This window comes from Convolutriloba macropyga, chromosome 7, assembly GCF_964194025.1.
Source record: "Convolutriloba macropyga chromosome 7, txConMacr16.3, whole genome shotgun sequence".
In the NCBI taxonomy this organism is placed as follows: domain Eukaryota; kingdom Metazoa; phylum Xenacoelomorpha; order Acoela; family Convolutidae; genus Convolutriloba; species Convolutriloba macropyga.
Window position 1 is genome coordinate 65834190 of NC_134474.1, and position 144179 is coordinate 65978368.

At 37.3% G+C, this 144179-nt stretch overlaps 3 protein-coding genes across 6 annotated transcripts in view; 1 reads left to right on the forward strand and 2 right to left on the reverse strand.

Moving 5' to 3' along the window:
* The first annotated feature begins 2189 nt into the window (after positions 1-2189).
* On the forward strand, positions 2190-72445 carry LOC142342465 (acetylcholine receptor subunit alpha-type des-2-like). Its single transcript, XM_075393804.1, has 6 exons — positions 2190-2887; positions 16357-16632; positions 29592-29637; positions 65366-65567; positions 69509-69644; positions 72074-72445. Exons 1-6 carry the CDS (start codon positions 2675-2677, stop codon positions 72359-72361), a joined length of 1161 nt encoding a protein of 386 aa, XP_075249919.1. The 5' UTR covers positions 2190-2674; the 3' UTR covers positions 72362-72445.
* A 3516-nt stretch (positions 72446-75961) lies between these two features.
* LOC142343256 (uncharacterized) lies at positions 75962-82003 on the reverse strand. The gene is made up of 4 exons (XM_075395040.1): positions 81280-82003; positions 80906-81030; positions 79238-79567; positions 75962-76611 (listed from the first exon to the last, which is right to left on the reverse strand). The coding sequence occupies exons 1-4, from the start codon at positions 81939-81941 to the stop codon at positions 76331-76333; spliced, it is 1398 nt and encodes a 465-aa protein (XP_075251155.1). The 5' UTR covers positions 81942-82003; the 3' UTR covers positions 75962-76330.
* A 35761-nt stretch (positions 82004-117764) lies between these two features.
* The window catches only part of LOC142343257 (uncharacterized), a 122249-nt gene continuing 95834 nt past the window's right edge, over positions 117765-144179 (reverse strand). For 3 of the 4 annotated variants that reach the window (XM_075395041.1, XM_075395043.1, XM_075395042.1), the window contains exons 3-8: positions 135923-136089; positions 132926-133452; positions 130235-130453; positions 126710-126733; positions 119410-119751; positions 117765-118746 (exon numbers count right to left, since the gene is read on the reverse strand). In XM_075395041.1, the coding sequence (XP_075251156.1) occupies positions 117857-118746; positions 119410-119751; positions 126710-126733; positions 130235-130453; positions 132926-133452; positions 135923-136089 (2169 nt within the window). In that variant the 3' untranslated portion in view covers positions 117765-117856. The remainder of the gene's footprint in view (positions 118747-119409; positions 119752-126709; positions 126734-130234; positions 130454-132925; positions 133453-135922; positions 136090-144179) is intronic. The other variant, XM_075395044.1, reaches the window with a different exon arrangement.

A 144179-nucleotide genomic window follows, 5' to 3' on the forward strand; every position in this document is an offset into this window, starting at 1 on the left:
TTTAAATAGGTAATAAAGCGTACTTATTTAAGTTTTTGTAGTTAATCAGATTTATGAACTGTTCTGTACGCCCCTTTTTTTAGTCAGAACGGACCAATATTTTCCTAAGTTAGACAAAAAATGTAAATCGACACCAAATAAGGCAATTTAAGCTAGGTTTGTGCTATTTTGTACAATACGGTTTTTCAGAGTCTGACTAATTGTATTTGAAATGGAATGTGATTCATTTTCATCAGTTTTAGCCTATTTTAATTTTGTATTTGTTGAAAAATGCTAAAGATTCTATCATCTTCTTATCAATTAGCTATTTAGTTTTTGATTTTTCTTCAAATCTTTTTCTCCATCTTTCTACAATTTTTCTTTTCTCCTTTCTTTAGTCTAACAAAAAATTTTATTGTATTCAATGGTTTTCATAAAAATAATCAAATTAGGATAATAAAAATACAAGAACCTCTACTTTAATTACAATTTTAATTTGTGCTCTCATAGTTTTAGATGCATTTTTTCTTTTTGCTGTAAAGAACTGTTAGCAGGACAGCCGTTTCAATGATATGTCAGAGTAGAAAACTTCTTCCTGTTATATTTGAGACCAAGGGAGAACAACACACCAAAGCAACAAGTACGGGTAAAACACATATATTCATTGATAATATTCTTGAAAACAGGTAAGTTAGAAGTCAAAAATAACCTCGATCAAAGGCAAAAACCATCAAACACATTTATTTGAATATCACCGAAAAGCGTTAATGTTCTGTTGTTAATGAGACAAAACGATGCTGCAAACAAAAATGGGGAAAAAATGCAACCTCAAAAACCAATTAAAAACAATAATCTAATTTTCTCACCAAATTTGAAAATTAAAAGCCAATGGAACCTCTTTTCATTTTGGTAAAAAGACAAAAAAAAGCATCCTGCATAACACAAAAAAAATTTTAAAATATTTTATTTTGAAAAGTGGTAAAGTAAAAACCATTTTATCATTGACGGATTTAAATAATTGCAACAGAACTGTTAGAAGTCGTGAATCACCCTAGTAGCGTTGATAAAAATTGAGGAAATCAAATGTTAAAAACCGAATTAAAAATTCCTCATATCTAATTTTTTACAGAATGTTTCTTCGGACACCTAATTCTTTCTCCTATTTAGAAACAACTAAAAATAGTACTGACTTCAAATATACTGGACTTCAATAATAGGCTCGCTATTGCTTCGGAGCAACAAAGTTTTCACCTAACTTCTCTGTCTTTTACTACTCAATGCTGATAATTAGTATGTAAACGCGTTGAAAAAAATGTGGCTGTTATATTGATTTTTGCGCTTTTTTTATTTCTCGTTCTCAGTGAACAAATTATTTTTATTGTTTTTTTAATAAAAATTTGCTTCTGACAACTATTTTTAAAATAAAGTTTTATAACAGAATTGCACAATGAGCAAATTTATGACATTTTGTTACAATTTCTAATTTATACAAATTTGATGACATATAAATGTTTCAAATGTAGAGCTATTTCGCAATCAAAGCGAAGACACTGAAAAACAAAAATCAAATTTGTCAACAATTTGATCGTTAAAATCAACTATTTTTTAAGGCGTCGGACAAAAATTGTCTCAAAACTGTAATCTACCAGTGTTTCTTTTTCCCATTACATCACACGATTTTTGTTTTCCCAAGTTGAGAATCATTCCAATAGAAAGTCACAAAGTCAATAATACTAATCATTTAAAGTATTCTTAATCCAATTATTAGTGAAAACTTATCAACGTTGACAAACAGGCGTTTTAATTTGGACTACGTTCCAGAAACTAAAAGTACCCAAAGTCATTGCTCTCTATAAAAGGGGAACTAAACACCCATATCCATAGCTTCAGTCAGCTCAAAAAATTTCCGCGGTGTTTGATTTTTTTTGTGTGCAAAGATGACAAAATATTGTTATGGGATACAAGCTGATAAGATATGTGTTAGATTTCCTATGTACCTATCTTTTTAGATGGTTGTTCAATTTCATACAATATATGAAATTGCTGCACCCACAGGGTAAGAAAAAGATCAATAAGCGTTTGATCAATAATTCCTCAATGCTGTGTGGTTTAAATAAATATCACTTTTGAATTGGATAAAGAAGAACTTAATGAACGATTTGGTGTGAATTACGTAATATCGGCCTCGTCAATAAATAAATAAAAAATAAATAAGTAATGTTTTCCAGTATTTTGATATTTTCCGTCACCGTCGCCCATTTTAGAAAACCTTTTTATCTCTTGCAATATAACTTTACGATATTCTTCACATCCGTTAACATTTTTTGTTTGTTGTTCTTATTTATTATTTATTTAGCTCAAATAATATTAATGGCAATGTTTTGGCAACAATAGTTATGGTTTATATTTTAGTTTTGAAGCACAGCGATAGATAGTTATAGAATAACAGTTGAAAGCTGTTGTTTTTATGAATTTTGTCAGCTGTTTACAAGTTATTAACAAGTTGCCATTTTGCCTGTGACCACTTTTTCAAATATAACACAATCAAATATATCAAACTAGCTTTCTCGATTCAAACCACGCGTGAAGACGCAGCATCTAGTTATAAGAATATTAGTTAAAGCGGTGTTGTTAATTGTATTGTTTAAAAAGTCATTTTCAATTTATCAATTTATTTGTTATCATTTTTTCAAATATGACACAACCAGGTGCAAAAATTGCCTTCAAAACTTTCTGCTCTTATCTTTTAGTAAGTACCAACTCCTGCTTTACACTCATCGATTCAAATCGGACTCGTGACCAATTCTTGAAACCGGACAACATTGGTTTTGAGTGTGAGTTCCACATAAAACGGATGAGGACTGTTTCGGAGGTAGAGAGAACGATCTCATTTGATGCTGTTTTAAAGGTTAGCGGAACTCTCAAAACCTGTTTAGTGGTTTCGATGAAAAACATTTAGAATTTGTTAGTTTACATTCATGGTGGGAATTGCACATTAGGACCACAGCCCTGTCGCTTTTCCAGCTCAAAAACGTTTAAGGTCAAATTTCCAAATTTTTTGGTCAAAATTGCGTCATAGGTCAAAATTGGCTCCCTGAAAAGATAAAGAACTAGATTGCATTTTGAATGTATTTTTCTCTCTCTATGATACATTTGTTCCGATCCCACCGCAGTAGGGGGGGGGGGGACTAGATGCTCAACTGGGTTTGTTTTGGTCGATCGATTTCTTCATCGTAGACAGCTGTGAGTGGTATCATCAGAGAGCGCATCAAGCGCATATTATCTATTCAAAACTTTTTCTTCAATTTCTATCTTCTCGAAAACTCTATCGTGATTTAAATTTCTTGTGAACATTGGACGTGATTTTGTCACCTTTTAGCGTCACCTTTGTTAAATTTGAGATATAGTTTTTTGAGAAATAAACGCTCAATGATATAAAGATCAAGGCGACTCGGTAATGTGCGATGGCACATAAGGTTCCGACCCCGCCCATCCACAATTTTGGCTTAATTGTCTACCAAATGAGGAACAGAAAGAAAAGGCCAAAAATTATTTTTTGCGAGTCCCAAAAAAGCCCGTCTTTTTCAAAAAATTCTGTAAGAACGACAAGATAGCCTCCAAAGCAAATAACTCAGTGGAGTAAAAACTGAAGCATTAGATTGCTGTGATATGCCAATATTAAGGGAGCGAGTCAAGACGAACAGCAAAATCAAACAACAACAACAACAAACATTAATTACATCAAAAACTTTATGTCCGTTTTAAAAAAGAAAATTTGTTAACAAAGTCAGCATACCGTCAGATAAACCTAAAACTAAACAAAAAAACTTATAAATCACCAGAAAATATTTGGACCCGTCCATAAAAGGTTTGATAACAATTAGACAAAAAAAGAACAAAAACAGTAAAGTTGAAAAAGTCGCTTATTTTTTTAAACAACTAACTTAAAAGTAATGAAAACCATTAGGAATCAAATAAATTATCCCAAAGGTTTACGATTACCAATGCTTCTATAGAAGGGCATTAGGACCTGTCCTTATTCATTTTTTATTAGGCGGCTAAAAAGAACAACAAAAAAACAACAAACAAAACCTCAATTGAAACCTGCCAGAAAACGCTGTCAAAACCGTCAAGCCATATTTTGGCCCTCAAAATACGTTCAATTGCACCTTATCCAAACACCAAAATTATAGCTTGTGGCCATTTATGAGTGAGACTAGGTAACAAGTAGACAAAAAAGAGAAAAGGGCAATATTATGTAACAATTTTGATTTTTTTCGACAGAAAATTATATCCAATGTCATGAAAGACATTAATTACGAAATTAAATGTTTTAATAGAATCATTTATTCATCCAAAGGAAGCCTGTGAGACCTGCATTTATACAGAATATGTCTTGCGTCTACAAAAAGAACGTAAAATAAAACAAAAAGTATTTTATTTTTTTTTCGTGAAAAAACCGGTGTCCAAGTCAGTAAGGTCATAACGCATTCTTAAAAAAACAGATTTTTGGGACATCAATCCCTTTTGACACTTTCCCCTGACACCCATAATGTCATATTTGACCAGTAATTAAAGGAGATTAGGTAAAAAAAAATTTGCGAAGTTTAAAAGTTTTTTTTTAGTTTTGGAAAACGATTGTTTTCGAAGTCATGAAAGCCATCAGCTATCTACTAATATCAAAATATTGGCTCATCTTCCATGAAAAACCAGTGAAACCTATCACTATACAGGAAATTTCATACGACCGAAACGACAAAGTAAAAATGACAGTTAAAGACAAAATTAAAAACTTCAATTATTTTCTTCAAGAAAGAAGTGTCGAGGCCGTTAAAACTATTATCTATATCTTTCAAGATTTTAAAATATTCAATTGTGTTTTATTTTGAACGCTAATAATGTGATATGAGAACTGTCAATAATGTGATCATGTGACTAGAAAACGTGAAAAACTGGCAATTACATAAAAACAAAAAAATCTGAAATATAGTAGTATCAAAGCCAGAAAACAATAACTTCAGGCTTAAAACCACAATCGAGAATAAATTTTGATTTAGTAGAAGCATTCTTTAAATGAAGAAGCATTCTTTATTTGCTGATACTAAGCTACAAATTGACCAAATTAAGAAAAAAATAGAGGAAAACTTCCTTAAGCCATTATTCCTTTAAAAATCAATTATTTTTAAAAGTCGAAACAATCAAAGGATTTCAAGTAAGAAAATAAATGCATTGGTTTGTAGCTACTTAGGAAGCCAATTGGACCTATCACTCCTGAGCTTTGATTTGATGTGTTCTGTTCTTTATTATTAAAAAAAGGTCTTTTTTCAAAAAAAAAGACTGACTGATTACAATCCGAATTCTTTTTGGATTGTAACAGTCCAAGATTGGTCCAAAATTAGCCCTGCTAATGCTTTTCGTCGGTTAGGAACAGTTGATTTTTGAATGTTGTAGATATAGATAATTTGTTAGTTGAAAACTCAAAAACAAATTCTGCATTTTTGATAATCAACGAGTAAAGATAGCAAAAAACGGCACTTTTTAATTACAGAGCACTCTCAGCGGAAGTTGAAGTAGGAATGGCCCCCTTTTGAGTCTACAAAGATTGTATTAGTGTTGTTTGGGGGTATACTGTCGGCAAATTTAATCAAAGTGGACTAAAGCAGCTTATTTCGTGCTGTTTTTGAAGAAAAAGGCTGAATTTTGAAATATTTATCCAGAGTTTTTGACCAAAAAAATTAAATCAGAATAATCTACAAAGCTTGTTTGTCTTTAAAAATGAAATCATTGACACTATACTTAAAATTTTCGCAAATTTGGGCAAAATTGACGAAAAATTAGGCAAAAATTTCGAAAAATGTGAATAAAAACATCGTGAATTCACTCTACTTTTCTCAGAAGTTTAAACTTCGATAGCTCAGTGTAGAAATTGAAAATTAAAAAATCTTTTCACTTCCACATTCTACGCTGGACGAGCTTTCTAATGATACCAGTCTCTACGATGAATATATCGATCGGCGAAAATTGACTGAACAAAAGAAAAACCCATTTGAGTATATTGTTCCTCCCCCCTCAAGAGGGGTCGGAACAATGATAACGAAGATTCCTTTCGTTTCTATCGACGAATTTTTGCAGAGAAGACGGCAGTCAGTAGTGAATATAGCGCAAAACTAATTTAACCCAGGCAATTTCACACAATGATAGATCAAAAAAGTTAAACATTTCACGTCACACCTGAATTAAAATGGCGAGTTGGGGGTGGGGTACCAACCGTTACGCGCTGTTTTTCCTTTTAGAGTAGGTGGACAGACAGAAGCCTGCCCTCTTCCTTGGGAATCGACGTGATTGCGTGGAAAATTGATGAATACATTCAACTGCAGCCGTCAGTAATGGACCAGATCTGGTTTCCCAAAATATACTTCCACCCACTGGAATCGGTTGAGGAATCGAAGGAGAACAGCAAATTATCCATGGATAAAAACGGGCGGGTGAACTCAGATATGGTTGGACGGTATACTTTCTCATGTCCCATGGACCTAACTTTCTTCCCATACGACCAACACTCATGCGTGGTAAGCCAAGGGTGGGTGGGGTTGGGGGATAATAATGGTAAAAAGTAAAAAAAGTGAAAACAATATACTGCAATATTTTCTGCGGTGAAGAAATTTGGTAAGTTAAGCGGTAATTTTTTTCACCGCATTAACCACCTAAAAATCAGCGCAATTCTTACATCTTTTCATCGTATTCATCGCATTTTTTTCGCGATTTTTAGCGCTGACACCTCGTCCCAGGGAAACTCTTAAAATTGCACAAGGGAAGAATTTATAAGGTAAAAGAGTACATTTACATTGAGTATTTTGTAGAAACAACTAACTTTGTCAAATAACAGTTGAATCTATAATCTGAAAGGGAATTAGTGAGTAAAATAGAAGATTAGGTAAAAAAAAATTTGCGAAGTTAAAAAGTTTTTTTTAGTTTTGGAAAACGATTGTTTTCGAAGTCATGAAAGCCATCAGCTATCTACTAATATCAAAATATTGGCCCAGCTTCCATGAAAAGCCAGTGAAACCTATCACTATACAGGAAATTTCATACGACCGAAACGACAAAGTAAAAATGACAGTTAAAGACAAAATTAAAAACTTCAATTATTTTTTTCAAGAAAGAAGTGTCGAGGCCGTTAAAATTATTATCTATATCTTTCAAGATTTTAAAATATTCAATTGTGTTTTATTTTGAACGCTAATAATGTGATATGAGAACTGTCAATAATGTGATCATGTGACTAGAAAACGTGAAAAACTGACAATTACATAAAAACAAAAAAATCTGAAATATAGTAGTATCAAAGCCAGAAAACAATAACTTCAGGCTTAAAACCACAATCGAGAATAAATTTTGATTTAGTAGAATCATTCTTTAAATGAAGAAGCATTCTTTATTTGCTGATACTAAGCTACAAATTGACCAAATTAAGAAAAAATAGAGGAAAACTTCCTTAAGCCATTACTCCTTTAAAAATCAATTATTTTTAAAGTCGAAACAATCAAAGGATTTCAAGTAAGAAAATAAATGCATTGGTTTGTAGCTACTTAGGAAGCCAATTGGACCTATCACTCCTGAGCTTTGATTTGATGTGTTCTGTTCTTTATTATTAAAAAAAGGTCTTTTTTCAAAAAAAAAGACTGACTGATTACAATCCGAATTCTTTTTGGATTGTAACAGTCCAAGATTGGTCCAAAATTAGCCCTGCTAATGCTTTTCGTCCGTTAGGATCAGTTGATTTTTGAATGTTGTAGATATAGATAATTTGTTATATTGCGGCTGAGCTTAACAACTCAGAAATCAAATTGAATAGCGCTTCAAGGTCGTTTCAAGCCTTAAAGCTAGAATAGCGTGACAAGCGAAATTTAATGCTACATTCTATCGAAGCCAAACGGATTTGTTCATTTTGTTCAACATTTATATTTAGCAACTATTATTAGTACGTAATCGTCATATATGAAGTGAAACAGAAACTCAAACTTTAATTACGCAATTATTGCCACGTATTCAAGTGTTCACAATCGCACAAATTTAGCTCAAAAGGAGCAAGAGATACCCAACTTGGTAAGCCAGATTCGATGAATTTTGCGATTTTCATACTAATTCAGAGAGTGCGGGGCACCGTATAAGGTATCCCGAACCCCAACTTCAGTGCATTCAGAGAATATTACGACATAGTAATCTACAACCAATCAGAGATGCAATTTTGACATGTACGGCAGTATAAATAGAGCTTGAAAAACTAGCAAAAATCAGTTGAAACTTGTGAAATTTGTCTTATTAAACTGACATACAGTGCGTATTGAAGCACACTTTCTTGAGCGGTAAATTACTTGTTATCGTGTCTTGTTTCTGTAGATCATATTAGTGATTGTACAGTTTTAACTTTACTTTGACTTGTGAAAAGAGAATTAACTTTGATATTCTCAAAACTTTCTTTCTGAGGAACGAAGTTCCTAAGTAAGAGAAACTTTGTGCAAAGCATAAAGTCAGTTTCTCTTACTGGCTTTAACGAAGCTGATTCTAGTTCAACATTGGTGTTATTGAAACCAATAGAGAGACTTGCTAACATTAAAGTTAGAAAATATTATTATTGTCAGATTTCCAATTGTTAAGACCTACTGTTTTACAACTGCTTACTGCAGCAGGTTGAAACTTTGCATAGTTATAGCCAAGCTATAGGGCTACAATTTGTAGGAACGGGAATTCCTAAATTGGGTTTATAACTTGAGTCATTAACAAAAACTCAACAATAATTTATTGTTTCAATTTGAATTATTTTGTTATTTTGAGAGAAACAAGATTGTTAAACAGCAAAGCTGAGCGATTAGTTATCAGGAGTAATTGAGCAACAAGTAATGCAACGGTAATCTACAGTATAGCGGATAATACAGTTCACAAAAGTTAACTGCAAAAATACAATATCCGGACAGATTTGAAACCGCTGAAACGAACTGGGCGGTGTAAAGTTTTCCTTGACTTTGATAGGAGAGCAGCCGTTACATTTGGTCCGCCGACCCGGACAGTGGAAGGCAAACTGCTGTCCAATCTGATGAAGAGAGTGCCGAAGGCACCCCTCAAAGAAAATCAAACAAATCAACAGCGCAACGCCAGTGAGGCAGAGCGAAAGTTGCGAGTGCACTTCACAAATTACGTCGAAGAACTAACCTCGCTTAAAAGGAGCAAGCAAAGCAAAAAGCAATCAGGCCATCCTAACACATTCAGCAGAGAGGAGCTTCAATCAACAGCACAAAGGTACGACAAGAAGTTCCAAGATTTATTGGAAGAAGTCAACACCAAAACAGGGATTGGCTACAAAATAATTGAAGATTCAGATCGACCCAACAAACTAAAGGTCCTCTACCAACAGACTGTTCACCTCCTAGAGGAAGAAATACCCAAGCAACTGCAGCGTCGAAACAAGCTTGTGCCCTACCAAACAAATTTCGTAGAAGAACATCTGAAAGACGCAAGGAAGTGCAAAGCAAGTTTGGACTATCATTGGCTTGCATATATAAGCAAAGGCACGCAACCAGCAATGAATGCAGAGCAAAATAACGCGACCCAAGCAGTGAACGACAGCGAGAGCAACAACAACTACCCAACAGACAACCCAGTTGCTCAAACAGTGCAAAATGGAGCAACAGCAAGTGGCCATGAGACGGAGAATGTTTCGGAAACATCTTCAGCAAAGCAAAGGCGAAGGAAAGGATGAAGAAATTCGATATCGAATTCGAAACCAAGATGCGACTCGAACAAGCGCGGTTTGAGCGAAGGAGGCTAGAGCTGGAAATGCAAATGAAGGAACTGGAAACCAAGCATCAACTGCTGGAGGAAGAGCGTGAGCTAGAGCGCAAAGTGAAGAGAACAGCATTAGAGAACGATGATGCTCGTTCCCAATCAACTGGTGCTCGAGACAAATCACCCTTCAACTGGACCCCCAGGAAGAGAGATCTGATTATGTTTGAAAAATGGCTATCTAGGATAGCATTCGTGCACGAAGGGTTTTCAGCTTTCAAGGGAGAGCGAAGAGAAGAAGACCGAAGAAGCACAAATAGAGACAAACGGTTCTCGAAAACATCGAACTTCAGTGCAAGTTCCAACGTGAAAGAAACGAAGCAAACGCAAAGTGATCACTGTCCGCTAGCTGATGGCACTCATAAAATATGGAACTGTCCACTATTCAGGAACATGAGTGTGAATGATCGGTACGCAGCAGTGAGGAAGCAACGCTTATGTTACGGATGTCTAGGCAAAGGACATGCAATCAAAGATTGTAAAGTCAATGCGTGCGGCATCAATGGATGCATCAAGAAGCACAACCGATTGCTACACTCAGAAAACCAAATGGACGAGGGTAATCACGCAATCAACGTAAGCGCAGCAACAATCAACCAGAGTAACGAAGTTACTAGCTTTCTTCAGATAGTTCCTGTCTCAATACAGAGCGGTGGCAACAGGCTGAACACATATGCTTTCCTCGATAGTGGATCAACGGTTTCATTCATCGATCAAAGTGTGCAAGAGAAGTTACGAGCCCAAGGCACCGATGCGACGCTCAACGTAGCTGGCATACACGGAACGAAGGATCTGAAGACAGAAAAGGTTCCTCTAAAAATAAAGGGACTACATTCAAAGGTGCATTCAATCGAAGCGTTTGCACACCCGTCAATCTCCTTGGGAAACACAAACTACAACTACAACAAGCTGAAGCAAAGCTTCAACCACTTGAGTGTTTTACCCAACAAAAGCTTCAACTTGATGGAAGTTGGCATCATCCTTGGTCAAGATGCTTATGAGCTACAACGCCCATTGGACTATAAGATAGGAACACGAAGTGAACCTTTCGCCGTTCTAACAGAGCTAGGATGGGTAGTCAGTGGACCCATGACGGGCAAAAGAAGACAAAATGTTTGTCATTTCGCCTTCACAGAAGATGTGAAAGTGGCTGAGAATATCCAAACCTGGTGGGACATAGAAACGTATGCTTCCAAAATCAACGTCGTCAGTCAGTCAAAAAAGGAACTGCAGGCACAAAGGATGCTAGAGAGTACGACAAAGTTCACAGGCGAGCGGTATGAAGTGGGAATGCTGTGGAGTGAACCAGAGCCAAACCTACCGAACAACTACAGCTCAGCCTTGGGTCAGCTTTACTCACTGGAGCGAAGATTCCAAAGGGACCCAAACCTGAAGAATTTGTATCAACAGTCAATAGATACAGATGTAGAAAAAGGATTCGTAAAGATATTGGACGAGTCCGAAATGAAAGGCACCTTCGGGAAAGAATGGTATTTGCCCCATCATCCAGTGCTAAGCCCGAACAAGCCGGGCAAAGTAAGACGTGTTTGCAATGCCGCATCAAAGTACAAAGAAGTATGCCTAAATGATAAGCTACTAGCAGGACCTGATCTGCTACATGGGTTGATTGGAACAATATTTAGATTCCGTGAAGGACCAATAGCCCTAACAGCCGACATCGAATCGATGTTTCTACAAGTGCAAGTTCCGAATAGGATAGAAGGTGCTTGAGGTTTTTATGGCGTCCAAGAACTAACGAACCTGTTCAGATATACGAATATCAGCGTCACGTATTTGGAGCTAAGAGTTCTCCAACTTGTGCAAACTATGCTCTCAAGCGAGTGGGACTGGATAACGAAAAAGAGTATCCAATAGCAACCAAGGCAATACAAAACAACTTCTACATGGACGATTTCATCAAATCAGTAGAAACCCCGGAAGAAGCAATTGAAGTCTTCAATCAACTACAACCTCTTCTCTCACAACATGGATTTGAACTGAAGAAGTGGATAAGCAACAATGATGCAGTTACCGAAGCAATCCCAGAGGACTTGAAGTCAATCAGCAACACAAAGCAAGTCGAAGTGGAACCCAGTACGGAGGGATCCTCAGTGCTAGGACTACAATGGACCGTTACTGATGATAGCCTTCAAGTGTGCAGAGGTACAAACAAGGAAGTTGAAGCACCTATAACCCAGAGGAAGATTCTGTCACTGGTATCTTCAGTATTCGACCCGATCGGATTGTTTGCTCCGTTCAGTGTTCATATGAGACGACTTCTGAAAGGCATCTGGACTAAGAATGGACAACATTGGGACAACGAAGTGGAGCCTAGTGAAAAAGGAGAATTCCTGAGATGGAAAGAACAGCTTCCAATAGTGGCTGAAACCAGCATCGATAGAAGATACTTCAACAGAGAGAGGGATAAAACTGAGCTTCATGTGTTTGCTGACGCATCTGAAGACACGATGTGTGCAGTGGCCTATCTACGCTCACAACCAAAAGAATACTCAGCTGACTTAGCATTTGTCATTGAAAAATGCAGAGTGGCACCGATGAGGCATCTTTCAATACCACAATTGGAGTTGCAAGCGGCAGTCATGGCAGTGAGGTTGAAAGAACAGATAGTCAAGGAACATGAAATGAGGATAAATAGTTGCAGTCTTTGGTCAGACTCAACAACGGTATTGCAGTGGATACACAGTTCCCATCGCAAACAACAAGTGTTTGTGGCCAATCGAGTAGCTGAGATACTAGATACAACTGATGTTTCACAGTGGAAACATGTGAGCGGTATCAACAACCCAGCGGACATTGGCACCAGAGCAATCAACATTGAAGAACTCAAGAAAAGTGAGTGGCTCACTGGGCCGGCCTGGTTGAAGCGACCAGAAAGCGAATGGCCACAGCAGGTGAACCTCATATTTGCATCAGATGAAGAGAATATACCGTCATCAGTATTCATGATACAGGCTGAAGAGAAGAAAGCTGTTATTCAGTGGGAACGATTCAGTAACTTCAACAGACTAGTAAATACAGTGGCATACGTACAGCGAGCATTGAACAAACACAAACCAGCAACACTCATAGTTAGCATTGAAGAAAAAGAAAAAGCAAAAGCAACGATCTTCAAGTTACTACAACAAGAACAGTTTGGTGAAGAGATGAAATCTCTCAAAGCTGAAAAGGAAATTCCAAAAGTCAGCAAAATTCTACAATTCTCCCCCTTCCTGGATGAAGAAGGACTTATTCGAGCCAAAGGCAGAATAGGCAAAAGTCAGTTGGACTTCAATGCAAAGCATCCAATTCTGCTACATTGGAAACATCATGCGGTTGAATTATTCTTGCGAAACGAGCACAAGGACAATCAACACGAAGGCACTGAGCATGTAAGAAACATTGTTCAGCAGAAGATGTGGATCCTAGGCATACGGAACGCCTTAAGATCAATCAAGAACAAGTGCATTACCTGCAGAAAAGGCAGAGCACAAACGATAGCACCAGTCATGGCAGATCTACCCGAAGAGCGGTTAGATGCTTCAACAGCCTTTACAAATGTTGGAGTTGACTACTTTGGCCCTTTCATTGTGAAGATTGGGCGAAGAAACGAAAAGCGATGGTGTTGTCTCTTTACTTGTCTAACTATGAGAGCGGTGCATATAGAAGTGGTACCCAAGTTGGACACAGATAGTTGTCTCAATGCAATAATGAGATTTATTGCTCGAAGAGGCAAACCGAATACGATCATCAGCGACAACGGGACAAACTTTGTTGGAGCTGAAAGAGAATTTGCAGAATACGTTGCGGCATGGAACAAAGAAGGGATCGAAGAACATCTAATTCAACGAGGAATCAGATGGAAGTTCAACCCACCCGCAGCACCTCACTTTGGAGGAGTATGGAAGCGGTTGGTGAGAAGTTGCAAGAAAGCAATGTATGCAGTGTTGGGGAACAGATCAGTCACCGAGGACGTTCTTTCAACAACGATGTGTATTGTTGAACAGACTTTGAACTCAAGACCTTTGTCTCCAGTCAGTTCAGATGTTAATGACTTAGAAGCATTGACTCCCAATCACTTCTTGCTTGGCAACAGGAACGTTTGCTTACCCTATCTACCATGCGCCGAAGAATTTGTTGATCATCGAAAGCTCTTTCGACAAACTCAAGCATATGCAAATCTCATATGGGACAGATTTCGGAAAGAATATCTGCCAACTCTGAATAATCGGCAAAAATGGCGATCTACGGCGAACGAAACCCTTAAAGAAGGCGATCTCGTTTGGTTGATCGAAGACAGCGATAAGCGTGGATATTACAACCTAGGTCGAGTTACGGAGACCATCGATGGGCCTGACGGTGTGATTCGATCAGCTATAGTTCGAACGAACGACGGAGTGTACAAGAGACCAGTAGTGAAGCTCGCCCCAGTACTACTTGGAAAAGATGTTTTCGCGATGGAAAACAGGGCCGGCGATATTGCGGCTGAGCTTAACAACTCAGAAATCAAATTGAATAGCGCTTCAAGGTCATTTCAAGCCTTAAAGCTAGAATAGCGTGACAAGCGAAATTTAATGCTACATTCTATCGAAGCCAAACGGATTTGTTCATTTTGTTCAACATTTATATTTAGCAACTATTATTAGTACGTAATCGTCATATATGAAGTGAAACAGAAACTCAAACTTTAATTACGCAATTATTGCCACGTATTCAAGTGTTCACAATCGCACAAATTTAGCTCAAACGGAGCAAGAGATACCCAACTTGGTAAGCCAGATTCGATGAATTTTGCCATTTTCATACTAATTCAGAGAGTGCGGGGCACCGTATAAGGTATCCCGAACCCCAACTTCAGTGCATTCAGAGAATCTTACGACATAGTAATCTACAACCAATCAGAGATGCAATTTTGACATGTACGGCAGTATAAATAGAGCTTGAAAAACTACCAAAAATCAGTTGAAACTTGTGAAATTTGTCTTATTAAACTGACATACAGTGCGTATTGAAGCACACTTTCTTGAGCGGTAAATTACTTGTTATCGTGTCTTGTTTCTGTAGATCATATTAGTGATTGTACAGTTTTAACTTTACTTTGACTTGTGAAAAGAGAATTAACTTTGATATTCTCAAAACTTTCTTTCTGAGGAACGAAGTTCCTAAGTAAGAGAAACTTTGTGCAAAGCATAAAGTCAGTTTCTCTTACTGGCTTTAACGAAGCTGATTCTAGTTCAACATTGGTGTTATTGAAACCAATAGAGAGACTTGCTAACATTAAAGTTAGAAAATATTATTATTGTCAGATTTCCAATTGTTAAGACCTACTGTTTTACAACTGCTTACTGCAGCAGGTTGAAACTTTGCATAGTTATAGCCAAGCTATAGGGCTACAATTTGTAGGAACAGGAATTCCTAAATTGGGTTTATAACTTGAGTTATTAACAAAAACTCAACAAAAATTTATTGTTTCAATTTGAATTATTTTGTTATTTTGAGAGAAACAAGATTGTAAAACAGCAAAGCTGAGCGATTAGTTATCAGGAGTAATTGAGCAACAAGTAATACAACGGTAATCTACAGTATAGCGGATAATACAGTTCACAAAAGTTAACTGCAAAAACACAATATCCGGACAGATTTGAAACCGCTGAAACGAACTGGGCGGTGTAAAGTTTTCCTTGACTTTGATAGGAGAGCAGCCGTTACATGTTAGTTGAAAACTCAAAAACAAATTCTGCATTTTTGATAATCAACGAGTAAAGATAGCAAAAAACGGCACTTTTTAATTACAGAGCACTCTCAGCGGAAGTTGAAGTAGGAATGGCCCCCTTTTGAGTCTACAAAGATTGTATTAGTGTTGTTTGGGGGTATACTGTCGGCAAATTTAATCAAAGTGGACTAAAGTAGCTTATTTCGTGCTGTTTTTGAAGAAAAAGGCTGAATTTTGAAATATTTATCCAGAGTTTTTGACCAAAAAAATTAAATCAGAATAATCTACAAAGCTTGTTTGTCTTTAAAAATGAAATCATTGACACTATACTTAAAATTTTAGCAAATTTGGGCAAAATTGACGAAAAATTAGGCAAAAATTTCGAAAAATGTGAATAAAAACATCGTGAATTCACTCTACTTTTCTCAGAAATTTAAACTTCGATAGCTCACTGTAGAAATTGAAAATTAAAAAATCTTTTTACTTCCATATTCTACGCTGGACGAGCTTTCTAATGATACCAGTCTCTACGATGAATATATCGATCGGCGAAAATTGACTGAACAAAAGAAAAACCCATTTGAGTATATAGTTCCTCCCCCCTCAAGAGGGGTCGGAACAATGATAACGAAGATTCCTTTCGTTTCTATCGACGAATTTTTGCAGAGAAGACGGCAGTCAGTAGTGAATATAGCGCAAAACTAATTTAACCCAGGCAATTTCACACAATGATAGATCAAAAAAGTTAAACATTTCACGTCACACCTGAATTAAAATGGCGAGTTGGGGGTGGGGTACCAACCGTTACGCGCTGTTTTTCATTTTAGAGTAGGTGGACAGACAGAAGCCTGCCCGCTTCCTTGGGAATCGACGTGATTGCGTGGAAAATTGATGAATACATTCAACTGCAGCCGTCAGTAATGGACCAGATCTGGTTTCCCAAAATATACTTCCACCCACTGGAATCGGTTGAGGAATCGAAGGAGAACAGCAAATTATCCATGGATAAAAACGGGCGGGTGAACTCAGATATGGTTGGACGGTATACTTTCTCATGTCCCATGGACCTAACTTTCTTCCCATACGACCAACACTCATGCGTGGTAAGCCAGGGGTGGGTGGGGTTGGGGGGATAATAATGGTAAAAAGTAAAAAAAGTGAAAACAATATACTGCAATATTTTCTGCGGTGAAGAAATTTGGTAAGTTAAGCGGTAAGTTTTTTCACCGCATTCACCACCTAAAATTCAGCGCAATTCTTACATCTTTTCATCGTATTCATCGCATTTTTTTCGCGATTTTTAGCGCTGACACCTCGTCCCAGGGAAACTCTTAAAATTGCACAAGGGAAGAATTTATAAGGTAAAAGAGTACATTTACATTGAGTATTTTGTAGAAACAACTAACATTGTCAAATAACAGTTGAATCTAATCTGAAAGGGAATTAGAGAGTAAAATAGAAGATAGGTGATTTCGAGATTTTTTAAGTGCCATTATTTGGAACAAGGAGTGGAATTTAAGTAGAACAATTTTTTGAGCAGAAAAATACCATTTCAACTTCACTCAACAAATATACACGGGCAAATTTTTGCTGACTTGAAAAAATTCCAAGGAGAAAGAGGAAACTTTTAGGGTAAAATTTAAAGTTTTGAGATTTTCTACATTTTCAGTTTCCGAACAAAAACGAATTTTGCCATCATTCAGTCAAGACCTCGAATTTGAAATGTGCAATACTATCACGTTCAGTTTCTCGAGTTTAAAAACGTGAATAAAATTGAACTAAGTTTTAATTGACTAATGTTCTAATCTGATAATTTTGGAATTGGTAATATATACCATGGAAACTTTTCCTGGTTGACAAGTCTGCGGCCGATCGATATCCATTACGTAGAAACGAAAATGATATTATTGAGAAACTCTTCGAAAACTGAATAGTTTGACAAAAAATTGATTTTCGATTTAGGATGAAACCAAGTAAGATTGCAAGATTCTTGTGAGATTTATTACCCAATCAGCGGAGACAATCAACAGTGAAGAAATTTTTGATGTCTTAGACAATGCGCGGGGAACTCAAAAATTGTGTCTAATTCTATGGGCAGTAAATCAATGATGAGGCGAAACCGGGAGAAAGAATGATGCCCAAAAATTTTTTCATAGAAGGCAATTAGAATTATTCGATCATTGATTCAAACTGAACTGATAAAATTTGCAAGTATTGGTTGAAAACCAAGATTTCACGAGCAATTTTTTATTGGAAACAATGCAATAAAAAATCTAAGAAACTTAAGCAATAAAACTAAAAACTTTCTTTTTCTTACTTTTGGCGTCGGGACTATCCGCAGTAACGCTGTAAATTTTTCAAAGTTTCCATTCTATTTACATTATAACACAGACTTAACAGTCGAATATTTCAAGAAAGATTAGAATAACATTTCAAGAATATTTCAATATATCAGTAGAATATTTCAAGAATAGAAGAGATTGAATCAAAATTACCTAATCTTACCCAGCACTGTTGGTACCTTGAGAATGGTATTATTGCTGGAACAGAACCCGAACTGAACGAGGCTTTAGATATATTGACTGTATCGGGCAAAACGTGCGGCCTAGAACTCAGAAGAGACAAATGTGAGGTCTGGTCAAGAGGAGCTCTGAACACAATCGATAGCAGAATTAAAAGAAACAGAAAGAGGGACTTGAAATACTGGGTGGTGCTGTTGGATCCCCCGATTCGTTGCTTCCTTGATACAGAAACGTGTTCAAAAGGTCGAAAATTTAATGCAGATCTTCAAGTATATAAACGACCCACAGTGTGCCCTTGGCATTCTACGTAGCTGTCTGGGTGCACCAAAAATGGTGTATTCACTGCGCTGCAATACACCATCAGAGGAAGCTAAAAATATTTTTGAGGAATTTGAATTCGCTTCAAAGGACAACCTTTGAGAATATACTGGGAGCAGTCTTGTCCAATTAATCATGGCATCAAGCATGTTTGCCTATCAACAAGTTTGGAATTGGAATCCGACGAGCGTCTGATCAGATAAAAGCAGCCTATATTGGTTCGAGATCGCAGTCTGCTACATTAGTAGAGCTTATAACTGGCCAAAGTCCGATAGGAGATCATATTTTTACGAAAATGATGAAATAAATGGTTTGTCAATAAAGCAGCTGACTCAATGCGAAACACAAGAAGCCCTCGATGAAGTTGCTCTCAATAAATTAATTGAAAATCAAACGTGCGAAAGAGAAAAAGCTCGTTTATTGTCACTCTCTCTGCCTCAATCAGGAGCATGGATATCGGCAGCTCCCATAACGGCTCTCGGCCTCCGTCTCTTGCCAAATGAGTTTTGTGCAGCTGTGAAGTACATACTTGGCTCTCCATATATGAAAAAGAAAGGAAGTGTCCCTATTGTAAAACAGGATCTTTGGATACACTCGGTGATCATGCTGTTGCATGTCAAGGGCGGGGCGATATGATTTCGCGACATAACCGCCTAAGGGAAAAAATTTTGAGAGCAGAAAAACCTGATACCAGAAGCATTCTCGACCTGGAGATTTGTATTCACGTTGTTGGTCTGCTGGGCAACCGGCAGCTCTGGATATAACCATTACCTCTCCACTGCAACCCAGTATTATATCAAACGCGGCGGGGAAGTCTGGTTTTGCCCTGAGAGCTGCGGAAGACAGGAATTTGGAGCAATATTTCCAACAATGTGCCAACATAGGTGTTCAATTTATTCCCATGGCTTTTGAATCATGTGGAGGACTCTGAATTGGTCAGAAAGACATTGAATCGAATAGCTCTGCTCACTGACAACAGAAGTTTGTGCTCAGCTGGTTTGTCAGTTGCTTTCAGCAGGCTTGCGCAATCGGTTTCAGTCACACTAATGCGAGGAAACGCTATAATGTTGATAGCAAGAAGCGCAGAACTGTGAGCCAGCTGCAAGCAAAAGAAGCATCCTTAATATCTGATGACTTTCGATTGTGTGAGTTTCAGTATCCCAATTGCAACTCAAATAGAGTGGGCTCTACTATTCTAGTTGAAAACCCAATTGTGTGGGTTTTACTATTCCAAATGAAAACACGATTGATTAAGTTTAATTAATAATGAGTTTTTGTTCTTACCTGACCAAAGTGGGGGAGAATAGAAATATATATTTCATGTCTGGAAAACTGAAATGAACTGTTGAAAAATGATTTATTAAACTGATGATCTGCTGTTTTATAAACCTGGTCATGGTAACCAAGTTAACTGTTAATTCATTTTTACCTGTACTTTCAAGAAACCTCTGATACTTATTAGAGGTAGGGAATAGTTGATATTTGTTCTCGAATTTGTAAATTATGGAAAACTTTGTTAATTGCTCCATTCTCTTATATTTGTTTCACTTATAAACGCTGGTAGTCAGTTTCTGTACAAGAAGCAAACTATTTTTTGTAATAAGTAGACAGAATATTATATGCTTTTTAATTGGGATGAGAAAACAAATGAGAATTACAAAATTATGAACAATGTTGATGCAAATTTCATAAAAAGTCAACTCAAAATTGCTGACCTAAATCAAAAACATAACCGACTAACTTTGGGCAAACTGCTCTCAAACAACCGGCGGGGGCAGTCAACATCTAAGAACCGACCGCCCTTCAGATCATAAGTATAAGTCTCCAAAACGCATACTTGCAGACCTGTGAGCTGAAAGGCTATAAGAGAACTTAATGCCCGCTGGGTGCTACCTGTTTGACCCGTTTTGGAGGACAAAAACCCAAATGGGTCAGACGAAAAATTGAATAAAAAAGACCAACAGTACTAATATAATTGCTAAAACCTTCGTTTGAGAGCATTTAATAATTAGTTTAGAAAACAAAAATTGTAGGCGAATGGATTCTGTTGGCGAAGGGGAAATTCAAGGGGACTGTAAGCGGGCATTTGTGAGTTGGGGGATAGGTGGTGGTAGATGAGGGTGGTTCAGTGGTGGCTGTGCTAGTGGTGGGATCAGTAAATTGTACGAATGAGGGACTGAATATGCTGGTGTAAAAATGATAAAATTTACTTTCGAATCTTGAATTTTACCAAAGGCGATTGACTACGGAACTCTATAAAACAATGTGTCCTCAAAAATCAATGCCCAATTTCTGAAAAACTAAAGTCAATGTTCAAAAAGGAAAAAAGTTAAAACTCAATTCATAGACGGATGTTTCGGCTAGAAAACATGGTTGCAACCAAAACTTCTCTTCGAAAAGCAAAACCACCATCTTGTTGCCAATGAGGGCCTGAATCCACATTGTTCTGTGGGTCTTAAAAATAACTAATATTCCTACAAAGTATTTGCAATTGAATTCTGGCCCTATGACGGCCATGTTTGTGTGCGTATTTTTGTGTTTGAAAAATTGTGTGAGTGCATTTTATTAGATTTTTTTGGCTAATATCAATTTAACTTGGTAGCTTTGTTTCATAGTGCGGACAGACCGCAATTCAAACAAGAGAGTGAAAAATAACAATTTACTTTCTGACCTGTCAATACTATATCTTAATAGGGTTCTTCAAAAAAACGTTTCACCAAACAATTAGCTAAAATAGAACAGTTGTCTTACAAAATGTCCGTTCAGTTTTTCTTAATTTTTCCAGAATAGTTATTTTATGAGCATTCTACAATATCGCACTAAGTAAATTGAAATAAAACGTTTAAACATTTTATATAAAACAGAGAATTTTATTGCGCATAATCTTTTACGCAGATTTATACGCATAATCTATTCTGCCCTATATTCAGTGTAACTTTAGTGCACTAAGTTTTTATAAAATTTATTTTTGAATAAATATTATCATTCAACACTAACACCTTATAACAACTTAGTTTTCTATTAGTTTTCGTCTATTGTTGTCATTGTTCAATGAGTTTCCTTTTAAAAATTGTCAGCCTCTCCTGCTCGACAAAAAGTTTTCCAATTAGTTTTTTTTATTTGAACGTTGTTTCAATCAACTTTGTAATTCAAAACGAACATGGTATTTCAAAGCGTAATTGTAAAAAGAAGTTCTTTGTTAAAGATTCCCGATTTTTTTTGAAAATTATTAATGTGCTATTCAAGACTCCCCGAATTCTTTTATCGAGGTCATCGCCAACTTCCATTAAGATATAAGATTTTACAAAATTTGTTGTTACAAGACCTCTATCAAACACAAGACAGTGAATTATTAATGTTTGAAAGGAAACTCAGCTGCGCTATGTAAGACATTTGAAAATATATTGATGTTTCTTGTTGTCCAAAATGCTCGCAAATTATTTTTAAATGTTTTAAATTTGCGGTTGTGAATCAGTGTTGTAGGAACAATGAAAACAGACTGTACAAGAACAGATGAAAACTCTAACAAACTGGTAAAAGTTTGCAAAATTGAAATCTTTATTTCATGATATTTGTATACATTTAGTGTATAATGCAGGCAATTCCCATTTCAATTAATCAACGTCTTAATAAATTCATTAGTAGTCTTTGCATAATGGTGAAGTCTTTTTAAGAAAATATTTCGTTTGTACATTTTTTGAGTTGCTTGAAATTTTTTGACGCATTTTTCAAATCAAGTTTTTGCATTTTTCCATTATTTTGTTCGACCTACAGCAATTATTTAACGCTATTCTCTGAAAATTTTTCATATATCCACATTAATATATTGACTATTTACGGACTATGTCTTTGGCTTGAAAATGACCAGCAATAAGCAACAAGAAGACTGAGTTTTTCAATAAGATTTCTCCAAAACCTTTAAAACCGAAAAACCTATTTTGAAAAAATATTTATTTTTATCATAAAATTTTTGGTCAACACTTGATTAACAATTTTGATTAACACATTTGGTTAACCGTTTTTGATTAACACTTTTTTATAAAAAGAAAAGGAATGTACATAACCAAAGTGTGGGTTAAATATTAGATGTAAACCTACATTTTTTTCCATTAGTTTCCACACACAGTACTTCAATGCTCCCTTATAAGGTATAAGACGGAAAAAATGTTTTTATCCTAAGAATTGTCCTCCTCTTCGGAAATTTTTTGCTTTTCTCGCAAACTGTTGGGTTATGAACTTTCGCAAGCGGAATAAAAAGCATTTTTAACTAAGTAAAAGAATTAATTTCTCAAAAAATGAGAGAATAACAAAATGATATTTTACAGTAGAATTTAGAGATTTACAGGAGAGATCTGATTATTAGATCAAGATGGTGATTTGAATTTGGGGATGAAAAAGGACTCAAAAATCAGCTGTATATATACCCATTATCAGTGTGAAAAAGTCAAGATACAAAACTAATCTTAGCACCGTGATTTATAGTGGGGGTCGCAAAGGTTAGCCAATATGGTTTGCTTCTGCAAATCAGTCGCAAAGGGAACCATAAATGGAATGCATTTGCACTTTTCTAAGAATTCATTCACACTTCCGGAGATATCATCATCATTTAATACATGCTGGGAAGATTTTACATCACTTAATCTAACTCTAATAGTAGTTATCTAGATTCACCAATTTGAACCGAATATTGATTCTCAGCACCATTTCTTGACGATTAATTTAAATAATTTCTTTGATCCAGTCATATTGCTTGTCTTTCTAATCTGGTAAGTCAAACTTTCTTTCTAATTCTCACTAAGTTTAAGACTATAGTTTGATCGATATTCTAACACCCCCACTCAGACTTGAGCTGATTGCGTAGAGTCTGCTCCCATCAAAACTGCTCTGAATGTTTCCACTTTCGAAACGGATAATGACTTTGTGAAGATGTCCGCTGCCATTTTGTCTGTAGGGACGTAATGAATTGAAATAGTCCCATCCTCAGTCTTGTCACGAATGAAGTGAAACTTTGTTTCGATGTGCTTGCTCCTTTTGTGCATGACTGGGTTTTGGCGGAGTCTGATACAACTTTGGTTGTCCTCTCTAATTGCTATTGGACGTTTCTGTTGGATGCCGAAATCCTCTAGAAGTTGTTTCAGGTAGAGTGCTTCCTGAACTGCTGCTGCCATGCCCTGATATTCTGCTTCTGATGAAGAAAGAGCAACTGTAGCCTGCTTCTTGACACCCCAGCTGAGTGCTGCGCCACGTCCGTTGAGCTTGAAGTAATAGCCCGTTGTTGATTTTCTGTCGTTCACGTCTCCAGACCAGTCTGCATCACCTTCCCCCACTAAATCATAACTAGCCTCTTTTGTGTAAGTAAGTTTTAAACCTTTTGAACCTTGAAGATATCGCAGAAGTCGTTTTCCGCACATCCAGTGTTGATTGGTAGGTGCATTCATGTGTCTGGACAGAATGTTGACTGTGAACATGATGTCTGGCCTCGTCTGTTTGGCCAGATACAGAAGCGATCCAACCAAGCTTCTGTAAATCCTCTGGTCCACTTCTTCGTCTCCGTTCTGTGCTGTCTGAAGTTTCAAATTCAAATCAGCTGGAGTTCTTGAGGGTTTGCATTGATCCATTTGAAACCGCTCAAGCATTGTTTCTATGTAGCGTTCTTGGTTGACTGTGACTTTGCCCTCTTCTCGTCTGATTCTTAGACTCAGAAACCAGTGTAGTCTCCCTCTGTCTTCCATGTGAAAGGTTGCTTCTAGTGCCTTCTTGACATCAGAGACCACTGTCATACTTCTTGATGCTACTATGATGTCGTCAACCCAGACCAAGATGAAGGTGTGATCCTCTGCCTCTGATCTTGCGAACAAGCAGTGATCGTTACTGCTTCTGATGAACTCCTGTCTCAGTAGGAAGTTTGCCAGCTCTTTGTACCAGTTGTTAGCAGCCTGTTTCAAACCATAAATTGATTTATTTAGTCGACATACTAACTTCTCCCCATCTGATCCGCGTTTTACAAACTCCTGTGGCTGTTCCAGATACACTTCTTCCTCGATTGGTGAGTGCAGGAAAGCAGTCTTGACATCAAATTGGTGCGTCACATCGCCCTGCTTCGCTGATAGCTGAAGTAGAATCCTGAATGTCTCTGGCTTACAGGTAGGCGCAAAAGTCTCAAAGTAGTCCAGTCCTTCCACTTGTTTGAAGCCTTTCGCAACATAGCGCGCTTTGTATTTGTCCACTTGACCACTGGGTTCCAATTTCACTTTGTAGACCCATTTTCCCGGTATGACGTCCCTGTCTGTGGGTGGTCTCACTAGGTTCCAAGTCTCGTTGTCTTGGAGTGCCTTGACCTCGTCCTTCATTGCCCGGTGCCACTGGTCCCAATCGTCACCTTGCTTGGCTTCGTAGACTGTTTTGGGTTCCACATAGTCGCCCTCAGTCACAGCAAGATGGGTCCTGACTTCTCCAAAAAATTGCGGAACATTCCTTGCTCGTGTCCCTCGTCTGGCTTCTGCTCTGTCCGCGTGTTCCAGTGCATCTTCATTGAAGCCAACTGTCTCTAATTGTGAGAAGTCTTCTGTGTCACTGTCTTCCAGTGAATCTGAGTCTCTGTGACTCCCTCTTGTTGCAGTAGATTCTTCATCTCTTGATGTTTTTCCAACATCTGAGGCCTCTTGTCTCAGTGTTGTTTCTTGAGTATTCACGCTCCCTGCGTCATGCCACTCCTCTTTTATTGCAGTAGATGTGTCCTGTCGTTCTCTGTTGTCATCATCTTGATGACCATCATCTGGGTGCCAGATTCCCAATTCCGACCCATCATCTAGTAGGTCAGCCGTTTCTTTGTTGTCAGGGATTGAGCCCACTCCAGACTCCTTGATGATCACCTCTCGAACTGCCATCACCTTGCGTGTGTTGGGTATGTACACCAGGTATCCGTTTTCTCCTTCAGTGTAACCCACAAACTTTCCTTCCAGTGCCTTGGGTTCAAGTTTGCTGACTTCTCTGTCCCTCTTCCTCATGAAGACTTTGCAACCAAAAATAGATAATTTACTAATTGAAAGCTTAGGTTTCATACCTCTCATCAGCTCTGCTGGACATTTTTCTTCTCCTCGTCTCACAACCAAGTTTCTGATCCTTGCTGCGTGAAGAATTGCTGCTCCCCACATCATCTTGGGAAGTCCTGAGTCAATGAGCAAACATCTTGCCATCTCCAGCATTGTCCTGTTGCACCTATCAGCTAACCCATTCTGTTGTGGCGTCTCTGGTATGGTCTTTTCCTGTAGAATGCCTGCATCTAAGCGGTACGTCTTGAACTGCTCTGAGAGAAACTCCTTCGCATTGTCTTGCCTCAGCTTCTTGGGCGTCCCCACACTGAGAACAAATTTCTTCAGGCTGGCCAGTGCTTCACTCTTTGCCTTAAGCAAGTCCACAAACACAAACTTCGTGTACTGGTCTGCAAACACTATGCAGAACCGGAACCCTGACAGTGACTCTACTCTGAAAGGTCCCATCACGTCTGTGAACACCCTCTCCAGCTTCTCTTCTGCTTGGGTCTCTACCATTCTTGGTACTGGAGTCTTTGTGATCTTGGCCAATGCACACACATTGCATACATCATCGAGTTCCCCCACTGTTTCTGGTGCATTCCTGACCACATCCGCTTGATTCAAATGACCCAATCGTCTGTGCCACTTCCTTGCACTGTCAAGTTTCACGCTGTTGGAACTCATCTTGAATTCTAGAACGCTGCAGAGTAAGTAAAACAAATTATTTTCTTGTGTTGGTTTTACCCGAGTTCCCTTCTGGAGTTTCATGCAGCTGTTTCCTCTCTCGAAAGTGAAGCTATGTCCCCACTCCGTGCATCTTGAGACTGATAGGAGGTTTGAAGAATAGTCCGGCACACACAGAACATTTTTGAGTTCGCATTGGAATTCCCCTTTGTTTGAGGGTATGCTGATCCTCACACAGCCTCTGCCCACCACTCTGGAAGCCTCTCCGTTGGGATTTCTGACCACTGATTGAATGGGCACAAAGTCCAGGAACGCATCGATGTTCGTCACTATGTGATCTGTACAACCACTGTCCACTAGCATGCCTGCTGTCTTCCACTGGGTAAGAGCTGCCCAGCATTCCTCGTCTGGTGTAGCCAATGTTGGACCCATTGCCACTGACTCATGTTTGTCTCCATCTCCTTGTCTCTTGCATGCCCTGTCTAGGTGACCCTTCTCACCACACTTGCTGCATTGTGCTGTCTCCTTCTTCCTGCAGTCCTTGGCAAAGTGTCCAGGGATCCCACACACAAAGCAGTTTCCTTTCTTGGGTCCCTTCTTGAAGTCACGCTTCACTGCCAGTGCCACTGAACCACTTTGTCCCTTGTGTCTCTGCACCGTGCTCTCATGAAAGTTCTGCAGCCTTTTCCTCAACTCTGTGAAGTTTGTTGCCGGGTTGAAGCTTTCCTGTACAACAAAACTTTCATACCTCATTGGCAGACCATTGAGGACCAAGGCGTTGAAGAGGGTCTCTGAGACTGCTTCCCCTGCTTCTTGTAGCCTTGTGAGCAACTCCTGTCCTCTGATGAAGAAGCTGTCCAAATCCTCAGAATCCTCGAGCTGCAGTCGAGCAAGCTGTGCCACTAAAGTCACCACTGTCGGCGTCTCCACACTCTGAAATCTCTCTTGCAAAAGCTTCCAAGCCTTTGCTCCATCTCCAATGCCGTCATCTCCCACACAGTCATGTCTCATCAGCATGAGGGTTGTTGCATCTAGAGTCAGTGCCAAATGGCACAACACATTGTTCCGTTTCTCCTTGATGTCTGCAACTTCCTTCTCATATACATCCTTCAGCACCTTGTGGTTCTTCTTCTCATCATTGGTTGCCCCATTGGCCAGTGGCGCAGGCTCATTGGGTTGCTCCTCTGTCCCCAGTAGTGATTTGTAGATTCCCTTCGTCAGCATCATCGCCACAAATCTTGTGCTCCAGATTGGAAGGTCCTGTGCCTTTCCTGTGTAGGTCAGCAGCTTCACTGTCTGTTGATCCATTGAAGTTTGAGCAGGCAAAACAGTTGTGAAAAGAAAAGGTACTAAGCAGAAAAGGATTATGACTGTCAGCAACAAATTAGTTTTGTTTTGGAAATTAATTTTATGACTTAGAAAATTGCTGGGCCCATAACCTGTTGGGTTATGGACTTTCGCAAGCGGAATAAAAAAGCGTTTTTAACTAAGTAAAAGAATTAATTTCTCAAAAAATGAGAGAATAACAAAATGATATTTTACAGTATAATTTAGAGATTTACAGGAGAGATCTGATTATTAGATCAAGATGATGATTTGAATTTGGGGATGAAAAAGGACTCAAAAATCAGCTGTATATATACCCATTATCAGTGTGAAAAAGTCAAGATACAAAACTAATCTTAACAACGTGATTTATAGTGGGGGTCGCAAAGGTTACCCAATATGGTTTGCTTCTGCAAATCAGTCGCAAAGGGAACCATAAATGGAATGCATTTGCACTTTTCTAAGAATTCACACTTCCGGAGATATCATCATCATTTAATACATGCTGGGAAGATTTTACATCACTTAATCTAACTCTAATAATAGTTATCTAGATTCACCAATTTGAACCGAATATTGATTCTCAGCACCATTTCTTGACGATTCATTTATATTTTAAGACTATAGTTTGATCGATATTCTAACACAAACTATTTTTCCTTTTTTTATTTTTGTTGTCAAAGAATAAGTGGTAAGTTCTCACATCTTGATTATTTCTCCAGCTGACAAGTGGTCAACCCTATTAAGTACAGTTGCAGAATTTTTTTTGTTTTATTTTCCAAAATTACAATATTATTTCCAGTTTAATGAAATAGCCAATTGGCAAAATCTTAGGTCTCTCGATAAGTTATATATATATTTTTATCGTAGTAAACCTTAATTGATGAATAAAGTTGTCGTTATAGTCAATATACAATATTTTGACCAATACAGCGCATGATCTGTAGAAAAAAGTGATTATGGCTCAAACCAAAGCTTTACATTTTTTATTATTTTTTTCATAATACAGCTTCTAGTTGCCTTCTAATAGAAATCAATTCATTTTCATTTTGCGAGCCTCAAAAAATAATTGTTATTCGTTCAAAGCCATCTTCTATTTTAGGAAGTTGATTTCTAAATTTTCATTTGATGTTAATAGAACTGTATCAACCGCAGGATGTATCACGTAAACATTCCGGATCTAAAAGTTCATTCGAGTCATTAGAAAGCAGACTTCTTCGTTAAAACTGAACTCATAATTTTTCATAGTTGTGGTCCTGTGATCAACGAACTCATTGAACTTTGTGCTATTAATTGCGAGCCTGACTCTGGGAAGTCAAATATTTGTAAAATTTGAGCTCTAACTAACTATTCGCCATCAATTAAATGAATTTTTAATCACCTGAAATGAAAAAAGTGAGCTTTTTACAAAATTTTTACACACCTTTTTAACTAGACTATTTCGGCCAACTGTCATAGTTATCTTGATATAAGAGAAAGGCTTGCACAAAGTTAAATTTATCTTACTTTCTGATTCAGTCTATGAAAAGCGAAAGATCCGGGGTTCTAACACAGTCCTTTCACATATTTGTGCTCTGATACTAGACTTCAGCTAGATCTTGCAAACGTTATAACTGACCCGAAAGTGTCTATCATTCAATAAAGATTTGGATAAACAGACTTGCCAATATGTGACTTGTCCAAAGTTTGGAGTTTCAGTTATTAAAAAGACGCGTTCTACCAGAACACCTGGCGAATAAACTGTTGCTCGAACTTCGAGATCACGCACAGATTTTTGCTCACGGCAATATTTTCGGCCTGGATTGATCGCTCCATTCTTGCATGGTGGAATGTCGCCTGGCACAACATGTGACGCTGGAATTATACAGCATTTCGAGATATCTGAGTATAGTCCTCAATTAGTCCACAAAAAGGTCTTTGCATGATTTAAGAATGAATCATAAAAATAACAGCAGAGAAAATTAGAAACATTTGTTATTTTTTTCATAGTAATGAATTAAACTCTGACTGAGAAAACAGTTTGTCTAAAGTTTTAGTAAAATTTTTGATGGTTTTACTTCAACTCTGTTTACAAAAAAGTTGCCCGAAACTTTTTCTTAGAGCTTTCTTATTTTTCCGATACATATTCAGACAAGTTCGCATAATGTAAGCTATTTCTTTGTTTTTAATTGTTTTCAGGTCTTGATGGAGACAACTTCGGGACTGCCAATTAAACCGAAGAATCCTTTCAGGCATCTGTTTCCTTTACCCCTCATGAATAAAACTTCTATCATCATACGTCTGTATTATAAAAATTTTCACCCTGTTTTAGGAAAAAAACGCATCTTTTCGGTTTGTGCCCCCCATATTATATTTGCACCCACAGACGCACGTGCTCTTTAATTAGGGGAAGCATAAAGTAATGGGGGGGCACAAACGGAAAAAACTTTTTGTTCAGACCCCCACTTTAGTGGGGAGGGAGGAACTATATACTCAAACGGGCTCTTTTTTGTTCAGACAATTTTGGCCGATCGATATATTTATCGTAGAGAGCTGTGAGTGGCATTAAAAAGCCCGTCCAGCGTAGAATATGGAATTAAAAAGATTTTTTTGATTTTCGCTTTTTTCAGTGAGTTAACGAGTTTAATAATTTTGTGATAAATAGGGATTCCCGTTGTTTTTATTCACATTTTCCGGAATTGTTGGCTATATTTTTGTCAGTATTGTTAAAGTAGGTTAAAATTGTATTAGGAAAGTAATGTTAATTTAATTTCTAAACATAAAAGTGTATTCATGAAACTCTTCATCCAATTTTTTGGCTCAATTTTCGCTAAAATTTTCAAAAAATCAGACTTTTTTCATCGAAAACTGCAAGAAGTAAGCTTCTTTAATCATTTTTGCCTAAATTTACCGAAAGTCAATACCTTAAAAATGCGGACACATTCTGCCTCACCTCATGAGAGGGCTAATTTACGTCTTCGCTTTCTTTGAAAGGTTTCTGGGTTTGAAATGTTGCCGGTTTTTAGCTAATAAATATCGATAATTATACAATCAGCATCCTTTCTATCTGATAATTGAATTTTTTTGTCAAATTATCCGTATCTATTATAATGGGAGTCATTGTATGTTCTTAATGAACGAAAAGTAATGGCCGGACTAGTTTTGGTCGGATCGATGAATTCTCAAATCCAAAAAAAAGTCCGCGGCTTTGACACCATTTTCTAGAACTTAAAGGAATTTTTTTCACTTTGTCTTTAAATGCCTTTTTCTTGTAGTCGCATGAAAATTTCTGAACGATAAAGGGTTTACGTGATTTGTTATGGAAAAACACATGAGCGTTTTTTACTGATTTCAGTTGTTAACTGATGGTTTTCATGACTTTAAGGAAAATTTTTTCAAGATATTTAAAGGATGTTTTTTGTTTCCGTCTTATATTCTTTTTTTTTTATTTGTTACCTAGTCTCATTAACCACAGATAACATGTCACATGCTAGCACAAAAGAGTTGCATTTTGAAGTATCATTTTTTTAGTGAAATGATTAATGGTTCTAATTGCTTCGGCAAAGGATTTTCGCAAAAAAATATATTTGACTTTTCTCTGTGTTTGAAGTTCTTTCATTAAACCTATGAAAAAATGTGCTTAGTAGCAGCTCCAAGTGGCTTCTTTGGTGGAGACAAAATATCTTTAACTATTTTTGATGCACATCTTCATTCATCATTTTACAGCTGATTAATTTTCATAACTTTGAAAGTAAATGTTTTCAAAACGTTGTATTTTGCTTTGCAGCTTGTTTTTTTGTTTTTTTTTGTAAATAAGTCGTCATAGTTACTGATCAGATATCATTTTTTAGCATCAAAGGAAAGTGCAATTGATTGAAGTTAAATTTTAGTGAATTTATGATTTCAACTGTTTCAATACTGTTTTTGCCGAAAAAAAAAACTAATTTAGTTTTCGATTTTTGTCAATTTGATTTTCTATTTTGTAAGTGTATGACATATTTTGATTGAGGACATGTCTCAACAGTTTCTATTGGAGGAATAATTAGATCCTATTTAAAGATTTGAAGTGATAGCTGTTGGTTTTCATTACTTTGAAAAATATTGCTTTCAAAAACTTATACAAAAGTAATTCTTGATTTTACAACGTCTGTACTTTTTGTCTATTTTCAATAATAAACATTTCTCGTTAAATAAAATCACTCGTCACAGTTTTGGTGTTGGAAAAAGGGGAATTTGAACCTATCTAAAACTTTCAGCGAATTGATTTTGGTTATAACGAGAATGACACCTGTTTTTCGATTTTTTTCTTTTTTGATTTTTGTTCATGTTTAACGATATTTTTGTTAACCTATGACATTAAGTGATTAATGAAAAATCTCATGATTTTTCTGAAGTCACGGACGAATAAAAGAACTCGTTAAAAAATTTTAGTTTATCGCTGATTGTTTTAATATTTTTGAAAGTAACTGTTTCAAAAAAATTTGATTTTTAACTTTGCATCTTGTTGTTTTTATCAATCCGTTACCTAATGTTTTTATTCAAAGATCAAATATCACGTTTCTGGCAAAAAAGCAGGGAGAAATTTAACATAGCTAATTTTTTAAATGAATTCATTGTGGTTTTAACAACTTCGACAGGGTTTTAAGAAAAATTATTTTGAATTTTTATCTGTATTTGACGTTCTTTTTGTAAACGTAGGTTATATTTTGATCAAAGCAAGTCACCTTGGCCGCTTTTAGAGGAATGAAAAACTTAAATTTACTTTTTGTTCAATTTATAGCTAATGATTTTCATGACCTTTAATTTAATTGTTTTCGATAAATACAATTGTTGTTTTTTAACTTTCCTCCTTTATTGGCTGCTTGTTAGTCTCATTAATAACTGATCACATATCAGTTTATTGGCTTTCACAAAACGTGCAACAGAGTGTTTTTTAGGCTAAGAAATTTGCTTTCTTGGACTTCTTGATAACGGTTTCGACACCGTTTTCTCACAAAATTTTTTTTGAGTTTTTGTTTTTCTGTATTTGTTGTTTTTTTTGGAGTCAAATGAAACAATCTTTATAATGACAAGTTCAAATGTCTTATCTGATGAAGTTGTAAATGGTCGTATTATGAACGTATTCAGTTCATATCCAGCGGCGATCTTTACTTTGGAACCTTTTTTTTTTCAGAAATTATGAGCGTAAGTTTTAAGTTAGCCGCTTCTGTTGTTTTCTTTTGTCTTTTTATTGCTGAGTCTCCTTATGGGCTGGCTCCAAATCTTTTCTAGTGCTGAACAATGGAATAGTTGTTTGTTTAGGTTCGGTTTTTTGTGACGCTATTTAGTCTCTGTTTTACATTTTTGTACAAAAATAAATCCAAAGTTTTGGATGTTGTTAATGTTCAATATTGTTTGGCTTGCTTCGTATTCTTAATAATAGCAAATCTCCACGGCCCTCTAAAGCGGCGTCTTTCAAAACTCCTTTGAGTTCCAGTTATCGGAATTGAATTTTTTGCTCATAGAGCAGTTATTTTTGAAACATACTTGAGTACATAAGAATACTACAAATATTTAAGTTTTCTATCCCTTCCCGATTTGTTAGACAATTAAGCCGAAAATGTGGGTAAGCGGGTTCAGAAAATCATGTGCTAATGCACATTATTGAGCCTCTTTGTCACATTTCATTTTGAACATGTTCGTACATCATACAAAATAAAATCAAAACATGGAAGCCTATCATGGAGAGAATATAGATTCACTTAAAACTATATCTAAATTTATCAATGTAGCTACGGTATTTTATATCTGGCAATGCAATTCCAGTTCTTTTAAAAAAGATATTATCAAACCAATTAATTAATATATCTCCATTTCGTGGTTTTTAAATAAAAATGTTATATGCAGTATGATAAAAAGCATGAGTAGTAAGTAAATACTGTCTCAAGAGAGGGGGGTTATCCTACGATACTTAAACATGGGATAATAGGGGGTTATCCTAGACGGAAAGGGATTAAGGGGGTTAGGCGGCCTTGAAACTCATTTTTCCGCCATGACAACCCTAGCGACGGTTGATTTGAAAGCTATTTACGAAATTTACAAGGAATTGAAAAAGGATTATTTTCAATACGGTGAAAGGTTTCTTTATTCTTGGCAACATGTCAGTTCTTGGATCCTGACCTTGATTTGGATATTGCGATGAAAATGAGACCCTATGGTGGACTGATTGGTATTGATAATTCGTCTATGGACAAGTATTTCAAGTCTTACAAAATTTTGAGGTTGCATGCTATACTTCACGACGCTTCAGGTTTTGTCTTTGAATATAGTGAAAAAGGGCCGGGCTATTCGTATGTCCTACCGTGTCCAGTGACAAACGAGTATCTTCATCACGTGACAGGACTTGCCTTCTGTCTATATGTAAAGACTTTTAAAAGCAATTTATTCAGTTTGCTTGAATGTTGAAATCAAGACCAGTTGTTCTTGATTTTGAAGGCTTTCGACATAAAAAGTCTGGTTTTATTATCAAAGAACTAGCTGTTTCGACAGAAAATTATTGCGATACTGTCATTTTACCCCCAACTTCATTCAACATACTGTCTTCGAGTGAGAGACGATCATACAGTTGGGTGTCAAAATATCTCCATGGTTTGAATTGGGAGAGTGGAGATTATCCGTATTGTTATTTGCAACAAATTTTTGATAGCATAGCACTTCGATTTCCCTTGGCAACTTTTTAAACAGAACTAAAAAACAGAAACTATTCAGAAACTTCTCAAAAAGGACGTTATCAATTTAGAGATTTTATTATGTCCAAAAATTGAAAATTGGAAATTTTTTCACGAGACACCAATTTGTACTTTACATGTTTTAAGCTGTCCTAAGCGGCAAAGAAATCAACACTGTGCAAAAAAAAGCTACTTTTTTACCTGTGGCTAACGAATGAATAATGCTCGAGAATAAAAATATTCTCGAGCATTATTAGCTCTCGATCTTCCACCTCACTTAGTTTCGAATACCTATGCCAAACAGATCTTGGAAGCATCCGAAAGCGAAGAAGAAATTTTTGCAAGCCCACGAGGACAATCAGGAAGCGCTTATCAAGTTACCAACCAAAGAAAAACGGGCACAAGAAAAAGACGGCAGAAGGAGAGAACAAACAGCAAAAATGGTCTTACTTCTTCTGAGAAAAAAACGTTGGACCAACTGTTTTTGAAGGGACCTGCATCGTTTGGAAACCCAAAGCGATTAAAAACCCAAAGCAAATTATCATTTGGTAAAATTAAGACTACTTTTTTACCTGTGGCTAACGAATGAATCGACGGTCCGAGAAAGCAGCATCGTCTCTACTTCAAGTGAACTTGTCCCCAAATTTAGTGATTTACAGTTGTATAGCGGATGAAAATCAATTAACAGCTACATTTGTCAAAGAGGAAAAAGTTGACAGTCGTGGTCAAACTGTACTGAGGAAACAGCAAATTGTCTGTACTGGAGCTGAAATAGAAGCCTTCAAGAAATACCTTTCACTTTTGGAGTACTTTCAATTGTACCATGTCTTTGGAAGAGAAAATGCGAAAGCTGAAACTAACGCCTTTACCTATGCCCAAGCGTGCAGAACCAGTTCTGATGTCACTGAACGATAAGAGCCTTCCAGCTGAAATAAGACGAAGAATTTAAAAGAACAACGTAGTCAATTGTTTTCAGAGAAAAAACTGACAGAGTAAATGCGAACTACACCATTACTTTTATCAATGATAATGAAAACTCACCATTTGTATCTTATGAAATTTATATAATGAAATAACCAAATTTACCTCTTTTTTTAGAAGACTTATTTTGAAATGAGTAAAGCAGAGGATCAGTTAGATACAGGCGGGGCAATAACTGACTTAGTGTTTGATGATAATCACCATGAAAGACGATCATGGAGGTTTTGTAATTCAAGGATACCACGATCAGAAGTTGTTTATTTTACACAAGTTTTTATTATAATTTTTCTCATAATAGTTTCTCTGGTAGAACTTGTGTTTTTCCAGCTTGAATGTGAAGAGTCTACATTTTGGTTTTCTCTTCTTTCTTGTACAGTTGGATACGCTCTTCCCAGCCCAAAATTATGAATAAAATCATTTCAACAACTGACCGGTTGTTTATGGCTGTTTGCGGTCCGTCATGTTGTGGAAAAACAGAGCTTATTTTCAGAATGTTACTCGAAAACACTTTTTCTCCAAAGTTCCTCTCAATTTTTTATTTCTACCAACATGAACAACCCAAATTTAAGTCACTAGAGGCAAAATTAAACATACAGTTTACCAAATTTTCAAGCTTCGATATGATATCGGAGCTCGAAAACTGTCTGTTGGTGTTTGACGATTCATGTGAAGAGATTTTTAATGACAAAGAGTTTTCGAAATTGGCTAGAGCAGGACGTCACAAAAACATTAGTGTAATTTACGTAAAACACAATTTATTTCAACAAAGTAAATGGTCACGAACTATTGATCTTAATACAACATACATCATTTCATTTAAATCACCCCGTGACATTCAACAGATTGGTTTAATTGGTCGACAGCTTAATAACACGCAGTTTTTGAAAGATAGCTACGAGCTAGCAACCAAACAACCCTTTGGTCATTTACTGATCGATCTGGATCCAAAAACATCGGACGTTTTACGTTACTGCTCCAATATTGTTCCACCAGGACCATCCGTTTTTTACCTTCCCCCAGCTAAAGCTGTTATAACAAATTTGAGTAATGAGAGAGAAAGAGCTTTGTATGCTGCGGCGAATGTTAGAGACATCGGACATAAGGTCAAAAGAACTAATCAAGTCAGCACCAAATAGTTTTATTAACTTTCTTTGCGAGTGTTTGCTTAATGTTGTTAACGGTAACGTTCCCGTCAAGAAAACATTAATACAAGGTCATGAAAATTCAATTAAAAAACCTTTATCTAAACAAACAAGTTTAAAAAATAAAAGGCAGATTTTTGCTAAAAACACGGTTCTTTTGAAAGGTATTGCTCTCTCGTGTTACCTTCATCTGAGGAAGTGATAATGTATACTGAAGAATGTATCTTAATTCCCAAAAGAATGTTCATGTCAACACAACCGGCAAAAAGTGAAATTTTTGACAATCCTGTCTACAAACAGAAAGCCACGCAATTGTCTCTCATTCAAAGAAACATGTTACAAAATCCGGAAAAAAGTGAAAAAGAGGATGGAGCAGTCCAGACAGAACCCAGCATAAATGTTGAAACAGATCATGAGGAAAAAGAGGAGCCGATGAGTGATGACAGTGAAATTGAACCTATTGTCAAAAAAGGTACAACTACAACGTTTCAGTCAATAATGAGAGATTTGAGAGTGATGGAGAAAAATAAAATAGGAAGAGCAGAAATCATTCTCAACAAGATATTAGAATCCCCGACAATATCCATTGAAGATCCAGGTGGTATCATTCATATTGATAACCAACCACTTGGCTTAAAAGCGTGAAATTTTTTGTATAACACAGCAGTCAACAAAGAAAATTGACATTCAAAAATATTCTCGAGCATTATTAGCTCTCGATCTTCCACCTCACTTAGTTTCGAATACCTATGCCAAACAGATCTTGGAAGCATCCGAAAGCGAAGAAGAAATTTTTGCAAGCCCACGAGGACAATCAGGAAGCGGTTATCAAGTTACCAACCAAAGAAAAACGGGCACAAGAAAAAGACGGCAGAAGGAGAGAACAAACAGCAAAAATGGTCTTACTTCTTCTGAGAAAAAAACGTTGGACCAACTGTTTTTGAAGGGACCTGCATCGTTTGGAAACCCAAAGCGATTAAAAACCCAAAGCAAATTATCATTTGGTAAAATTAAGACATACTTGGAAACCAAGTCATCTTTTACAAAATATCACCCAATTCGTTTACGATTTCCCAGACTTAAAGTAATAGTAAAAGACATAAATGAAATTTGGTACGCTGACTAGGCTTTTGTGGATAAACTAGCAAAATACAACGAAATGTTAAATATTTATTGGTTGCGGTCGACTGTCTTTCCAGATACCTTCGTGTGGAGCCCTTAAAAACAAAGTATGCAACGGAAACTGCCTCGGCCTTTAAAAAAATGATAAAAAACAAGCAAGCACAAAAAGTGTGGGTTGATGATGGTACAGAGTTTCTTGGAGCCTTCAAAACCTTATGCAACAAACGAGGAATTCATTTATACAGCACTTTCAGTGAAAAAAAGTCTGCGTTCGCAGAGCGGAACATTCGCTCACTAAAAAACATTATCTACAAGTACTTTGAAGAAAAGTGGACATACTCCTACATAGATAAACTGGATCAACTTGTGAAAACAATTAATTCACGAGTCAACCGAGTAACCAAACTTGCTCCAAATAAAGTCACTAAAAAGGATGTTCCACGACTTGTCTCGTTGAGCGCTCAAACAGTCAAGTTTCAGAGACCCAAATTTTACGTTGGAGACTTTGTAAGAATTGTCAAAAAAGACGAAGCCTTCAGGAAAGGGTATAAACAATCTTTCACCGACGAAGTTTTTGAAGTAGAAAGCTTAGCAACCTTCAATCCGCCAACGTATTCACTTATTGATGCAAACGGTGAAAAAATTGAAGGTAAATTTTTTCAACCAGAGTTACAGCTTGTTCGTGTAGAGAAAAATGAGTGAAAACCGTTTCACCGATGAATTCACTGTGCATGTTATTTCATCGGCTTCAATGGAAATTTTTGACTCTAACACTCTCAGTTCATTTCGAAACTTTTTCAATGATGAAATTCAACTCGCTGGTGACTGGAGAGTAGCTCTCAGTGAGATCATTTTCCCCACAAAAATTGCGCATATTGTAAATGGAGACATGGTAGTATATAGCTTAAAAGGGTACGAAGACAGCCAGAAAAGGGCTACCGAAGCCAATGTGATCTCTCGTCCGTATAACGGTGACAAATTGTCTATCATGACAGGAACTTATAATTCAGTTGTTGACATACTAACTACTATCAAACGAACTGTTGGACTACCAAACTTTTCATTCAGAGAGATCAAGAAAACTGGAAAGTTTGAAATTTTGATGGGTAAAAAATAAGGAATTACTTTTCCCAGTAAAGAAATTCCCAGCATTATTGGTTTTTCGGGCATTCCAGATGGCAGTGGAGTACACATAGGGTACAAAATGAAAAGCGCAACATCAAACAGACTAATGAAGAGTGATGAAACGGCAGCATACTATGGAGAATTTCCCGTTGATCTTTGCTCGGGAAAGCACTTAATTTTTATATATAAGAACATTATTGAGTACCAGTACGTCGGTGATACAAAAGCCCCCTTGCTTCGAGTCATTGATTCAAAACAACGTTTGAAAAACGGTAGTGTCTGCGAGCTTGAACCAAATCATCGAATTGTTTTTTCCAATTTAGATTACAAAAAACTCTTATCAAAGACCATACAATCAATATCGATTGAGCTTCGCACAGAAACGGGAGAATTGGTTCCCTTTTCGGGAACCGGTAAAGTCATTTTAACCCTTCAGTTCAAAAAATTTTCCAATTAGCATGGACTCTTATTACGCTAACCAAGCAACATCCTTACCACATTTCTCTGGCCACTACGGGCAAAGAGGCAGTGGTTTTGGTGCATTAGCGGCGGGAATTGGCGGGTCGCTTTGCCCCTAGCTCGACGTTTCATTCTTCCTACTGCAAAACGTATTGGAAAAGAACTTTTAAAGCAAAGTGTTCCAGAGCTGCTAGACGTTGTCAGCAGTAAAAAATCACCCAAACAAGCACTCAAAAATACAATAAGCAACACTGTTAAAAAACAAACAGGGGGAGCAAGATTTCGGCAACAAAGAAAAACGATTAGGAGTCGCTCAAAAAAATCACCAAGAAAAAGATTAACCAAACAAAAGTTGGTCATTTCAAAACAAAAAGTTCCAAAAAGAAGTCGGTCTGATTTCTTTTCTCAAGTTAAATATGATCGCTAACCTGTTACCAAACGAAGCAACCCATAGCTCTTTGGATCTGTTTGAGAAGCCGGCGCTCTTGGTGACTTTCGATGGAAGTTTTTGTCAAAAATTGGGACCTGTTTATAGTCCTGATGGACCCATGTTAGAGTTCGAGGTAACTGGTGACCGTAACAACTTTATTGATTTACAACAAATTTTTTTGGAAGTCAAATGCAAAATTGTTCAGTCTTCGGGAGCTGATCTCAAATATGACGGGGCAGCTACTGCTGACACTGCTAAAACCGATGCTCCATACTTTTGCAATAATGTGCTACATTCACTTTTCTCTGACTGCACAGTGTCAGCCAACGGGTTGAAAATCTCTAACGCAAATGGAAATTACGCACACAAGAGTTATATAGAAACTGAGTTCTTACATAACAAAGACGCAAAGAACACTTGGTTGGCATGTCAAGGCTATTCTTACGAAGAAGATCCATCTGCAATAAAAGCAGGTGAAATTGCTCGAAGAAAAAACTCGGTCAGAGAGTCAGCAGAATGCACTTTTTATGGTAAAGTAGCGGTAGACTTTTTCACATGTGATAAACATCTGCTCAGTGGTGTAACTCTTCGTATTGCATTCAGAAGATCTATTGATGATTTTGTTATCATTTCGGATGATGCTGCAAAACATTACAAGTTGAAAATTGTTGAAGCTAATTTGTACGTTCGCAAGATGACATTGAATGACGAGGTCGTGTCTGCCATTGAAAAAACCTTGCTTACTAGCCCTGCTGCCTATCCCTACTTTGAAACTTTGACAAAGACGTTTTTGGCTTCAACTGGTCTGCATAGTTGGAAGCAAGAGGACATTTTTGCACGAGCGCCAATCCGAAGACTAGCAATTTGTCTCAATACGAACGAAGCTTTTTTGGGCAGCAATATGCAAAATCTTTTTCATTTTAAAATTTGACTTGGAACAGATATACATTTATCGCAACGATTTACCAGTGGCTGATAGCCCAATATCTACAAATGATAACAAACGCCTTTATTTTAATACAATATCCGATTTAGCCTATTTTGATAATGGGCATGGAATAAGTCTGTCAGACTATCCCAACCATTTTATAATGGTATTTGATCTGACTAGCACCCAACAAGCTTCTCATGATTTTATACACCCGGAGCTAACAAACTGTTCCATATCTATCGAATTGAAGTTTTCAGCAGCGTTACCGACCAACATTGAAATTTTTATTATTGGAGAAAAAGCTAGTACAATTTTTGTTGATACTGCGCGACGAGTGTCAAAAAATCATATTCTAACAAACTGATGATGGACGAAGATGATATTAACGGTTTAATTCAGAGATGTCAAAGCTAAAGCACAAATTTCGAGGTGTATTTGCAGCAGACAATTTTCCTTCAAAATTGAAATCAAACACTTTTTTAATAGTAAACGCCTCAAAATCTCAAAGTTCTGGCACGCACTGGCTCCTCATTTGTAAAAAGAACGACCATGTTCTGTTTGCTGATCCCCTTGGACGATCCTTGTCTTCTTACAAGAATATCTATCAACGACTTGCAAAAAACAATGTACAGTTTCACCAATTACTTGAAAACCAACCAATTCAAGGTCAAAACTCAGAATTGTGTGCACTCTTTTGTATTTTTATTGCTCATTTAATATTTGATGATAGACAAATTGTAAATTGTAGTGATTTTCAATTGATTCGCTTTGCTCTTCACATGATGCTCTAACAAAACTAATATTGTGAAATAAATTTTTTTTAAAACTGAATTTTTTCTTCATATAAAAGACGAACAAATAGTAAATCAGAATCAATGTTTAGTTTTCCAAAACCACTCATAAATATATCCATAATCTGACAAAAAGCACCAGAATGAGGACCACTCAAAATTGATTCCACTCTTTTTAAAGTTTCACTACTAAATTGATCAGTTTGAGTTTTCGAAGAAATTGTAGAACATACAAAATTGTGAATTGTTTTCTGTGGTACAATTGATGTAGATCTCGCCAATGTTTTTGAGATTCCACTAGTGCCGCTGTAGATTTTGATGGTTTGATTGCCGCTGTTGCCAAGGGTGGAAGTCGCTTGCGTACATTTGCTGTATACATTTTCTCTCCAGATTTGTTATTAAAGTCAACGGCAAGCTGTAATTTTGAAAATGTATCTCCTTTAAATTCCAGACTCGTTGAGGTTGAAAATAAGTGTCTGAAGGTAGTGAAGAGACAGGGAACTGCAAAAATTTTGATTGGCTTCATGGTCTCAACATCGATTGCACTCTCAATCAGAACGTGAAAATGGTTAGTTGGTAACTGACAAAATTCAGACTCAAAATGAGGACACACAGCATAGTTAATCGAAGCTGTTAAGTTTGGCTTTTCATCAGCAATTAAAAACTTGAACTGCTTTTGAAATTGTTTGAAATAGTTGGGAGAGCGCTCAAACATTGCTTCCACCATCTCTACTACACTGATCAAATATCTGCTTCTTTGCTGGGGGTGGTTTTGAATCTTGCGTTGCAGCAGCTTCACGTATTTTTTCTGCTTTTTTGACTAAATTTCTAAACTCTTCTAGAGTAAGAGAAATTCTCTGTTCAAACTCGTAATCCTCGGCCGCTTTCTTGAACAACTTTAGAAACACATATGTTCCGGTTCTTTCGTAAGTTTTTAAAGTTGCCCTGACCGAACGCTTTTCAGTTTGGGAAATGTCGAAATAGCAATCTCCGAACTGTGTCTTTTGAGGAAGTAAAAGGCATGGTAGGCAACTTGTTTTATCACTTGCTCTTAATGTAAATAACTACGAAGTTAGGAGGCGCGGCAAGTTGGGATCAAACCAGTGTTGTCATATTTTTAATTAAATCCAAGTGATTGGTAAATACAATCTCAAGTACGCCCCACGGCGTACTTGAGACTGTTCATTTTAGACTTTTATACGTATGTGACCTTAGATAATAGTTATTAAAACCATACCTTTATAAACCACCAGAACCTACTTGCGAAAAGAGATAACAAGTACATGTGTTTTGTATATAAAGCAATAAATTTATCAGCACAAGCCACACTTCTGTTTGGGAGATAGTTAACCATTAATAGTGTAGGCACCCATGTATTTTACCTACAAGTTGATTTAGAACAGATGTGACCCTAGATAGTATAGTGCAGAGACCACACACAATTTACATAAAACCAAAAGAAAACAGATGTGACCCCAAATTCCTCTGTAAAGGAACCACCGTGCGGCTAACCACATGCTATAAACAAAAAGCTGTATTATGCAAGTAGGCATGTCCATGCTCCAATCTTTTGTTTGGTCTTAGATAAGGCGAACCTTGCGAAACACATGTTGGGAAAGAATTTTGTACTTGTGTTCATTTTTAGATAATAGTTAATAAAGACCATACCTCTATAAACCACCAGAACCTACTTGCGAACAAAGATAACAAGTACATGTGTTTTGTATATAAAACAATAAATTTATCAGCACAACCCACACTTCTGTGTGGGAGATAGTTAACCATTAATAGTGTAGGCACCCATGTATTTTACATACAAGTTGATTTAGAACAGATGTGACCCTAGATAGTATAGTGCAGAGACCACACACAATTTAGATAAAACCAATACAAAACAGATGTGACCCCAAATTCCTCTGTAAAGGAACAACAGTGTGGCTAACCACATGTTATATACAATATATTAGGCAACTAGGTGTGATCATCTGTTTGGTCTAATATATACAATATATTAGGCAACAATCATTTGTTTGGTCTTAGATAAGGCGAACCTTGCGAAACACATGTTGGTGTTCATTTTGTGTTCATTTCTTTCTTTTGCTCTTACTTAACAGTTAACTATTGAATCGAATTGAAACTTGAAAACAATGTCCGTGAAAATTCATTCGGAGTCTGCTATCTCTTTTGAGAGAACTCTTGTTTACCAAACCGTGTTTGAAAATTTTGTCGTTCTGCTACAACAGAAAAGAAAAAAACGATTTGTGGTACACCTACCAGCATTGTTTGATACCGAAGCTATTTATTAACGCTATTGCTGCCCTACCGGAAAAAACGGAGCCGGCTGAATCCAGTATCATTACTTCTGGAGGGCACTTACCACCAAAAACTATACCACAAATGCATTCGACTGAAGAAACTTTGCCGGAGGAAGTGAGACGTATCTTGTACAGATACGAGTGCGATTGTGTGCCCTTATTCGAGAATCAACTCGGTACATATCAAGGCTACGGTACATATCAACTCGGTACATATCAAGGCATACCAAAATTTGGGTGATATGTGGGGTGTCAAATCGTCACCATCCTCACCGGACAGTCAGCCACCGAGTGTTTCAGTCAGTGTTCCAACAACTCCTGCTGTGGATCCAAGCCCAACTTTTACTCCAACCCCAAGTCCGTCACTCTTTGAGGATTTCCAGAGGAAGAACAAGATCTCTGACAATTTTTCAAGTCAGTTTGATGTCAACATTTTATCTGGTTCAAACTTTCAGACACCACAACCCCAAACAAATTCAGCCGATGTCAAGACACCCAATTGCTCGGAAACTCCAGTAGTATGCGCAGCACCAAAAAACGAAAACAAGAAGACTCTCTAATGGACTTTTTTGACCTCTAACAACTTATTTAATATTGAATTGTTTTTCTTTTGCACTTTGGTGTGTTGTGTTACTATCTTTTGTGAATAGCTCGCTAATTGACACTCTTCTTTTAATGTTTTTACATAGCTAGCAGACTTTAGAATCAGAATTTTACAAAAATGGACATGTTCAAACATGTTCACAAAAACAGTACTGTTTAGTGAGACAAAGTTGGGAGAAAATTTCCAAACTGGACATGTTCAAACGTGTTCGAATATATAGCAGGAAGCAAACAAGCTTCTGATTGGTTGAAAGAAAATTTGTTGAGAAAGCTATTGAAATGTTAGGTTGAAAATTAGGTTTGAACAAAAGCTTCAAAAAATGCATAAAGTCCTTATCAAACAAAAACTTCATTTAGCAAATCGTTCTTCGTATGCTGATATAATATCAGCGCTCCATTTGGGTATACCTTCAGGTGTTAGTTAAACTAGTAAAACATCATTTTTTCAGCAAAAAGGAGGAAAAAAAAGAAAGGATTTTTTTTAAAAAATGAGATTTTTCCGGTTTTTTTGCTTAATAAATTTTTTTCGACGGAACGAAAACTCAAAACCTGAACGCCATCACCAACTGTTTTTTGTGGGCTACCGATACGAATAAAAAAATTGACCACATTTCTTCTAAAAAAGATGAAAAAAAAACGAAAAAATTTTTTTTGTTTTTCATGGTGAGCTTTGACCCCAAAAAAGTCGGCTCCAACAGAGTTGGGATGAAACTGACTATTGGGTTGACACTATCAGACACTGTACTACAAAAAAGCTCATAACGCTCGTCAAAATAAACTCAATACTTCATGAGATAATTAACCATTAATTAACAGCTAATTAGCAACTAATTAGTCTCATTAGTAATTAACGAAAAAAAATTCCCATTTTTTAAAACGGATTTGTAATCAGTGGTACATGCTTGTCACTTTTGGTCATAAGGGTCAGGGTCGAAAAACGGCTCCTTCACCGATTTTCAAAACATCTGGACATTAACGTCTCATTAACATCTGGCATTAATTAGCAATTGAAGTACCCGAAATAATAATGATACACCAGGTTTTTTTCTAAAAAACCGATTTTTTGGGGGCTGGAGACAAAATCATCTCATAACAGCTGTCATCGAAAAATGCTTGCAACAGGGGGCTTGTCATTGGCTGTCATGTGATGACATTCATTGATCATGATTGACAGAAAATCTAACTTTTTTCCTGATAAAGATGAGGGATTTTTTCTTGTCGGTTCCTGCGTTTTAGTGCCCGGGGAGCATTTTTGGTTATGATGACCAACATCGTCAGACGCACCCATCGGCATCTACAGTAAAAAAAACTACAAAAATCGCTTTTTTTTGCAACATTAAGCGAAAAAAATGAACATTTCATTTGCTTTTAGTAGATTTTTTAGCTGTCCAAACACCGTGACAGTAATAAAACTGTGCATGATAACCGTCCAAAGCATCCCTTGTACTTAAAATTTAACAAAGTGTACAAAAAAGCTATGTTTTTGCAGTATTATTCAAAAATTCTATGGAAATCAAATCAAAACTTTCTTTTTATGTAGGCTACTGGAGTGTAATATTACATCTAACGGCTTCAAACACAAATGTTTCCTCTACCCTTATGTCATTGGAGCATATTATCTATGAAAATGAAAAAGATTAAAATTTTTGATTGAAAGATCATTAAAAATTCATAAAAGTTTACTTTGACTAAACCTAAAAGTTAGCAAATCAAAAAAATTGCAATTGATATGCTTTCTTACATCACATATAACTAATAAATAAAAGCAACTACCCCTGGTTTTAAAAAAATCTTTTGATATATTGTACTAATAATTCGAAAATAACAAACAAGTTTTATCATGTCAGTGTTGTTCAGTGAGAAACGTAAAGTCAAGCGCTACTTTACGTTCAACGCAACTTGATATGTTCATAGTAGTTGACTGAAGCGGGGACGCGCTCTTATTATCCAATCAAATTCGAAAATTTTGAAAGTTTGAATTGCGCGCGTCTTATATGAACCTCGTGTGGAATAGAAATAAATTCGCCATTTGAAGTTGAGTTACATGTTTACGAAAGTTGTCATTATCTCTGTTAACTTTTGAATCTTGAATTTTTCAACTATGGTTTTCAATTGCAAATATTGTTTGGCAACTTTTGCAAACAGAGGAAATCAATCTTGCCATGAGCGTCGCTACCATTCCGACGAAGTAGGTTTACCAGTCTTTAACTGTTGTATTTGTACATTCACTTGTAGAAAGCTTTCTGAACTGGAACAACACATGAGGACTTGTCATCAAAAATTTACAAATTGTTGTCGGTCCTGCTATATGGGCTTTAACGACACCAGATTATTTGCTCAGCATATGAGTTCTTTGCATTCTTTACCTGTCTTTGGCGATCAATTCCAACCAACTCAAGCGCCGGCCGAAACTGCCTTTAATGGTACCCCTCAGAGCTACCATCTGCCGCCATCACCAACCCAAGCCAACACAGACCTTGCTCAGTTCATGCTCCAGCATAAACCACAAATCGATTCGCTTATAGAACAAAAACTCTCACAAGGATCACAAAAAGTTCAATTTAGTGATCATCTTCAACTCCGAAAGCCGAGTCAAAACGAAGATCAGGAAGATGAGCTTATTGAAATTTATGCAAATTCGCTCATGACACCGGTGTATAGTCAGGGACTTAGCAGTGAGACCTTCTGGACTATGGTCGAGATGATGATAGTGCTAACGACATTTGCCTCTAATGGTATTGGTTGGGTGCTTGAGAAAGTTATCAAAATAATTGTAAACTTTGCCCGTTACCGACCTATAACTGGCTCGTCTTACAATGCATTACCATCAAAATTACAAAATTGCCGCGGTTTACTTAATATTCGTAACCATGAGGACGCAAATTGCTTCCTTTACTGCTATATTGCTGCATATCATATGCACAACAATATTAGCTTAGATCGACCAGGAAGGAACTACAACACAGACAAAACTTCACCCGAAACTTACAAGCAAGCCAACCTTCATCAACCAACGGGACACTTCGATATGCCCATGGGGCTAGAAGACATCAATCAGTTCGAAAATCTAAATGAAGTTCGAATCAACGTTTTTGGTTATGATGGTAGAGACTTATTTCCACTCAGAGTGTCAAAGTTTGTCTCAAACTTCACAATGGATCTATTGCTTTTATACGAAGCAGACTGTTACCATTATGTGTTGATTACCAACTTGGTTAAGGTAGTCTGTCCACTCCGAAATACCAAATTTCGCTTTGCGTTTCATATTTGCCGGAATTGTTTCTGGTTGTGTGAAGAAGGCCTTGCAAAGCTTACCGCACATATGGAAACCTGCTGTGAAAATGCGCCGGCTGTTGTTCGATTACCAGCTCCGAGAAAAAATTTATATAAATTCAAAAACTTGGCCGCTACCTGGTTTGTTCCATTAGTCATTTACTTTGACTTCGAATCCTTCTTGTGTCCAGTAGCAGGATGCACGCCCCACGGGAACAACTCATACACCACAGTTATTGAAAAACACGAGCCCTGTGGGTTTCCACTTGCGGTAATTGATCACTACTCAACAAAACCCATCTTCTTCCACGTGGACAGCACTGAAGATTGCATTACTAAATTTGTAAACATGTTACACACACTAGCCAAGGATATATACAAGCGCAAACGAGCTTTTCCTTTCTTCAGAGGTGACCGTAGCCAGTATCCGAAAAGTGCAGCTAGCGAATGTGGGATATGTAACGAAGCCTTTGACGATAATGATGAACAATCATCAATTGATCTGGATCACTGCCACTACAGCGGACAATTTCTTGGCTGGGCTCATGAAAAATGCAATCGAGCACCAAGGAATGTCAACTTTACCCCTGTGGTGGGTCATAATATACAAAATTATGATCTTCATCACATTTGTTTAGCCCTCCAATCTTGTGAGCCAACGACCACTGTAAGTGTAATTCCATCTATTGATGAAAAATACATTTCCATGAATTTTGGAGTACTCGTGGAGACCATAACCCTAGATGATGGAAAAGTGATCAAAAAGTATGAAAATCTGAGGTTCATTGATTCATTCAAAATGATGAATTCGTCTCTCGAAAACTTGGTTGACATTTTACCAAGAGATCGTTTTGGAATAATTGCTTCTTTCTTTGCTAACCTATCCTCAACAGAATTGAAGCCCCTGCAGCAAAAAGGATATTACCCCTATTCATATGTTAGCGGTCGAGAAAAGTTCAGCGAAAAATCCTTACCGCCTCTTAATGAATGGCGTAACACTTTAGAAGGAAACGCAGTAACAATAACTCAAGAAAACTTGAACCACGCCAAGACGATGTGGAACACTCTGAATTGCCAAACTCTACAAGACTACCACGATGCATACCTGAAAACCGATTGCGCTCTTCTCGCATGCGTTTGTGAATTCCACAGAGAGCTCAGTTTCTCCACCTACAAACTCGATTGCATGCACTTTTACACACTGCCAAATATGGCTAAGGAAGCATCCTTGAGAATATGCAAGGCGGAGGTCGAATTGCTTACAGAACGCGAGCACCTCGATATGATAGAAGGAGCAGTACGTGGGGGAGTATGTTCAGTCTACGAGATGAGAAAGTTTACAGCAAATAATAAATATTTACCAGATTACGACTCTTCACAACCCTCGACATTTGGCTTCTGCGTGAACCCCAATAACCTATACGGTGGCGTCATGCAAAATGAAAAACTCCCTCAGTCAGATTTTACGCTTAACTCTGATATTACACTGGCTGAGATACTAAACTGTCCTGATGATAACCCTGTCGGATACTTCGTGGAAGTCGACTTGCATTATCCAGCAAGTCTACACGATTACCATCAGGACTTCCCCCTCGCACCATCGAAAAATATTGTTGAGGATGACTGGCTCAGTGACTACCAAGTGAATTTGCGAGAGAGTCAAAACTTACCCCCTCAAAAGTTCCAAAACTGTTGCAGACTTTCTTCGACAAAGAACATTATGTGCTGCATTGCAAGCTGTTGAAACTGTATGTTAACTTGGGATTAGTCGTGAGGAAAATGCATCGTGTGCTACAGTTTACTAAAACAATTGGTTAACACCCTATATAACCCTGAACAGTGAGAAGAGACAAGCGGCTTCGAATAAATTTGAGGAGAGTTTCTATAAACTAATGAACAACGCCGTTTATGGGAAAAACTGCGAATCGAAACGTCGACGGATGAAAATCGAGCTTACGAGAGACGCAAGACGAACCCTAACCATAGTAAGCAAGTTTGAGTTTGAAAAATTCAAAGTGTTTGGCGAGAACATGGCAGCTCTCTCCTCCCGCCCAATTAAGATCTATTGGGATACACCAACTATAGTAGGGGCCACAATACTTGATCTAGTGAAATACTACATGTATCAGTTTCACTATGGAACAATGCGATCTTCATTTGACTGTCGATTACTTTATAGTGATACTGATAGCTTGCTATACCGGATCAATTGTGAAGATCTCTACCGTGAACTGAAGGAGAGCAATGTTCTTGATCAATTCGACTTCTCAAATTACCCAGAAGATCACGAACTGTACAGCGAAGAAAATAAGCGCGTCGTCTTAAAATTCAAAGACGAATTTGCTGGGGATTATGTAAAAGAGTTTATATGCCTGAAGCCAAAGCTGTACAGCATTACTTCCACTAGTGAGTATTTTACGTTTAATGATTCAAGAAAAAACTAACAAAGTACCAACTAACCTATATGATTGTCATAATTTGACTGCTTTTTTCTGTTCATAGGTAACCGAAAAATGTCCTCCAAAGGAATAACAAGAGCAGCCCAAAATTTGCTTCGACATGCAGACTACAATAATACACTTGTGACTGGTAGTACACTGCGCGCTGAAAACACAAGGATTGTTTCGGAAAAGCATGTTCTACAAACGGTTTCAACGAATAAAATATGTCTCTCTGCTTTTGATAATAAACGCCAATTTTGAACGAGGGAATTAAAACACTACCATTCGGCCACTATAAAATTGATCATTGCCGAGTCGAAGATTTTTCTTGGGATAGCGATGAAGTAGAGTGGGACTACGAAAATGTAGAAAATTATGCTCACCTTCTCCTAGATTCGAGTCCAAACTGGGACCATAATAATAGTTTTGTTGTACCGGATACAGCAATAAGTGAAAGCCCGGAAGAATGGGAAACACCTGACCCGGGATTTGCAATGACAAGTATTATTAACGAGGACGATATTGATAGCGATGATATCGTAGATTTCGATGCTACCACCAGCTCCAGCTCTTCCTCCCCTAACCCATTCATTAATTATGAAGCTAATGAGTGCAGTGAAAGTAGTAGTAGCGATTATGAAGAACAAACAGCATTTAAAGTTGCACGCAGACAATAAACTTATTGTACTTAACTACGTAAATTGCGCCTTTTGAATTCCTAACCGTGTAAATTTTGTGTTTATGAGTGCTAAAATACGTTTCAATAAATTGTTCACTTGCAGCTCTTATCGGAACGAAATTTAGAACAAAGTTGGCTGTTTGACCGAAAACAAGTTTGCCGCCTTGGAAAAAGTCACATCTGGTAAAGAATGAAAGTTAATCCCTTTCCGTCTAGGATAACCCCCTATTATCCCATGTTTAAGTATCGTAGGATAACCCCCCCTCTCTTGAGACAGTATTTACTTACTACTAGCATGAAAAGCAATTGAACACCGAATTATAAAGATGTTCACATAAAATTTAACTTGGCAGGTTTTAGTTAACACTTAGATTTAAACCTTACAGGTTTTGGTCATGACGTGCACTAGACTGCCGAGTTTAGAAAGTGACAGTATCCTAGCTCTGAATAACGACTCTTAAAGACACACACTAAAATATTAGGGTTAAATAACTTAAACAGAGTTTAGGTAACTTTTTTAAAGTAAAATTAAGCAAAACGATACCTTAACCTTACCTCAATATGAGTTAAGGTTAAAATTTATCTTAACCCTGTTAAGGTAAATTTATTTAAACATTTATTTTTGCAACGCATCGAGGACAAAAATGTATGTTTTCAGTAAAATTGGGGGAGTAATTATTTTTTATGGGAAAAGTTTAGACTCAATTTTAGTTTTGGTTTAATTCCATCAAAGAAATGTAAACAAAAAACTGTTTTTGGTAGTTAAAAAAAGTGTGTTTAAAGTGGATAAACAACAATTTTTGATACCTGTTCAGTAACCAATTTATCTTTATTAATAAATCTTCAATTAATATTACCTGAACGTTTCATGTAAGTTAAGGTGATTATGGTGACTCTCTGCAAAGCTATTCTAATAGGAGTTTCCTACTAATTTTTAGGTTCCGTGTGCAGTTTTTATGTTTCCTTTTCAAATATTTTCTTAAGTATTTAGGTTCGCAAGCGTCCGGTATTCTGCTAAGATGAGAAAATTTCACAAGTTCTGAGGATGGAAAATAGCACTAAGTTTCACAAGAATCAATTGAAGAACGAATGAATATTTCGTGTTATGCATTTCGTATTTATACTTTTTATTTACATTTTTGTCCAATCAGAATTGAGTTCATTCTATTAATAGACAGTGAATATTTTATAAGTTTTATTTGAGTCTGAGTCTTCATGCTCGATACTGCGGCTATCTAGAAAAGCGTTTAGCATGGGTTGGAAAACCCATTAACATGTGAGTTTGAGTTCTGGTTTTCAGTTGTGTCAAGTTTTTCTAGATCGAAAATGTTCAGTTGTGTGGCTTTGTTATGTGCACTTTTGTGTGTCAGTTTTGCTTGTGAGAGGATTCCTCGGAATGATTCTGTGGCAATTTGTTGCCAGTACAATACAACTTTTGTCGTTGGGGATAGAAATGTGAGCTTTGTCCCCTTTCGTCATTCTGTATGCGGTGAATGGGTGGAGGCATCTGGAGCCCAGGGGATTAGTTTTGCTATTATTCCTTGCGTAGCTGCATTGGCAATCTCGTTATTAGTGTGATTAGGAGGCCGAGAGAAGTCCATTAGCATTAGTTGTAACGTCAGTGAAGATTAGATTTGAGATGAACTAATGCAAATTTTTTGGGAAATGTGGTTAGAGTTAATTGAAGTGGTTCCCAAATGTCTTTTTTGATTAGATTTTGTGGGATCAGGAGGAAATGGACTGACAGAAATTGGGGAAATTTTAATGGGAACGGTGGTTGTGAATCAAATTTGTTGGGGGAAGGGGGGGGGTAGATTCTTTTAAATTGTTTGCTCGGTTTTATTTGGAAATGGTTTTTTGGTTTTATTATTTGTCGAGCTTAGAATTATTATTTCAGTGAAGTATTATGGTTCGACAGTTAACTGGGTTGAAGGTGTCAAATATTCTATCGACACATCCAGAAAGGTTCGTTTTTTTATAGTTTTATAGTTTCTGTTTTCATTTGATACAATCCTTAATATGGCCTTGTTTAGGCGTACACGACAAAGAAGTGATCTATAGGGGGATATAAGTAAGTTTAAGGAGGAGTATCTAAAGAGGGGTAAGTTAATAGAACTTGGGTGGAAGGAAGTTCCATGGGTTGACGGATCTGGGTTGAAGAGTTGGCATCAATTAAGGGCTAAGTTAGTTGAAGAGGGGAGGGGGTCAATAGTAGGTGAAAACGGTTGGCCGAAGTTGCCGTTAGAGATTCGAAATGAAGAAATAGTCGGGATAAAGGAAGATTTTTGTAAAGAAGTAGAAGCGCTTGCTGATATAAATCAAGTTGAAAATTTTATTGATAATATGCCGGCTTATCATGATGAATCACGCATATATGCTAAGGTATCAGCTTATGAATGTTTGTATGGCTCAGTCGGCTGGACATTTAATATTAAAGGAATTCTAAATGGAGAAGTTCCCTCTGACCTAGATTGTAATAAGAGAGATGCAATGATACAGTTTGGTCCCTGGTGGACACGATCACATATAGAAATAGGTGGGAGTGATAGTATATCAAAGACAATTGTAGGAGAAAAACTGTTTCTCATTTGTGGGAGCTACACGACGTCCATTGCATTTGATAATGTAGGAACACGCCAGTATTTCATGGAATTAATTAGACGTGGTCCTAAAGCTAGTGAGCTGCCGAGTGATATTTGGTTCTATATATCAAATAAGTCTAGTGTTTTATGTCAGCCATCACTCTGTGCTCATGCTGTTTTAACAATGTCATTGGGAGTCTCCCTAGTTACTGGCTGGGAAGCACATGACTTACGAAATTCAAGAGTTGCCCAGGTTGCCAAGGACATTTACTTCATTTGGGTTAGGGGCTCGAAAAGGAGTTGTTGAGAAAATTTTGAAAGACAAAGGCAAGGAAGCCGCTTTAGAATGGGCATTAAAGAGAGATAAGGACGTCGGTGGCTCAGGTTACGGCAGGTGTGAATTTTTATGAAAAAGTAATTGCCCGACCTTTTAAAGAGTGTTATTCCGAGTTAAGATGGTAATATATGTCTACAAATATGGTTGAACAATAATAGTTTGATGCCAATTCAGGTGCAGAATAATTGTTTTTGAGAAGAAATCGATCTTTTTGTCAATTCGACGTACCCAATTTGATGTAGGGTATTCGTTAAAAAAATAATTGCCCCGTGTTGGGAAATACTGCTTCAGAGTTAAAAGCAAGTTTTTTTGGAAGAAAAAAGTGTAATGAGTTAGAGTTTGATGTCAATTTACCCGCGTAAAACTTTTTCCGGAGAAACATACACTTTTTTTAAGAGCTTTTCTCTCACCTAATATGTTGTGCTGAGTGGTTTGTAGTGGTTGCTCGCGCTCTCTCATGCGGTCTTTGATGATGACAGAGGTCTAAGTAGTAGATAAGGATGAGTACAAAAGGGTTTGGAACCGTAAAAAGGGTTAAATGTGAGTATTCTGCTTTTTTTGTAATTTTCTAATTTTTTGTTAAGAATTTGTAAAAGGAATATAATGGAATCTTGTTCAATATATACACACAAGGTTTACATCAAAATGCATTTTAGTGGGGAAGGAGATTAGAGTGAAGGGGTGTGAGGAGGGGCGGGTCTAAGTAACAGGGAATCATTCATTGTGTAGTTCGAATGTTGGTTCGAGGGTGTCGCTGCTAGGGTTTTTGAGACTGTCTAGAACTTGTTGATAGTCTTGTGGGTGGTATTTTCGAACGTGGTTACCCTGAATACAATGGACTCGTCAGGAAATTTAAGGTATTGATCAAAATAACATAAGGAAATATTAAAATCTATATAAAAATACATAAATAGAGTAAATCGTGTGGATATAAAATCAAAATATGGGAGAGTGTCTTCATAATGTTCGAGTGAAACAAATTCGGGGGTTGAGGACCTGGACATTAATGTGTTTGGGGATTTTTAGTCTGGGATTGTCTATGGCGAGGGAGGGGGTTGGCTGAAGGGGGAATTTGCGATTGGGGAAGGGGTTAAAGGCTCATCTGAAATAATTTCGTAGTCGGGGGATTCTGGGGTGTCGGTGATAGGCTCGGGATGCTGTGAGTGTTGAGGGAGGCTGCTAATAACTAAAGGATGGTGAAAAATGAAATCAATGTTGGCGTTTTGGTTATTGTTATTTATGCAGTTTGGGATTTCTGACCAAACGGGGGATGTGTAGTCAATTATGACAGGGTATGTGTGCACGGTTACTGTTTCGTTTAGAATGAATTCCTGGCGTATATTAAGTTGGATGAGCGGTTCCTGGTGTAAGAAAAAGGAAATTCTATAACTGTCGATTGTGGCGTTGTAATGATTAAGGGATGTAAAGATTGGGTTTTGTATTTCTATGAAAAATGCGTAAATTGGTTCAGCCATAAAGTTTTGTTTTTCCATACAAATTGGTAAATGCTGCTACTGGAGTCTGTTTTCTGCATTCAAGGAATAAATAGTGAAATAGTGCATTTCCCCAAATATTTCGCTTTTCTGAAAATAATTCCCTGTCTTGTGATTGATTGGTAATTCAAATTTCCATTTTCGCTTTAGCTTTTTGTTAATTCGTGTATATTTTTCATTTTTGGGGTCTGAATTGTGTTGCATTTCACACATTCGCTTCCCCGTGTGAGGTTAAAACTGTATTTGATTTCGTTTTATTTAAAGATACTATTGTTTGTTTTTGTTATGTGGCAGGTAAGTTGATTTATCATTTTTCTCGGTTGTTTAGAAGTTATTCCTTGGTTGTTGTTTTGTTACTTGAGTTTGATGGTCCCTGATGTTTTCCTTTTGGATTTGAAAATCAAAGAAACTGATAGGTCTGCTTTTGCTCGAATATTAGGAATACCGTCGTTGCTAATTCTGTTTCGCGTGTTTTTCCGTAGGTTTTTATATTAATGCTGGACTGCGATTATTTAGGCGCAAACTTCTTTAGCGCTTGAGCTGATAACTAAGCCGCGTTTTGGAGGCTGACGAGATTAGCATTGTAATGTAAGAGTTTCCTTTTTTTGTTTTCCTTTGTTAAGTTTCCTGTTATTTTAGTTTTTTTTCAAATTTTGAAATAGTATCTTTGAGGAAAGACTTAGGAAAAATTTTAAGCCAGGTTCCACGAGGAGCCCGGGGATCCGTTATTCTTTTTTTTGAGTCTGAATTTTGGGATGAAAGTTTGAGGGTCGTAGCTCTTCTAGTTTTCGAGATATTGCACTTTAAAGTTGAAAATTTTTTTCGACACTTGTAATTTTTTCCAAAATTAGTCTTCCCAAGGGGAAATTTCTGGACTTAGGCGTTTTTTCTTCGAATTTTTTGTTGCGAAAAATTTTTTTTTCTTTTTTTAAAGAAATTTTTTAATCCTTATTAAACACTTCCGGTGTTCATGGTTCTGATTGGGTACGCCCGTAATGGGTTGGTAGTTTTGGTTGTGCATGTTCTGGTATATGAGTGTAAATTGGCTGAGAAGTGACTGGCGGAGGTCTGTTAATATGTTCAATCGTTAGTGTGGGCTCTTCCGATCTTTTCAGTCGTTTGATGTAGTCCCTCAAAAAGGTGTACGGTGTACGTACTCGTGTGCTATCGTTGTCCTGCTGGGTGTCAAATTCGTTTTTAAATTCCAAAGGCAGAACAAGTGAACATCGTGGATGTTCAGGATGCTCTTGTAGATATTCATAGTCATTGATTGCAACTACTTGCACTGGCTTCGTTTTGATCTTTCTCCCTTCGTGTGTTATTCGGAAAGGAAACCTGCGGTGTAGTTTTGCTATTTATGTAATAAATGTGAGTATGTGAGATGCAGAAAAACACTTATCAGGAATGAAAGGAATCCAAATAGTAGTGACATCTGCCACGGAATGTATTCTTTCAGTCTGTTTTCAAGCTTGGGCTTCAGTGCTTGAATTTTCTCCAGAATTGGTTGCGCTATCTTTTCGATCGTTTGTTTGCTGGTTCTTCTTGAATCAATTTGTTGGAATTGTTGCTGTATCTGATGTAGAATTTGAATTTGTGCTTCTGATCTTGATGAGAAACTTGGTAGTTCTTCAAGTGGCGTAGGAGGTTAAAGATGGTACTTATTGGGTCAGGTAATTGGATGTCAAGTCGTATTGCCGGTACCGAATCGCAAGCTGTAAGATCTGATCGTAAATGAATGTTTGGTCCACGTAGTTGTTTTCCACATCCCAGTGTAATGATGCAAACTCTGCATCCAGGATGCTCAATCCTTGCTAAGGGATTGCTGCCATTATCTGCGCTCTCGATGAGTGAGTAGTCGCCGCTTGCCGACGTAATTAACCAACGACCGAAGGCGAGATTGCGAGCCTTTTCAGTCAATGGCAATTCGATTACATCCAATTGACAGCGTTGCAATGCAAGTAGCTCGTCGTCGTGGTATAAAAGTGTAGCCATGCAAGACTGATAAGTCTGCTCTGTAGGTATGGCTTTTGTGCATATTGCATATTTTTGGGACCCAATGCAATTTTCGAGCTCTTTGTCATCGATAAACGCGAGTTCTTCTCCATCGTCCGAGACGGCCATGTATTTGGCTTCTAGACGCCAAACTAATGCTTTGCCTGTATTCCCGTCTGGCATGGGGATGGGAATGGCATGCAGCACATTCATAACTGTGCTCTTTGATGCCATCGGTACGGCCAGTGTCAGGATCAGACCTGATTCAATTGCCTCAACTTGTGTGACCAATTTTGTCTCATAATACGAGAGAATGTCTTGAATTGGTACGGCGAGTGACAATCGGTCCTGTAGCCCATTTTGTTGTAAGTGTACCATTTTAAGAATTTCATGGAGCTGCTGACGAGGTACCAGCGACATAGGTAATAGCTGGTTCATGAGTGGTGTTAGTGAATTCAGAACATTAATTCTAAAGGTGTACAGAGCTGCTCTGTAGGTTTTAATGTTCGCCAGAATTGTCTGAAAGATATTGCCTAAGACAAGACTGTGTTGGTTTATTTGTTCGCGTACATAAAGGTATTGTAGGCAGTTTCTCATATGGTGGACATTCTGACGGAGCGCAGTGAACTGCCCCTCTGCTAGCTCCCAGTTCCTGTTTTGGGTTTTAATTATCTCGTCCTGCGCCTCTTTTATTGCTTTAAGTTCTCCCGAGACCACGAAGAATTTTTCGTTCTGTGAAGTTGTTATTTGTTCGACATGTTCTGTCAGGTATTGGAGGTAAGCCATGGCTTGTCTGATGTTTTCTTGGTTTCGTTTTACCCGTTTGTCGCATCCGCCAAATACCGATTTGATAAAGCACAGGAGTTTGTCTCCTGCGCCAATTCCAATTCCCAGAACTGCAGCGGCTGCGGCTGCAGCGGCTGCTGCCCTTGGTTTGCGAGAAAAAGTTGTATCCGTTGCGGCGTGTGAGCGGAGGAATTGTGACATTTCTATTTTTAAGGATTCGATATCCTGCTGTGCGAGTTCGTTTTCCATGATAGCGATCCATTGTTTGGCGATCCATTGTAAGCCAGATGTTGATTCAGTCATGTTGGTATAATTGAGTGGGCAACCATATTTCTTTGAAGTCCACATGCTTGCCAGTTCTCGAGTGAGATTTGTAAGTTTCGACTCTTCTGTTTTATTGTAGACTGGGTAAGGGACTAGGACTTCTGTCTTTACAAATTTTTCTGTTAAGAGAATTTTCTCATGTAAGTTAAAAAGTACGCCATCTTTAGTTGCCACTGCCGGCTGATTACTTGAGGCGCTTTTAATATTTGTCAATAAGTAAAGTAGGAAGCAGGCTATAGCTTGTTGTGGAAGGTAATTGAACATGGTTTATGAATGGGGTTGTTTTTTTTCGAGTTGAGAATGCTGCTGATTTCGAAGTGAGTAAAGTTGAAGAATGATTTTACTAGTTATTTTTGTGGTTTATATAGTGAATACAAAGGGCGAGATAACAGCCAATAAGAAAGGAGCAGTAAAGTAATGACGTCATAGTAAAGAATCTTCTGTATCCGTTGCGTAGTCCAGAGTTTGATGAAGATTACCGTCAATTTGCTGCCTATGAAGAGTTAGTAGAATGACCCGTCTTCTGTTTGGTAAAATTGGACCTAGGTCTATTAATTCTCTGGGAGGTACCCTATGCCATAATGGCGATGAGTGCCTAGGACCTTGGAAATCAATGTCTGAGTCAGTTTCTGTTGTTTCGAATGCTGGATCGTCGTACGATGCTACCTCATTATATTCTTGGGAGTTGGCTACTGCTGATTCGTTTGCTGGATTTCGTAGAGAATCTGTCTCAGGCAAGTTGTTTCCATCTTCCATTCCTTGTGTTTGTTCAGTTGCATCATTGTTTTGGGGCATTGAAGTGTTGGTTTCCGCAGAATTGAAGGTATCATCGATCTTTCCCGAGGCTATTGAGAAATAGAACTCAAGCGATGACTCGGTGTCACTAGCGCTAGTTTCTATATCGCTAATTTCTGCATCACTGAAAGCAATGGAGAGGTCAGGGTCAGGGTAATGACTGAGTGGGAAGTAAGTGATCACTTTCACTTGCGGATCTTCTTCGGAAACTTGTAGGCTGTTATATAATGAGTGTTCTCTTGCCAATGCAAGGTGGTCGCTTCGTCTCAGGTTGTAAGGCCTTTGTCGGGCCTCAGGTTGTAGGGCCAAATCGGGTATCTGTTTGAGGGAAATTACTGTTTGCAGAAAAGACGTAGTCTCCCACATCTATTGTTTCTGGTGTTTTTCTTTCTTCAGACGGCACTGAGCCTTCCACAAAGAATGTATTTTCGTCGTATATAGTTTCCTGTTGTATTTGTTGATGGTTTGTTGGCGGTTCTTGTGCTGAGAAGCTCGCCGTTTGTACATTTTGATTGAAACTGATTGATCTGGTTTCTGGCACTGTTCTGGGTAGAGTCATTGCTTCTTGGTTGATGTGGTTTTCGATCTTGTTATCGAAGAACTGGGGTTCTCGTTCCTCTTCAGGGATTGAGGGATCGGCCTCAAAATTTCGAGGGTCGATTGACTCTAAGTCTTGGATTTCATATTGTGGTTTTATTGGTCGCAATCGCATTCTGTGTACACATTGTGTATAATTTGTGTTAATTTTCCGCACAATATAGTTGGCATTTGTGAGTCTCTTTTCCACTCGGTACATAGGAATCCATCTGCTCTGTTGTTTGTTCATAGTTGCGATTTGTGTTGTACATTTTGGGTCCAAAATTAGGCAATAAGTTTGTTCTTTCAGAGGAGATGCATTGGCTTTCCTGTCGTAATATTTCTTGTATTTGAGGTATGAATGAATAAGATTTTCTTTCACGGAAGCGGATAGCTCAGTTGTTTTATCCCGATTTCTTTTATGCAATCCGCTTTTGGCTTGTGTTGCCAAAGACGTGTGTTTTGAAAGCGTAGGTCGAGTGGGTTGACTGGTGTGCGTCCGTGAAATACGCCTGATGGCGTACACCCTATTGCTGGAGCGTAGGTAGTGTTGTGTATGAATACTGCAATATCAACGTATCTATACCAGTCGGAAGACGTTTGGTTTTCATTGATTCGCAGAATTTGTTTGAGTGGGGCGTGGTTTCTTTCGAGTAATCCAATTGCTTGTGCGTGTTTCAATGTGCAGTGTTTGAGTTTGATCTGAAGAATTGTGGCGAGTTCGCTCATTAAATGTGACGTAAAGGCTGTCCCTAGATCGCAGATTATCTGTGATGGAATGTATGAATGTTTCAGGAAGATGGAAATAAGCGCTCGGGCTACAATGTCGGCGTCACCTTTCATCAGAGGTATTGCGAATAAGTATTTCGAGAAGACATCTATCCCGGATAATTTGAAGGTGTACGGTGAAGTGTGCATCTTTCCGACGAGGTCGATGAGGAGTACATCTGCTGGAAAATTTTGTAAGGAAGACATTGGTTGTAGAGGTGGTCTCAGAGCTGCTGTGGGACTAGGTTTCGTTTGTAAACAAGTCACGCAGTTTCTGATGTAATCAGTTAGTGTTTCGGTGAAATTGGGGAAATAGAACCGCTTTCGAAATTCGGCTATGGTACGCGACACACCTTTATGTCCGCTCCAGACACTGTTGTGGATGCGGAAGAGTACTTCTTTTTGCAAGTGAATTGGAACACAGTATTGTTTGATGAAGCTGTTGCCTGTATGATTGTAGAACTTCCTGTGTAGCACTCCGTCAAACATAGCGAGTCTTGGGTATTGTTTCAGGTACTTTTTCAAGTCTGCTGAGAGATATTGGGCGGTTGTTGGTGGGCCTTTTTCGAACCAAAGGATAACTCTTTTGATGTCTGAGTCTCTTTGTTGTTCGGCTCTTAGATTCAATGGCGAGTGACCGGTTGTATCAAAGTCGTCCATTGGATTGTGTTCGTGTATTGCCTGGAGCTGCGCCGGTTTTATTTGTTGAATATGAACCTCCTCAATGATTTCTGTTTGGTCTGTTTCGTTGACGGTCTGAAAAAGATAGTGTTTCCTAGTATTTTCCTTGTATGTTTCGTGCAGGAGTGTATTAATTGAGTTGTTCGGGACTTCGGCGGTAGTGTCAATTTGCACTTCACTGATTGGTATCTTCGAGTTGATGCGAAGTGTGAGTTTTTCCTTCGGGTTTATGTGTATCCTTGAGAGGTAATCTGCTGCAAGGTTGGCTTTTCCGGGGATATGTCCTAGTATTATGTCAAAACTCAATACGTGATCTAATGCGTTCCACAGCGTTGGTGGGATGATCTTTGTTTGAAAGAATCTGGTGACAGCTCTGTTGTCTCAGGACTAGTACTGGTTTCTCGCATCCCCAAAGGATGTTTGCAAACATATCAAGGGCAAAATGAACGGCAAGAAATTCTTTCGCGTAGATTGACATCTTGAGTTGATTCGGTTTGAAAATACGTGAGCCGAAACTTACAGGTGCATAAATTTTGTGTTCAGACGCTCCGTTTGTAGTTTGGGTGTAATCCTCGATCTTTAATACAAATCCGGCAGCAAAGAATGATGCATCGGCCATAATGACATATTGTCTATTGGTCATCGGTAGCCTTAGTGATATTTCACAGGCTGATTGTAGATCTTGTGTCAGTTTCTTTAACATTATGTTGTGCTCCTCGTTTATTTCAAAGTCTGTTTCTTTCTTGAGTAATCTATAAAAAGGAAGCAACTTTTCTCCGAGCTCTGGTATAAAGGCTTTGTAAAAATTGAAGAAACCGATCATTCTTTTTGTTTGCTTAACATTTTTCGGCATCTTGAATGTTCTGAGGAACGTCACGATTTTCTGTTTGATGGGGGTCACACCCTCTGAAGTTATCGTGTTCCCCAAGAACTGAATTTCCTTCAAACCAAAGGCGCATTTATCTGTAGCTAGCTTCATTCCTGATTCTCTGATGCACGTGAAGACTGCTGATAGTTTTCCCAGCGTATCTGGGAGATCATGAGCACCTACTCCAATATCGTCTACATATTGAAAACATTTGTCAGCGGTAATTACGGGGTCAAGATTCTGTCGCATGAAGGAGCTGAATGCGCTGACACTTCTGCTCAGTCCTTGTGCTAGTCTTTTAAATGCGTAAGTTCGCGATGCAAAATTGAAAGCGAGCAGTTGGATAGATTGCTCGTCGGCCATTGGCACGGAGTAGTATCCGTGGCTTCCGTCCATTTTGCGAAAGAGCTTTTTGCCTGCAAGATGGCTTCCTGCGTCAGCCAGTGTTGCTATTGGAAAATTGTTGTTGTTATAGTCATTTCGAATCAAGTGGTTGATTTTACGCAGATCTATTAATATTCGTAGTTTTCCATTCGGTTTCCTTTTCGCGAAGATTGGTGATGAATATCTACTGAATGGCAACGTTGTAATCACGCCGTAGTATTGTAATAAGGCGAGTTCTACTAGGAGATCGTCTTCGAGGTGGATGGAAACTCTTTGGGTTTTTGAATATACTGGTCTATCAGTATCAGGCGTCAGTTTTACTGAGAATTTTGAGGTGTAGCCAATGTCAAGGCGATGTCTTGTAAATATATCGTTGAATTCCAATAAGAGATCCTCTGTCTTCTTCTTTTCGTCGTCTGTTAGGACACTTCCGTGCCAGTTAAAGGATTCCAAGAATGTTTTTTGGTCCTCTACGTTATCCAGTGGTCGAATGGACTCTCTCTTCTTGAAGCGAATGAGTTCTTCGTAAATCCGTTTTTCTAGTCCTGTGAGTTTGGATGGATCTTCAGTTGTCTCTGGGGTTGGAAACCAATATTTTGCGTTGTGGTTAATTGTGATGTGATTTAGCTCGCCCTTCGCTACTTTCTCAATATGTTTCGATAAGGTTTTTGTTGTCTTTGACAAATTATCTGTTTCCAGCAACTTGGGCTCTAATGGGATAAGATAGCGAGCTTGTTCGGGTGTGATTATCGTGAAGGTTGCAGGTAGTGTGTTTCTTTCGATTGTGTTGATAGCCATTAGTTTAATTGGTTTGTCCTTTAGCATTTTTTTTATCGTACTCGTAAGGCAGACTCCTATGTTTTCGAGTTTTGTTGTAGGCTCTACTATTCCAATTTGGTGATCTGCTTCTAATTGTTGATAGGGCATGAGTTCAATCATTTTCTGTTCGCCGGGGTTAATTATAACTCGAGTGGTCGTTTTAAGATAAATTTTGCGCTTATTATTGAATCGTTTCGATGTTTTTGAGCCTGCCGTCTGCATCAAATTCAGCTGAAATGTGAATTCAGGGAAATGTAGATAGCGGTTGTGGGCGTCGATTGTTATTTCATTTTTGTCGAAAAAGGGGAATCCAAGTAATATGCCGGAGAGTTTCTCAAAAACCATAAAGTCCTCTGTGAGTTCTAAATGGCCAATTTTGAATGTTAAATTTGTCGTGAATAAGATTTGAGACTGATGCATAAACGCTTTGGAGACGGTAATTTCCGGTGGCGCCTTTTTTATGGGTTTTTGCGTTAGATGATTGTAGATTTTATTAAAATGTTTTTGTGACATAGCGCTACTAAATGCTCCAGTGTCAGCTATGGCTTTCATTGTAATTGAGCCTAATTGAATAGGAATTAGAAAGACGTTTTCGTTATAGCTAGTTGTACAGTAAGAAATTTTTTGTAGAAAAGGTCATTCAGTTTTTTGGCTGTTGGTTGAATGGCATTGTTGCGTCGCGATAAGGTGGTTGCCTCTGAGTGCAATCACGTGCGGTATGCTCGTTGCTTGCGCATATCCTGCAAAAAGTTCGCATTGGCGTGGGAGATCGTTGTCGCTGGTTGTATTGTTGACTTTGGTTGTTGTATCTGCTTATCGCGTTTGTACCTCTTCCTCTACCTCGATAGAAAGGGCGGTTTTGATAACCTGAGAAGCTTCTATTTTGGTTTGGCGTTCTGTATGCTGTGTTATTTCTGTTGTAGTTTGTGAAAGGCTGGTTAAATTTATTCTGGGTGGTCTTCGGCCATCTTCGTGGTGTTGTTTGTGAGACTGATGCCTGAATTGAAGCTATTCCTGCTGCAACTATATTTTCGACCGCTTGGTTAAAAGCAGAGTTTTGGGAGCTTGTTAGTGAGTTGAAAGCTGTGGTGTGTGCTGGCTCTGGGTTTAATTGGTCTATTCGAAGTCGTCTTTTGACTATAGAGCATAAGTCGTTTACTCCGACATTGTCCAATTCTCTGAGAAGAACTTTTTTGTATTTGAAGGGCATCCCCTGTATAAATTGTTCTCGGATTCTTCTTGTCCGCTCGTCATTGCGGTCAATTCCGGCACCAACGTCATCGGCGATTGCTAAGTTGGCAAGCCGCTGTAAGTCAGTTAGAAAATCGTCTGGTTGTTCCTTCACGGGATCAAATTTTCTGCTCTGTAAATCTAACTCAAAATTACGCCGTTGGTCTGGACCTGAGTAGCGGTTGCGTAACTGTTCTAATGCGTCACCAAGGGCGTTTCGTGTGTTTTCTGGTAAGCGTAGATAATAGTTTAATGCGTTTCCGTCGAGGTGTAAATGTAGGTATCGGGCTTGTTGGTTATGATCCACCGGAATTCTGGCAACTTCTATGCTTGCTCTCAAAAGACCTTCAAATTGGTCCCAGTTTTCGTTGGGTAGCCCCGCAAAACGTTTGAGCGATACGTGTGGAGGGTGCGGCGCGGCCATATCTGTTGTTGTATTTTATGAGTGAAAAGAACAATTCTCCTGTTGATCTTGTCCGTTTGTTTTCAATCGACAAAGTGGGCAGGTCTGGCGTATTGGTTTATGTGAGGTGATTAAGTTGGTTTTTCCTGTATTAGCTTTTATGAGTTCGTGTATATCACCTTCTGGGAGTTTAAGTTTTGTTGAGTTTGATTTATTTTTAATGATGATTATTCCATACCTCTTGGAGATCGGTGGAACAATTTTGATATTGGGGAATTGTAAAACGGCATCCAGAATTTGCTTGTTTTTGTGTGATAAATTTCCCAAAAGAATAAACATTAGTTTGAGATAAACATGAATTTTAAGACAATTGTTTTTTATGAAGCTTCAACTGTGATAATTTTTCTCTGATTCCGTTTCTTTAGTGTTGCAGAATGACGCTCTTGATCTCTGTCGCCATATGGTGACTCTCTGCAAAGCTATTCTAATAGGAGTTTCCTACTAATGTTTAGGTTCCGTGTGCAGTTTTTATGTTTCCTTTTCAAATATTTTCTTAAGTATTTAGGTTCGCAAGCGTCCGGTATTCTGCTAAGATGAGAAAATTTCACAAGTTCTGAGGATGGAAAATAGCACTAAGTTTCACAAGAATCAATTGAAGAACGAATGAATATTTCGTGTTATGCATTTCGTATTTATACTTTTTATTTACATTTTTGTCCAATCAAAATTGAGTTCATTCTATTAATAGACAGTGAATATTTTATAAGTTTTATTTGAGTCTGAGTCTTCATGCTCGATAGTGATTTTTCAGGTAAATGTACCTTAAATAATTTTAGTGTGCATTCCCAGTACTGAAATTGACGAAGCATTATTTCCCGATAAGCGAAATTAAAGGGTGTGTTTCATATTTTACCTGGGGCAAAGGAAACAGATGACCCTTCAGTATGGCTCGTCACCAATCAACTGCTAATTTCATCTTCCACGGACTTGATGGTGATATTGATTATGATCTGCACGAAGGGTCTATCATTCCTGGAAATAATCATTGGAAACACTGGATTCGCATCCGAATGAGACGGAAACATGAAGTCTTCTTCACAACCCTTTTTCTGCCCAATTTTACCCTCACAGTTCTAAGGTAAAAGAATAATGCCCAAGTTGGCTAAGATCACCCAACCTGAAGTTCTGGTCCTCAATCAAATATGCCAGGGCACAGAAGGCTGAAGGGTTCAAAAGTATGCCAAATTGCATCACATTCTTATATGTGAGTTAGATGCTCCATATTAAGAAAGATTAATGCCAACTCTTGACATGCTTACCTTGCCTTCTGGCAGAAATCATGTATGTTATAGAAAAATTAACTTAGGATCATATATATTTTATATCTATCATTATTTCCTCTATTCATTGTGGAATTGTCAAATATACTTTCTGAAGTATTTTTCACAAGTCTGGAAAATATTTTGGCTGCTTCAATAAGTAATATTTGAGTAAATAGTTTTATGAAAGTGAGCACATTTTCCCGGAAAGAAGTTGACAAAAGTTCTTTTGAAAAACCTGAATGATGTACAAGTATGGCCGAACATAGAAGAAACGCGGTTTTTTTCTGGAAAATACAAATTTTTGCAGTTCCTTTTCTTTTGTTAAAAGAAGCAAGTTGTAGTTATAACCTTATGGTTAACCATGCTTGTAACGAAAACAATGTTCCACACAGCAAAGCTTTATTATTATTATTTTTCAACTTGGACTAATCGCATTTAATTCCATTTAAAAGTTTTTTTCTTGCCTAAAACTGAGGATACAATACGCTGACTTGAAGCTAGTTTTAAGTTTTCTTGTGAGATTTCTGTTTGAACGGTTCTTTAGATAATTGTTTAGAAAGTTGCATAAATTTTTCTTTTTTGAATTTTTACAGATAGTTCCGTCCTTAAGAATTTAGCTGCGTATTTTCAATTCTGTAACTCACAGTATTGTTTTAAATTGGTTATTTCTTTATTGATTTCGCCGATAAAAAGCTGTACCTGAACCGAAGTTGTGCGATTAAACTGTAGGAAATCGAATTTTTTATTACATAATTGGAGATAATAACCAAAAGTTTAAACAAAACTGTTTTTTTTTCAAAAGCAAAATCTGTTCATCCTGGCCAACAGAGTTTAATTTTTTTGTGTAAAGAAAACGAAAAACATGCAATTGTTTATTATTGTTTATAACTGTTCCAAAATAATCATAGTGAGAAAAAGACAATATTTTGACAGTCATGTCCCAAAAATCGGCCCATTTTGCTTCCTTTTCCTTGCGAACTTAAAGTACCAACTGTAAGCCAGTAATCTGAACTATATTTACAAAGGTAATACTGACCATTCAGCTAAAATTATCTTTGGAGGTTTGATTTTGATTTAATTAAAAAAAATTTTGATTACAATTATAACCAGTTGCAATTAGTAAAATATTGCACTCAAGAATATAATCATTTAGCCGTTATTGCAAATAATTAGCGGACCTTTCCCGTTATAGCTAGCTCCCCACGAAATTATAGCCCGCCCCCATTATGGTTTAAATACCATATGATGGGGGGGGCTTTATATGACCAACAAGGCGAATCGTGATAATGTGCACAGCACATTATGTTCCGACCCCCCCCCCAACCACTTCGAACGCCCTCCACGCATACATGATTGTGTGTGTGTGTGTGTGTGTGTGTGTTTGGGTATGTGTGTGTTTTTGTGTATGTATGTTTTTTTTGGGGGGGGGATGATATTTAGTACTTTGGGGACACCGACTTTTTTCCCAACAATATAACTTCTGTTGACTTCTATAGATTGAGATGAGCAAAAAATTCTTTGTCGCTGCAATTTTTGACTTGGCGCGAAATCATCAGCAGCAAAACAACTCTGCCAAAAATCACAACTTTTTTGATGATTTGAACGCACGTTTGATTTCTGTAAACACAATACAATTTACTCCCATTTTAATTATCACCATCAGAATGAGGTCAAAGCTATTATTGCAACCATCAGTTTTGGAACCAATCTATCCCCCCCAGCAAAGTGGGTATGTAACTTTGGGTCTTTCCCAATATAGCCCCCACCAGCTTAGTTGTCAGATAACCTATAGCCCCCATCATGGTAATTATACCATAATGGGGGCTAAAATTTCATGGGGGGTCTATAATGGGAACGACCCGTAACTTTTACGCCACCCCACGCCTACATGCTAATGTTTTGCACAGTAATACTCTGCATCACAACACATGAATTGTAAAACGTAGTAATAAGAAACAAGGTACGGAGGGCGGGGGAAATAGATCCCATAATTCTCCCCCCATATCTAAAAGATAGACCGACACATTTTTTTATAAATTTTTAGTTGAAACAGGCTCAATAATGGGGTCTTACCCATTATAACCCCCCCCCCAGTTTAGTGGTTATATAACTTATAACCCCCAGTCATGGTAAATATACCATAATGAGGAGCTATAATTGCAGGGGGTTATAATGTGAAAGACCATTTATTGAATAGGTTTCAACTACATATGAACTAAAGTTGTGCAGATCTATATTTCGGTCTTTCCCATTATATCCCCCATGAAATTTTAGCCCCCATTATTGTATAATTACTATGACTGGGGGGGGGGGGGCTATAGGTTATCTGACCACTAAGTTGAGGTGGGGGGGTCCTATAATTGGAAGACCCCTGTTTTTTAGACAAGGGGAAAAAATTATGGGATCTGTTCTGCTCCGCCGCCCCCTATCTTTTTTTCATTACTACCATTTACAATTCAAGAGTCCTGATGCAGCGTATCACTGTGCAAAACAACAGCACGTAGGCGTGGGGCGGCGTAAAAATAGATACCCACTTTGGTGGGGGATAGACTAGATCCAAATCTGCTAGTTCTTGAAATTTAAATTTAGAAAGGTTTTGTCAATCTGATTTGGTGTTTTCGAACTTTATTGTTCAAAAACCCCAAATCAGGGTGACATAACTTTTTTAAATTTAACTTTCTAAAGCCTTTTAATAATTTTTTAATAACCTTAACTGGCAAAAACCAAAAATTTTGTTTTTGCCTCTTCCAGACAGAAATTAGAAATTTTTGAATCTATTCTGTTTCGAAGGTTTTACGAAATTGGTATCATTCTACCCTAGGCGCAGTGAATATTTTTACACGGCGTCCGCTGTGAGCAATTAGTGTCAATTACAGGAGATGGCCAAAAACACAAAATTAATGACTATTTCATGCTGACTACTTGACGCGACATACGCAAATTATTTATGTGAATTGTACTTGGTACCAACCAAGCAATTGCACTAATGAAAGAGAGTCTTGTCTTAATTAGTGGAACTACCAGCTTCTGAAACAATTCCGACAACCAATTAATCTTTTGAGCTCGAAATTGTCAGTACGGGATGTAATTTATCTGATAATTGAAAACTGAATTTCTGACAAGCCCTTCTTTGATGTGCGGTAACATAAACCAATGCATAATATTAATAAGAAAACCTGGGGCAATAAAATAGATATTTTTTGAGTTCTTTCTGAAAAACAAGACAATTGGAATATTAACAATAAAAGCTTTCAGACAAATTTAAAAAATTCTTTCTTAAGTGGTCACTTTGACACCACGAAAATGTCAATATGATAACTAAAAAAATATATTACCTGATCAGGGATTTTTCAAAAAAAACTTATATAATCTATTTCAAAGGGCTTTTCAATGATATGACACATGCTTTTATCGGAAAAGTGAAAAAAAACTGTAAAAGTGAACAAAAACGCCAGAATGATCACAAAATTTTGGAGCTCGATAACTCCCTGTAAAAAATGAATTTCGAAAAAATCTTTTTAATTCTATAATCTACGCTGGACGGGCTTTTTAATGATACCACTCATAAGTTTCTACGATGAATATATCGATCGGCGAAAATTCACTGAACAAAAAAAAAACCCATTTGAGTATATAGTTCCTCCCCCCCATATGATGGGGTCGGAACAATAAGCTGGGAGCTAATTGAGAAAGACCACATCTGTCAAGTAAATAATGTTGTAACCGACTTTTAATTTAAGCAATCTGATCTTTTGAGTTTTGTGGCTGCCTTGACAGAGACAATATTCGCCGCTCTTTCATCCGAGATGGCGGCCAGTAGGAAATGGAAACGGCAGAGTAAAAAACTGCCCCCAGCAAGTGCTAAGGATCAAGAAGTTTCCTCAGCCTCAGAGGTAAGCAAGCTTTTCGATAATTAAAATATATTTTTTAATTACAGTAAGATTAAGCGCTAACTCCATCTTTTTGCCTGAGAAACTTGAAAACGGGTCATTTACCAAGTGACCTCGCTGTAATCTTGTTGATGTATTTTGTTAATGAATGTCATCATTGTGTGATTTCCCGGATCATAGTAACATAATAATTCAGACCTGAACCATAGAAAATTTCAGTCTATTTTTACAATGATTATTTCAGTCTGTATTTACTTACAATGATTATATTACATAAAAAGTCTAAATTCAGGGGAAAAAAATTGGAAGACTTTAGCAAAGGCCCAGAACTGATTTTCAGAACTGCCCAGAACTGATTTTCAGTCTGCTCACTCTCTGATCAGAGCTCATATCAGATTAGTATAGACCTGTACACAAAAAAACGGCTAAACTTCCAAAAAACAAAAAAGCATAATAGTTGAATTAATTTTGATTGTTGAAACAATGATGCTTCGAAATTTGCAGACTGCAGAAAACAGTTCATTATTATTAATAGTGCGGGGTCACCAGTGGGGGTGTCTTCAACCTCTAAGAACCGCCTTTCACACCATAAGTAAAAGTCTCCAAAACAGTTTGAGCTGAAACAGAGCTGAAAGACTGTAAGAGCACTTAATGCCCGCTGGGCGCTACCTGTTTATCCCGTTTTTGGGGACGAAAAGTCAAAAGCGTCAGACGAAAAATCAAGCGAAAAATTGGATACAAAAGACCGACAGGACTAAAATAATTGCTAAAAGCTTTGTTTGAGAGCAATTAATTATTGGCACTCAACAATGGATGAAATGAGTTTCGCCGATTTTGAAAGCCGCAATTTCTCGCACACTATAGACGCGTCGGTTCACATTTGTCAATTCCGGGTTGGGACACACAACAAAGATTCAATCTTACACCATGAATTCTAGACCATAACAAAACATTGTGGAAGATCTTATAAGCTGAATTAAGATCTTGAGTGAAGAAAAAAATTATACGTAGGAAAATTTGGATCGATTCTGTTTTCCCATCCCCCAGTGTTTTCAAACCCGCAATTAAAAATTTGTATTGTATAACATGTTAATATGTAAGAAATTTGCACGTGCACCTGGAACGTGAAAGATATATGCCGACTAAGCTGAGGGACCGAAACAGATTAGATACAAAAAATTAATTGGTAACTGCATCAAGCTAACCACTTTAAGCATTGGTCAGTGCCCCTCAGAAGCTGATAAAAAAAATCAAATTTGAAATAATCTTGAAATATTCATGAAAAATGAGCTGCACCATAGCTTAGAAGCAAGGTATATTCACAATTTCACTGACGTTTGGCAGCTATTGAATTTTTTTGTAAAGTAGCTTTGCATCCATTTTCTTTAAAACGAAGTTTTTGGGATAATTCTTTTACAAAATAGTTAAAGTTGGGTATTAGTTTAACTGCTGAATGGAAGAGAATTTGCGACCAGTAGATTTTTTAAGCAATTTAATGTTACGGTTGTTGTCTTACATATATTTGGCACTATAAAGACGAACACAGATATTTATCTTAAATGATATTAGGCTATAAGAAATTTTCTCTGTCGTCAAGAGGGCTCTACTAAACTTTCTAATTAGATCTCACAATTTCTCAAACTTAAGATTTCACAAGATGAAAATTCAAGAAATTTATTGTGCCATAAGAGCCGAGAAAGCTTTTTATCACATCTTATACAGTACAATTTTACTTTTAACGCATAAGTTAAATTATGCAAGAGTTGACACCATCTGATTTGATTTTTGGTTATAACGAATTCTGTTAATAACGATTTTAATTCGCTTTCATTTTTCAGAATAAAAGTTGGCAGGCGTCTTAATTAGCAGTTGTTACACCAATCACTGCAAATAGCATAAAAGTCTGATCAGAGGTCATTTCGGTCAGACATTGGTCAGGTAACAGTGGTTAATTGTGGCAGTCAGGCATGAGAGGTCTACTGACGGTCAAGTATAAGAGGTCAATTGCTGGTCAGGCATAAGAGTTTAACTAACGGCAGTCAGCACTTGTCCATTGACGGTCAGGCATCAGAAGTCAATTGACGCTCAGGTATCAGAGCTCAATTGACGCTCAGGTATCAGATGTCCATTGACGGTCAGGCATAAGAGGTCTATTGGTGGACAGGAATCCGAGGACAATTGACAGTCCAGTATCATAGGTCAAATGACGGTCAGGCATCAGAGAAACATTGACACTCAGTCATCACAGCTCCATTGACGATCAGGTATCAGAGGTCATGGACTGTTAGGCATCAGGGGTCTATTGACGCTCAGGTATTAGAGGTCAATTGACGGTCAGGTATAAAAGGTCAATTGAAGGGATGGGATCTCTTAACGGGATAGGATCTCATCAGTCAACTTTTGGACTCCTACATCTTTTGTTTGCATTTCAGAACAAAAACTACGAGAAAGTCAATACGGATGATGCTGAAGAAACGCAACCAGCGCCGAGCAATTCTGAGCCGGAAATTTTGACTGAAAAAGAGCTTCCCATTGAGCAAGTAGAACGGCAGAACGTGGTGACGTCACGCAGTCGTGTAGACAACATGAGCAAGATGATTTTTCCAATCATATTTGTAGCGTGGAATTCAGCCTTCCTCACGATAGCCGGCAACAAAGCAATGGAAGCTTCTAACCAAGGAAAAATATCTTTTGAGGAAATGACAACAATCTTGATGTGAATAGTTCCGATGCTGACTTCAAAATACCCGGGTTGACCACCATGGATAATTCTTGGCAACCATATCCAGGCTAATAGTGTCATACAAAAAATTAGCAAACGCAACAAATACTTTCTTGTTCAACAATTGTCCAACTAAGATATTTTTCCGTTAATGACTAGAGAGTTTTAGATCAAAATTGGCAATAACGCCATATATGGATAACTCATATGATTTAATTAACCCAGACATGCATGCCAAACCCACAGTTTGCCGAAAAACAAAAAAAGTTTTTATACAATTCTTGGCAATAATGACATCATGCAAGGAACTTTCTGTGTGGAACCATGTATGGTTCTTGGATATGGTTGCCAAGAAAGGTCAACCCGGGTAATCTTCGATCAAAAGGCATTGAAATATTGGAAAATTTGAGACTTTATGAATCATGACAGTATACTCTCCTAGCGGTTCCTGGGTCACGGAATCACCAAAAAAATGTTAAAATTGAAGGGAAAACTTTCCCGATTTGACCAAACTAACCAATCGTAAACGGTCAATAATGATTTATAAAAATCCTAACAAAGTTTGGTTCTATGAACTTAATATGGTTTGTAAGTTCACATAATGGTCCTACTAACTCTACTATCTAGAATGAGGCTGAAAATGATTGTGGCAGGCGTACTGGGCTGAAGGGTTGGTGGGTAAAAGGGGGGGGGGAGATTTAATCCCTTAAATTTTCGGTGATACCTTTCGGATTCTTAAACTTATAGTCTAGCGAAGCTCTGAAGGAACTCAAAAGGGCTTAATGCCAAGGTGGTTTTAACAAGCTATCCCGTCTTTTAGGTCGAAAGAGAAATAATTATACAAATTTTGTTTGAGTGCATCTAAAAACAGCCATTCATTGATTAGACGTGACAAATTGTTTAAGAGTTTGTTACAAGTATAGTAATTTCACTATACGTTAACTGTCCATCGTGATGCTTCGACAAAATTTTCAACTGAAAACCTAATGCACATAACAATAATAACAATGAACTCCATATTTACTATACAAATCGACTGTTCATTGGAACCGAACAAACAGTCTTGATTAAAACTTTAGCAAAGAAACACAAATTAGTAAACAGAGTATCTCTAACACCTATAATAAAAAGTGGAATTAGAACAAAATACTTTTATTATTAAACAGAAAACGCTTAGAAAGACTACATAGCCATCCTCCTATTGCAGAGATAAAAAATAAAACCAATTCGAAGATGGAAACATTAAAAAATTTTGAAAAATGTCAAAGATTTTTTATAACTATTTACTGAAATTCAAATACTCAACGCGAGAAAAAAATCAACTATTAATATAACAAATTTATAATACCTGAAAGTGCAAAAATAGACATTACCAATTAAAGCCAAATGAAAACCAAATTAAATTGAATGAAATCTGCCAAAAACGGATTAGCATGACCACAATCTTATGAATACAAAATACCTCACGTTGGAAAAAGGTGTTTCATGCATGAATTATCAAAGAGAAGTTGTCAAATGCACTGATCCAAAAATAAAGGAGTTATTTAAAAAAAATAACCAAGATAACCGGCAGATTGCTGGAAAATAGCCGCGATAGCTTCTTGAATCTGCTGTCCCAAAAAGATTTTAAAACGAACAAAAATGAATTTACTTTAATTAATTGATTATTTGTTATCTTTTTAATAAGAATCGTCATAGTTTATTGCTGCTATTTTTAACCGCTCTCAAATGGTGTCACGTACCCAATTGACCTTATCTTAACACTCACTTGACAGAATTAAAGTAATTTAGAGAATGAGGTCATTTATGAGTGAGGTAAGTCACGCGTGAACAAAAAACTCGCTCCATTAAGCGTGAAAAGTGACGTCACGCAAGCAATTGAGTCAAAATTGCATGAACGAATGATCAAAAAGCTGATTTGAAGTGATTTTGACATACAATCTTAAACAAAAATCCTGAAATAAAAAACCAAAAAGCCAATAATATCAACAATGCAGAAATAAGTTCCCATTTTACAATTGAAACGCATTGTTAGGCTCCCAAAAGCACCGTGGTATTAGTGTTCTAGAGGGTTTATACTGATACTGCATCAATTTAAAAAGTATTTCCACAACGCAATTTAAAAAAGCAGCAAACGCTCCGAAAAAGCGGTTATAATCTGTCATGTATATGTGCATTTCTGTCCGAGCCACATTTCAACGACGAAAAGCCATTCCCTGAATACAAAGCATAAAAAACCTCTCGTTAAAAAATTATTTTACATCCCAACTATACTCACGTTTGGTTTTATATCACAGCGCCGTCTGAACGAATATAACTTCCGGTAGAAAAAAGAAAAGCAATACTCCGCTTCCAGTCGTAAAAAAGGCAAAATAGCCAACTAACCCAATTGATTTCGAACGGTTTTTAGGTGATCAATTGTGTTCCGACAGAATTTGAAATTTGGACGTACTTTCACTCAAATCTTAGTAGTAAACTGCTGCCACTTGCATATGTAAGCAAATTATAAAAATTGTCCAATGGGACGAAACAACTGCAAAAAACGCTGACCTATATGAGCCAGCAAGTCAGAACATTTCAAACTCGAAAAGTCATTCACTAAACGCAGCGCATGAACAAAAAAACCTCTCGTTAAGAAAAATGTATTTCACACCCCAACTATCTTTCGGTTTTAGGTCACAACGCTGAGTGAATCGTACTTCCATTAAGAAAAACAAAACCATTACTCCTCACCGATTCGTAAAAAAAGTCAGCACACCAATACAACTCAAACTCTTTGAATTGTAAAAAGGAGTGCGCCTATATAATACAGAACGATAGGCTCACGACGGCTGTGATACATAGCCGACTAAGCCAATTTCTCTCGAACAGTATTTAGGTGCTTGCGCAGGCATTTTTGTGTTGCGCAGGCATTTGATAATTCGGCGTACTTTTATTCAAAGTTTAGTAGTAAACTGCTGCCAATTGCTTTCAGAAGCGTAAAAATGTTTGGTTCGAACCGTCAATCAAAATTATTGCATAAGAGACATTTACAATAATTGCATCGCAAATTGTTCGAGAACAATTAATAGGAAACATAACCTACTTACATCGGAAGAATTGCTCTTAACCCTCTGAGGATGGCGATAATTGTGGAGAGATTACTGGGATGAAGAGATTCGCTGGATGATGGTGCAGGTTTACACCATAAATTTTTTGGCGATACGTTTCGGATAGTTAACCATATAGACTTGCGAAGCTCTGAGGAAACTCAATATGGGCTGGGGTTCACCAAGCTATTCTGTCTTTGAGGATGAAACTCATATTTGCTAAACTTAGTTTGAGCGCATTACAGCCATTTCAATGCTTGGGCGTGCTAAATTGTTAGGTGAGCGTTGCATGATGATTCCGTTTCACTGCTCAAAATTGTGAATCAGAGGACAATTTACAATACGCAAAAAAGTCGCTTGATATTCAAACGCTCAAGCAAAATTTTTGCATTACCGACTAACTCAATTATCCGCATACTTACTATAAATCGATACTGCATTGGAACCGAACAATCAGTCTTGATTAACAAACTTCAGCGAAGAAACACTTCAGCAAGTAGAAAACAGAGTTCGTCTAACACCTAAATTGCAGCTTTTGTAATTTGATTAATGTACAATCTTTTCAATTAATTAGTATTTAAGGCAGTCAAGATCAATATTAAGCACTTACAAGATACTGCACAGATATATATACTGGATTTGCAGACCAAACTAAAAATTACATCAACACAAAAGATGAAATATACAAACCATTTCATGAGATAATTTCAAATACAGTTCAGGGGAAGATGAAATTAACTACTAATTTCAGATTTTACAAGTATCAGTTTGAATTTTGTTTTCAAAAGGATAGAGTTAAAATGCAAAATAGAGGAATTGAGAGATGGCGGGCGCCATTTTGATTTCATTTCAGCTGCAATTCGATTTTTCCCAAATCTTCAGTAGAATTCGTCATTTAATCCATAATCAGAAGACGCAACCGACATCTTATCAATTCGACCATTAGAGCGGGCATGTCTCAAATTATTGGACGACAAACTTGCTGGCAGTTGCAATTTCCTGTTTGCGGTCTGGCCATTTTCAACTTGCCTTGCTGAAGTTGCTTTGAGAGGGGGGACCGCGGTGAGGACAGACCCGCTGCTATTTCTGCGTCGAGGTGAAATACTTCGACTTGCCGCCATCGAAGCTCGTGGCTTTCCGTTAGCACCATTTTGAGTTCCTGCAAACATTGAAAGATCTCATTATACAAATTCACCGCATAAAAGCAAAGAAATTTGTGGTGAGCAAAACAATAGAAAATACAGGTCTTTGAAGAATAAAAATAGAACAGCCTCGAATTTGCAGACGACCAAAACAGACCATAATCTCTTTCAAGTCTAATTTGTTCCTTAGCTGTAATTTTTGAACTTCGTTAAACAAAAACATAGGTGCCAGATTTCCAGAAAATAGACGCAATGGCTTCGTATATCTGCAATCTCAAAAAGATAGTAAAAGAAAAGTACAGCAAGTGAGGAAGTCATTTTTGAGAGAGGCAAGTCACGCGTGACCAAAAATGTAAATCACGCAAATTAACAAAAAAACTAGCTCCAATAAGAGTGACAAAAGCCGTCACGCACGTAATTCAATTGAAAAACATAGCAGGACAAGTCCTGACATACAGTTCAAAGAATTTTCATTAACTAAACAAACGACTAGATCTAAAATGGACTATGAATACATTAGAAAAAAACCATTTAGAAAAAAATGAGATCAAAATAGAGAAAACAGTAAAAATCAATGTCAAAATGCATGTGAACAAAACACCACTAGCGAGAAAGCAAACTTTTGTTCAGCGTTTTCTCGATCTACATTGAAAGAAGTGCAAAAAAAAAATTACGCCGCAAAACCACTTGCCTGTTTATAACTCTTGGCAAAATACAATGCGACACGTTAAGATATCATTCATTAGGCGACTACCAAGTGACAGAAAAAACCAACAAAATTTCGATTAGAGACAAAAAGAAGTAAGGGAAAGAAAATTAAAAAATCTTTATAAAATTTCAACGAAATTTAGCTAAAATTATGGATAAGTTGCCCATATCCTACTTTCAAACCATTGTTAAAAAACTGTTATTAATACTTCTGGTCAAGCATACAACATTCCAATCTTGCCAATTTGTACAACAAACTAATTTTGTTTTTTTTTTGAAAAAAAGCCCTATAACTTCCAGCAACTCCTCTGGAAAAACTGAATAAAAACTGAACACCAAAATTAGCAAAAATCATAAAATCAGAAATTAGCAAAAACAAAAAAGAACGGAAAATCCACAAAATCTGCATAAAAAATTACTCAATTACCTTTACCATAACAACTCAAAACTAAAATCAAACAAAGATAACTAATTTGATTCAAACATCCCCAAATGCTAGAAAAATTTGAAAAATAAAGCATTTTAAAACAACTGAAACAAAATCTAAAAATTAGAATTTTTTGATAACAGGGGAGCACATAGATCCAAAAAAAGTTCATTCGAGCAAAAGAAAAAATGAAATGCTCACAAAACAAAAGCCAAGTCAAAATAAGCCACAAAAATTATCTAAAGAAAACAATGGAAAACTGCAAAATTCAAAATTTCTGTTAATTGTAATTTTTCTTATTAAAAAACGTTTGATACCAATAAAACTTAAATCGCTTGGTATCTATAAACACTTTAAGTAATAAGCGTCTAATAAAATCCCACACAAAGCAGTAAAACAAAAACAAAACAAAAAATCGTTATAAATAACCTTAAATTCGGCAAAACCAATACTCCTCCTCGAGTCCTATAAGACCGCACCCTAATAGAATTCAAATTCATTGAATTGTAAAAATAGAGAAGTTTTGACAGAATTTAAAGAAATTTCATTGACTAAAAAAATTAAACATAGAACGGACTATGAATAGATTGTGATAACCATTTAGAAAAAAATCCGACTAAAAAATCAACAAAACAGTAAAAATAAATGTCAAAACACCGCATGCCGCATGTGAACAAAAATTCACAAGGGAGAAAAGTAAACATTGCTCAAACGCCATTTTTCACTAGTTTACAATTAAAGTGAAAAAATTACTTGCATTTTCGCTCCACTTGAAGCGTGACCAAAATCGTCACTTCAATTTGACTCCAAAAATCATGACAATGTGAGAACAGATCTTAAAAAAACTTAAATAAACTGACAGACATCGGAAGAATTGCTCTCCAACGACTGTAGAAGTAATCAATTGAGAAGGAGGCATAAGCTAGAGCAACTTTTATAATGCAAAAAATTTCTGACAAGGGAGGGGTTCGAACTATACACCTCAGGAATAAAAGTCTTAGACCTTAACCCTGAGCTCCACGGGCTTTGTAAGATCTTCTCTTCCAATCGGTTTAGGTTTAGCAACAAAATTAACTTCTGAAGGCTCGCAACTGATATCACTGAGAAAACAGAAAAATTCACTCGAGAACTTAAATCGACAGAAAGTTCTAGACGCAAACGTTCAAGCAAAAATTTGCATAAAGAGACCAACACGTTAATACTAATTGCTTCAAACTTCGTTCATTTCAGGACGAAAAGTCAACTTGGTCACACGAAAAACTTGTCAACCAACAAATTGCATAAGACAAACATGACTAATATAATTGCTACAAACTTCTTTTGAGAGCAGTTAAAACTATAATGTGCCCAATCCCCCCTTCAGAGGAATTCATTTTTACTCCCCAAATTCCACGAGCTATTTTTCACATATTATGCTTAACAAGATAACACAAATTGTTATTGAGGAGGTCATAAATGACGCTGGGCGTGACTTGAAGCGTGACCAAAATAGATGCGATTTGACTTACCATTGTTACTTATTGCACTGTGATGCGAGTTGGACGCTGTCGACATGACCGGAATCCCAGTTCTGACTCTGGGAATTGACCTGTTCCTGGCTTTCTGTTCCACCTGTTGCTGCTGCTGATGCATCTGTGTATTAGCTCTAGTAACAGTCGTAGTTTGTGTCCTAGGTGCTGTAGCAGAGGTAGTGGGCAATGCAGATGAGTAGTTGACCGAGGGCCGAGGTATCAAGTTATTGTTGCCACTGTTGTTGTTTCCACGAGCCCTGATTATTGGTCTCTGCTGTTGCTGTTGTGCTTGAACTTGCGCGGACAATCGCTCACTATTTGCTTCCCCTAAATCATTAATTAAGTATCGAGAAAAAGTTACCCGATGTCAAACTACTCGAAATTTCACAAATTTCATTACTCAATAGTAAATTTCCAGAAAGATTGCTTAACCTTTTTACACTGCTTAACGTATTTAGACTGCTTAACGTATTTAGACTGCTTAACGTATTTAGACTGCTTAACGTATTTGCTTAGCGTACGTTACTTTTTTCATACTTTCGAACAATTTCATTGTGCTAATATAGTCTCGAATAATTGGCACCCTGGTGTGACTTCTATACAGTTAACTTTTTTCACATAAAGTACGTGATTAAGGGCTTCATGATTCCTTGAAGCATAAGGCCAATGCCATCTGCTAAATGCATGAATAGTATTTTTGAAACCTTAGATCACATGAGTAGTATACGCAAGAGTTGCTTGTTAGTATACCGGGGGGGGGGGGGTCCACAGACTGTAGAACAACGTCCCCTCTAATATTAAGTCGAACGAAAATTTGCAAAGTTTTTGTATATGATCTTAAATCAAGGATGATCCTAAAAAACATTGTGAATATACAAAAAAAACTCTTGATTGTGACACCCCCCACCCCAGTATTAATACACAACTTTTACGCACACTACTCATAAAAGAGCGAATTAAAAAGAAGTAACCATTACGTAACTATCCAACGTTTTTTCAAGTTCTATCACGATGCAAAACAGCTGTTTGAAACCACTTTATATCATTGTTTTGACATGATATCTTCACAATGAAAACAAAGCTTAACAGAAATGATTCTCAACTACATCAAATCAGTGTCAACAAAAAATTGAGTTACCATTTGTTAGCAGATTTCAACAATTACTGAACCAATCAGTACTTACTTCGTAACTGTTGTTTCGTAAGATGCTTCAAAAATGACAGTGCTAAAAAAAGGCAAACCCTTGAAATTCTGAATCTTTTTTGATATGCAATTTTGAAATTTGAAATGCAATTTTTATACGCCAAATAATTCCTCGAAGGTGTAATAGTGCCTGTTTAAATTCCGAAGCTTAATTCAGGTTCATTCCAATTTTAATCTGGGCTAATTCAGTAGTAAAACGGATAATATTTGACACGGTATCCAAAATTTTGCTCAGCCACCTTCCTCATGTAAAAGTAATCGCAACCATTCTAAAACCCAACTTTCTACAAGTAGCACAAATAGGTTTAAATTTGAAATCTCAATGCTAGTGGATGCGAACAAGGTAGAAAATTTTTACCATCTTATTTCAAAAACTAGATAGTTTTGCGGATCACAAAATTATGGTTTCGGAATTTTCCTTTGAAGTTGTTCTCACAACATGGCGCCCTCCAAGAATTTACCTATCTTAGTGTCGTGAATCATGCGAGAGTTTGCCGCCACCAATTCAGTGAGGGAAGATGAGTTTGTGTTTGAAGAACATTCGGACAAGACAGAATGCTCCGTTCTCTCAAACTCCTCGTCTTCTCTGAAACATTTGACTCGGTTGCAAGTTTCAAATAGGATACGATATCTTGAAAAATTACAAACATTGAAACTTGACAAAGAAGAATATTAATTACGAATTTTTCAACGTTTTAAGACTGAAGAATGATCTATCAGCAATTCTAACGTAAACAAAATATTCATCTTGAGAACTTGATCTGTTCATCTGACCAATTTTTTAAAAATGGCTAGAATTCGGTTTATAAATTATTCAAGTGCAATATCTACTTACTCATAATTGTACAAAGGCCTGCTTTTGTGACCGGCTTCAATGATAGGCCTTTTTATACTATCCGAATTTTTCTTCTTTACACGAAAAGTACCCTGGTCTGCGTAATTGCGCGCCCTGAAACTATCGACTGATGGTGCTTCGTTTTCATGCTCTGCGTTTTGAACGTCTTGCCCACAACCGTCTTCAGCCGAAAAACTTCTGTTGTAACCATCTGGTGCAGAAATATAACTCTCAATTCTTTCACTGTTTGTTTGAGCGCGCAACTCAGCCTGAAGATCGGCACTCCATTGCTCCGTAGGCGTACTCTTCTTTCGATTTTTTGTTCTTGTTCGCTGTAGAGTAGACTGCCTCAAACTATCTTCTTGCATCCGCGCAAGAATTTGGATGTCAGTTAGGTCACGCGAGGGCGTCAGACTTGGATTTCCTTCGTGACTGTTGCTGCGAAAATCGTTAGCATGTTTACGACTTACAATGATGTCCAATGCATTCACAAGGAGTCGCTTATTTGCATCAATTTCTGGATTCTGGTATACCTTTTCAATCCACTCTGATACTTCCCGCCTGTTCAATGGTAGCGACGGAGCCTCCGAATCCAATACCCAGTCAACGTCATTTTCAATTTCAAAGTTCAGCAGCTCAAACTGGTCAAGCATGGACTCCATTTTTTCTGACCACTAGAGATCAGGCAAAGTATCTTTATTTACCTACAGCATGGAAACATGATAAACCTGAAGTGCAGACTTTATAACAATTCGGCCTAAAAATGACAAACAACCGCCTAACGTCGGGCGAACTGCTCTCAAATGACCGGCTGGCTTCGTCAGTAGCTAGCCACGGTTGAGAGGCTAGCTTTAGTTTAAATGAATGGGCGTGAGGTGAGCGCAGCGGGGGATGGGGGGTGCACCGTGGGCTGCTGGGGGAGGCAACGGCGGGAGGGGTTTTTTGACTGCACGGGGCCCTTACGGCTCAACCATGTGCAGGGGTGGAGATGGGGAGGAGTGAAGTAAAAGTTTAGGCTTCAGTGTCGTGGCACTAGGGTTGGCATCCCTTTATTGGTTGGCTAATTTGACCTTCTGTAATGGATTGCAGTCGTGGCAGTTGCACAAAATGGTCCACGTACAAGAATTGGCTTCAGAGTAATGTCTAGAGAAATAATTCCAGTATAATTCGGTTAATCGTTTTTTGTTTAAGCTTTCAATAGCTAAATTTGTGATTTTACAGATATTTAAATGTTGACTAGAAAGCCTTCAGAAATTTTCATCTGCCTTTTGCGCTCTTGTTTGATTTATGTTTTTTAGCTCAAACTGTCTGGTATTTGGTTGATCATCACAGTTTTGGATTCTAGTGATCGGAATATTGACATTGTAAAGGAAAGCAGTTGAGAAAAGTAGATGGTGTAGTTCTATATATATAAGGAGAGAGCAATTAAGTTGAATTTTCCGAGCCTCTTCTTGTAATTCAGTTCCCAGTTGTTTAGGTTCAAACTGGTAGCTTTCTTTTGAACCCGCTCAACCTCTTTCGCCTCGATTTTGTTAGCGAACCAGGCTTGAGTTGCATATGTATCAATTGGTACGACATATCCTGCGTACGCATTGAGTTTTGCACTTAGTTTCGTGGACGTTGAAGTGTTTCTTTTTAAGAAGTAGAAAGCTTTCAGTGCCTTTAAGCACCATTTTTTGACAATATGTTTCGAGATCAGATTTGCGCCATTGTAATGTCTAGATCTTTTGGCTCGCTCTTGTAAAGTTTTGTTTTTTAACTCAACTTGAGTCTGTCTTGACTTTTGATTGGCAAGATATAACACTTATTTTCAATTAATGTCATTTTATTGTTTAAACACCATTCTTCAATTTGTCTTACATCGTATTGCAGGTTTTCACTATTCGTTGCAACCAGCTTGGAAGCACACTTAGTTACTTAAAGAGGAAGATCGTTAACAAAAATGATGAATAGAAGTGGACCTAGCAGTGATCATTGTGGAACACCACTTGTTACCTGCACTGTTTCAGAGTTAAAATCATTAAGCTTTACACATTGGTTTATTTTTTACTTGAGTAGCTTGGAATAATTTTCAAGAAGTTACCGCCAATGCCTAGCATTTCAATTTTCTGTAGCAAGATGTCACCTGGAACGCTATCGAAAGTCCTTTGTTCTATAGAAACAAAATCGCTACTTTTGTGAAGTCCAGATACAGAACCAAAAGTTTCCGGATTACCATCAAATTTGTTGTAAAGATGATTTAGGAACAACAACATCTGCGTTACCACCGACCTGTGTCTTCAAAAACCATGCTGTGTATTGTGTAGTGTCGCTTATACAATTTCATATAGTTTGCTAAATATAACTTTTTAGAAAACTGTTGATGTGTTCAAGAGAAGGCGTATAGGTCTGTTTTGCTTCACGTCTACTCTGTCTTCGTCCTTAAAGACGGGAATAACTTCACTTATATTCCGAAACGATGGCAAAAACCTTTTGATGGTGCAGCCTTAACACTATCAGTAAGGATTTTGAGAGGTTTGAGCACAAGGTTACCTATGTTGTCCGGGCCACATGCATTACTAGTTTCAAGTTTTGATAGGATTTGTAAAATTTTTGATACACGTATGTTCACATGATTATAAACCTTTTTTCCGCTGGTTCGATCTTGATCAACTTGATAACTTTTTAGGAAAACACTCTCAAAGAGCTCGCTGAAAAACTTAATTTTCTGTGCATCGTCATTCGAGTTTTAATTTTCGTATTTCATTGTCTCCGGAAACCTACTACTTTTATGGATGGAACGCAAACATACTTGTAGATCTGAAAAATTTTTCCCTTGAAAATTTTTTTCCCCAAACTCAATTTGGTCTTCGCCTAAATTTTTTCCTTAATAATTTTTTTTTTCTCTTCAGTTTTAGAAGTATCGCCAGACTTGAAATTTTCGAAATTTTTCTCTTTAATGTAGCCATAGATTTTATTAAAGGTGATGTTTCTTTTTTAACCCGGGGCGGGAGAATTGCCCTGTGTTTAGTTGTTCTTGGAACGTTTTTTGCCAAATTTTTTTGCAGCCATTTGCATCATTGCTTTACAAGTGCGCATACGCTACTGTAGCAGTAAGAGTTAAAAGGATTTTCAGCTATGATTGCGTTTAATTCGTTCCAACCAAATTTATTGAAAGCGTATTTTTGACTTTCACGTTTCCACGTGTTTGTTTTCACGTGAATTATTTTACAAGCTTTCTGATATGAGCTGAATGATCCGTTAAATTCATTTACTTCTGAACGATTATTTACGTTGCTGTGATTATTAATGAGGAAAATATCTAGATGATACTTTCTTTTTGGCTCAGGATTTCCTTGAAATGATGTTTACCCAGGCTCTCGCGTACTCTGTCTTCACACTCATTGCTAGAAAATAAAGTTTCCGGGTTGTGTTGTCAAAATAAATGTCCCCTGTGATGGGGATTATGGAGTCGCAATTTTTCGTTTTAGCATTTTGATTCAATTCTTTGGTTAAAGAGATCAATGATTCTGACGATCATCTGTATGGAATGCTTTTTTGGAGGGTTGTATTAGCAGAAAATCAACATTGAGACGTATTTTGGCTTAACATTGATAACAACGTATTCTTTTGTAGAATTCAAACTAATTCTCTCATGAGGTATGTTACGTACGGCAATGAGGAATCCACCGTGTTTAGTTTTGTGCGGGTCGCTTTTTCTGTCTCTCCTATGAATCGTATAGTCTTCAAGGAAAAGGGCTTCGTCCGTGATATCTCTAGTGAGTCAGGTTTCCGTTAAGCAAATGATGTGTAGATCGTTTTCAATTTAAACTTAAGTTTGCAAATTTACTTCGCCGTTTTAGATCAATTTGTTACATTGTATGTGAATTTTAGATGTTTTGCGATAGATTGCACTTACTTTAAATCGTGTTTGTATCTGTCTCTACTATTAGTGGAGAATAGTTCAGGGATGCCTATGAATCGGATACTGTCATAGTATTCCTTTGTCAGAATTTTTCTTTTTGTTTGAGAAGCATCTACAAGTTTGGTTCTGCTGGTGAGAGCTGTACACTTTTTTTCTTTTATTTTCAATAGCACTTTTAATCTCTTTAGAATGGTTTCCAATTAATTTTGCTTCCCCTCCTGTTTCTACAACTTCCTGTTTTCGCTCTCTGATGGTTTCTTCAATCCTCAAGCTAACAATTACATCAAGTATCTTGTCCTTCTTTTTTAGCTCTAGGCACTTTAGGCATATTAAGAGAACATTTGGCATAACACTACTGATGCCAATAATAGCCTCTTGGGACATACCAGCTCACTTTTTTAAAGCTGCTTGCATTCATTAGATGCTACGCAATGGAAAAGGGCCGACTTTGATTCAATATTTGTTGAGCAAGTTTTACAGCGTTTGAAATTTGAAATGTAATTGTTATACGCCAAATAATTCTTCGAAGGGGTTATAGTGCCTGTTTAAATTCCGAAGCTTAATTCAGGTTCATTCCAATTTTAATCTGGGCTAAATTTGTAGTAAAAGGGATAAAATTTGACACGGTATCCAAATTTTGCTCAGCCACCTTCCTCATGTAAAAGTAATCGCAAGCATTTTAAAATCCAACTTTCTACAAGTAGCACAAATAGGTTTAAATTTGAAATCTCAATGCTAGTGGATGCGAACAAGGTAGAAAATTTTTACCATCTTATTTCAAAAACTAGATAGTTTTGCGGATCACAAAATTATGGTCTCGGAATTTTCCTTTGAAGTTGTTCTCACAACATGGCGCCCTCCAAGAATTTACCTATCTTAGTGTCGTGAATCATGCGAGAGTTTGCCGCCACCAATTCAGTGAGGGAAGATGAGTTTGTGTTTGAAGAACATTCGGACAAGACAGAATGCTCCGTTCTCTCAAACTCCTCGTCTTCTCTGAAACATTTGACTTGGTTGCAAGTTTCAAATAGGATACTAAAGGTGACGGAAAACACTCTTTCGCTCGATAATGTTAATTCATCGGAATTTCAATTCATATAGATAAGCAACTGTAAATCCACAACGTTTTAAAGGCAAAAAGCATCGTTTACTTGGAGGCAAATCTAGCTTGATCTTTTTAGCAGGTCTTAGTCTAGGTCACCGATTTAAACTAATTTGTTCAAAAAACCGAATTTGTTAGGCTAAGCGATCAGTTTTGAGCCATTTTGGAAGTTATTCTTAGTGGGAAATCGGCATTTGTATTTCTCAGAAATAATATGTATGTTGCATTTAGAACGGAAAATCTAAGCGAAAGTTTTGATATAATACGCACAAAAATTCTCTATCTAGTGATATAATTTATTCAATTCAATTTACTCGGTAACATCCTCCGGCCCGGAAGAAAATGTTGGGAGGATTGGTACAAGCTTAACGAGTGGGCGGACGGGCGATCCGGATGACGTGCGTAAGACGGCGGAGCGGGCGACGCTGTCGGAGCCGTACCGAAGTTCTTCAATCCGAGCAGTTGGATAGTAACCCCTAGGGTTGCTTTCTTCAACGATCCAAACTAAATCACCGACCTTGAGGTGCTGCTCGGCAGGCGTCTGCCACTTAGATCTACGGTTCAGTGCAGGTACATACTCCTTGAGCCAACGTGCCCAAATTGCATTGGCGTATGACTGTGCACGGGCGTGCCGCTTACGATGATCAAACTCGTCGACGCCAACGATGGACGGAATTCTGGTTGCTTGGTTACCGAGTAGAAAATGATTAGGTGTTATTGCGCCTAGGTCGGACGGGTCGGCGCTTACGGGCGTTAAGGGACATGAGTTTAGTGCGTATTCGACCAGACAAAAAGTAGTGTTCAACACCTCATCTGTGAGGCGACGCGTACCGAGGATAGTGTACAGTACTCTTTTAAAACTACGAACTAACCTCTCCCAGATGCCAACTTAATGTGGCGCACTGGGTGGATTGAACCTCCACTTAATGCCCTTATGTGCAAGTTCGGCAGCGATGTTAAGCGTATTCCATTTTTCCACACATTCAAGGAGCTCTTTCTCCGCTCCAATGAAGTTCGTACCATTATCCGACCGAATCATAGCAGGAGTACCCCGACGGGAGACGAACCGCTCCACTCCCATTACACAGGAACTAGTGTCCATGGACGGGACAACTTCGACATGGACAGCACGAGTAGTGAGACAAGTGAAAAGAAATCCCCACCTCTTCTCGGTAGTCCGACGAACTGTGACGTAGAATGGGCCGAAGTAATCAACCCCGGTGTTGGTAAAGGGAAGAGACTGGTATGCGAGTCTCTCCTTTGGGAGGTCTGCCATGATAGGTTGAATGGTTGCTGCACGGAACTTTCTACACAAGACGCAGTTTGATTTGATAGAACGCAGTGTAGAACGTAGTTTTAGGATGGCATAACGTTCTTGTACCTTTGACCTTAAGTAATCGATGCCCTGATGATGGTTGTTCAAATGAGTTTGCCGCAGAAACAGTTCAACAAAAGTATGACGCGCATCCAGCACGATAGGATGCCTAGTGTCAAAGTCAATTTCCACTAGCCGTCGGAGTCGACCAGAGGAACGGATGAGACCATGAGGTCCAATAAACGGAGTAAACTGAGCACTGCGGCTGCTCTTCTTAACGGATTTGTTGTCAAGAAGATCCTTTCTTTCAGTATTAAAGGATTCTCCTTGAACCAAGTACTGGAGATGACGCTCGGCTTCGTCAAGCTCAACAGGGTCGGCTATGCTGCAGTCTACAGTACGGTAACTTTCATGAGATGGTAAAAGACGGAGCACTTATGCGGTGACACGAAGTAATTCTTAATAAGAACTGAAGTTATCAAACGGGATCAGATTGATGCTTTGTTCCTTTGGGGAATTGGTTACAGATGCGGCTAAAGATGAGATGGAGTCATCACCTTTTTCCTTGGTTACAACGCCGAGCTTGATGTTATCAACGACGTCAGTATTTGGTACAAAAGGGAATTGCTTAGTTCTCAAGAAGTCAGGACCCCTCACCCAGCTACTTGATTGCAAAACTTCAGCGGACATACCACGCGTGCCAACATCTGCCGGATTATCACAAGTGGCGACGTGGTTCCATTGGTCAACGCTGGTGTTCTCCAGGATTTCACTAACCTGATTTGCCATGAAAATGGGGTGTTTGTTTGTTGAGTTTATCCACTGCAAGAGGATTGTACTATCTGTCCACATAAAGACTTTGTCCACAGTAACCGTTAATGCTCGACAGATTTCCCATTTTAAACGGGCAGCGAGGAGAGCGGCTTGTAATTCCAACTTAGGAACTGTCAATACCTTCATAGGTGCAACACGGGCCTTGCCCAAGACAAACGCCAGCTCTGTTATAATATCCCTAGAAGTGCAAGTTACTTGAGCCCTAAGAAATCCTACTGCACTGAATACGTCTTGCGAGCTATCACCAAACATGTGGAGTTCAAGATGTTGGGATGGTCCTGAAAAGTAACTTCTCGGTATAGTGATCTCAGCTAACCGCGGCAGTTCAACACACCAGGCGAGGAATCTGTCAACTGTGTCTTTAGGTAACTCGTCATCCCAACTTTGTCCATTGACACGCCAAATGTCTTTCAACATTAACCGAGCACCAACAGTGAACGGTGCAACAAGAAGGCCAATTGGGTCGTAGACCTTTGACACAAGACTTAGGACCAAGCGCTGTGTTAAACTTCTCGTGATGGTGCTGTTAGTACCCCTGCTCACAACCAGAGTATCGTTGTTGTGATCCCACTTAAGCCCAAGCACGTGCATTGATTCCTCCTTTGATGAAACGATGACCTTCGGTTCAGTGGATTGAGCAGACCCATCAATTCGGTCAGCCAGATCTGGTACATTGCTTACAAACTTAGTAAGCTTGAACCCACCCAGATGGAGAAGACGTACCAATTCCTTCGACCTAATGAGGGCCCTCTCGGGGGATTCCACTGAGTCCAAGTAATCGTCCATGTAGAAATTCCCAAGGACGGCTTTTGCAGCTTCTGGGTACTCCTTAGCATTATCGCGTGCCGTGTGCTGAAGTACGTAGTTGGCGCAGGTGGGCGAATCTTTTGCCCCAAAGATGTGGCGCGTATACTGGTGTACCACAACATTTGATGTGGGGTCCTCCCGCCACAAAAAGCGCAATGATGGATGATCACATGGTAACACTCCAACCTGAAGGAGTATTCCCTCGGTGTCGGCGGATACGGCAAATGGATGTTGTCTGAACCGTAGGAATACACAGATTAGGTTTTGCAGTATGTCAGGTCTGGTGAGTAATGACTTATTAAGAGATGCGCCATGGAATTTAGCTGCTCCGTTAAGTACCCTACGGACTTTCCCGGCTTGTTCGGGTTAACACCCGGATGGTGTGGTAGGTACCACTCTCGTTCCGAGCAACTTTCTACCTTATGAGCATCTTTGACCCTTACTACGTAGCCTTTGTCTAAGTCCTCTATGATGGTATTCGAGTACTTTTCCCTTAAAGTCTGGTCTTTCGCAAGCCGATTTTCCAAAGATTTTAATTGAACAAGAGCTGAGAATTAATTGTTGGGCAGTTCGATGTTATCTTCAGCTCTTAGCATTCCGACATTGTACATTTTTCCATTATGCACGGTGGTGTTTTCAAGAATATCATGCGCACGCGCATCCGAGGTGGATCGTGGGTCTACTTGATTAAGTGCGCCGTACGACTCCATGTCGTACCAAGATTTTACTTGACTAGCGAGTTCGAAATCCTGCTCCATATTTGCTTTAAACTTTAAAACAAGTCGAGACTAAACCTGAAAACGACGGTAGAGGGCCGCTTAGAACCCAACCTATGGGCAAGCGAACAGCGAAGGGCGAGGACTTCTCGTCGGCAGCGAAGTACTCTAACGGGCGGATGGCATGATACACATCCTGTCCAGGTATCATCTCGATGTTTCCATAGCAATATGTAACTGGGTCTAGAACTGCTAGGTGCGGGTATGTTTCCTGAAGTGCTTTAATGTTAATGACATCGGCGCCTAGATTCAAATCTTCCTTTACGTCAGGGCTGACTTTAAATGGTTCAAATGTTTGGTTGTCGCGTGGTGTTACAATTAGTTCAACTGACTTAGTGTCTACAACCTCCTCGGTATTTATACTCTTGACTGTTAGTTTCAATGCTGTACCGTGCAAACCAAGTCTATTTGCGAGATCATTGGACACCCAAAAGTTACTGCAAGGGGTATCGCACAAAACTAAAGCCGTGGTATTTTTACCGGAATCGCTCTTCAACTGTAATTCAGTCACCTGAAGGAGGCTTTTCACATTACTCACAGATGACAAAGTGGTGGTCTTACTCGATGATTGGACACTAGGAAGTTTACTTTGATTTGCGCCAGCATTAGAATTACTGTTGTTATTGTTGTTTGAAGGGGATTTTGATGGATAGACCTTCTCAGCACCATGAAGAAGTGTATTATGGGAGCTGTTACATCCATCCTTCCTGCATTTCCTGGGATTTGGGCATTGCCTGAACATATGTTTTTCTCTCAAACATGAGAAACACAGTTTTGCCTCCGCCACTACCTTTGCTCGCTGAGTGGTAGACTTTTCTTTATGTACCCTACATCCCAGATGCGGTGGTTACCTTTACACACAATGCAGCGAGGGGTTGGAGGCGTTGCCGATGTTGAGGCTGGTCTCTCAGTGCCCTTAGATTGCGTATTAGCAGCAAACGTTCTTGAGGCTACTTTGCTCTTGAAACTGAGTTGGGGTTATCCTCAGTTCTTGCTTTCGATGAAGTTTGTTTCATTAAGTCATGTGCCTCCGCCTTCTCCTTCAACCAATCGTTGAAGTCAAGGAGTGTGGGCTTAACCCAATGTTTCTTCACAGTGAAGAGTGACCAAGACTTTTTTAGATTGGGAGGCAACTTTTGCACAGCTGTGTTGAGAAGTGAGGCGCTCTTAAGGTCTTTGTCATATGAAAGTGATTTAAAACCCCAACAAGACTTGAAATTGTTGCAGAATAGTTCATGATGTTATCACTATTGTGCATCTTTAGTGGTGGAAAAGAGCTGAGTTTTTCTAAGTGTGCACTGACTACTGCCTGGGGTCGGCCAAATTTACGTTCGACTGTCTTAAGTGCGTCCTTATACATTACACCACAGTATGCGAACTCAGCGATGGCGGTTTTAGCTTTTCCAGTTACAAGAGTTTTTAAGTATGTTAACTTGACATCATCAGTCAAGGACTATGCGTCTATTGCGCTTTTAAATTGTCCGAACCCTTCGTGCCACTGCAGGGGATCACCATAGTACTGTGACAACTTCCACTCGGGCAGTGGATCGTTCTTCTTACAAGTAATTGCCTCCGCCAACTGCTTTATCAAATCCGCAGAGTCCAAAGGAGGAGCCGAAGGTGTGGGATGCGGCGGGCCACCCCAACACAACGGGTTCGGAACGGTAGCTCCATACGTTGGCGGAATGATCGGAGTGACAAAGGTGGGGGCGGTACCCGTGGAAGAACTAAACGGATTCGTTTGCTTGAAGTCTGACGTTACGTAATTTTGAGCACCTGCTGCTGCTTGTACATGAGAGGAGCGGAGCGATGTAGTGACATGAGTGTTGATTAACGGGGCCGGTTGTGCGGTGTATAAGTTTGCAGATGTACGTACAAGTGGTACTGCATCAGATGGGACTGCTGCCGGAAAACGCCAGACATTTGGATTAGGAGGAATAGGAGGTGCGTGGGTTATAGGGACAAAATTTTGGGGCTGAAAACTCTTTTGTGGGGGTGGTGGATGAATTAATTGAGGTACAAAAATGTTTACGGAGGAAATGAATGGTGCAGGCGGAGAATGGGGTAACAGATTGACTTTATTCGCCACGGGGTTAGTGGCGTGTAGTGGGAGTGCTTGTGGCGGCGAGGGAGGAAAGCGGAATGCTGGTGGGATAAACGGAAAATGCGGTGGTGCGGTGTTGAGAACGGGGGATGGGGGGCTGGTGCATTTCTGTGTGCTTGTTGTGGATTAAGTGCTAGCGGAGCATTAACAAGTGTATTTAAAGGTAGTGGACGCGAAGGGCTGACTAAATTCAACTGTCCCGGCATGCTCGACGTGCGAGGGAATTGATGATCTAACTGTAAATCATCGAAGTGTATTGTTGCTTGAGACAGTTGTCGGGCTGTGTTTGGGGCGTTTAGTTGAGTTGGCATACCAAAGTTTATTGGTGGTGATGGAGGCGTATATTGAGGCTGTCGCTGCTCTTGCATGATGTTGTTTGCAACATGTGCATCATTGGTTACATTGGTTCTACTACTTGGTTCATGGACAGGGAGGTTGATGTTGGCCTCAACTTGACCATGTGTATTGAGATTGAAGTGTGAGTTTGGAAGTTGAGCTGAAGAAGATCATTGGACAATTGCTTGGTTGGATTGGGCGATGGAACCAGAAAAGTGCAAACTCGGTTCGTTTGCAACATCTGCCATGTTCCCGGCCGGGGACGAATTAATCCAATCTTGAACAAGTTTCTTGCTCTTGACTGAACTTCTTTCAGTAAAGAGCTCACTCATTTTGCCTGTACCAGACCCGTCTGCTGATGATTTTGTCATCAACTCAATTTCCTCAAGTGCTGCAGCAGCTACTTCCTTGCGATGATCCTCCTCAAGCTGCTCAATTTCCAATTCCCGCAATTTCGTTTTTTTTTTTCAATTTCGAGACGCTGTCTAGCAATGCGAAGCTTTGCTTCATGTTGTTTCTCAAGTTCCTCCCTTTTGAGTCTTGATAGTTCTAAGTCTCGTTGACGCTGACTTGATCTTTTTGAGGAAGTCATATGTGAACTTGATTTTGAATGGTGAGAGGTATACTGCTCTGCTGTCTCTTTGTCATGGACCAAATTGATATACCCTCGAGCAGCAGCAATGAACTCATCAGTTTTCTTTGTTACAGTCTCTAACCATTTTTCAAGGTTCTTACAGGCAGCATTTGGATTTTCAGTCTTTTGTGACAGATCACAGAGCTCTTCATTTTTATCAACTACTCTAATAAAAGCGTCTTTGCACTTCACAAGCAGACGTTCGATCTCAACTTTCCTATCTTGCTTATCCACAGCATTGTTAATTTCACCATAAATGTTGTTAAGGTCAGCCTCTAATTTTGCCCTCGCACTATAAATTTTGTTGAATTTGTCCTGCAAAGTTGTCATGATCTTAAGAAAAACAGGAACCACAAGTTTAATTTGGTACTAATATAAAGTACACACACATGCAACAGCACAACACAAAGGGGTTATACCGAACCCTAGTGTGACGGTTTGGCTAGCAAACCGCTAAAGAGCAAAGGTGTTCGTCGAGTTCAATAGTACCCTGCGAAAGAAAGAAAGACCGGTGCGCAGGAAGCGCGAAAAGGGGCAGAATGGGAGACGGGACGGACGGGAAGAGACGCCGAACGAGTAACGCACGACGCAACGGGAAACCGTACGGACAAACGGGAGCGTCGGCCGAAAAGCGCGCGACGAAGCGGGAAAATGGCACGGGCGGGGCGGAAACGTCGGGCGGATGGCGCGCGACGAAACGGGAAAACGGCACGGAAGGGGCGGAAACGTCGGGCGGATGGCGCGCGACGAAACGGAAAAACTGGCACGGGCGGGGCGGAAACGTCGGGCGGATGGCGCGCGACGAAACGGGAAAACTGGCACGGGCGGGGCTGAAACCACAAGCGAGGAGGCGGGAAGGTCGATGCTAAGAGATCACAGCAACAAATTCAACCAAACAAGCTGGCCGTAACTCCAGAATAAACTTAAGTCACGCCCTAGAAAGAAGGAGAGGAGCTACTGCCAGGTAAACTAGCAAAAAAACATTATGGGGGCTTTATCAACGGCATCAAAACATCAAACATGAAACAATTTACGGCAACAGTGTAGTATAACCAAATCTCGAAAAGGTCAGGAATTTTACTAGCCGTAACTCCAGAACAAACTTAAGTCACACCCTAGCAAACCACCCTACCCAGACAACAAAAGTGCATACTACGAAAATTAATAAAGCTACAACAAATTGCTAGCAAACCAGTGTGGTGAAAGTCACGAAACAAACCAGCCGTAACTCCAGAATGAACTTAAGTCACACCCTAGCAAAAGGAGTGAGACTACACAACAAACCAGCATACTAGCAGAGAGAAATTTTACTACAGTAGAATCTCAACATACTACATCATACAACAAATAAACGGGGGATAGAAAGAAACACGGCGAGAGGGAAACAAAAAGAAAGGAAACGGAAAAATGAAACCAGATAACCTTGCGGAATACGGACGGTAGTGAATAACTCAAAAAATGGGGAGAGCGAAACGTTTGATAAAGCGCTGTCGGAGAGAACCAACCACAAATTAACCCGTAACTCGTGAGTTAACTAAGTCACACCGCCAGTCAGCGGGTAGACTCCCACAACAACGCAAGACTAAGTGACATTCAGGTTATCAAAGGCTTGAGTGAGTTCCGCCTCCTCGAACGCATGACGGGTGCGGAGCGTTTTACGGCGGCGCTTTGAAAGTTTTTTCGGTCGGGAGCGTGTTATTAAGGACCGGAGGTTGTTCCTATGAGCTAACACTATAGTGAGTGTTTTCAGCTCAAGCGCAGGCCTTTGGTGTAATGCTCTGTGCTCTTTGAGTAAACTAGGGTCTTTCTGTTTCCGTCTAGACACAATGTCTTTCACTAAATGGATGGTAACTAGAGTACTACGCTTGAGCTGATCGTAGATATCAGGAGTTCCCTCTCTGGGGCAATACACTATAGCTTCTATGCGCTCCTGATAGTTTTCAAGCACTGAAATAAGCTGCGAAGGTGTTAAAGGCTTGTTGTTGTTACTGCGATGACGTGAAAGCGAATTGTTCATAGCATCATGCCATATAACTAGGCGCTTCTTATCATGAAAGAAATGACTCAACTGGACTGCGCTGTTTTTCGGACTTTCAAAGCGTTAGGGTTGAAACTTAAACCCGGTAATGCGTAAAAGTTACGTTTGTAACGATTTTGTGTTACTTGAGGCGCAGTTTTTATGGCGTGATGAAGTGAACTTGCAGCTAATATGAAAACCATATAATGTTTTTACCACATAATTGATGTGAGCTTTGCTCAAACTGCGAAACTTGATTTTTTAATGCGCAATTTTCACGACTTTCCAAGAATAAGCGCTTCTTTGAGGAAAAAAAATCAGTTACCTGATCTTCTTTTTTGTGAAGTTTGAAAAAACTTGACCAAACTTGTTTTGTACAACGTTTTAATCTATCTAACTACTATATAAGTATGCTTGAATGATCGGATAGATTTTTTCCCAATTTTTTCAAATCTGGTCAATTTTTTCAAACTTTTTTCTTGCTTCGCGTGATTTTTTTCGTATAAGACTTTACCCTTTCCAATAACTATTATTTAGCCCGATTTGGTCAATTCCAAATTTTTGACCAAAAATTTTCAAATTCGATGTTTTTTCAATAAAAAGGTGTATGGGGTGGGTTATCGGTGACGAGCGATTAATGATAATACCAGAATGTAGGTAATAAAAACGAAAAAAAATTGAGGGAGGTTACTAGATTTGCCGGTTCAATATCAACTTAGGGCTTCAAAGACAAATATTAAGTTTTTTTTTGGGTGAGTCTTACAAGTTTTTTTGTGGCTCTGCTCTGTCAGTTTGTGGTTGCTCTGAATCAGTTTTGAGAAACCTCTGATCCGTACAGGGGAACCTTTCATCCGTTTATCAAGTCTGTCTATGAGCTGAATTCTCTTGTCCGGTTCTGTGGTAACATCTCCAACAGTCTTCAACAAGGGTTGAGGTCCGAAGAGTTCTCGTAAAGGGTTCCAACCTGGTCGACTATTACTGGGACTACTGTGACCTGGGGGCAATGTTCTTTTCTTCTCAACTATAAAGTAAAATCTATGCCGATGAAAATTTGATAATAAATTTGTCTAGATGTTTAATCTGCTTGCTTTGTATAAGTTCATCTATTTTTGTATATAATTTCTTTTGCATATAGATTAATTCAACGAAGCGCAGATAAAAGCCATGAATATTTTCCGACTGAAAACTAATTTTTCAATTAATGGCCTTTTTGATTCGCGTCAGGTTTCCGTTTCGAGCGAAGAAAACATCCCAAGACTTGTACACTATTTCCAAAGTTTCCAAAGCACACCGTTTCCAAAGTGTCCATAGTACACCGTTTCCCTTCGGAAAGGGGCGCGGCTCCAGAAATAAAGGTGACGGAAAACACTCTTTCGCTCGATAATGTTAATTCATCGGAATTTCAATTCATATAGATAAGCAACTGTAAATACACAACGTTTTAAAGGCAAAAAGCATCGTTTACTTGGAGGCAAATCTAGCTTGATCTTTTTAGCAGGTCTTAGTCTAGGCCACCGATTTAAACTAATCTGTTCAAAAAACCGAATTTGTTAGGCTAAGCAATCAGTTTTGAGCCATTTTGGAAGTTATTTTTAGTGGGAAATCGGCATTTGTATTTCTCAGAAATAATACGAATTGGCTTCAGAGTAATGTCTAAAGAAATAATTCCAGTATAATTCGGTTAATCGTTTTTTGTTTAGGTTTCAATAGCTAAATTTGCGATTCTACAGATATTTAAATGTTGACTAGAAAGCCTTCAGAACTTTTCATCTGCCATTTGCGCTCTTGTTTGATTTATGTTTTTTAGCTCAAACTGTCTGGTATTTGGTTGATCATCACAGTTTTGGTTTCTAGTGATCGGAATATTGACATTGTAATTTCCTGAAAAGAAAGCAGTTGAGAGAAGTAGATAGTGTCGTTCTATATATATATATATATATATATATATATATATATATATTTATATATATATATATATATATATATATATATATATATATAAGGAGAGAGGAATTAAGTTAAATTTTCCGAGCTTCTTCTTGTTATTCAGTTCCCAGTTGTTTAGGATCCAACTGGTAGCTTTCGTTTGAAGCCGCTCAACCTCTTTCGCCTCGATTTTGTTAGCGAACCAGGCTTGAGTTGCATATGTATCAATTGGCACGACATATCCTGCGTACGCATTGAGTTTTGCGCTTAGTTTTGTGTACCTTGAAGTGTTTCTTTTTAAGACTTAGAAAGCTTTCAGTGCCTTTGAGCACCATTTTTTGACAATATGTTTCGAGATCAGCTTTTGCGCCATTGTAATGCCTAGATCTTTTGGCTCGCACTTGTAAAGTTTTGTTTTTAACTCAACTTGAGTTTGTCTTGACTTTTGATTGGCAAGATATAACACTTATTTTCAATTAATGTCATTTTATTGTTTAAACACCATTCTTCAATTTGTGTTACATCGTATTGCAGGTTTTCACTATTCGTTGCAACCAGCTTGAAATCGTCTGTAGATTCAAAGGCTTCACACTTAGTTACTTATAGAGGAAGATTGTTAACAAAAATGATGAATAGAAGTGGACCTAGCGGTGATCATTGTTGAACACCACTTGTTACCTGCACTGTTTCAGAGTTAAAATCATTACGCTTTACACATTGGTTTTTTTTACTTTATTAGCTTGCAATAATTTTCAAGAAGTTACCGCCAATGCCTAGCATTTCAATTTACTGTAGCAAGATGTCACGTGGAACGCTATCGAAAGTCCTTTGTTCTATAGAAACAAAATCGCTACTTTTTTGAAGTCCAGATACAGAACCAAAGTTTCTGGATTACCATCAAATTTGTTGTAAAGATGATTTAGGAACAACAACATCTGCGTTACCACCGACCTGTGTCTTCGAAAACCATACTGTGCATTGTGTAGTGTCGCGTTTACAATTTCATATAGTTTGCTAAATATAACTTTTTAGAAAACTGTTTATGTGTTCAAGAGAAGGCTTATAGGTCTGTTTTGCTTCACATCTACTCTGTCTTCGTCTTTAAAGACGGGAATAACTTCACTTATATTCCGAAACGATGGAAAAAATCTTTTGATAGTGCAGCCTTAACACTATCAGTAAGGATTTTGAGAGGTTTGAGCACAAGGTTACCTATGTTGTCCGGGCCACATGCATTACTAGTTTCAAGTTTTGATAGGATTTGTAAAATTTTTGATTCACGTATGTTCACATGATTATAAACCTTTTTTCCGCAGGTTCGATCTTGATCAGCTTGATTACTTTTTAGGAAAACACTCGCAAATAAGTCGCTGAAAAACTTAATTTTCTGTGCATCGTCATTCGAGTTTTCATTTTCGTATTTCATTGTCTCCGGAAACCTACTACTTTTATGGATGGAACGCTTATGGATGGAATTGGATGGAACTTTTATGGATGGAATTGTAGATCTGAAAAACTCTTCCCTTGAAAATTTTTTTTCCCCAAACTCAGTTTGGTCTTCGCCTAAATCTTTTCCTTAATAATTTTTTTTCTCTTCAGTTTTAGAAGTATCGCCAGACTTGACATTTTCGAAATTTTTCTCTTTAATGTAGCCATAGATTTTATTAAAGGTGATGTTTCTTTTTTAACCCGGGGCGGGAGAATTGCCCTGTGTTTAGTTGTTCTTGGAACGTTTTTTGCCAAATTATTTTGCAGCCATTTGCACCATTGCTTTACAAGTGCGCATACGCTACTGTAGCAGTAAGAGTTAAAAGGATTTTCAGCTATGGTTGCGTTTAATTCGTTCCAACCAAATTTATTGAAAGCATATTTTTGTCTTTCACGTTTCCACGTGTTTGTTTTCACGTGAATTATTTTACAAGCTTTCTGATATGAGCTGAATGATCCGTTAAATTCATTTACTTCTGAACGATTAATTACGTTGCTGTGATTATTAATGAGGAAAATATCTAGATGATACTTTCTTTTTGGCTCAGGATTTCCTTGAAATGATGTTTACCCAGCCTCTCGCGTACTCTGTCTTCACACTCATTGTTAGAAAATAAAGTTTCCGGGTTGTGTTGTCAAAATAAATGTCCCCTGTGATGGGGATTATGGAGTCGCAATTTTTCGTTTTAGCATATTGATTCAATTCTTTGGTTAAAGAGATCAATGATTCTGACGATCATCTGTATGGACTGCTTTTTTGGAGGGTTGTATAAGCAGAAAATCAACATTGAGACGTATTTTGGCTTAACATTGATAACAACGTATTCTTTTGTAGAATTCAAACTAATTCTCTCATGAGGTATGTTACGTACGGCAATGAGGAATCCACCGAGTTTAGTTTTGTGCGGGTCGCTTTTTCTGTCTCTCCTATGAATCGTATAGTCTTCAAAGAAAAGGGCTTCGTCCGTGATATCTCTAGTGAGTCAGGTTTCCGTTAAGCAAATGATGTGTAGATCGTTTTCAATTTAAACTTAAGTTTGAAAATTTACTTCGCCGTTTTAGATCAATTTGTTACATTGTATGTGAATTTTAGATGTTTTGCGATAGATTGCACTTACTTTAAATCGTGTTTGTATCTGTCTCTACTATTAGTGGAGAATAGTTCAGGGATGCCTATGAATCGGATACTGCCATAGTATTCCTTTGTCAGAATTTTTCTTTGTGTTTGAGAAGCATCTACAAGTTTGGTTCTGCTCGTGAGAGTTGTATACATTTTTTTCTTTTATTTTCAATAGCACTTTTAATCTCTTTAGGTTGGTTTCCAATTAATTTTGCTTCCCCTCCATTTTCTACAACTTCCTGTTTTCGCTCTCTGATGGTTTCTTCAATCCTCAAGCTAACAATTACATCAAGTATCTTGTCCTTCTTTTTTAGCTCTAGGCACTTTTGGCATATTAAGAGAAGATTTTGCATAATACTACTGATGCCAATAATAGCCTCTTGGGACATACCAGTTCACTTTTTTAAAGCTGCTTGCATTCATTACATGCTACGCAATGGAAAATGGCCGACTATTCAATATTTGTTGAGCAAGTTTTACAGCGTTTGTTTGTTAGGGTTTGATCGCCACTCATGATTTTGCCTTTTTTAATTTTTGAGTTAATTTAGAAAAGCGATTGTTGTGATAGAAGGACAGATCGTTTTAAATTTTCAGTGTTTCGAGACCGCGTATCCGTGACGCAAGGAACCTATGGTCAATTTTTAAGATGTGAATGCTGAAAAGTCATCAGCAAAAAGCAGGAAATGTTCTGAAATAGTCTCGAAGTTTTTTTTTATAAACGGTAAATAAAAAAGAATATTTCCCGGGGGAAGAATAGTTGCAGGGGAGGTTACAGATAGACCTTCGTTACCTAATTCAATTAAAAACTAGATGTTCATTTCTTAGCTCACGAAAAACAATGAAGCTTTGCTTATGGCTTTACGTGGTCATAATTGCCTTTTTAGATTTTCCCTTTATCCCCCCTTTTTTAGAGGGCAGATAATCAATGATCATAATTGTTTATTGAATCAAGAGAACCTGAAAAAGCCGGGTTTTCCCGTTATATCCCCCCACTATGATATATTATAGACCCCCATCATGGTAAATATACCAAAATTGGGGGCTATGATTTCATGGCGGGAAAGCCCCAGCTTTCTTTCAGATTCACTCGATTACAGTTTCATTGGAAGGGAGTTGCAAAACAAATATCAATATAACAAAACAATTATTTTTCATAAACGTACATAATCAGGATTAAACTAAAGTTAAAAATTATTTTAGAGCAAACAAAAACATTTCTCTCGGAATTCAGTACAACACTCAGTATAAATGGGGGTGGTTTTCAATTTACTTTTAATCTCTGTCACCACTTTCGCAGCCACCCGTAAGCGAAATATTAAACTTTTAGTTAATTGCGCATGGTACTTGTGCACTAATAAATAAGTTACACAAGTGCTAAAACTTTTAAATTAAACTAAGATTCCATAGAGCAGTCAGCTTGGATGGAAGAACTGGTGTTCAAGGAATAAGATTCTTATTTTTGCCAGTACCAATTGTAAGTTCAATAAACGTGGTAATTTAACCAAGTCCACAATGATATATATCAGTTCTGTTTATTTTGCTCGAAGCCCGAGTTTTGTCTAATCAAATGACTATTTTGTTTTTTTGACACCTATCACGTTTGTGCTAGCCATTAGTCAGGTAGTAAATTTATAAACTTAATCTTTGAATTGGATTCTCAAGATTTTTATTTATTTTCTATACTTGTAGCACTGACAAGTTGGACAAATAGGAAAGAGGGGTTGCGATCAACAATTGATGGAATAGTGAGCCCCCACCATGATACATAACAGCAGCGTATTCAAATAACCGCAAAATTACCTTGTGTTTTGAACTTACATTAATATGCTAGACTCTAGGTGCCGCGTCAAAGTTTCAAACATGATTTATCAACCTGTAGTACGTTTACTGATACGGCAGGCTGTGGGACATATAATCGCGCTGCGTAGGCGTGCAAAACACAATTTATCCAAATTTATGCTCTTGTGTCCGCACATTCTTCGTCTTTTCTTCGAAAAAATTTTTGGTTGCTAGTTGCTTTATATTGAGCGCTAAGAGGACCCCGCAACTTCCAAGCAAGAAGATAGGAGTCCAACAAATTTTTTCTTTTCAATTCCCAAAGTTCCCTGAGATTTTTATATAGCCTCGTGAACCTCCTATTAGCATAGCAATTTGTGTTGTAGCCATATGTTAGTTGATTAACCTCAATGGCAGCCCGAGCGTAGCAAAAATTGGTGCGCGAACAATAGCAGAGCGTCCGTAAGTTCTTGATGGTCTCACCTGATCATAGTAAGCTTTTTGTATAGTTTCTCAAAACTGCGTTTGCTTGTAAAACAGCATGCAATAGGTAAAATTTCGAAGCATTTTCATCGACATTTTAGATGGTTTCCATGTTTTGGGAACAATCCTTGGCAGTGAAGATTCCTATGTATCCTTCTTGGCAACTAAATCGCCTTAATTTTTCAATTTGCTTCACAAACTTGAAAAAAATTGCAAAAACGTCTTCGCAAAATGCCTCATGTTCACAAAATTTGTTCAACGAAATTTGCTTTTTCATCACGAATAATTCCAACAGCTTAGACACACGCTACCCATCGTGGAATCTTGTCTCAAAATCAGTGTGCCAACAGAATACGACACTGACTTTTTGATTTGCATGCTGCTGTTGAACCTCCTGAAAAAGAAGATATCACAAATGTTCACGTCATACAGGATAAAATCAGGCTAGAAAATTGCACCGCTTGACGCTATCAAACGTTCTTTCCCCAATGCTACACAAATAAAAACTTCAGCTCTTTTGCATATGCATTTTTCAGACAGAAATTCCTCAAGACCGCTGATTTGTCTTTATATTATAGCAGTCATCAAGCGTTAGATAATCTGCAATTTAAGGGGAAAAAAATTCTGCCAATAGTAGCATTAGTTCCTGCAACATTTTTTAACTCGGAAGCAAAAATTGGTTTAAAAACGCAGACGATCTTATGGTAAAGGGCCAACTGAAAACGAGGCGGGATCTGATTGTATGCGAAGATTTAGTAGAGCAGCTTCTCGGACAACAAATCAAACAATTACAGACACAGTAGTGCTCACAAGCAGACTATGGACTCAGAAAAAGCAAAACTAATTTGAATGTATACCAATGCACTGAAATATCAATTGAATATCAATGCATTGAAAGCTTTAACACTTTTAGAGAGTTGCGGAGCACGGGAAAATGAGTTCTGAGGGTAACGGCGCGCCTGATATCGAGGCGGAATCAAAGAACACAGCAAAGAAAACACAGTGTGCTCCACCAACATGATATCAAGTCCTGGAAATTGATCTGTTCCTTAAAGGTTAACTGAAAGCCCTACTAAGCAAAAGAAAAACAGTGAGCCTTAGAAAATGACAAATCAAGTAAAAAAAATAAGAATGATAGAAGGGGCAAAAATTAAGTCTGTTATTCCTGAACAATCGGGTTTTGTTGTCCCTTGTCCAGTGCTAAGCAAAAGAACTCAGGTTTTTCAGACAAAATAACTGCTCGAAACAAAATAAAGTTAATTCAAGTCGTAAACTAAACTAATGAGTTGCAAAAATGACTCTTTTTCCTGGAAACTGCAACAGAAAAGAAAAATTTCCAGATTCTTGATATTAAGATTTTTCAAAAAACAATATTTTTCAGAAAAAACAGTGCACATTTCTCAGCTGAATCTATAAAGGAAAAATTTAGGTCCTTGCGGAAGCAGCCTTCCTATTGGGTGAAAAATAAATTGAAAACATAGGGTTATTACCAGGAGGCAATGAAAAATGATTACCATTAATTGTCTACCACCTCAGACAAAAAGTAGGATAATGCAGGAAAAAAAGACAATGGACTTTAAGACAGGTTGGTAAATTTGTCAAGGAAACAAGACAAGCCTCCCACAAATGTTACCGAAGTGAGGCACCGACGGATAGAGGATAGAAAAATAAAAAAAATAAAAACAAATTAAATTACTAGCTGTACCGTTTCAATAAGGTTGTGGATCTGCGCCTAAACGTGAAAAACGAAAGATAAGATGGCTGTCATTTGTATCCAAAACCAACCTATATCGGCAAAATCCTGATTTCCAGTAGTTGAGCACCGTGACACAAATAGAGGAGCATAATTCAACCAAATGTAAATTGGATTATCGCTGAAAAAAGTGATTGGAACACTTTTGATGTAGCTTTTTAAAGGATCACGAGATCACGACAAAAAAACAGTATCCAACTGATTGGTCATCCGTCTTTGTTAATGAGACATTGGAATAAATAATTTCAACAGAAAAAGTTACAGCAAAATCTCTCGTAGAAAAACAACATTTCTACACAAACAAAAGGATTAACAAAAAAGTACAAAGGCCGAAGTTTATTTGTTCAATACAGAAAAGGACTCAAAATTTTCAAGTAGCAAGAAAAATTCTGCGATATTCAAGCCAATTTAACAGCAAGAAAATAAAGAACGTCCTTGCCCAACTCAAAAAAATACTTCGATAGAGTTTTGAAATTGCATGTGATATTTATAGTTAGTTGTAATGAATTCAAGCCAAGAGAACCAATATGGTACCATTAGAATTCTAGACCATCATAAAGGAAACTCTCTGCTAGGACATCTTCCCATTAAATGTTGTGGTAATGAGCATAACATCGAATGTGGTATATTAGACAAAGGTCTTGGGATTGATAAAGTAATATTAATCGAATCCCTCTTCATCATTAAGTTGATTCCGCAAGTCACTTTAATAGCTCAGGTTATTTTCAGACATAATAATTGCTCAAAAAAATAGAAGTTATTTCGAATCGTCAGCTAAACTAATGAACTGTAAAAAAATAACTGTTGTAAAAAAAACCTGCAACAGAAACCAAATGGTTCCACATTTTTGAATTTCTGAGTTTTTCAAAAAATAATTTTGTCCAGAACAAGCAGTGCACATATTTCAGCTGAAGCTATTGAGGAAGGAATTATGTCCTTGTGGAAGTAGCCTTCTAACTGGGTGAGAAATAAAATGATAAATTTAGGGACATCAGGAGACAATGAAAAAAGATTACCACAATTGTCTACCACATTAGACAAAAAATAAGATAATACTGGGAAAAATAGACAATGCATTTTAAGACCGGGTGGTAAATTTGTCAAGGAAACATGCAAGTTTCCCCAGAATCTCAACGAAGTGAAGCACCGATGGGTAGAGGTAAAAAAATCAATTAAAGAATGAAAATTACTAGCTGTAGCGTTTCAATAAGGTGATGGATCTGCGCGTAAACCTGAAGAACGACAAGTAAGATAGTTGTCATTTGTATCCAAAATTAACCCATATTGGCGTAATCCTGATTTTAAGTAGTTGAGCACCGTTACAAAAGTAGAGAAGCAAAAATCAAGAGGAAGAACTCAAACATTTCTAGTAGCCAGAAAAAATTCTGCGATATTGAGGTCAATTTAACAGTAAGAAAATGAAGAACTTGCAGGCCCAACTTGAAATAATATATGTATATATATATATATATATATATATATATATATATATATGTATATATATATATATATATATATATATATATATATATATATATATATATATATATATATATATATATATATATATATATATATATATATATATATATATATATATATATATATATATGTATATATATATATATATATATATATATATATATATATATATATATATTTTATATATATACTATAACTAAATAGTTACCTATCTCTATATTGATACATAGTCTTTTACATTTCAAAACTTGCTCCTTAATAAACTAGCCCAACCATCTCAAGTTTTTATGCATGCTTGCACAACTTCTAACTTAGAATTTGTCAAATTAAAGGAAGACACTTTATTAAAATTCAACAAAACTTTGCTGGAACTCATAAACGAAATTGTTTTGTTCACTAACAGATTTTTGATGCTTTTTGTTGTTTTAACATTATATGTTACGTAGTAAGTGGATTAATTATTAGCCAATCAGAATAAAGTATTTATATTCGAATTTAAATGCGTACAGAAATCGTTCGAAATTAATAAAACGTTCTAATATACGTAGAAAGTTCCGAAAAAGTTCATTTAACCTAATTTTAAGTAAAAATAACCACTATATGTATCGATTAAGCTGGTTTTCGGCTTAATATTTTTAGGTTTTCTAGACAATTGTCGATTGAATACGAACTGATTTTGACGTCAATGACATCAGACGAAAAAAACCTGTTAAATGAACAACAAAAAATCTTGCCGCCTAAGTTTCACTTGATACATTGAACTTGATAATGCTTATACGTTGCTTTATTCTAATAACACGTTGTTGCTTATATACTAAAATGAATTGACTTCCGAAAGAGTTGTTTTATAACACCTTTCATATTGGTGCCGCTCTCAATCTACGAACATTATAGTTGATCACGTCTTCTCCCGTCACAATGGATATCAAGTTAAAATGTCAATCACAAGGGAATAAATTTATATCTGGATGAAACCGTTAGCCTGTCCCTTAGTACGAAAAACGTTGGAGTCATTGAAGCTTTTATAGTAGTGTATAGCCCGTGAATATTCTTCACTATACAGTAGAGGTCGCCAAACATGTTAAACTTCCAATTGGAAAAACAGATTTTCCTTTCGAAGTTCATATAGACCCAAACAAGAGTGCAGCCAAAACGCTTTACGAAACATATCAAGGAGTGTACGTTAATGTGTCTTACATTTTGAAATCGGAGATTTCACTGTGAAAACGGCATGTGTAAGAAAGATAAATTTGAGCAAATCGAGTTCTTCATTGAGTACCCTCCCTCTGTACCCGAGCAGCTTTCGGAATCGAAATATGTGGACTTCACCCCGGAACCGGACAAACTGAAACTCAAAGATAAAAATCTGGTGGTTCCTGATTTTAAAGTGGAAGGGACAGCTGGACAAAATGATGAATGGACAACGAAAAAAAATTAAAGCATGGTCTATTTGTGACAGATGTTCCGGATGTATGTTGAACTTCACAACTGTAAGATTCTTCAAAAAATTTTTTTGATGTCTTGAATTAATATTTTGCATTTAGACGACAAGAAACCCATCCCGTGAACTTTTTTGGATCTCGCATGTGGTAATAAAATTTAACTAATCTTTGTAGAAAGAAATAGGCAAGGGGCCCCGACAAACATAATTTTGACACGAAAGAACATCGATTTAGAAAAATTTTGGTAGATTTACCGAAATTTCAAAAAAATCCATACAGTTGGTTCGTATATCGAAAAATAACTTCTGATTTAGAGAAAATTGAGAGAAAATAGTGCTAAATTGTTCAATTTTGAAAATTTTTGGTCAATTTTGAGGCAAATCAAAAAAATTAGAAATTTATTACCGAAAACTGATAAACCGCATTTTCGCGAATAAAATTGTCTAGTTTACTGGATTACCGTTTCATATACAAAATTTTGCTATAAATTGACCAAAAAATAGAGAAAAATTGGACAAAAGCATTAAAATTTTGACAAATTTGTCAAAAAAATGAATTTTCTAGCAAGAAGGTTCGTAAATTGAGTGAAACTCAATTAACACAAAAAAAGTTGTGAAACTTTTCATAAACTCCGGCCTGCAAAAAAAAATTATCGAATTCCCAAGACTTTTCTTGTTGATCGTTTATGAACCGTTTTGCCCGCGTCCTTTTTCGTCCTTTCGCTCTTGAGTTTTCCGGGTTACATTTTTCTTCAATAACGTCGCTCTCCCAAGACTTTGCTTTTCGTCTTCTCCGTCTACGTTTCTGGGTTTTGTTGTAGTATGTCATATTTGATGAAGTATGTTGTCGTTTTTGCTGTAGTATGTTGAGTATGCTAGTATGCTGGTTTGTTGTTTAGGTCTTATAGCTTTCTAGGGTGTGACTTAAGTTTATTCTCGAGTTACGGCTGGATTGTCCTTTGACTCTGCAACTTTACTAACTTACTAGCCTTCCTGTTGTAGTATATAGATTTTGCTGCTTTATGTTTTTGTGTACCTGTATGATTGCTAGTTGGTTTGGTCTTGTTGCCTTCTAGGGTGTGACTTAAGTTTATTCTCGAGTTACAGCTGGGTTGTTTCTTGACTTTTCCAACTATCTTAGTCTACAAATACACTATCTTAGTTTATTCAATTTTGCTGTAGTTTGTTTAATACCGTTGGCATGCTGATTGTTTGTTTTGGTTTGGGTTTTGATAGGATGTGGCTTAAGTTTATTCTGGAGTTACGGCTAGTAAATTTCTCGAACTGTTCATCCTTTTAGTGTACTACTGCATTGCCGTAAATTAATTTGTTGTTATATTAAGCCCTACAATGAACTATGCTAGATTGGCTTGCAGTAGCTTCTCTCCTTCTTCCTAGGGTGTGACTTAAGTTTGTTCTGGAGTTACGACTAGGTTGTTTGCTTGAGTTTTTGCTGTGGTCGACCAACATAGTTCTTTCCGACCTCATTTCCCGCCCGTTCTTTCCCACCGTCCCGTTTCGTTGCGTTGCGCGTTTTTCGCTCGTCTTCCCGCACGTCCCGTTTCCGCTCCGTCGCGCACTGGTCGCTCACCTTCTCGTCTGTCCCGTTTCCGTTGCGTCGCGAGTTGCTCGCTCGACTTCCCGTCCGTAACGTCTCCGTTTCGTCGCGCGTTGCTCGGTTAACTTCCCGTCCGTAACGTCTCCGTTTCGTCGCGCGTGGGTCGCTCAACTTCCCGCGTGTCTTTAGTCTCCCTCCGCGTTGACCGCATAGCGTTCAGCGCTCCACTTCTGTTTTTGTCGGGCACTTTTCTGCTCTTTGGGCGGTTTGTTTTACAGACTCTCTACAGTGTGCTGTGTTTGGTGTCTTTTGCGTTGGGTTTGTTTTGCGTGGATTTGAGTTCTTTGAAGTGTGCATATAATAGATAACCGTGTGCTGTAGTAGTTTTGCTGGTCATTGGAAATAATAACATCATGATGTCTAATAGTTTTGAACAAAAAGTTAAAAAGTTGTACACTGCCAGGTCAAAGCGTGAAGCTGATTTGCATGCTATACATGAAGATATCCTTCATTGTATAAATAGTCAAAATAGGCGAGTGAAAGTTGAACGCCTAGTAACAAAGTGCAACGAAGCATTTATGACTGTTGTAGACAAAAAAGAGGACCTGATTGCATTTGCTGGAAAAACGGAGGATCCAAGTGCACTTGTTCCTTCATTAGAGTCTTACTTAGAGGCAATGACAACTAAGAACGACAAGATCCTCGCTTCAGCACAAAACTACATCAACTCTGCTGATGATAAAGTGAGTGAGTTCCAGGAACCAAGGGCTTCCATTTGTTCTAGACTTCCCTCAATTATGACCTCGTCAAAAACATCTAGTCAGCGTAAACATGATTATGCAATTGCTAAGATGAAGCGTGAAGAAATTGAAAAACAGAATGAGGCAGCCATTCGCCTTGCTAAACAGAAAAAGCAAATGGAAATAGATGAACTGGAGGAAAACAACAGGAAACGGTTGGCAGAGGCAACTCTGCAAGAATTTGAATTGCCGGACGCCGTTTCTAAAGGTAACCAATCTGAAACAACTGCAAGTGCCAGGAGCTCAATGAGAAGTTAAAAGGCTGTCCAAGACTGGATCAACACCTCAATTGCTTTAGGTTTTAACAATGAGGAGAAAACTAGTGAACCAGAGGTTACGAAAGACCCTCCAGAATGCCCTAGCAACAATAACGGCGAAGCAGTGGAAGATCACAACACTGACATTTCAAGGCATTCCATTCCAAACAATTGTCGGGGCAATTACTTCTTAAGCTTTGAGACCTTGCAGCAACTCGACCCCTATTATACCCCACCTGAAATTTTTTGGCTGCTGCTAACACACAGGCGTTGTACCAGGCGCACCTAAGGGCGCAATTGGATCAAACAGGCCAGCAAGGCATGGCGCTCCCAAGCATAACTAACCAAGGAACCGCGGACAGTCAGCCGCCTTCTGTACACGCCCCAGGGGCTTCTTCACAACCCATTCAAGAGCCCGTCTGACCACAAATGAACCAAAACAATTCGTTCGATCTTTTTCCACACGCACAGTTTAAAATTTCACAATCCAGGGGACCTGAAACATCAAGTCTGCCCAAGAATAATTCGGCCCAGCAAATATGCTCCCGACAACAAATTAATTGTGTCCCCGGGCACCAAACGCCACTCTTCCTCCTTTTCCGACAACAAATCATCCAGCCCCCGCAATAAACGTTCCCTTGCACCCAAGCGCCCCACCAAGTCCAAACACTCAAAAGCACAACTCCGAACCCGCCCACCCCAATGACCTTCCGATTCAGAACCCAGCCTTCGCACCTAACCTCATTGCTCCCATCCCACACGCCCCTTTGATTACCAGCCTCTCGTCAACAACAATTTTCAGAATAGTAATAACAGAGTACACAAAGTTGTACGTTCTGTTGCTCCTCCTTTCCCAAATATGCCCAATGTCCCTCTTGGCCAAAGTTTTGTGCCAAATATGAGTCATTGGCGTTTTCCGCAGCACTGACCGTCATTAGTAAACCAAGACATTACCACCGTAAATAATGTTGCTCCAATTGTACAGGCACACATTGCACCATCAGTTACTAATTTTCCAAAACAAATAAATTCGAATTCACCCCTTTTGATTGATATGCAATCACCATCCGGCACACATCAGGAAAACCCGATTGCAACTACAAGTAATATTGTACCTGGTCTGGCCACTCATTGGTTTTTCAGCCAACATACCCTTATGTTGGGCGCACTCCGATGAGTTGGAGTGGTCCGCAGGTGTCTGTACCTGCCCCTCCGATACCGGACAATGCGTCATTGATTAGGTAACTAGCTGATGCAATAGCCAGCAAGAAAAATGACCCCTTGCCAAAATGGAAACTTGCTCAGTATAATGGCGATCCATTACAATGGCACGAGTGGTATGGTCAATTCAAAAGCGCGATTGACTCGCAATCGCTAACTGATGAGGTTAAATTGACACACCTCAAAATCCTCGTCACCGGTAAAGCAAAGATTGCAATCACCGGGTTTGCTTACTGTGGTTTAATGTACAAGGATGCACTAAGGACTTTAGAACGTAAATTTGGCCAGCCACAGGCAGTCGTAAGTGCATACTTGGATAAACTAAGCAATTTTCCGCCTCTCAAAATGCACAATAGTGATAACGTCATTAACTTTTCTGCAGCCATATCCAGCCTCGTTGGGGTTTTCAAGTCACTATCATATGATGCTGACTTGAAAAGCGCTTCCCTACTTAACCAAGCGGTACATAAGTTAACACCAAACATGAAAGAGTCCTGGTCGCTCTTTACGGTTAAAAAGCACTGGGTTAAGCCTACTCTCCTTGACTTTAACGATTGGCTCAAAGAAAAGGCTGAGGCCCATGATCTTATGAAACAAAGCGCAACCAAGGCAAGGCCTGAAGATAACAGCACTTCAGTAACCAAGACCAAAACAGCCTCAAAAGTGTTTGCATCAAATTCACAACAAAGGGAAACAAAGAAGCAAATGCCATCTTCTTCCACAAACACTTACTCTCGCTGTATTGTATGCAAAGGTAACCACCGGCTATGGGAGTGTCGAGTTTTCAAGGAAAAGACTCCAACCCAGAGAGCTAAGTTGGTGCTTTGTTTTTCGTGCTTACGCGAGAAGCACACGTTCCGCCAGTGCCCTCAACCAAGAAAGTGCCGAGCAGAGGGGTGCAATAGTTCGCATAACACACTATTGCATGGAGCAGATAGGGTTTTTCCAGCAAAACAGTCAACAAATACCAATACTATCCAGTCTTCTGGAAACACAGGTCAAAGTAAAGCAACTACTAGTCAACAGCCGTCTAATAAGACCACAACGATGTCATCAGTTCCTGACGTTAAGGGGCTTCTTCAGGTGACTGAATTGCAGTTGTTCAATTCGTCCGGGTTAGATACCAAGGCTTTAGTTTTGTGTGATACCGCCTGCAGTAGCTCTTGGGTGGCCGGTAGTCTCGCAGATAGACTGGGTTTGCACGGTAAAGCACTAAAGCTAACTGTCAAGGGTATTAACACCGAAGAAGTAGTTGATACTAGAGTTGTTGAAGTTACTGTGAAACCAAGAGAACATCAAGATTTCGAACCATTTACCATCAACCCTTTCGTTAAGGAGAGTCTGAACGTCGGCTCAGATATAATTAATGTACAGGCCCTGCAAGATACTTACCCACACTTAGCGGTCCTTGATCCCGTGACATATTCCTATAAAGGCATTGAGATGATACTCGGACAAGATGTCTATCATGCCATCCGCCCGTTAGAAAACTTCTCTGCCGATGAGAAGCGTTCACCCGTTGCCGTACGCTTGCCCATAGGTTGGGTCTTAAGCAGTCCGTTACCATCAAGTTCTTGTTTAACCTCAACGTGCTTTAAAGTGAATATCGAACATGACAATGCGTTAGCAATCAAGTAAAGTCATGGTACGACATTTAATCATTCGGGGCAAACAAGCAGGTCGACTCCAGATCTGAAGCAGATGCAAGGGCTCACGAGATCTTTGAGAGTACCACCATACACAATGGCCTGAGATACGATGTCGGAATGCTTTGGGCAGCAGACAACATCCAGCTCCCAAATAATTACTTCTGCTCCCTTGTGCAACTAAAATCGCTCGAAAAACGTTTGGCCAAGGATGAAGACCTCAGAGAGAAGTATACCAGTACCATCAAGGAAGACCTAAATAAGGGGTATGTAATTGAGGTTCCGGACGCTCACAAGGTTGAGAGCCGGTCTGATAAAAAGTGGTACCACCCCCACCATCCGGTTTTAAAACCGAACAAACAAGGTAAGGTGCGTAGGGTGCTCAATGGAGCAGCAAAATTTCTTGGCGCCTTACTGAATAAATCTTTGCTCACTGGCCCTGATCTGCTCCAAAATCTTATTTACGTAATTCTTCGCTTCCGACAACATCCATATGCCGTCTCCGCCGACATCGAGGGAATGTGTCTACAGGTTGGCGTGTTGCCATCAGATCAACCATCACTTCGCTTTCTGTGGCGGGAGAACCCCACAACTAACGTTGTAGTGTATCAATATACGCGCCATATATTTGGGGCTAAAGACTCGCCCACATGCGCCAACTATGCATTACAACGCACTGCGAGAGACAATGCCAAGTTTTACCCCGAAGCTGCAAAAGCCGTCCTTGAAAAATTCTACATGGACGATTACATTGACTCAGTGGAGTCTCCCGAGAAAGCCATCAATAGATCGAAGGAATTGGTACAGCTTCTCCATCTCGGTGGGTTCAAGCTTACAAAGTTCGTAAGCAATGTACCAAATCTGGCTGACCGAATTGATGGTTCCCCTCAATCTACTGAGCCCAAGGTTATTGTTTCATGTCAGGAGGATTCATCGCATGTGCTAGGGTTAAAGTGGGATCACACTAATGACACTTTAGTTGTGAGTCGGGGTACAAGCTGCGCTATCACCAAGTCCCTCACGCAACGCTTTGTCTTAAGTCTTGTCTCGAAAGTCTTTGACCCCATTGGTCTTGTCGCACCGTTTACCGACGGTGCGCGACTGCTCTTAAAAGACATCTGGCATGTCACAGGACAACAATGGGATGACGAGCTCCCACAGGACATGGTTCAAAGATTTTTGGTTTGGAGTGCGGACTTACCAAAGCTTGAAAACATCAAAATTCCCCGAAGTTACTTTAGTGGACCCTTTGATAATATAGAGTTGCATATGTTCGGTGAAAGTTCGCAGGATATTTTCAGTGCGGTCGCATTCTTGCGAGCCCATGTAAACACCCCTACGGGCGAAGAAAAAACAGAGCTTGCGTTTGTTTTAGGGAAAGCGCGCGTGGCGCCAATGAAAGTAATGTCTGTCCCAAAACTCGAATTACAAGCAGCTCTACTTGCCGCTCGACTGAAAAGGGAAATTACACAAGCACTTACTGTAACTGTTAACCAAGTATTCATGTGGACAGATAGCACGTCCGTTCTCCATTGGATTAACTCTAATGAAAAGCAGCCAATCTTTGTTGCAAACCGCGTTTGTGAAATTTTGGAGTATACCAGCGTTGACCAATGGAACCACGTCGCAACTAAGGATAATCCAGCTGACGCTGGCACGCATGGAATGTCAGCTGAGGTTTCGCAACTAAGCAGTTGGGTCAATGGTCCATATTTCTTAACTAACTCAAGTTTCCCTTTCGTTCCGAACAAAGACGTCATTAATAACATCAAACTTGGCGTCAACCAAGCAGTCATTATAGAAGACACTGTTTCTCTCGCTACATCTGTTAAAAAACAGACAACTCGCGTTCCGTCGTTATTCCCATTTGATAAGATTAGTTCTTATCAAAAGCACTTGCGCATTGCCGCATACGTTCTCCGGCTTTTGCCGAAACATGCCGGCTACAGTAACCCCGATGGTAGCAATACCGACCCTACTGAGTTTGACGAAGCCGAGCGTCATCTACAGTATTTAGTGCAAGACGAGTCTTTTGAAGCCGAAAGAAAAGTTCTTCTTGACAATAAATTCGTTAAACGGAGTAGCCGAATTGCTCCACATTCACCGTTTATTAGTCCAAATGGGCTAATCCGTTCCTCGGGCCGCATAAAGCGGTTAATTGAAGTTGGGTTTAACATAAAGTACCCAATCATCTTAGATGCACGTCATCCGTTTGTAAAACTGTTCCTTGAACACACGCACGTAAAGCATTATCATCAGGGCGTTGAATACCTAAGATCAATTGTGCAGGAACACTACACAGTACTGAAACTAAGATCATCCTTGCGTTCCGTCAAAGCACTCTGCCTGAGATGCCGAAGATTCCAAGCTGTAACTATGCAACCAATCATGTCTGACTTACCTAAGGAGAGACTTGCTTACCAGTCTCCTCCCTTCACGATCACTGGCGTTGACTACTTTGAGCCATTCTATGTTACTGTCCGCCGTACTAATGAGAAAAGGTGGGGCTTCCTCTTCACCTGTCTCACTACTCGCGCTGTCCATGTCGAGATAGTTACATCCATGGACACCAGTTCTTGTGTTATGGGAGTTGAGTGGTTTGTGTCACGTAGGGTTACACCTGCCATGATTTGGTCAGACAATGGCACTAACTTTATTGGAGCGGAGAAAGAACTCCGAGAAAGTATTGAAAAGTGGAACGTTGTCAACATTGCAGCTGAGCTCGCTCACAAAGGCATAAAGTGGAGATTCAATCCACCCAGATCCACCCAGCGCACCACATCAAGGTGGTATCTGAGAGAGGTTGGTACGCAGCTTCAAGCGCGTGTTGTATACTATTCTTGGCACGCGCCGCCTCACGGATGAGGTACTGCATACTACCTTTTGTCTCGTGGAGAATGCTCTCAATTCGCGTCCTTTAACACCCGTAAGCGCCGATCCGTGCAATTTGAACGCTTTAACGCCCAACCATTTTCTTTTAGGAGAATACTCTACCGGTATTCCGTCTGTTGTTGGCAATAATGAGCTTGATCATCGTAAACGTTACGCCCGTGCGCAGTCGTACGCTAATGCGATCTGGTCCTGTTGGATCAAAGAGTACGTACCGACGCTGAACCGACGCTCTAAGTGGCAGACGCCTGCCGAGCAACACCTTAAGTCCGGTGACTTGGTTTGGACAGTTGACGAAACCAACCCTAGGGGTTACTACCCAACCGCTCGGATTGTGGAACTCCGTTACGGCTCCGATAGCGTTGCGCGCTCCGCCGTTTTACGTACGTCGACCGGTTCACTTGTCCGCCCGCCTGTAAAACTTGTACCAGTTTTCCCAACATCTTCTTCCGGGCCGGAGGATGTTACGTAGTAAATGGATTAATTATTAGCTAATCAGAATTGATTATTTATATTCGAATTTAAATGCGTACAGAAATCGTTCTAAATTAATAAAACGTTCTAATATACGTAGAAAGTTCCAAAAAAGTTCATTTAACCTAATTTTAAGTAAATATAACTACTATATGTATCGATTAAGCTGGTTTTCGGCTTAATATTTTTAGATTTTCTAGTCAATTGTCGAATGAATACGAGCTGATTTTGACGTCAATGACATCAGACGAAAAAACCTGTTAAATGAACAACAAAAAATCTTGCCACCTAAGTTTCACTTGATACATTGAACTTGATAATGCTTATACGTTGCTTTATTCTAATAGCACGTTGTTGCTTATATACTGAAATGAATTGACTTCCGAAAGAGTTGTTTTATAACACCTTTTATATTATCAGAAATGTATTGAACTGTAGCGCGAAGAACTGATGCATCATAGAGTATTTATAGTGCAGTGGTTTTCAGGCTGTGCTATGTTTTGGCAAAATATCGCATCAATTTTGTAGCGCAAGTAATTTGGATCTTTTCCGTTTGTGCCCCCAGTACGTTATACACTCAACAGCTAAAGAGCACGAGTTATTAAATGCCAAATCTTTGTGCAAAAATATGGCACGCGCGTCTGTGGGGTGCAAATAATGTGCATCCACTAAACGGGGTGCACAAACGGAAAAGGTCCAGTAATTTACCACTAACAAAGTTTAGTAGTTTTTGTGGCTCCCTCTCATTTAAGAGATGACACAGCTTGAGTTCTTTGCTTTGAAATTCACTTAATTCTCCTTTGTTCTTAAAACAATTGTTGTTGCTGTTCTTCAAAGATTGAGAAAAAATGATAAAAGGTTCCAAAATATTAACTTTCCCGACCTATAAAAAAACACCTGCACGACACTTCAAAACTTAACGCTCGACCTTAACTTGCTATGAAGGGACCCTAGTTGGGCCTATGAAACGACTGCACTTCGACTTTAACTATGTGCTTAACCGTGTGTTTATGGTCAATAAGGGGCCCTCGGTGCACAAGAGTTATAACGTTTCTTCACAAGTCAAGGTCTCAAACTCCCAGCGCATATCTCCTTTTCCAATAGTTAACTTCTGGTTTCCTTGAATTTGGTAACTGCATCAATTGTTTTCGTTATAATCAAAACAGGTTATCGGCTAATGTTAAATAACGCCACCAGCTACAACAAAAAAAAACACAGAATAAAGGAAGTCATTATCACCATGGGAGCTTTCTTAGGAATGGACTACTCTAAAATGGAAAAGCATTTTAGAAAGGGATCTTTTTTTCCTTTTGTGCCCCTCGCAACGTTATGCGCCCGCAGTCATAGATCACCTGTCATTACATAGTAACATTATAGTAAAAACATATGGCATGCCCGCCTGGAGGATGCCAATATTATGCACCTGCGAATTTATGTGCATAAACGGAAAAGATCATTAGCAAAAAGTTGGTCTTGTGAGTTTTTGGTGTATCTGGCGGGCCGGTGGACGTGATTTGCGCGCGTCGCGTCTCTGCCGCGATAACCGGCCCGCGGTTTTGGGATTACATCCCACAGCGCATGAGAGGCATGGCCACGGACAACGGTCCGCTGAGGCCCGTACCCACTAGATGTCTAAAATTTGACGTATTTTTGTTTTTTTTGGTGCATTGGAATACATTGTGCACTATAATACTACGCACGCGCAGTATTGATTGTAACGGCTAACAATGTATTATTTCTGATAGATTACATAACTATTACATAACTTTCGGATTCCTTTGCGTCCGCCGTTCTAAATGCGCTGTAAGTATTATTTCTGAGAAATAAGAGAAATAACAATTTCGATTTCCCACTAGATAAAACTTCTAAAAAAGCTCAAAATCTTTTGCGAAGCATAATAACTCTCGGTTTTTTTAACGATTCCACCTGAATTAGTGACCACTCTTAAACTTAGACAAAGACCTGTCAAACGTAAAGCTAGAATTGCCGGACCTTTCTGATGCGTCTTAGCTTCATGATATTCAGCCAACTTCCGACGAATAAAACGTTTCGATTGTGTTGTGTTGCACCTTTAGTATATAACATATCGGTTTTCTTTCGTTTGTGCCCCCCCTCAGTACGTTATATTTCCCCAAGTTACAGAACACGCCATTACATAAAAAAATCATTATGTTGAAATATGACATGCTCCTGTGAGTACAAATAATATGCACCCACTAAGCTGGGGGGCACAAACGGAAATGATCCAAAATATCATTAATTCTTGGGGCCATAAAGGTCTCTGCTGTGGGGGGAGAGGGGCAAAATAAATCTGTAACCATCTATGATGATAAAAAAACCAATTAGGTGAGAGATAGTCTAATTTGTATATCAAATACAAAAACGTTTGCATAAGAAGTAGATTGAAGAACCAAGTTTATTAGTTTGAGCCCTTTTATTGGCCATACTCTAAATCATCATTCTGGTCCAGCGTGAAATCATACTCTGGCTCCTCCAACAAATGCTTTAGAGAATTATTACTCGGAGCTGAGATGTGATTTCTACTGGAACCAAATTTGGAATGAGAATTGACAAATGTCGGAAACGACGAAAGACCACCGATGCCCGAATTACCAGCATTGCCCAAACTCGCCGAATCTTTGTTCACAAACCCGGGTAAAGTCGGGCGAACCGAGCCTTTGTTCGGGGTCAAGCTCGGGTACTGTCCGTTTGGCAACGAATTCTCGTGGTGGTCAATTATGGTCGGATATTCGTAATTTCCAGTTGACTTATTGTCATTTACAAATTTTGCTAGATTCGGGCTTGAGTTTTTTGCAGAATGAGAGTTGAGACTACTTTTCGACGTAATTTGTTTTGATGCATCGTCGGCTGTGAGAAGATTTGATTTGAAGTTTTCGGAGGAGTGTTTTCGTTTCAAAGTTTGCTCGAAAAAATCTCTATGCTTTGGGGTGTACTGGGGCGGAAGTGGAACTTTCTTTGAAGAACTACCGCTTCTACTCGCCCGCTCTAGGGGTGCAAAATCACTAACTAAGTTATTAATCTCATCATCAGAACCGGTAAGGGACCTCGTATCTTCGTTGTCCGAGTTGACACAAAGGGTACTAAAACTACCCCTGAGGTCTGAGTTGATTTTGTCCTGATGGTTTGTGTTCACGCTCTGCTCTGAGGAGTTATGAGGTCCGGATTTGTTGGGTTCCGGGTGTGAGATACAGCTCATGTCGGATGTTCGTGATTTGGGCACGTTGGAAGTGCTGTGGAACCTCTTGATAGGGCTCTCTAAGGGGTTCGAGCCCAAATGGTGCATTCCCAGAAGACTCTGATCACCTAAAACCGAGTTTTGCAATAATATTGTTCGGGTTTTGAACGCAATTTTGTGAAGAAAGATTCTGTTTCTTCTATTTTAGTGTTTCCTATATCATCTGGAACTATAGTTTCATTATGATAAAGTTTTGTAAAGAACCTGTCAGAGCTTTTGATCTAAAATTTTAGGAAACTCACTTAAAACTCTTTTAAATTTAAACCGTATTGAAGAGATGAGAATAAAAATGAAGATGGAGCTTTTGGAAAAAAAGATGTTAATTCTTCTTAGAATGGTAGAGAATAAATTCGTGCATATTTTGGTATTAAAATTGTAATCAAGTGACGGGTATTTAAATCTTTTGATTTTATCAGCATATAAAAGATCACTCAATTATACAATCTTTCTAATAATCAAACTTAAGAAATAAGCATCAAAGCCTGTAGATATTTTCGGTTACAAGAAGTATAATTGACCCTGTGATAATGTCTTTTCTATCGTACAAAATGAGACACAAGATACTTTCTTTATTAATATAAATGTTACATGATTAGATCTTACAAGACTTGTAACATCGTACTAGAATGAAAAAAACATACCACAAAATGGTGGGGAGGAGGAGGATAGGGGGAGGGGGGGTTGGCCTTGTTCAACCCGTGAACAAGTTCCAGTTTTTTTCATGTTCTAACCTGATGATGGCAACGGAATTAGAGTATCCGAACGACCTCTCTGCTTTCGGATCTGAGAAGTGGGCGATCCGAACTCCCCAATGTCTGAACCCTTCTGGGATATAAGCCCTTTAGGACCCGCATCAATTTCCATCCTCTCATCAAATGCTATACTCTTCCTATGCATAACACCAATGTTGCCGTACTTGTTATGCGTGAATTCTTCCCTGCGGGGTTCAATTTTCATGGAAAAACCAGTGAGCGAAGTTTTAGATTCGGGGGTCGCAGGGTTCTGCCTTCCGCTATCGTGACCCACACCTCGGAGTAACCCTTGGGTTGCGGCCACGGCGCTGGTTCTTGCAGCTGTAACAAACAAACAAATTGTTTTTTTTTCATGAAAGTAAACAAATTATTTGTTTTTTGTTGTTGTAACGTAAAACCAGTTAGGTGTCTGTTTGACTTCAACTACGTCAATCAGTTAGAACAGTGACAGTAGTACCATCTAATAAGTTATAAAATAAGGACCAATCAAACAGTTAGAAACTTGTTAAGAGTTATTACAAAGCGAGACCATTCAAATACTCAAGCGCAATTTGGTAGTAAAAAATTGAAAGAAAACGAACATCAATTCTTTTTTGAAAAATCTTTATTAGGAAGTTTTCAGTATCAAAGTTTGACAAAATATTTTTGTTTTCTTGGCATTTTTTATCCTTAGTGCTTTTTTGAAGTGTAACCAAAAAAATTTCTGCAAAGTTTTTTTTATAAATTTCCATGACCTCTATTCGGTACAAATTTTTTAGCCAGTCAAACAAAAATTTCCTTGAAATGAGCATTAGTTGGCAGCATGATGGCATTTCCTGACTAAAAAAAACTTTGACTCTGTTTCTTTTTGACGCTAGGAGTTTTAAGATAAAAAACTGCGGTTAGTTTTTAATGAAAAGAGTATCGAAAAGAAAAATCCGCCCGGATGCTCTCTAAATTTCTACACTCTCTCACTGCATCGATCACAAATTGGTTTTAAAAAACATCTCAAAAAATTAACTGTAGGAACATTGCACTGAGCATAGCCTGCAGGAACGTACCTTGGTACAACAAATTCGGTTAATAAAGTCGTACAAGAAACAAAAGTGAAAAACAAAAATTAATGTCACTTAATTCAAGCCCCGGATGATCACCGAAATCTTGATAAAAAATCACATAACCGGAAGGCACCAGGTGGTAACATTTTATAATAATTAGCAGCCCAAAAAAAGAAAAAAATTTCCTTCTGTTCGATTTATTTGAATCCGATAACTTTTAGTTCCTTAGAAATAGACCAATTTACTGCTTTAGTTCAAAGGGATTCAAAATATTAATTTTTTTAAATCGCAATCGCAAAAATTTGTTATCAATCGGAATGCCTAGCAAAGAAAAGTCTAGATTGAAATCAATGATGTTAACTCTTGAAAACGTTCTCAACGCAGTTTAATTCATTATTGATGTGTCAACAAGTAAGGTAAATTATTTTCTTATTACCTCACACACGAGGCAACGAAGTTGAAACTAGGACAAGTCTTTTCGAGATTTTTGGTGCCTTGACGGTTCACAAAATAGGATACTTTAGAATAAAACCGGATTCTCGTTTCTTGGTAAAAAAAACTTTGAGCTAAAATGTTTTAAAACCATTTTTCAATTGAGAAAAAGGAAAAACGGTTTGTAACTTTCCTATCAGTTCTGTTTGATTTAAAATCAAAGCTAAAATTGCTTTGTCCTAAATAATAAAAAGTGACTATTGTCATTTTTGCTCACCGCCATGAAGCTAATATGGTCAGATTTTCTATTTTCTGTGGAAGCAAAACTAAAAAATCAGAAAGTTTAAATACCACAATGCTAAGTGAGCAATTAATAGATATATAATCAATTCATTTAGGTTTTATTTCGCACTATAAGCATAACATTGCCGAAGCGATTAACGACTTAACAACCTTTTATCAACGAAACACAGAAAACAAAACAAGGCAAAAATGAACAAAATAAATATACAAATTCAGTGTCGCCATCTACAAATTTTTTTAAATAACTAATAATCCCGTATTAAATTATTATACGTTGTTGCTCGTTAGTTTTATCAATCAAATTTTCAAACACACTTTTTTTAGTACAGTGCATTGTTTATTTAATTTCTTTATTTTCTGCCAGACCAAATATTGATTTTGTGTTTATAATTAAAGCATTTACTTCTCCATTATTCCTGGCAATTCGTATTACGTTTTTTTTTGTTTTTAAAGTGAAAAGTTCCATTCCGAACACCGTGACCAAAATTTCAATTGTGACATTAAAATTGTTGAGTAAATTTAAGAAAACTAAAAATCAGGCTCATTGAAATTTTTTCTACCATAAGTTGAGCGAGTATTTCTTTTTTCGTGTTTCATTAATCCTGTTTAGAAACCGCAAATACATCAGCTTAAACTCGGCAAAAACAGTTTCATTAAAAATATTAACTTATCCACCTTTTCCACTTTCACAATTTTTTCAAGTTCTTTGTTTTGCTTATTAAAATATTGCCCCAAAAATACGCACTCAAATATTCAAATATAATTTCATGCAAAAACCTTAGGACTTCAGACGAACGAACGTTCAAATAAACGAAAATACAGATTATAGATTGTTAAAAAGTACATATATCAATGGGGCGCCGCTCTACATAGATATATATGCTCAGATCTCTCTCGCTCTAACATGTGGGGAGTAGGAACATATTTTGGCCATTGAGGATGGCTATCTGACCGATTGGGCGTCTAGCAGATTGCTTTAAACTGAAAAATAAAGCCGAACCATATACCCAAGCTCAGTGGTCGCATCTAAGTACTTCGTTCCAAACCACTGGAACGAAAGTGTCTAAAAACAGCGTAACAAATGTCTAGTCTGTTTGACACAGGTAGTTTTGAAATTGTATTTTAAAGGCTTGTTAGGTCTTGAGGTGGTCAAGTACCCAACTTCTTTGCCACAAAATTTTTTCAGATAACAATCAGAATACTTCTATAACATTCATGATGCAATTGATTGGTGGTTTATTTGTTCACGCGGGTACACAAAATTGATTTTAAAAGTATCTATAAAGCCTCAAAAAATTCACCACTAACGTCCCACTAATGCCATACTAATGGGTGCCGGGACAGTAGATTGAAAGACAGTAGATCGAAAGTGGTAACTGTGACATTAGATTATAAATGATATTATTCAAGTTGGATATTGGCCAATCAGATTTGAGCACTCGTTTACATAGGCTGTCCCGTAAAATAGAAATAATTGAACGTTTCGAAAAAGACCAAAACATTCAATTGAGCAACAATGTGTACTTTCGCTTGTCGACGCTCTTTCCGGTGGCCGGACAATAGATCGAAAGGATAATAGATTGAAAACAAAAAAATTGGTTCAATAGATCTCTTTTCTAAATTTGAGCGTTATTTCCCTATTCCAAATTTAGGCGTGTTATTTGCGAGCTCACATAAAATTATAGCATCTGGCCATACCTCGCGTCATGGCCATGCCTTAGCGGCCCGTGGGACTTGATATGAATCTATCGCAACCAAACAAAATATCACAACATGATATGTATAATAAATGAGTGCTCAAATCTGATTGACCAATACGCAATACGAATAGTGTATTTTCGATCTATTGTCCCAATTTTCGCTATCGATCTGTTGACTTTCGACCTATTGTCCTAGCATCGCTTTTTCCCTGTAGGTTATAACTATAGCGTGTCACATAAAGTGGAAATAATTGAAAGTTTCAAAAACCACATCGTTTCTTTGCATGCTCAGTTGTGCTTTGGCGTATTACGTACGTTCGATTATTTCAACTTTATGGGACAGACTATAGTTGCATTCGCTTTTATCTACATTTATTATGAAACTAAGACTAATTTTGAATTTGACCTTTGAACTCAGCGGGGTGAATTTTGAAACGTTCGATTATTTCAACTTTATGAGGCACGCTATAACAACGCGTTTAACGTTTGGCCGCGATAATATTTGCGGTAGTAGTTGGTTCATATCAAATCTCTTAGAAACGCTCGGGATGCCAGATGACTGTAATCTGACGTCAGCTTCGCAATAAAGATTAATATTCCATATATTGACCCAATGTTATTGCTTTTGTTCTATTGTCCTGTCAACTCACTAATGTCCCCATAGTGTCTGAGAGTAAATCCACTAAACGTTCCGACGCCCTTTCTACTTATTGTAGAGAGTTGTGTGTGATATCATAAGAAAGCCCTTCGAGCGCAGAAATCGTAAGTAAAAGGATTTTCATCAACTTAGCATTTTTTGAGTAGTTAAGGAGGTCCAAAGTTTCTGTTAACATTTGATGTCTGATGTGATTTTGTTCACTCATGAAATCTTTTTTGTTCCTTTTTCGTATAGAGTTTATATCATTTTGCATCAAATTGTTCTTTGAAATTTGTTTCTTTTTCACTAATATATGGTACAATTACGTGTTCCTGTTAGACAATCAGTGATAAAAAACAGCTCTTTGTTTTCAATCAAAAGTTTTCGAATTGCATTTTATAAGAATAGCTTTTTATGTCAATTACAGACGGTCAATTTTAATATCAATTTTTTATTAATGCACCATCTCATTTAATTTCCGATGAGATCCAATGAACACCTCTTTTGTTTTCAGGGAATTACTTAAGATCTCGTGGCTTCGACAAACAAAAATGTTTTCGTAAAATTAAACTGCATATTTCAGATTTGCATTCTTTTTTTTGCATTTTCTGTGGTTTTGTGACTGAATCTGAATAAATGAAAGCGTAATTCGTTTATAAAGATAATTATGTAAAACTAATTAATGCTTTGAGTTGATACCTAATGGCTTTTATGACTAAAAATATATTTTTTCGAAAAACACATAAGAATTTTTGAATTTTACTCCCTTTTTAAACTTTTTTCTATGAACTTAATGATCGTACCCTCAATATACAGGTCCCATTTATTTTTGCTGACACCTGTAAAAATCTGGTTAGTGGTTTTATGTTTTCACTGTTATCTTTATGACGTTGATACTACAAGTTATCATGTTTTTTTTATTATTTTTGGCTGTTTGTTCATAATTTTAGTTCTTTTTCTGCATTTTTGAACACATTCTCACTGCATTGACTGACAAGAAGGTCAAAATATTGACAGACACAAATTTCAATTCAGCAAAATTTTCAATAACTTATGGTCCTAATGTCTTCAACACTATCTTCTGATGCTTTTCTATTCAAATTTTTCGTTTCTGACAGTTTCTGTTGGTTTTTCGAGGCCGAAGAACTTAATCTGATATTTGACAGTTCTCACTGGATTCTTTTTGAGTTGAAAATTATCGTATATGCTCACTGCTGAATACTAAAGGTTGTAATGGCCTTGACAACAACGAGTTTTCTTTAAAAAGTCATTATCTCGGTAATTTATCATATTTTCGATTTTTTTAAAAGCGCTGTCAAGTTACCAAAATCATGATATATGCAGTTGGTGTTGAAAAAAGTCTCAATTGAAAATTTACATAATTTTTGAATAGTTCGTTTTTTTAATGGCTCCAATAATTTTTTTGCATGTTAATTGAATTTTCGAGTTTTACCGGTACATACAGTTATTGATTTGTTCAAAAGAGGTATTCTTAATAACAACAGGCTTCATTAGCTTTGTTTTCAGGTATATTGGAAAGTTTTCCATGTTCATCCAGTTTCTGGGAATCAAAACTTTAACTTCTCCGTGGCTTCTATGTTAAAACCAATGTTTGATGACTTGGATAGCAGGGGTTTTCATAAAAAATGTGGATAACCAAAATGCAATTTTTAATTGTCTTTTAACGTATACCATTTAGAAAAAGGTCCCATCGAAACTTTCGTTTTAAGCTAGCCAAAATGAAACATAATGAACAACTGAATAAATTATATATAATATTCAGTTGATGCCTAAGATTTTAATAGCTTCAATACTTAGTGTTTTTGCAAGCTGCTTGTAATTTTTTGCGTATTTCGGTTTTTGAAGTTATTTTCTACTCCTGTCCTATGACTTAGTCTCACTAAGGATTGGTGTTATTGTTGTTTAAGGAGTTTTATTCAAATCTATCCAGAATTTGTTAGTAAATGAAATGGAAATGAAAAATGATTCTTATGAGTTTTGAAACTTTTTAGTTTCAGAAAATTCAATGGATTTTTGAAGTTCACCCCTTTTGTTCCCGTTTTTTTTTTCAACTTGTTTTCTAGTCTCATCAAGGACAGTGACATCTGCTTTCTTGTTACGGACGGGTGATTTTCTTTACTTGAGGTTTTATCTGATGGTATTTTGACTTTGTCACTAAGCGATTTTAATATTAGATATTGACTCCCTCCATAAAAAAGTTTTTTATTGTTTATTTTGTTGTTTAAATTTTCTTGTAGTCGTACTCCTGGCAGTCTTTGAACAATTCGAACGTTTTTCAATTGGTAGAAAGTTAAGTAAAAAAAAGTGGATGAGCGGGGTCGGAACATCATGTGCGAACGCACATTACCGAGATTTCTTGTTAAGTCTCTATGCTCACTACAAAAATGTAACGAAACAATCACGATCTACTAATGTCTTATATTGGAACAGTTGTAAACTTCTGTATGGTAGTGACGCCCCCACCTCAGTCCCCCTTTAGATTTTTTTTTTAAAAATAAAATCTGCTAGACTCTCATTCGGATAGAAATCCTCGCTCTTTTGCTATGGACAGTTAAGAAGACATTGAAACATAAATGAACAGATATCTCAAGCAGCAGAAGGCTAATCAGAAGAAAAGTGCTTCCAAGAACAAGATTTCAAGAGCAAAAAGTCACAGGTCCGTTAAGCCGAATGTTTATTTTGTCTAAATTTATTTATTATTGACATGATAACCTCTATTTGAAAGCGGTTTAAACTTATTTCAGTCCATTTCAGAATCTAATATTGCTCAAAACTCTAAACAGCTGAATAACTAGCTGAAATTCTAATTCCAATTCGATTGTTCCACAGATTCGGCTAACCGTTGCAATCATGTTTACCTTCAGAATTAATTGACCAATCAACGGCTTAGATGCTGCGACAATTTGCTCTTGGTTGTAACAGTAAGACGAACACTAAAGGTGTCGAAAGTAGAGAACCCCTTTAGTTTTGTGACTCAAAATGATTAGTTTAATTAAATTACGCTTGATTGAACAGAAATGAACTAATGTTAAAAGCGGATTGAGAAATTAGCATTTTTTTGTTTATTCTTTGCATTTGCTGTGTGAACAAGTTGATTAAATAAGCAAATGATAGAATGAAGTGAAGAAAATAAATAAATCTATACTCACAAATAAGCTGAGGAAAGATGCTAGCTGGAAAACAAACAACACACAGTAATAAACAACACAGGTACAGTTTGAGCAGTGGGGTAATCAGAATAGTAAGGGGGGGGGGGGGGTGGGTGGGATGTTAATAAGCAAAATTAAAGATGATTTGATGGTTTTGGTGTTTGGTGATGAATAAGATGATAGGGATCTATTCTTTTTTGCCCCCCCCCCCCCCCCAGTGTTTTTTACGCCCCAGTTACAAATTATATGTTATATAGCACGATACTATGTAAAAAAAATAGCACGTGCGCCTGGGGGCGTAAAAGATATAGGCCCACTAAAGCTAGGGGGGGGGTTCAAAACAGAATAGATCCGATGATAGTTCACCACTAATGGTTGTGGAATTTTATCGGATCGTTTCAACAATTGCCGATAATATTCTTATCAAAAACTTCAAACCTGCATAATATGAAGAGATATAATTTAAAGTGAGATTTCAAATCCGAAATATCAAAAGTTTGAGTTAGTCGCTATTCCCGATTTAAAAATTCCGGACCCTTACCTGGATTTTTCGATTTTTCTCATAATTTAATTAAACGGGTTTTAATCAGAAAACGGCTAAAGGAAAAAAATACAAAAATTTGGGACCAAAAAAACAGATGGTCACAGAATTTGTTCAGGGAAAACAAAATAAAAAGCCGCTAGTTTTGGAAATTAAGCCCTTTAATAAATTGTAAGATCCATTTTTTTAAAAAGCCAGCCGATCACAGCAGCAAATAATCCAAAATGCTGTTATCCTTTTATTTTTTTCCGCATATCTTTCAGGATATTGAATAAAGCAAAAGGTTTGCAAAAAACTGAAATGGGGAAGCGAAAATAATGAAAATTATGTACTAAAAGCTTACGGCAAATGGAATTAACCAAAGTGGCAAATATCCAAATTCTACCGCTTTCTTAAAATTCCTTTCCTTATCAGTATTCTAAAACTCAAAGCCCAACAATTGCCGACCAATTTTTTCTCAATATAACATTTTTTTGTGACAAACAAACGGTTTAGAAAAGAGGTTTAGGGGCCAGTCTTAGTGTTGCAGATGTGCAAAACTCTAAGTAGTTTCAAAAAGTTCTCCAAAAAGATAACGAGCAACTTAAATTCCAAACAAAATCGTGATAAAGAACTAAACTGCTCCCAGATACATAAAAAGAATCTGTTTTTCTGATTGCGTTTGCGTAACTTTACAGGCTGTCATAAAAACAAGGGTATTTAATGCAAAAACAAAAAGTATACACACTTACTTGTCTTCAATATTGAAAATACTGTTAGTCGTTGCTACACATGAATAGCAAAATCATTGAAGTCTCAGCAAATTAGGGAGAAAAAACATCGTCTCGAGATATCTAATTTACGCACTTTTCCAAACAAAATCTATAGCTCACGGTAAATTCTTTAGGTCTTTTTCGCATTTTGATGAAATTTTACAGATACTTAATTTAACTATCAGAACAGGTTAGAACAATTTCTTTAGCCCATCTGTTTATGATACTAATATTACGCTAAACAACAAACCTCAGCATAACAATAGCTATCTAATTTGGTTTAATCAGAAGCTCGTGTTTTCAAGAGACGTGTTTTTCAGATAATAAGTCTACAATACACCCACAGCAAAGGACTCAATACTACTATAATTTTTTTTGCTTCAGTTGAAAGTTCATCAGTTCCTATAAATCGTAGAATCCTCACAATTCCACAACTGCCTTTTATAATTCCTAACCGCATTTTACTTTATTGAGGATGTTTATAGGAAGCTATGAATGAAATTATTCTGTGATGAAGGTTTATTCTATGATGATGATGAGAAGAGTCAAACACAAGACAATTACAGTGGGTCAAGTACAGCGTGATGTTTTTCAAAAAAGTGATGTGATGAAAAACTGCAACGAAGTTTGAACTAAAATAAAAAAAATGATTGGCTCGACCAAAGTCGCAATTCAAATTACGCAATAGTGAATTGTTTTTAGTTTGCCGCAAATTTCACAGTTACTTTAGACGAGGTCAAGGGAAATAGCTGACACAAAAATTAGTGGACACACCAATTGTCCCACAGATCTCATTAGGACGAAGTGAAACAGTAGTGAATTGTTTTTAGTTTGCCGCAAAATTCACAGTAATTTTAGACGAGGTCAAGGGAAATAGCTGACACAAAAATTAGTGGAAGCACCAATTGGCCGACAGATTGCATCATGACGAAGTGAAAAAGACAGAAATTAGCATAATTTAACCAGTGTTATTAAAAGTTTTGACTGAAAATTTTCGGTCATGACAATTTTTTTGTTTGTGATAGATTTAAAACAAGTGCCACGGACTATTAAGGCATGTCCAAATTAGCTAGTAGCAATCGCTGAGTAATATTTGTTTTTAAAACTAAGGGCCGCTACTTTGCCTGCTTGGAACGCGGGTAATTAACGTGAAAAAAAGGTTTTCCAGAAGTTTTATTTGCGTAAGTGTCCAAATTAGCTAGTAGCAATCGCTAAGTAATATTTGTTTTAAAACTAAGGGACGCTACTTTGCCTGCTTGGAACGCGGGTAATTAACGTGAAAAAAAGGTTTTCCAGAAGTTTTATTTGCGTAAGTGTCGGCTAAAAGGTATTTCGGCATTTCTGACCGGCCTCGATCATAGAATAGCACTTACTTCATATTTTTTGCAAATCAGTATTAGCATAAGTTTTCCAGTTAGTGAGTTGTAACATTTGTAATCAATTAAGGATTATATGTATATATATATATATATATATATATATATATCCTGATATATATCTATATGTATCTTATATATATACTATATATATATATATATATATATATATATGTATATATATATATATATATATATATATATATATATATATATATATATGTATATATATATATATATATATATATATATATATATATATATATATATATATAGGATCTCCTCTGTTTTTGCCCCTCAGATCTATATAACCTGTCTGCTGGGAACCAAATATGCACTTTCTCGTCCTTAGAGATCCTTGGGTTTAGTCATAATAAATTGCGGGTATTGTTAGACGATTGGATGGATTTTGTTTCCTGTTTCCGATTGTCAAAAAAATTAGTGCCATAACACCAATACTATGAAAGATAAGCGCAAAAATAGTAGAACACGCTTTATATTCTTTGCATGCAGAGGGGGGGGGGGCAGAAAAAAATCCCATATATATATATATATATATATATATATATATATATATATATATCGGAGGATTTTTGTTATGTTTTTACTATGACCAGAATTCTGAACACAAGGTAAGCGTTCATCTTTCACTTTTTGCCAGAATTTTCTAGAATAAAAATAGTTTGCATGAATCGTGTAAGATCTTACATCAATTTAACAAACAATTGCACAACTCACCTCGAGATAAGTTGGGGGTGAAGTTTGTAAATTTTACGTCAACTGCAGAGGTAAAATTAAATTTTCCTTCTGTTAATTTTTGCCCTAAATTTCTTGATGTTTTTTTGTGAAAACTCACTTCGTCTGTTTTTAGCTCTATTCGCTCTATTCTGAGCATTGTGGTCTGATCTTTGCACTTTCTCAACTGTGGCGGGTAAAATTCTCCTCCGCCTTTTGGGCAATTTCTTCCTCGCTTCCATATGTTGGTAGAAGATTGTGAAGTTGGATACAATGACTGGGATGGGCAGGGATGTGGTCAGTACTCCCGCCAGGGCACACAGCATACCCACTAACATACCTGAAGATAACACGTATCGGTTACCAGACACTGCTTGAAGTCAATGAGATCTTTTGACGTTTAACGAGAACCCCGTAGCGTTTCGAAATGTTGATTTCAAAATGACTTCTGCAAAGTCAAGTTACCAGGTCTTTCCTATTATAGCCCCCCTCCCAGCTTAATGGTCAGATAACCTATAACCCCCCCCCCCCCCAAACATGGTAAATATACCATAATGGGGGGCTATAATTTCATGCGGGCTATATTGGGAAAGACCCAAGTTACTTTTTGAGAACATTTGGCATTTTAAAACTAGCACGTGCTTTTTTAAACAGTAGTTTGCCACAAAGTCAATTTCAGTACCAATAGATATAAAATGGCGACGTCTCAATTGGGATTGTTGAATTAGCCGACAAAAGGAATATTTAAAAAAAACCAAAAAAAGAGTGTTTAGGTCGACTGAGCTGCAATTATAATACTTTTACAAACTATTTTATTTTCAGCAACCACCTTCGTTGAATAATCGGAATTAAGTTGTCTAACTTCAGAAAAATTGTTTCTGTTGTTTTTTTGTGCATAAAGGGTATCACAGTTGTTCATTTGGATACGGCTTCTGAAAACTGGAGTAAGAGAAAATTATTTAAAATCAAAAATTAGCCTTCAAACCTCAGTAGGGGTTTCGAATTTAAATTTTTTTTTTGCTTTTTGACAAAATTCTATCGTCTGTTTAACTTTACGATTCCCATGTTTTAAAAAAGTTGCTGGTTTTGATTGAATGAGAAATCTGTTGACATACAAAAAGATGAAAACCTAAACTAGGTACTGAACAGAAAAGAAAAAAACTATTGTTCTTTTTTAGTTTTTTGTCCTTTGAACACTTCATTTTTATGTAAAAAAAATATTTGTTTTGTTTTCACTCAAATTTGTATAACCGATTGTAATCATTGTTATATTGTTCAATAGAAACGTTTCTAGTAAATATATTAATACAATTTTAGCATTTTTTATCCTCCTCAAACTCCCGTACCAACAACCTTTTCATTTTCTTGCTTTTCTTTCATTGTTTCCTATACAGTTCCTTTTTCCAACCTACAGCAAAACAAGTAGTTTTCTATATACATCAAAAGTAGCTTCAAAGGACAACAAATTGATTTTTCTCTTTTTCTGTAGGATGCTAAACAAAAATTGAAAAATTTGGTTTAAAAAACCTGGCCTCGCACATGTATTCCTCTGTTTTGAACAAATGTTGGAGCAATAATGGAATCACGAAACTTAGGTACAAAATACAAAGAATTGTGAAAAAATGATCTATCTGAAATAAAACTACAAATATTAGTCATCTAGCAAATAGGGTACCCGGAGATTGGTGGCCGAGCAAATCAGCACTAAATAAGTTTAGACGTTCTGTTCTTTCCGGATCGCCAGTACTCTGTACATGTCACAATTTGCACTGGCTAGTTTTTAGTTTTGAGTAAAATTTACTGCATGAAAAATAATATGTTCAACTTAACTCCCGCCAACATGGTTCGCTTTATAGGCGATTCGAACTTCCGCGTGGGTACTTGTAACATTTAATTGCGTCCTAACCACTAAATTAAATGGGCTTTTTGTTAATTGCCTGCAAACTAGCTTAAGTACAAAAAGTTTGTAAACTACTATAGTGATTACCGGCTATAAGCTACAAAAGTATGATGTTATTTGTTCAGACTTAGTGATATGATATGATTAATTTCGAGACTTTGCTGGATAAATTTAGTCGTGGCGAAATCTATGACCTCAATATAATCATAATGATTGAAAACTGCACTTAAAGAAACATAAAATATTCCTGAGATGCATTCTTTCAGAACTAAATTAAGCTTTCACTCTTAAAACGTGCTGTTTCAGCGCGAAAATGCGAAAGAGACTCAAGTTCAGGTAAATTTCATAGATAACTATTGCTAGCCGGATAATATGAGGTTAGGTTACTGCCGTAGTTATTTCTTTTTTAGTCCGTTGTCAGCTCTATTTGGTTTCTGCAATAAATAGAAGAATTCTAGTAAAATTTGAACTAGTTGGAATAGATTTTAACCAGAATAAACTTGCGTGAAAAGTTTAGATCGAGCAAATTTTGTATCTTATGAGATAGATGAGATTGATGAATCTCCTGTCTCCACTAGAGACTATACGCTGTCATATGCTGTAATTGCCTTAAACTATCAAAAAGTGGCTGAAAACACTAAAAGGCCAAACCAAAAAAATCCAAAAACTTCCAAAGATCTGACAGAAAACATTAAAAATTTTAATCTAGGAAATATTGACTAAAAATGCAATAAAAAAGAACCGCGAGTCCTGGCGTCTAAATACTCCTGTCTTTTATTGACCTTGTATTCTGACCATTAAAGTTCAATGACCGCTTTCATTCAAGCATCAAAAAGTTATCCGTCCACGATCGAAACTTTATCCAAATTTATTCTGCCTCATTAAATTAGTAAATATTGAATTATCCTGTACCTGAGTAGCTCTTTGGCACCATATCTCCATAGCCCACGGTTGTCATGGTAACCACACTCCACCAGAACCCATCAATAATTGAGTGAAAATCATTCTCTTTATTCTTCTGCGACTTCAACTCCATTTTCTCCGCAAAATAAACCATGGCACTGAATATGACAACTCCAAAAATGAGGAACAAAATCAACAAAAACAACTCCCTAGCCGATGCTTTCAACGTCAGTTGAAGAATCTTAAGCCCAGGGTGATGTCTCGTCAACTTGAAGATCCTTAAGATCCGGATTATTGACAGGACGTCCAGGAAATCTTTGTAAGATCCCCCCAGTCTGATCATACGCTGGACAACTTCGATGTAAAAGTTGAGGGTGGCCAGGAAATCTATGATGTTGACACCCTCCCTCACGAATTTCTGTTTGTGGGGACTAACAAGGAAGCGCATGAATAATTCGAATGTGAACCAACTGTTACAAAGGCACTCAATGGCGAATAGAACACTGTGAGATCTCTTCTCTTCGTCGCTGATTGGGCTAAAAAATGAATAAAAACAAACAAATAAAAACAATAAAGCCTTTTTGTGATTTTCGGAAATGGTGATAGCCTATAAGTGGAATTGTTTTGGTCCAACCGTGAAAAAATGTTGGATATTTTTATTTGCCTTTGGTAAAAAAAAGAATGCTTGTTTTTTGCGAAAATGATTTGTAGTGCTTATTTAATGAAGATAATAGCCATTAATTTAGAAAATATCAGTTAGACATATAAGCCGCGGATGGATAAACAAACAGCGCATGATTTTGTGCGGTGAGCAAAATACTGCAGTATTTTTATTCGACAGCATATAATTAAGCATATTATTGAATTGGGCAGGCGGTAACAAAAACGTCTGTATTCGAGCAATTTAATTCTTTTTTGGAAAGCACAGTAAGATTCCCTAGTTTCATAAAACCTTATGACTATTCAGACCATAAAACGATCAGCGATGATATTTCGGAATGAAGTTTTCTTTTACGGCCAAATTTACTCCCGGAGGTTGGTGGCAGAGAAAATCAGGGCTGTATCAGTCTAGAGGCATTCTGTTTTTAGGATGACCAGTACTCTGATCATGTCACAATTTACACTGGCCAGTCGTGATTTACTGCATGAAAAATAATATGATCAGCTTAACTCCCGTCAACATGGTTTGCTTTATAGGCGATTCGAACTTCCGCGTGGGTACTTGTAACATCTAATTTGTCGTGAAATTGAATAATAAGTGGTGACCACTAAGCTAAATGGAATTTGTGGCTTATGTAAAAATAGTTTTTATACTAGCTTATATAAAAATAGTTTTTATCCTACTATATTGATTACCGCAGTTATAAACTACAAAAGTAGGACTCTATTCTGCTCATACTTAATTTAAAGGTTTGAGTATTTTTCAGACTGCTACAGAATATTTTCTCTCAAGAAGTTGATCTTTATAAAACAAAAAAATTAATGAAAAAAAAATTAGAAAAAAAATGCCTGCTTTAATTTTCATGAGAAGAAAAAAATAAGTGAAGAAAAAAAAGAATGAAAACAAATTTGCAAAGAGAGATTTATATAGACCAACTAGTGTCCCAGCAAATTTATTAAAAACGATTTTGTAGGACCTGAAAACTTCTAGAAAAACACCAGAAACCTGGAAAATATATTACATTACTAAACAAAAGATTAAAATGTAGAGATCACTATCCATACATGTTTGTCAAAATGGATACGTCAATTGAGCAAAACCAGAACCTAATGAGGCCGAATTTTTTTCTCCGCTGTTTGCAAAACAGTATGAAAGTCAACAAAAACCAAAAAACAAAGAAAACATTTGACGAAATTTTTCGAACATGTTTCCAAAAACATGAAACAGCATGGACGATCGTCAAATCAAGACTTTACTTTCCAAAAATTCAAATAAAAAAGTTGATTTTTTAGTTATTTGGTTTCCGGTTTTCTGAACAGAAATTGCATCCAGACAACAAAATTGTTAGTAATGCTCTATAATTCTCTTTCAAATAAAATATCCAATTCGAAAGTTAACTTTTTTCCAGTAAATGCTGTTTTAGTATTTTTGTATATGATCAATCTGGCTAAAAATGAATTTGAAATTTTACCATTATCGTACGCAAGCCAAAATCAAACGGCTCCAAACAATCAAAAACTCTTCTAATAAAAACGTTCAACAAAAAGCTCTTCCAAAGAACATACTATGTGACGGCAGGAAACCAGCTCAAAAAACCAAAAAAAAAACATTTTAATAAGAAATAATTGTTGATAACAAAGAACCATCTCAGTATCAACTATTTGCAAGGTCAAATAAGTATTCGGCTGAAAATCGGAAAAATCAGAGAGATAATCTGCTTTTTCAGAAGATAGTTATCAATAAACTCAAAACTGCTTTTCAGCAGAAAAATGTCTTTCACAATTCAGAAGCTGACTAAAACTAAGTTAGTGCAAATTTAATACAATTTTTAGGGCCAACGCAATTTATCTGTATAATTGAATATAAGATGTGTTCTTAACAAACCACTTCAAAATAATTCAAAATGGGTGATTTTTAAAGAGGTAAGATAGCTTAAGAATTAGGCTGACTGTAGTTTGGTACCCCCCAAAAAAAGTTGAAAAGTTGGTACCCCGAAATCAAAAGCTGAAATTCACCGTGATCTTTTATCAGAGTCACTATATCAATTTGATCATGCAGGCACGTTTAAATCTTTTCAAGAACAGAAGATAACTCACTATAGGAAAAAGAGAATACTTAGAAGAGAGACATTTTGTTTGAATTAAGACCATAATGTTGCTTCATGAAGAATTGAAGGCACAAACTGAGACCATAAAGTTATTTTCAAGTTCTATCAGTCAAAAGCAAAAGCACTTAAATAATATCCACAATTTTTTACAGTCGTCTCCATTTTTTTAACTAGTACTTACTTATACCTCATTTATTAATTTATTATCGGTCTGACATGATTGTGACGTCATAAGTACCTGTCCTCCTTTGAGCTTCCGGCGGATGAGGATTTGTTGAGTGGAAGAGTGGAGGTGGAAGAGTGGATGTCCTTGAGAGGCACTGGCTCCACAAATGCCTCGTGGGTTCCAGCACAGAATGAACAAATCGAGATTATTATACACGTCACTGTTATCATGTTGATCAGCTGAAACAAAAACACTACTCTTGGTCCTAACATTTAATTTAACCATTAAACTCAAATTAATTTTAAAAAGTCAAATTCGGTACCAACTAGCCCAGGTGGAGAACTAACGGTAAATAAATATTAAAATTCCACCAATTCCATTCTTTTTTCCGTTAATTTTGATTAAAAGTCTGTCTGTGCGGGCTAGAGAAATCAAAATTATTCCCCGCAAAGTGCTGCAAAACGGTAAAATTTGTTACACAAAAAAATTAAATGTAAAAGAGAAAACTGCAGAGCACATCAAGATTTACAATCTGCAGACAGAATAATTGACTCTCATAAATTTTTTTTAAAAAAGTAAAATTCAGAAGATTCTGACACTAACTGATCTCGTAAAGTTCAAAAACCAAATTAAAAAAAAACTTAACCCAGCCAAAAAACTTAGTTTTTTCGGCTGGGCCTTTTCTTGTTGAAATATTGACGGGTGACAATATGTTTAAAAAAACAATAAGTTTATCTAGAAACTTTCTAACTAACCAAACTGAAAACGCCAAAAACAAAAAATGGAAAAGAAATGCAGACAAAAGCAAAATCTTACAGCCTCTTTTTTGGGGTGGGGGGGGGCAAATTTGAATTACACAACTGACTGCAGTTTGAAGTCTTAACTACGTCAAACTATTATACATTAGAAAGGCTATTACTTCTGAGAGGAAAAGCTGAAAAAAAGAAAACATACAGGCCAAATTCAATTTTTCAATTATGGTTTCCACAATTCAGCATCATTAATTTTGATCAGAAAAGATTGGAAAATGCTACACAGCAGCGTTAAACCAATTGCACAAAACTAACCGATGTTGGCAGAGATTTCTCGAGGTTTCAATTTGAATGAATCACATTGCAAAAGATTATGAGAAACTAACTTTTTCACTTTTTCATGTTGATTTTCGGTTTTACATTGCCTTCTCAGTAAGATCAAACAGTTTCAAAGTAAATCGACGAAAAAATCGGGGATCGTAAGAAACTCACTGCAAAAAGGCCTTTGACAGTAGTGAAAAAGATTTTATTACTCGATATTCATAAGAACTAAATTACGTTCATATGGCACAAAATCTCCTAAAGCCAGAAAAAAATTTAAAAACCCTTGAAATTGAACGCTTCTTTATCTATTGGGATCAAAAGAAAAGTTTTTCGTGGCAAAAAGCACGTTTGCACGAGTATATATATTCGACAAGTATGTTTTCTAAATTAACTGAATCAAAAGCAAACAAAGAAATTTTAAGATTTTTGACTTGATTTGTGCATTTAAGAGTTTAAAGAAGAAAGCTTTGTCTTCGAGGGCACAAAATTGTCAATTATCAACAGTAAGTCAGGAAATCAACTGAGAAATATGACAACCTAACCAGAAGATTTGAACAAACATGCTGAAAATTTCCGCAATATACAGTAGAAAAAAAAACAGAAAACCTGCAAGGCAGATAGAAAATGTGAACTTGGACACGCTTAGACACAAAACACAGAGAAATTTATCAATTCAAATCTTTTACTAAAAAACCGCTCAAAACTCAAAATTCAATTGATTGAACCATAAATCGCAAATTAAATTTATGAAAAAACTTAATGTCTAAGTAAACTTTTTGTAGTAAACCTTTCTAAGTAAACCATTTGGGGTGCGAATTGATTGACGCACAGCAAAAATGCACAAAAATTTCTAAGACTCACAAACACAAAAACAGCTCTCAGTTCTAAATAGAAAAATATTGAAAGCCTCAAAATGTAATTACGAGGTTAGAATAAAAGCTTTGAATTTCAAATTTGTCAAAAATTGCGAAGTAGAAATTTAATAAAAAGTCTACAAGGCAAATCAAGTTCCATAAAACTTTGGAACAAGCAGCAATGCATATTACAAAAAAGGCGACAAGGATTGTTTTGAAAATACTCAAAACATTTTTCCAAATTGAGGCTGCTAGGCCTGGCATCAACGCAATTTAGCAATATCTCTAGTAAAAGCCAAATAATCCATGAAGCTTGGCGACCAGATTGGTCCCACATTTATCGACTTTCATTTTGAGTGATTAATGGATATAGTTGTAGCCAAAATTGGGAAGATACCTATAAAGTCTTGTGAAAAGATTCCACACCAAAAAATATAAAATTCGCCAAAAACATGGAAAACAGAATTCAAACTACAGATGTCGAAATCGATAAAAAGAAGAGACCCTATGCATTCAGAAGTTTGTTTTACTCCATCTAATTCTGAAATAAGGATTTCAAAATTTTTTAGGTGCCTAATGCTGCCCACTTTTAAACTTTTACGGCTTAGGCCTTATAAACACAATGAATCGAACATAGACCACTAAACCAAATAATTCACCACACTTTCCAAATTCGAAATCCCCTCATATTAAAAAAAATAAATCACGAATTTCTTTTTCAAACATTTTACATCTCAGGAAAGAGCTCGAAGTAATACTTGATTTAAGACGCAGATATTTCCCCACCAAGTGTGATCCTTATCCATTTGTTATGCTGCATTTTGAAGAGCGGCTTGGACAAAAAAATGTCCTGTCATTTCTCATTTTTTATAATTTTTTCACAAAATTAATTTTTGTTAAATTTTTTCCAATCTCTTATTTAAATGCTCCCTTTGCCTATATTAAAAAAATGCAGGAAGAAATTTGGAACAAAGAGGAAACTATTAATTTTTAACTTATTATTTTTATGTTTTTTAACTCAAAAAATTAAAGAAATTTTATCCGCATCTGATGTAAAAATTTTGAATTTTCAAAAATTAACCAAAAAATTACCCAAAAACAATTGCGCAGAAAAACTAAAATAGATGCAATATGAGTGAAACTTATATACACTTTTAACAATGCACCAAGAAATTCCACAACTTATTGGAAAATGACTTAATGAAAAGCATAGGACTTAAATAACTACAAGAGTACACACAAGTGTGTAGTTCACTTTCTAAATCGCACCGCAACAGCGATCTGTCATCATGAAGACGAAATTCAATTATCAGCCAACAGACCACTGAGAAACAAAAAGTACTCAATTTTTTTAAAAAATTGCTGGACAAATCCCTTCTGCCGTTACAATCTAGTCACCGGCAGCAAAAAATGTCTAGAAAATTAATATCAGCTAGAACAAAATAGTGAAAACTTATTAAAAAAAAACAGATTAAAACATGGAACTCAAAAACTGTCATAGTCAGGTATCAACGAATTTTCATTTTTTTTTCGAAATTGATTAACAAAAGTGCAACAAAAAACTTTTTATCTGTACCGCACAGTTTTTTTTATAAAATGAACAGGCCCTGAATGCAATAGTGGGACAGACTGCTCACCAACGACAGGAGTTCAAATTTATTTCAATAGGGAGGGTAGCCTAAATACATTTTTAAGGTTAAAAAATTCCCCTTAGAGTTGGAATCCCCAAATTGCGGCGGGCTACACTAAACCATTCTCTCTCACCTTTATTTTCAACGTCCTACGTTTTTGTTTTGTTTTAGCAAGATTTAATTTCCGAATAAGAGAAAATTGGATCACGCATGAATTAAGAAGTCACGCGTGAAAAAATCAGTGGTGTAGTGAAACTGAATGGTAATCTTGAACGAAAGCGCAGAAAGGGTCCAGCCAAAAATATTGCATAAAAAAGACAGAAACGTTTACAATAATTGTTTCAAACATCGTTCTAGAGCAATTAAAAAGAGGGTGAGCTACGCTTCCAACTGCTCTTCCAATTAAACTGCTCTACAACTGCTCTTCCAAAGGCTGGGCCTTTTCTTGTTGAAATATTGACGTGTGACAATATGATTAAAAAAACAATAGCTTTATCTAGAAACTTTTTAACTAACCAAACTGACAACGCCAAAAACAAAAAATCGTCGAGAAATGCAGACAAAAAGCAAAATCTTACAGCCTCTTTTTTGGGGTGGGGGGGGGGCAAATTTGAATTACACAACTGACTGCAGTTTAAAGTCTTAAGTACGTCAAACTATTATACATTAGAAAGGATATTACTTCTGAGAGGAAAAGCTGAAAAAAAGAGAAAACATGCAGGCCAAATTCAATTTTTCAATAATGGTTTCCACAATTCAGCATCATTAATTTTGATCAGAAAAGATTGGAAAATGCTACACAGCAGCGTTAAACCAATTGCACAAAACTAACCGATGTTGGCAGAGATTTCTCGAGGTTAATTTTGATCAGAAAAGATTGGAAAATGCTACACAGCAGCGTTAAACCAATTGCACAAAACTAACCGATGTTGGCAGAGATTTCTCGAGGTTTCAATTTGAATGAATCATATTGCAAAAGATTATGGATTATGAGAAACTAACTTTTTCACTTTTTCATGTTGATTTTCGGTTTTACATTGCCTTCACAGTAAGATCAAACAGTTTCAAAGTAATTTGACGAAAAAATCGGGGATCGTAAGAAACTCACAGCAAAAAGGCCTTTGGCAGTAGTGAAAAAGATTTTATTACTCGATATTCATAAGAACTAAATTACGTTCATATGGCAAAAATCTCCTAAAGCCAGAAAATAATTAAAAAACCCTTGAAATTGAACGCTTCTTTATCTATTGGGATCAAAAGAAAAGTTTTTTCGTTGCAAAAACCACGTTTGCACGAGTATATATATTAGACAAGTAGCTTGTTTTCTAAATTAACTGAATCAATAGCAAACAAAGAAATTCTAAGATTTTTGAATTGATTTGTGCATTAAAAAGTTTAAAGAAGAAAGCTTTGTCTTCGAGGGCACAAAATTGTCAATTATCAACAGTAAGTCAGGAAATCAACTGAGAAATATGACAACCTAACCAGAAGATTTGAACAACCATGCTGAAAATTTCCGCAATATACAGTAGAAAAAAAAACAGAAAACCTGCAAGGCAGATAGAAAATGTGAACTTGGACACGCTTAGACACAAAACACAGAGAAATTTATCAATTCAAATCTTTTACTAAAAAACCGCTCAAAACTCAAAATTCAATTGATTGAACCATAAATCGCAAAATAAATTTATGAAAAAACTTATTGTCTAAGTAAATTTTTTGTAGTAAACCTTTCTAAGTAAACCATTTGGGGTGCGAATTGAATGACGCACAGCAAAAATGCACAAAAATTTCTAAGACTGACAAACACAAAAACAGCTCTCAGTTCTAAATAGAAAAATATTGAAAGCCTCAAAATGTAATTACGAGGTTAAAGCTTTGAATTTCAAATTTGTCAAAAATTGCGAAGTAGAAATTTAATAAAAAGTCTACAAGGCAAATCAAGTTCCATAAAACTTTGGAACAAGCAGCAATGCATATTACAAAAAAAGCGACAAGGATTGTTTTGAAAATCCTCAAAACATTTTTCCAAATTGAGGCTGCTAGGCTTGGCATCAACGCAATTTAGCAATATCTCTAGTAAAAGCCAAATAATCCATGAAGCTTGGCGACCAGATTGGTCCCACATTTTCTCGACTTTCATTTTGAGTGATGAATGGATATAGTTGTAGCCAAAATTGGGAAGATACCTATAAAGTCTTGTGAAAAGATTCCACACCAAAAAATATAAAATTCGCCAAAAACATGGAAAACAGAATTCAAACTACAGATGTCGAAATCGATAAAAAGAAGAGACCCTATGCATTCAGAAGTTTGTTTTACTCCATCTAATTCTGAAATAAGGATTTCAAAACTTTTTAGGTACCTATTGCTGCCCACTTTTTAACTTTTACTGCTTAGGCCTCATAAACACAATTAATCGAACATAGACCACTAAACCAAATAATTCACCACACTTTCCAAATTCGAAATCCCCTCAAACATTTTACATCTCAGGAAAGAGCTCAAAGTTATACTTGATTTAAGACGCAGATATATCCCCACCAAGTTTGATCCTGATCCATTTGTTATGCTGCATTTTGAAGAGCGGCTTGGACAAAAAAATGTCCTGTCATTTCTCATTTTTTATAATTTTTTCACAAAATTAATTTTTGTTAAATTTTTTCCAATCTCTTATTTAAATGCTCCCTTTGCCTATATTAAAAAAATGCAGGAAGAAATTTGGAACAAAGAGGAAACTATTAATTTTTAACTTAATATTTTTATGTTTTTTAACTCAAAAATTAAAGAAATTTTATCCGCATCTGATGTAAAAATTTTGAATTTTCAAAAATTAACCAAAAAATTACCCAAAAACAATTGCGCAGAAAAACTAAAATAGATGCAATATTAGTGAAACTTATATACACTTTTAACAATGCACCAAGAAATTCCACAACTTATTGGAAAATGACTTAATGAAAAGCATAGGACTTAATTAACTACAAGAGTACACACAAGTGTGTAGTTCACTTTTTAAATCGCACCGCAACAGCGATCTGTCATCATGAAAACGAAATTCAATTATCAGCCAACAGACCACTCACTGAGAAACAAAAAGTACTCACTTTTTTTAAAAAATTGCTGGACAAATCCCTTCTGCCGTTACAATCTAGTCACCGGCAGCAAAAAATGTCTAGAAAATTAATATCAGCTAGAACAAAATAGTGAAAACTTATTAAAAAAACAGATTAAAATTTGGAACTCAAAAACTGTCATAGTCAGGTATCAACGAATTTTCAATTTTTTTTCGAAATTGATTAACAAAAGTGCAACAAAAAACTTTTTATCTGTACCGCACAGTTTTTTTTATAAAATGAACAGGCCCTGAATGCAATAGTGGGACAGACTGCTCACCAACGACAGGAGTTCAAACTTATTTCAATAGGGAGGGTAGGCTAAATACATTTTTAAGGTTAAAAAATTCCCCTTAGAGTTGGAATCCCCAAATTGCGGCGGGCTACACTAAACCATTCTCTCTCACCTTTATTTTCAACGTCCTACGTTTTTGTTTTGTTTTAGCATGATTTAATTTCCGAATAAGAGAAAATTAGATCACGCATAAATTAAGAAGTCACGCGTGAAAAAGTCAGTGGAGTAGTGGAATTGAACGAAAATCTAGAAAAAAAGCGCAGAAAGGGTCCAGCCAAAAATATTGCACAAAAAAAAGACAGAAACGTTTAGAATAATTGCTTCAAACTTCGTTCTAGAGCAATTAAAAAGAGAGTGAGCTACAGTTCCAATTGCTCTTCTAATTAAATTAAATGATAATAAATTTTATCATAATATGCCAACCGTTTATATGAACTAGATAAAACGACTGTAAAGCCTTCTATAGAAACATACTGTAGCTTGATCGATCCATTTTCGTAATGAAACTGAATTTGAACGTTTGCTTTTCAATGGCCAAATTTGAGCGAGAAATTGTTAAATTGGTTTTTTTCAAGAATTCACAAACATAACAAAAGATACAATGGCTTGACTTGATGTGCGTCTCATGGTTTTAACAAGCAAGGTTTTTTCTCTTTTTCCGTTTTTTTTTTCATTTTTTCTTACTCTGGGCTTGGGCTGTATAGAGCATTCACAGAATGTTTGTTTTACTGTGCATGATAAACGAAGAATTGGATTTTGGATTAATCAGAGTGTTTTTAGAGAACCTCTTTTTGCACTATGATTTTGTCTAAACAGCGTAAAGATTGATATGATCATATTCTGTTTAAAGAAAAAACACAGACTGAGAAATACTATGATTCAGTGCTGATTTAATATGTTACTATGATCCGGGACCTGAGTTCCAGTCAGTCAGAGAAAAAAACTTAGAAGCAAAAAGGATATAAAAATAAAGAAACTGTTGCTTTAATTAATTAATTAATTAATTAATTTAGGGTCTTCCATTTAGGGCTTCAATGGCCTTCCATTAATTAAGGAAGGCCTTTGAAGCAAACTATGAGCTCTTCGGAGTAATCTAAATACAACCAGTGATTAAAGTATGAAAAACTAATCACCTAACACTTGAAAATTTGACTCAAATTTTGATTTAAATTTTAACAGTAAGCTGCCAGAACAGGCGCCTTAAAATGTTGATAGCAAATCACCAAAAACGCAACAATTCATTCGTGGAAACGTCACCTCAAACTTCCAATCGCTGAAATGAGCAAAAAATTTAATCTAGCAGAGATGGTAGAGAAAAAATTTAAAATTTGATTAAATATAACATATGCGAACATGA

Bases quoted from the DNA above. Each gene is read 5' to 3' on its own strand.
- LOC142342465 (XM_075393804.1), top strand. From the start codon at position 2,675: ATGACACAACCAGGTGCAAAAATTGCCTTCAAAACTTTCTGCTCTTAT. The intron at 16,633-29,591 runs GTAAGCCAGGGG...AATTGTTTTCAG, and splicing joins ACGACCAACACTCATGCGTG to GTCTTGATGGAGACAACTTC. The intron at 69,645-72,073 runs GTAAGCAAGCTT...TTTGCATTTCAG, and splicing joins AAGTTTCCTCAGCCTCAGAG to AACAAAAACTACGAGAAAGT.
- LOC142343256 (XM_075395040.1), bottom strand. From the start codon at position 81,941: ATGGAGTCCATGCTTGACCAGTTTGAGCTGCTGAACTTTGAAATTGAA. The intron at 81,031-81,279 runs GTAAGTAGATAT...CAAATGTTTCAG, and splicing joins AGGCCTTTGTACAATTATGA to AGAAGACGAGGAGTTTGAGA. The intron at 76,612-79,237 runs GTAAGTCAAATC...CAATGTTTGCAG, and splicing joins CAGTGCAATAAGTAACAATG to GAACTCAAAATGGTGCTAAC.